This window comes from Equus caballus, chromosome 22 (genome assembly GCF_041296265.1).
Source record: "Equus caballus isolate H_3958 breed thoroughbred chromosome 22, TB-T2T, whole genome shotgun sequence".
Lineage (NCBI taxonomy): Eukaryota > Metazoa > Chordata > Mammalia > Perissodactyla > Equidae > Equus > Equus caballus.
The window spans coordinates 23,742,515-23,846,273 of record NC_091705.1 but is presented as its reverse complement, the minus strand read 5'-3'; the positions used below and the strand labels follow the sequence as shown (position 1 = coordinate 23,846,273).

The 103,759-nt window shown below is 50.8% G+C and overlaps 5 protein-coding genes across 15 annotated transcripts; 4 read left to right on the top strand and 1 right to left on the bottom strand.

Annotated features, from left to right (window-relative positions):
• The first annotated feature begins 15,239 nt into the window (after window positions 1–15,239).
• PDRG1 (p53 and DNA damage regulated 1) lies at window positions 15,240–21,519 on the top strand. Its single transcript, XM_001498347.6, has 5 exons — window positions 15,240–15,456; window positions 17,001–17,076; window positions 17,884–17,958; window positions 19,892–19,972; window positions 20,565–21,519. The coding sequence occupies exons 1-5, from the start codon at window positions 15,259–15,261 to the stop codon at window positions 20,645–20,647; spliced, it is 513 nt and encodes a 170-aa protein (XP_001498397.3). The 5' UTR covers window positions 15,240–15,258; the 3' UTR covers window positions 20,648–21,519.
• A 1,906-nt stretch (window positions 21,520–23,425) lies between these two features.
• On the bottom strand, window positions 23,426–77,849 carry TTLL9 (tubulin tyrosine ligase like 9). 8 transcript variants are annotated; one of them, XM_070247581.1, is made up of 15 exons: window positions 77,475–77,849; window positions 67,298–67,341; window positions 56,274–56,366; window positions 52,107–52,218; window positions 51,088–51,273; window positions 42,665–42,733; window positions 41,915–41,989; window positions 40,708–40,798; window positions 39,240–39,280; window positions 38,326–38,413; window positions 32,395–32,453; window positions 31,111–31,307; window positions 29,410–29,523; window positions 28,068–28,192; window positions 23,426–23,846 (listed from the first exon to the last, which is right to left on the bottom strand). In XM_070247581.1, exons 3-15 carry the CDS (start codon window positions 56,327–56,329, stop codon window positions 23,770–23,772), a joined length of 1,290 nt encoding a protein of 429 aa, XP_070103682.1. In that variant the 5' UTR covers window positions 56,330–56,366; window positions 67,298–67,341; window positions 77,475–77,849; the 3' UTR covers window positions 23,426–23,769. The 8 variants fall into 8 exon arrangements, with proteins under 8 accessions (XP_070103682.1, XP_070103681.1, XP_005604617.1 ...); XM_070247580.1 differs by having other exon boundaries at window positions 56,224–56,366; window positions 77,475–77,590; XM_005604560.4 differs by lacking the exon at window positions 77,475–77,849 and adding an exon at window positions 70,618–71,175.
• On the top strand, window positions 77,019–85,756 carry DUSP15 (dual specificity phosphatase 15). 3 transcript variants are annotated; one of them, XM_023626294.2, is made up of 7 exons: window positions 77,019–77,384; window positions 78,100–78,133; window positions 79,721–79,803; window positions 81,922–81,971; window positions 82,898–82,972; window positions 84,112–84,283; window positions 85,128–85,756. In XM_023626294.2, the coding sequence occupies exons 1-7, from the start codon at window positions 77,364–77,366 to the stop codon at window positions 85,398–85,400; spliced, it is 708 nt and encodes a 235-aa protein (XP_023482062.1). In that variant the 5' UTR covers window positions 77,019–77,363; the 3' UTR covers window positions 85,401–85,756. The 3 variants fall into 3 exon arrangements, with proteins under 3 accessions (XP_023482062.1, XP_070103686.1, XP_023482064.1); XM_070247585.1 differs by having other exon boundaries at window positions 77,210–77,335; XM_023626296.2 differs by lacking the exons at window positions 77,019–77,384; window positions 78,100–78,133; window positions 79,721–79,803; window positions 81,922–81,971 and adding an exon at window positions 83,715–83,763.
• Window positions 85,757–88,516: 2,760 nt separating this feature from the next.
• Window positions 88,517–99,735, top strand: LOC100147208 (interferon regulatory factor 4). 2 transcript variants are annotated; one of them, XM_023626293.2, is made up of 8 exons: window positions 88,517–88,879; window positions 91,929–92,118; window positions 92,422–92,519; window positions 93,384–93,495; window positions 93,615–93,680; window positions 94,321–94,692; window positions 95,292–95,390; window positions 95,631–99,735. In XM_023626293.2, the coding sequence occupies exons 1-7, from the start codon at window positions 88,649–88,651 to the stop codon at window positions 95,366–95,368; spliced, it is 1,146 nt and encodes a 381-aa protein (XP_023482061.2). In that variant the 5' UTR covers window positions 88,517–88,648; the 3' UTR covers window positions 95,369–95,390; window positions 95,631–99,735. The 2 variants fall into 2 exon arrangements, with proteins under 2 accessions (XP_023482061.2, XP_023482060.2); XM_023626292.2 differs by having other exon boundaries at window positions 95,272–95,390.
• Window positions 95,726–99,735, top strand: FOXS1 (forkhead box S1). Its single transcript, XM_005604558.4, has one exon. It carries the CDS (start codon window positions 98,483–98,485, stop codon window positions 99,473–99,475), a length of 993 nt encoding a protein of 330 aa, XP_005604615.1. The 5' UTR covers window positions 95,726–98,482; the 3' UTR covers window positions 99,476–99,735.
• Window positions 99,736–103,759: the final 4,024 nt, after the last annotated feature.

Genomic DNA, 103,759 nt, shown 5'->3' with positions numbered 1-103,759 from the left:
CTTGGGCGGGCACCCCAGTAACACGTTAGCAATCACTCAATGCTAAAACGCCACTTCCTAGTTTCCTGAGTGTTCACATATTGTTCCATCCCCTTCTTTGATCTTGAGAGGTCCCTTTTTTATTGTCTTCTTATTGTTTTGAAGCTGAGAAAACTGCAGCTCTGAGAGTTGCTGTCTCTTCCCCACTCTCCCCCTTCCCTCCCTCGGGGACTGCCTTCATCTGGCCACGGCCCTAGTAGAGTAGGGGCAGCCAAGGGGGCTACATTGGAGGCAAAGGGCTGGGAGGAAACACCAGGTGGAGGAAAGAGCAAATGCGGAGGCCTGGAGGCCTGAGGCTGGGGGGCATGTTTTTAAGGAAGTCTGGATCACAGATCCAGGGAGGTAGAAAGATGGGGCTGGAGAGTTCTGAGCCATGAGATCCTTAAGGGCCAGAAGATGTGCTTTATCCAGGAAGCAATGGGGAACCACTGCAGAATTGAGCAAAGAAGTAATGTGATCAAGTCAGGATTAGAGAGAACACCCTGCAGCTGGAGGAGAGAAGTGCTCACAGGGAAGCAACCCTGTGAGTGGAGAGCCCAAAGAGAGAATATAACAGTAATCCAGGAGAGGTGGTAGGGTCCATCAAACATCCTGGATACCCCCAGCTCATCTTTGGCTCAGATTGGTTGTACCAGGGCATTTACTATACAAATGCTCATGTAGAAGTTTCTCTTTGCCTGGGACTATTCTAAGCACTGTGCAATTACTAACTTATTTTATCCTCATGGTCTGTGAGGTAGTTTGTGTTTTTTCCCCTCCCATTTTACGGATGAAGAAACTGAGTCAGAGCAGTTAATTCAGTTGTTTGGAGTTACACAGTTAGTAAGTGCTAGAGCCAAATGCAAGCCCATCATCCGGCTCCAGAATAGGCTTTGCTACCTCGCAGCGGGACGGGGAGAGTTTGTTGAGAGGGGAAGGAAAGAGAAGGGGAATGCGGGAAGGGCAAGGACCATCCTGCCTCAGAGTGACAGGGAAGGGAAGATGAAGGGAGACAGCTGCCCTCGGTCAGGAAGGAGCAGCCATCTGCAGTCCTGCAGCCCAGCATCCTTTTTGTGTCCAGGGACTGTTTTGGTCCCAGCAATGCTCAGGAGGTTGGACTGCCAGCTGTTGCCCAAGGCTGAAAATTGTGGAGGAAGAATTTCGGATTAAGAGAGTCGTCAGGTTGGATTCAAAGCTACCAGTCCCTATCCATGGCCACGTGGGAGTTTTTGTGGGTTGGGCTGGAGTGGGAGTGCGGGGGGATCCAAATCTTAATGTGATTTAGAAAAGAACAGTATCTCTGCCTTTCCTTTTTCTCCTGCACCCCTAGGCAGGGAGACTCAGGGAGTGCACAAAGCCCTAGGCAGAGGCAAGTTCTGACCCTGGACCCCCTTATGGCCCTGACCCAGTTCCTGCATTTGTCTGGACCTCTCCCTTCTCACAGGTGCCTGGATGGGGCCTGACAGACTTACTTCTCACCTCTGGGCCCCACCCAGATAGAGGCAGTCCCTCTACCTCCCATGCCTCTGCACATCCCAGGATCAGCCTGGTCGAACAGGCAGTAGAAAACAAGTTTTTATATCTGATGCTTTGGAGCCAGGAGATCTGGGTTCATAACCTACTCATAATGACCTTGGGCAACTCACTCAATTTCTCTTAGCTGCAGAAAAAAAAGTAAAATGGAGGATAACTAGTGCCTTCCTCCTAGGACTGTGGAGAGGATAATTAATGCTAATTATTAGCTGGGGTGATGCCTCCCACAGGAAGCCGGCCCGGATCTCCCACCCAGCTGTGTCCTGCTCCCTATTCCTCAGAGAAGTCTCCCTGACACTCCCTGTTATGAGCTTCCATGACACTTTAGTTTTGCCCTTCTTAACATCAGTACACAATTTATCTTTTTATGTTTGGAATAGCCTGGGAGCTCCATGGGAGTCAGAACAATTCATCTATTTTCCTCACCATCAAATTGCCTAGTGCCCAGGGCTATGCCTGGCACTCAGTAGGTATTCTGTAAAAATCAGTGAATGAATGAATGATCAACTCTATGAAATAGGTTCTGTTATTCTCCCCATTTTATAAGCAAGGTAACTGATTTAGACAAAGGCAGTGACTTACAGAATTATCAAGTCCTTCTGTGTGCCATGCTAAGAACTTTACTGATATTACCACATGTTATCCTCAAACCAATCACTTTTGGGGTGAAGAAACTGAGACTCAGGGAGGTGCTGTCACTTGCCCAAGGTCATTAGTTAGGAAGTAACAGAGTTGGCATTCAAGAACTCTAGTTCAGGCAACTGGGAAGGTGACATAGAGGAAGGATTTGATGGGGCATCTGAAGTGTGGGTCACATCTGAAGTATGGGAGTGACCCACCTGTCAGTGGTACTGTAGTGGGGGCTCTGCCCTGAGTGAGCTTGGACTGGTTTATTCTGAGTGGCCTGAAATCAGAGATCAGGGATTCAGGCTAGGACCTATAAGGGAGTACAGGAATGGTGTTCCCAGGGGTGGGGGTGAGGGGTAGGGGGCATTGGGGTCAGAACAGCTTGGACAAAGGTTCTGCAAGGGGACTGAGCCAGGCTCATTCAAGGGCTGAGAAGAGGTTGGGTGTGGCTGGTGTGGAGGGAGAAGCTGGTCAGAACCGGACCCCTTGAGATCTCATCCAGTTCCCTGAGCCCCTCTCTCACTTTACAGTTGGGATACTGAGGTCCAGAGAGAAATCCCATATCTAGCAAGTTCCGAGGCAAATCAGGGAGCCTTTCCTTAGTCCCCGAGGGCGTGGTCTCTGGGCTTTGTTGGGAATCACTCAGGAGCAGCCCTCATCCCATTTCCTCAATTAGCTGAGAGCTCAGTCTATGCCTATTGCACCCTCTGCTTGGACCAGTTTCTAATAATATTTCTTTAGTTCCTGTGCAAACTATGCACGAGATAATTGACACAGCATTGTTTATAACAGCAAATATTGGGAACAACCCAAATGCCTATCAGCAGGGAACTGGCTAAATAAATCATGGACTTCCTGACAACGGAATGGCATGTGGCAGTAAAGGAGGTAATGAAGCTCTCCATCTCCTAACGCAGAGAGTCCTCCGTGGGGAAAAGCAACGGTCAGAGCAGGGCGTGAAGCAGGACGAAGGAGGGGATAATAATCTAATTTTCATGTGTTTGTACATGCATAAAGAAACTTTGAACATTTGCATAAGAAAATAAGAAGAGATTACTGAAGGGGCACTGGGCAGAAGGGGAGCAAGGATGGGAAGGAAACTTCATTATATGTCTATTTATAATTTTTTTTGGAATCATGTGCACGTATTTACCTATTAATAAAATGAAATGGTAATGCGGACAGCAGCTTCTCAGCAACAGCTGAATGTTGTCATATGGGAACAGGCGGTCAGCGTGGCCAGATTTTCTAATTATTCAAGAGAAGCCAGAAATATGGATTTTATTGTAAAAGCTCTTGATTTTTAAACCTTGGCTCCATTTTTTTTCTCAAACACTTTTCAGGCCAAGTAAATAGGTCAGTGGGTCAGACGTGGCCTGAGGGCCACCAGTTTTCAGTCTCAGCTCTAATAGCTTCCTGCTCCCAGGGCTGGAGTTCTCAGCGCCCCAGGTCTCCACCCCCAATGTGGGCAGCTGTTGGTGGTGGAAAGTACCTTGTCCTATCCGTCTCCCAGCACCTTCCTACTCTTGCCCCTTGGGGCTGTGACATTTGGGGCTTTTAACTCAAGATCTGGAAGGCAGAGAGGGGTTATGAACTCTCAGATAATTCCCTCCCCTGGGGCCCTGCAGGCTTCAAGGCCCAGCTGCCTCCTGCTGCCCACCCATCTGTCCCTGGGAGGTGGGGACAGGAGTGGGCTGGTAGCGATGGGGGAGAGCGAGACTCCCCGCTCTGAGCCTCAGATCACTGGGCTCTGTCTAGACCCAGAATCCAAGAGGAAAAACCTAGAGACTGTGAGAAAAGAAAAGCAGGGGCTTGGCTGCACTTAGCTGGCATGTGCTGAGGTGATCCACAGAATTACCAAAGGCCGGAGCTGGAAAGGCTCCAAGGGACCATCTCATCCACCCCCTCAGTGCAGAGATGCGGAGGCCAGCCTCTGCTCCCCAGCACACTGCCCCAGGCCATGGCCTTGTCTCTCTCCTGGACAAGTGGGCTGCACCAGCCTCCTCACTGGGCCTCCTGCAGCCCCTCTTTCCCCTTGTAATGTTCAATCTCCACCATTAGCCAGAGGGGCCTTTTTCTTCTTTTTTCTTTTTTTTATTGAGTTAATGATAGGTTACAATCTTGTGAAATTTCAGTTGTACATTAATGTTTGTCAGTCATGTTGTAGGTGCACCCCTTCACCCTTTGTGCCCACCCCCCACCCCACCTTTCCCCTGGTATCCACTAAACTGTTCTTAGTCCATAATTTTAAATTCCTCATATGAGTGGAGTCATACACAGATTATCCTCTTGCTGGCTTATTTCACTTAACATAATTCCCTCAAAGTCCATCCATGTTATTGCAAATGGAATGATTTTGTTCTGTTTTGCAGCTGAGTAGTATTCCATTGTATATATGTACCACATCTTCTTTATCCATTCGTCTGTTGCTGGGCACTTAGGTTGCTTCCATGTCTTGGCTATTGTAAATAATGCTGCAATAAACATTGGGGTGCATAGGACTTTTGGGATTGCTGACTTCAAGCTCTTTGGATAAATACCCAGTAGTGGGATGGCTGGATCGTATGGTAGTTCTATTTTTAATTTTTTGAGGAATCTCCATACTGTTTTCCATAGTGGCTGCACCAGTTTGCATTCCCACCAGCAGTGTATGAGGGTTCCTTTTTCTCCACAACCTCTCCAACATTTGTTACTATTAGTTTTAGATATTTTTGTCATTCTAATGGGTGTAAGGTGATATCTTAGTGTAGTTTTGATTTGCATTTCCCTGATGATCAACAATGATGAGCATCTTTTCATGTGCCTATTGGCCATCAGTATATCTTCTCCGGAGAAATGTCTGTTCATGTCTCCAGCCCATTTTTTGATTGGGTTGTTTGATGTTTTGTTGTTGAGTTGCAAGAGTTCTTTATATATTATGGATATTAAGCCTTTGTCAGATATATGACTTGCAAATATTTTTTCCCAGTTAGTGGGTTGTTTTTTTGTTTCAATCCTGTTTTCATTTGCCTTGAAGAAGCTCTTTAGTCTGATGAAGTCCCATTTGTTTACTCTTTCTATTGTTTCCCTTCTCTGAGAAGGCATGGTGTCCGAAAAGATCCTTTTAATACTGATGCCAAAGAGTGTACTGCCTACGTTTTCTTCCAGAAGGCTTATGGTTTCAGGTCTCACCTTTAGGTCTTTGATCCATTTTGAGTTTATTTTGGTGAATGGTGAAAAAGAATGGTCAATTTTCATTCTTTTACATGTGGCTTTCCAGTTTTCCCAGCACCATTTGTTGAAAAGACTTTCTTTTCTCCATTGTATGCCCTCAGCTCCTTTGTCAAAGATAAGCTGTCCATAGATGTGTGGTTTTATTTCTGGGCTTTCAATTCTGTTCCATTGATCTGTGCACCTGTTTTTGTACCAGTACCATGCTGTTTTGATTACTGTAGCTTTGTAGTATGTTTTGAAGTCAGGGATTGTGATGCCTCCCGTTTTGTTCTTTTTTCTCAGGATTGCTTTAGAAATTGGGGGTCTTTTGTTGCCAGAGGGGCCTTTTTCAAAGAGAAATCTGATTAGAACCCACATCGGCTCAGAACCTTCGAACCTCCTATCTCACTTCCAGCTAAAGGCCTCAGCCCTACCTACAGTCTCTCGCCTGCTCTCCTCTCTGACCTCACTCCTTCCTTCTTTTCCTCACTCATTCTATTCCAGCCACACTGGCTCTTTGCTCCTCCTTTAACACACCAATCTTCTCCCTTTCACCACCTTTTGTTCCTGCTGTTCCCAGGTATTCACAAGCCTCCACCTTTCTCTTCTCTATAATGTTGCCTCTTCAGAGGGGTTTTCCTGATCCTTTCCCCCAACACTCTATCCCCTCACCTGCCTTACTTTTTATCCACACCATTTGTCACTACATGATGTTATGATATATATTTATTTGTGTCTCGTCTAGAATATAAGATCTGTGAAGGCAGCAATCACGCCTATATTGTTACCGCTGTGTCCTCAGCACTTAGCAGATCTCAGCACATAGATGCTTAGTGATCCTGAGCCAGCTGTGACATGAAAGGGCACAGGCCTACAATTCAGCTGACAGCCAGTTCTGATTCTGCCATTAGCTGTGTAGGTGACCTTGAGCAAGTCACCTCACCACTCTGGGCCTCAGTTTCCTCATTTATAAAACAAGGGAGTCACTAAGATACCTTCAATTCAACAATCCTGGGTTGTCTTCTCTGTTCCAGCATCACTTTCTTCCTAATAGAATCTGAAAGACCTTTAAACGAACACAATAGCATTTATTTATTGAATAGTTAATACCTTCATATGGTTCAAAATTCAAGGGTACAAAGGGGACACATTCGTCTCTCCAGCCTTGTCCTCTAGCCACCCACTCCCCTTCCCAGAGGCAGCCAATGGTACAAGTTTCTTCTGTCTCTCTCTCTTTCTCCCCTCTCTTATGTACTTATCTCCCTACTCTACTCCACCATTTTGAAACAAAGGATAGCTTCATTCTATACAGCTCTGTACTTTGCCTTTTTTTCACATGACAGCATTTCGGAGATTGCTCTACATCAGGGCATAGAGAGGGCCCTTGTCCTTTTTCATGGCATCACAGCATTCCATGGCATGGATGTGCCACAATTTACCTCACCAGTCCCCTAAATGATGGGCAATTAGGCTGTCTCCGGCCTGTTACAACAATACTTTAGTGAATAACTTTGTGGACACACCATTTTGGACATCTGTAGAATAAATGGACTTGCTGATAGAATGGCATGTGTGTTTATAATTTGGTAGATGCCCTCTGTAAGGACTATACCAATTTATTCCCCACACACCAGCATTGAGTGAAAGTGCTCCTAAAAGACCTTCTAAAATGGACTGCAATAAGTCCTCAAGACGCCTTACAGATGGGCAGATCACTCCACCTTGCTAAACCTGTTTCCTCCAATAACATGAGCACCCTACTCACGGGGTGGTGGTAAGGATCCAATGAGCCGGTGCGTAGAGAGCGCTCAGTACAGTTCCCGGCACACTGTAGGGCCTCTAGGAAGGTTAGCCACTCATCCTCTGCTTAATGCGAGCCCAGTGGGAACAAAGACCTTGTCTGTCTTGCTCACAGCTGTAGCACAGCTCCTAGCTAATGGAAGGTATTCAATAATTATTTACTGAGTGAATTAGTCCACTTTCCAACTTTGCTTGGCCCACCAGGCCCTCCATTGTGACCTAGTTCCTGCCTACCCATTCAGCCCTCATCTTCTACCGCTTTCCCCTCTTCTCCTAGCCCTCCTCCAGGCTCCCTCCTACCACAGTGCCTTTGCACTTGCTGTTTCTCCTACCTGAAACAATTTCTCTATTCCACCTCCCCATAGCTTCTCTGTTTGCTTAGTTTATTTCTACTCATCCTTAGATCTCTGGTCAAGTGTCACTTTCTTAAGAAGGTTTCCTCCACATCCACTCCCTGAATTAGGTTAAGACTCCCCTTTATACAATCTCATTGGACTCTGAGCTTTTCATTTAAGCCTTATCACACTAGGAATGGTACAGGCATGAACGTCAGTCTTATCCTTGTGACTGAAACTCCATGAGGCTCAGGACTGGGCCTGTCCTGTTTACCATTGGGTCCAGGGGCTGGCGCAGTGTAGGCATCAACAACCATTGCCTTCAGTGAATAAGTGAATGCCAACATCCATTTTACAGTTGGGTTGAGCCACTTATCCCTGCTCAAGACAGAAAAAGTCTTGATTCCATGTTCTTTCCTCTTTCCAGTGGAATGAGCTACAACTGAAATTTCCTGGTTGGTAAAGAAGGAGAGAGAGAGAGAAAGAGAGAAAGAGAGGGAGAGAGAGAGACTGGACCCTTAATTCCTTCCAAGGCATGGGTAGATCATGGCCTCACTGAAGTTATTCAGCAGACCTCTCCTGAGGCATCCTCTGAGGGTCCTGGGCACCAAGGGGAAGCCCACAGAGCCCCTGGCCTCAGTGGGCTCCCAGGCCGGTGAGAAAGCCGAAACCATGGCAAAAATAAGCCCAAAACAAGAAAGTGATTGATGCCAGAAGAAAAGGAGGACCAAAGTTCCTCTGGAGGACCTGAGTGACTCTCCTGGGGGATCAGGAGGCGTCTTCTAGGAGGAGGGACCTTAAGGGGAGTGTAAGCACTCAAGAAGCGGAGAAGGAAAGCAAAGGCTATTCCAGGCAGAGCACAGCCCGAGCAAAGGCAGGGAGGTGGGAAGGCCAGGCTGTGCTGGGGAACCAGGGTTCAAGAAGAGTGAGGAAGACGAGGCAGAGAAGTTAAACTCACAGACAAGGCCAAGGAGACGCGCTCCTGAAGGAAAACAACTTAAATGTCCACTCACAAGAGAATGTTTCAGTAAATACGATACTAACAACCACCCCACTGGCCAGCTGTAGAAAGGTGGATAAGACCTAACGGTAGAGAGGATGGGCATCCTTGGTCAGAGTGCAAATGAGTACAGCCATTCTGGAGAGGAGGATGGCAGTATTTAGGAAAAGGAAGTGTGTGCGTGCCCTAGGACAGGGCAACAGCACACTAGGGTGATCAGTGTGGCACTGTGTGTGTTGATGGGGGGGAAAAGGAAACTCAGGCATCCACAACCAAGGGAGAGGACAAGTGAAATGCGGGGGAAGCAGCCCTGGGTTCTCCGGAGCTCCCAGGAACAAGAAACTAGAGGTACACAAGTCCATGGATAGATCTGAGAAACACAGAGATGAGCAAAAAGAGTAGGAAATGAACACGACTGACAGCACAATAATATTCACGTGGATTAAACATACATACCTGGTTTATCAGTATCTGCTAAAACTAAACACACCCAGCAATCCCACTCCTCGGTATACACACAACAGGAACGCATACAGACGTGAGTGTTCCCAAAGACACACACACAACTGCTCATCTCTGCGCTATTTGTAACACCGCCAAGCTGGAAGCTACCACCTGTCCACCAACGGCCGAATGGTTTAATTGCAGTGTTGTCATCCAATGGAACGCTCTATGGCGTGGAGAGTAAGTGACCTGCAACTACGCACAGCAGTAGACATAAATCTCATGAACAAAATGTGGAGCGAAAGAAGTCAGACACAAAAGAGCACACATTGTGTGGTGCTATTTGTACAAAGTTCAAAAACAAGGAAACCTATGTGCAGTGTTGGGATCCAGGGTAGCGGGTACTGCTGGGCAGTGGTCGCCAGGGCTTGGAGGGGATCTCCTGGGGGCGGGGGTGGTTGATGTTCCATTGCTTGATTGGAGGGCTAGTTACACGATGTGTTCAGTTTTCGAAAGCTCACAAGCTGCGTTCTTATGACTTGTGCACTATTCTGTGTGAGTGTTACATCTCAATGAGGATTTTAAAAATACATCAACACATAAAACAACGACTATGCATTTTGCAAGAAAGCTCGAATATTTCAGGACATACGTCAAACAAAGAAGAGAGGGGGTCAGTAGGTCAGAATTGAGGGGGCCTGAGGGAAAAGGAGAAAATAATATAAACAAGAGAGGGTCCTTCCAGATGAGCTCATGACCGTGTGCTAAGAACGGAGAGCTGGGACGAATTCAACCCTTTGTACCTCAGTGCATGAAAAAATTAATGTAAAATTTAATTTAGAAAACTAGAGAAACAAATGAACCATAGTGTTTATGCACTATAGGATATTTTTCAGCTGTCAGAAAATAAGAGGGAGATGTCGATATACCAATCAAAGATGGCCCAAAGCAAACAGGCTTCAGAGTGTGCGACACCCTGCATCTGACCTTCCCACCCTGCCATGTACACGACTGTGCCGCATACGTTCTCCAGGCTCCTAACTATGTCTCTACGTGCATATCACAGTTCTGAAAAGACACACCCTTTTTTCCTCAATTGGGATGGAACTGAGATGGGGGAGGGGTGTCAAAAGGAACTCTAGTCTTCTCCGTAATGTTTTCCTTTTTGATAAGACGAATCTATTAGTGGAACTTAAAATGAATGGATCTAGTATTAAAGGTAGTACTAAAGACCAGCTCAGGGAGGCCTGGAATGTTCTGGGCTTGTATTCTCTTTGAGGTCACTTAAGCTTTTTCAAGTCAAGCCTTGGGACCATCTGTTGCCTGATGAAATCGAGGTGTGGAGAGTTGGGAGACAGGTCCCCACCTGGTGTCTCCATCTGGCTGCATGACCTTGGGAGGGTCTCATCCCCTTTCCGGGCCTCAATGTCTTCATCTGCCCAATGGGAATCAGATTTCTGTGTGACCCGGACATGTGGGAGGATGAAGTCAGGGCAGGAGGAGAATTGCATGAATGTAAGGGATTATTCTCTGGGTCAGGGGAGGAGAGGGCGCGGAGGCCTCCCTTCCACCTGCCAAGCCCGCGAGGGCGCAGAGGAAGCAGAGGGAGGAGCTGGGGACCACCCAGGAGAGCAAACAGTCCATCTGTGGGACAGGGGCATGTTGTCAGCAGCTGGGAGGCCTGGCCTAGACAACTCAGAGGCCAGAGCCAGGGGGGCAGCCACCCAGGCTGCCTGGAGAATTGGGATATTGAGCTGGCTTCTCACTGCTCCCCGCCCCAGTGCAGCCACAGCCCTGTCACCTCTTCAAGCTGCCATCATCACTGTCCCACCTCCAAGACACACCCCTCCCCCGGAGGACTGTACCACACGTGCCCCCTTTCAGCCCATCCCATCACCACAGCCAGAGGGGGCTTTTACAAAGTAAACCTAGTCACAGCCTGTGCTTGCTCCACACCCTCCGGTAGCTTCATGCTAATCTGAGAACAAAATCCAATGCCTTACCTAGGCCCACAAGGCCTGGCGTGATCTGCCACTCCCGCCCGCATGCCCAGCACAGGGGCTAAAAGCCTGGCCTTAGAGAGGATCTGCCTTGGTTAGAATTCCGGTTCTTCTCCTCATTCATTCAAAAATGCTTATTGAGCACCTACTATGGGCCAGGCACTGTCTAGGCTTTTGGGATACATCAGGAACAAATGAGACAAGAATCCCTGCTCTCACCGGGCTTCCTTTCTAGCAAAGGGAGATTAATAAATATAAGGAAATATAAGGAAATTAATATAATAACTATAAAGGAAATTAATATAACTATAAATAAATTAATAAAGATAAGTAAATTATATAGCATGTTGGAAAGTGACAAATGTTACGAAAAAAAGGGAAAAGTAGAGCAGAGGAAGTTGATCAGGAGTGCTGGGAGGGGCGAGGGTTGCATTTTTAAATAAGGTGGTCAGGGGAGGCCTCACTGAGAAGGTGAAGTTAAAGCACAGATTTCTAGGAGGCAAGGGAGGGAGACATGTAGACATCAAGGGAAAGTGCAGGCAGAGGGAGTAGCCGGTGCAAAGGCCCTGAGGTGGGACTGTGCCTGGCTTGTTTGAGGAACAGCAAGGAGGTGGGGAGAGAGGTGGGAGATGCCTCAGAGAGGTAGGGCAGATCAGGTAGGGCCTTGTGGGCCTCCCTTAAGAGTTTGGCTTTTACTGAGTGAGATGGGAACATTGCAGGGTTTTGAACATAAATGAGCGAGGGAGGCAGGACCACGAGGGAGAGGAATTGAGCAAGGCTTGTGGATGTCGTGTGGGTGGTCGCTCAGCCTGATCCCACAGGGGAGCTCTGGGGTGTAAGTTATACCTCAGAGTTATCCCCCTACACACTAGCATCCCAGGCAGGGAAGATGGACTTTCCTGTCCCTGAAATGATGGGTCACAGCTTGGCGGGAGAGTAAGGCCCCCCAGGAGCTCCAGTAGCCTGAGGGCAGTCCTCCCCAAGGAGGGAAGCTGCTGCTGGTCACTGAACGCATACCCAAGGTGGGTGTACAGAAATGGTAACAGGAGACCCAAGGGGAACGGGTGGAGCATCATTCTTGTTGGCTCCGGTCCCCAGATACCAAAGCCCCAGCACCTACCTCCCTTTCAGCCTGGCTTGGGGTGGCTAAAGATGGGGGCATACCCCAGTGTGACCAGGTAGAGTTATTCTGGCTGGGAAAGACTTAGGGATCACCTACTCCCGGGCTGCAGAAGTATGCACCCTCCACAAAATCCCGACTGCATGGCAGTCAAGTCATGTACACCTTCTAGGACGGGAACTAGTTACCCTTGAGTTAGCTCTGTTCATTTTTGGATACGTTGGATTTTAGGAAGTTCTGCTTCATGTTGAGTCCACTCGTTCTTTCCATAAACATTGGCTGAGCACCTCCTGTGTGCCAGGTACCATTCTAGGTTCTGGAGACACTGTAGCGAACGAGGCAGATGAGGTCCTCACCCTGAGGAGCTCACGAACAGAGAGGGAGATGATTAGAGAAAAAAGATGGTGTGGTAAGTGCAGAGATGGCGGAAGCCCCGGAAACTGTGGGGGCCCCGAGAGGATTCTTGACCCTTGGAAAGAGGTGACATCAGGCAAACAAGTGGTAGTAGTTACACAGGGACAAAGGTGTGGGAGAAAATTAACCCAGGCTCTTGGAGGAGTGCGTGCAAAGGCCCTGAGAATACCACTACTGCTCACCAGCCCCACTGCTACCCCTGGTCCAGCGACCATCCTCTCTCACCTGGATGACTGCAGCAGCCTCGTCTTGGGTCTACCACAGAGGGACAAAGAAGCTGGGGTATGCAGCCTCTACCTCCTCTCTCTTCCTCGTTGAGGGCCACTCCTGTGGGTAACTCACCAGCATTCCCCACTCAACCTGCACCAGAGAGGGCGGAAAGCCACAGGCCTGTGCAGCAGCGTCTGCAGGTGCCCCCAGGGACGGCCTTGCCAATTTGGGCGGGGCACCTACAGCCCTTTCTGTAACCCCATATGTCAACGCCTCCTTCCCCTTTCTGACCTCACTTCTTACCTTCTTCCCCTTGCTCATTCTGCTCCACCTATGCATGGCCTCATTGTCTTTCCAACTTGCCAAACAAAGGCTCATCTCAGGGTCTTTGCATTTGCTGTTCCCTCTGCCTGGAATGCTCTTCCCCCACATATCCACATGGCTCACCCCCTCGCCTCCTCCACATCTCTGCTCAAATGCCAGCTCTTCAGAGAAGCCCTCCCTGACCACCTTTTCTCACATAGTCGCTTTGTCATTCCCTCTCCACCTTGGCCTGCTCTGTTGTTCTCCAAAGCACTCATCACCACCTGACATAGGATGTGTTTACTTGTTCCTGTGTTTATTGACTGTCTCTCCCACCAGACTGGAAGCTTTCTGAGGGCAAGGACCACGTCTGGTTTTGCTCATGGTGGAATCCTTATAACAGGGCCAGGGTAGTGAATAAACATTTGTGAAATATATGGTTCTGAAACAAGAGCCTTTCCAGGTCGGACTGTCTCAAAGTCTTGGGTATGACCTCCCTCCCCAACACTTCTAGTGGCCGGGGGTGCCCTCTAAGGGCCGTCACAGCCAAGAAGCTGCCAATCTGGGAGCCTACCTCGATCCTTCCCCAGCCAGGCCCATCTAGCAGAGGTCAGGGGTCAGCCTGGTCCAGCCCTCTTTGGGGCCCATGATGGAGAAGACCCAGTTCTGGGGTCCAGGCCCCAAGGATGCCTGATGAGCACCATTTCTCCTTCGGCAAATGTTCCCCCTTCCTTCATAGGGCCTGTGTCTGCATTTCTGAACCAGAAGGTGTTTACACAAAACATCCCGGGTTTGGCAACAAATTCACCCTCAGTGAGGAATCCTTAATGAATTTCCTTCTTTCCCCACGCCAGGCGGCGGCAGGGATAATTCGCCGGGCCTCTGGCAGCTGAAGGAAGCCAAAGGCCAGGCACCGAGGAGGTGCTCCTGAGACTGCTGGGGCCACAGTTTGGGGGGAGTTATTTTCAGGATCCAGAGACAACTGTGGTTGGAGAACAGAGCACTTCTAGACTCACGTTTACTCCTGATTTGCTGTGTGACAAAGCAGTGCCCTTCTCCCGGCCTCGGTCTGCAGCTGTGAAATGCGGCAGCAATAATACATCTGCACAACAGTTGTTGTGAAATTCATGTAAGGCAAGGGGTGGGAAGGGTTTTGTTCCAAGGGGAGAAGAAAAAGCTGGACTCAGGGAGGCGGCAGGTCAGAGTTCTAGTATCAGGCCTGCTGTTGACTTTTTGAGTGTTGTCCTCACCACTCTCTGAGCCTTGGCTTTTCCAGCTGTACAATGAAGGGCGCGGGTGTGACGACCTGTAGGGAACCCTCTGGTTGTGAAGGGCAGCCACTTTCCACCTGCCTGCCTCTTCTTGGAGGTCTTCCTGGATCCTATAGCCCACCCCGATTTGCTTTCCAGAACTTACAGAACTTCATTGTTCACTGACCTTTCCTTGGGTCTAGGTCAACTGCTCTGGGCATTGGGCCCAACACAGGGACTCAATGAACGCGGGTCAAACTGAATTAAAAATGATTGCTGCCTCCTTCCAATCCTGCGGAGAGACAATGAGGGGGATCTTTATTTATTTTTTTGAGGAAAATTAGCCCTGCGCTAACATCTGCCACCAATCCTCCTCTTTGTGCTGAGGAAGACTGGCCCTGAGCTAACATCGGTGCCCATCTTCCTCTATTTTATATGTGGGATGCCCGCCACAGCATGGCTTGACAAGCGGTGCCATGTCCACACCCGGTATCTGAACCGCAAACCCCAGGCGCTGAAGCGGAACGTGCGCACTTTGCTGCGCCACCGGGCCGGCCCCAGGGGAATCTTTATTGACTTCCATTTTCTAAATTGGAAAGTGAAGGTGTCAGAAGTTAAATATAAGTCACATTGCCACATGGGCCTCCTTGGCGTTCCTCAAACAGGGGAAGAATGATTTATACTTCTCAAAGCTCTCTGGCTGCCTGCCATAGTGTATAATTATTTGTTTTGTCCTTAATTGTCGGGTTTTGCCACTAGGATGAAGTTGCATGAGGACAGGGACTTTGTTTTGCTCACTGTTCCATTCTCAGCACCTTAAAAATGCCTGGCACGTGGCAGGTGCTCAAGAAACAGACGAAGGGAGTGAGACGCAAGCGGCAGCACTTCGGACCGAGCTCTCTAGGCCTGCAGGGGGCGCTCCAGCCTCGCCCCCAAGCTAGGTCCCGCCTCTTGCGTCCGGCTGACGCGCTTGCGTTGGAGCCTGCGCGCCACCGTTCTTCTTTAATTGCGCATGCGCGGCGCAAGGCCTGTCCTAGCGGCGCCTGCGCAGGCGGAGCCGAAGCGGAGAAGGAGTGGAGCTACATCTCCGTTGCCCTGGGGCGAGTCGGAGCTGGTGGGCACCATGCTGTCCCCCGAGGCGGAGCGGGTGCTGCAGTACCTGGTGGAGGTGGAGGAGCTCGCCGAGGAGGTGCTGGCGGACAAGCGGCAGGTGGGAGGCCCGTCCGCGGCGCTGCGGCCCTAGTGGGCGCTTGGGGCCTGGCGGCGAGCGCCGTAGGGACGCGCGCGGGGTCGGGTCTGGCTCCAGCCCCGCTCGCAGCGAGTTGACCCGGGTTGGTGGGCCCGCGGCCAGGACGGCAGACATAGGGCGGTTGTGAGAGACTGTGGGTCAGACGCTTGGCACAGTGCCGCGCTTCGCCCTATATTCGGCTGGGCATTCCCTCTCTCTCCATCCTTTCTCTGCCCGTTACCGTGCCTTCTGGATCCCGACCCGTTGTTCTTTTGGGCAGTTTACCCGAACACCCTTTTCAGAATGCATTTCCTGGGTCCCCTCATTGACCTGGGCTGCACCGCCCGGGGCCAGGCCCCGAGGGGAGAAGAGGAACAGAAAAGAGAGCCTGAGCGGCCTTGTGATTGCGCAGGAGTGCGGACGTTGGAGGAAGGTGGGGCCGTGATCACGGAGGGCCTTGTAGGGATTTGGGTCTGGTTCTAATTGGCGTGTTTGAAGCGAGTTCATGGTGGGGGGAAGCGGGGCGGGGGGCGATGATGTAATTGGATTTAGGTTTTAAAAGGATCCCTCTGGCTGCTCTGTGGAGCACAGAATATAGGGGGGCGCCAGGGGGCTGGTGAACGGCCGTTGTCATGGTCCAGGTGAGAGAGAGATTTGGACCAGGGTGGTGGTGATGGAGACAAGTGAATGGGTCAGAAACATATTTTGGAGATGGACTTAGACTTAGATGATGATTACATACAGGGGTGAGGGCGTAGGAGGAGTCGGGAATGATCCATGACTGCTCATTTCCAGTTAGAATGACTGGATGCTTGCTCATGGATTTACTGGGAAGGATTTACTTCCCTCCAGGGGAAGACTTGGGGGGAAGCTCATTCAATTAAACGCTGCATCGAGGTGTGCCGGGTGATAGTAGCAATAGCCGTGAGAGTTTATCGAGTACTTAGTGTGTCAGTACTTAGTACTAAGGTGAAATTACACAGCTCATAGCAGGCAGCAGGATTCAAAGCTGGGTGTCGGGGCTCCGGAGCCAGCGCTCTGAGGTGGTGGACTGTACTGCCTCCTCACTCCCTTAGCAGCTCTTGTTGTGTTACCACCACGCACTGCTTAGCAACCCTGCTGCTGCAGTCTAATATTTCTGGGTTTCTCATGATCCTGGGTCAGAATCAGCTGGAGGAGCTTGTCCAGGGCGAGGTTTCCATGCCTCTGGCGATTCTGAAATGCTCGAAACCTTGAGAACTAGTGCTCCAGTGGATAACAAAAAACCATCCATGTGTCAGCAAACAGTTTCCTGGCACCTTCTCTGGCAGGAAGACACCTGCACAAAGCGTGGTCTTTAAGGACCTGGGAGCTGAATGGGGAAAGGTACACGCTAACACAGCAGTCCATTTTAGACAGGACGTTGCAAGTAATCCAGGAATGATGCCTCATTGTCTCTGTTAGGTTTTAAGAGCCCCTGGTCTGTTAGGAGGTGACAGGTCCAGGCAAGAGGTAGCTGAGTTCCCTCCTGCCTCTGTGCTTTTCAGATTGTGGACCTGGACACCAAAAGGAATCAGAACCGAGAGGGCCTGAGAGCCCTGCAGAAGGATCTCAGCCTGTCTGGTGAGTCAAGACAACGTAAATGCGTAATGGAAAATTGTGAGAAAGTGGAAGACGGAATTGGATATGGGGTAGGTGTTGGAGGAAGGGCTGGGGGCTCTTTAGATGAGGCCAAGTGACTGTGACAGAGTAAGCGCTGGGGAGGGGCACATGATAAGGCTGGAGAGATGGGCAGAGGCCAGGCCATAATGAAGGGCCTTAGGGGCCCAGGGAAGAAGTTTGAGTTTTGTTTCAAGTGCACTGGAAAGCCTAAAACCTTCCAGTTGCTTATCCAACCAGAGTAAAATCCGGAGTCCTGCAAGACCCGGTGTAACCCAGAGCCCCTTGAGCTCTCCCCCGTCATCTCCTCCACGCTCCGCCTCACTCATTCTCCGTCCACCCTGTTTCCTTGCTGTTTCTAACACTCCAAGCAAGTTGCTGATCTTTCCTCTGCCTGGCTCCCTCGGTCCCCGCATGTCTGCAGGGCTCACACCCTCACTTTCTTCGGGTCTCTGCCCAAATGTCACCTAAGTGAGAAGCTTCTCACACTAAGTTCCTCTCAGTGAGGCCTTCTCGGACCACCTGGTGCAAGTAACGAGTCCCTCCCCCACTCCAGCATCGCCCATCCCTCTCGCCCTGCGTTGTTTTTCTCTACAGTACTTAGACTTGTCAGGCTCTCACGGATGATGTCTTTGCTTGTGTATTCCCTGTTCTCCATTACGACATGAGCTCTATTAGGGCAGGAACTTTGTCTCTTTCTCAGCATCTAAAACTGCCCGGCAAACTGCAGGTGCTCAAAAATATTGAAGGAATGACCATTTGCCATTTCAGAAGATGTGATGGTTTGCTTCGGGAACATGTTTATCAAGATGCCTCACCCTCAGACGAAGGAGATGATTGAGAAAGGTAAGGCCTCCTGGGCGTGGGTGAGGGACACGGCTGCCTCCCCCACCGGCCTCGGTCTGAACCCGGAACAGGCAGCTTGATGAGTGGCAGCTCTGTTGAAGGGCTCAGACTGATGAGGGTTTTAATCCCTGCTTTGCCGCTGAGTTATTTCCTCATCTCTGAAGGGGCGATGCATCTACGCAGCTCCGTTGTCGTGAAGTTGAGATAGAATGGTATGCATGCTCAGCACAATGCTTGTTTATCAGTGAGGAACAGGTTGGGCCACAAATAACAGAAGACCCAACAAATGGAAGCTTAAGGAAATAGAGTAAAAAGTTGTCCAGAGGTGAGCAGTCCAGGACTGGCACCGCTGCTTAGCAGTGTCACCTTAGCATATTCTCGTGGTGGTTGTGTCATCATTGCTGGCCTCATGTCCACGTGCCAGGCTGAAGGAAAGGCAAAGGGCTTTCTCCATATGTGACCTTGCCTTCTATTTTGGAAATAAGGCCGTCCTCCTCAGGGGCTTCTGACGTTTCATTGGCCAACACTAAGTCCTATAGCCACCCATAACTGCAGGGGAGCCTGGCAGGGTGAGCTGCTATTTTCACATCCCCTACAAGAGAGACTGGGTTGAAAATGGGGGTTTGAGAAGAACGACCATCTAGGGCCTGCCACAGCTCAGGCACTCAATATGTGTTACTCAAATCTTCCTAACCACGATCCTGGGGCTCTCTGGAGAAGCATTATGCAGGCAAAAAGGCAGGCAGGGAGAAGGGCAGGTTACGGGTATTTTTCTTCCCCACCCTTGGAAATGGAGAGGCCAAGAGGACCAGCAAGGTTGCCTCAGGCCCTGAAGACAGGGTATCTCCATCCCTGTTGAAATCAAAATTCCAACAAAGGAAACTAAGTCAGCTTGGAGGAGACGTTTCTTGTCCTGTTGAAAAACACACACTAATATTATGGTGATAAAATTGAGAGTGGTGTTGTGGACTGGAGGCCACTCAGGCTAAGCTTTCAGAGGGTCGTTCGCTAGGCTCAGTTTCTGGTCCTCAGCTCTCTTGGCCCACAGATGTGGTCTTGTCACCGTACCTGGAGGGGTTCCGGGACATCATCATCGCTGATTCTCAGGGATTGGCACGGGCTAAAGAAGCTCGTGAGAGCTTGGGGTTACTCATTTGCAGTGAGACCTCGGACCTTGCCTGAACCGGCAGGCTTGGCTGGTCAGGGCTTCTCCTTCAAAGGATGAAAGTCTGTGGGGAGACAGACAGCCAGAAGGTCCGTCGTGAGCAGGTGGGGTTGTGGGTGATGCTAGTCAGTTGCACCATCAAGCTTGGACAGCCTCCACTTGGTAAGATGTGGTTTCTTCGGGTACAGTCCGTTGATGGTAAGATACCCTTTTCTGTTCCCTACGGTTGAGTAGGTTTAGGTTAAGCTTAAGCACTAAGTTTAGCATTAACTGCTTAGGTTGCATGTTAGCACAATCATGTTTTTCCAAAAACTCCTCTCCTTGACGGACTTGAGTTTGTAAAATTCCTCAGCCACCCATTGTCCAACCATCTTAGGGTGGGCTGAGTCTGGGTTCTTCATTTCGCTCTTACGTTTGAGTTTTCTGTAATTTCACTGTGGGAGGGTGACCTAAAATCCTGATGTTTCCTTCCCCATCCACTGACCACCCCAGGTTCTCTGCATAATGCATACAGGCCAGTGAGCTGAGAGGCAGGGGACTGGGGTGCTCACCCTGCCCTGGGCTCACTGAGTGGTCGTGGGCAGGTCACATCCCTTCTTCAGCCTTTGGTTCCTTCCTCAGTTGGTCTCTGAAGTTCCCTGTGGCTTCCCTGGTGCTAGAGCCCTTGTTTTCAAGGGGGCTGGGAGAGGCCAGCGTCCCCGACTCCCTTTGCGTCAGTCCGTCTATGGGATAACCTCACCCTCTGTTTGCCCTTCTCGTTTTTCCTAGATCAGGATCATCTGGATAAAGAAATAGAGAAACTCCGGAAACAACTTAAAGTGAAGGTCAACCGCCTCTTTGAGGCCCAAGGTATTGGCCTGGGGCGGGAACCGCAAACCAGGAGGGGAGAGAGCCATCGGCTCAGAGTCTGAAGGGCAGGGTTGGGAAGGCCCTCCCAGGTGGGCGGTGGCCTTGTCTGCAAGTGAGTGGCACTAAAGCTCTGGTGGTGGGGAGTGGTTGTCTCTAGCAGTCCAGAGATGGAATGGACAAGGAGGTTTGTGGGGTGTCATTCCTGTCACGAGTTCTTTTCCAGGCACAAGGACACCCTGCCGTATCTTACGTTATATTCTAGGGTATGGGGTGGGGACCAGGATAGCACCCACTGAGGGGACTCAGTAAGGCCTCGGTCAGGGAGTTGAGGTCAGAGCTGAATTTCTGGGTAAACCTAACCACTGCAGGTTGGTCCCAGGTCTGCCAGAAGTCTGGAGCTTTCAGGGCAGCAGGGTCACGACTGCAGGTTCTCGATGACTCAGGAGCAGGTGTCCATGGGCGGTGTCCGGTTTGCTGCAGAATTTGAGGCCCATCTCTGTCAAGCCTCAGGCCAAGCGTTTGGCCTGACTCCAGGGCCAGTAGGTTGGCCCGCAGGAGTCCTGACTTGCTGGTGATGGTCTTCTCCCCCTAGGCAAACCGGAGCTGAAGGGTTTTAACCTGAACCCCCTCAACCAGGACGAGCTTAAAGCTCTCAAGATCATCTTGAAAGGATGAAACTCAAGGAAGAAGACGGGGGACCTAAGTCCAGCATCCCACCTCGGCTCCTGGAGGACCGAGGACTCTCCAGCCTTGAAACCTGCAGGGATAGGATCTCCCCTAAGGGGACAGGCATCAGGAATCTGGCTGTGGCTCCCGTATGAAACCTCTTTGTCTGTAGCGCTTGGCTGCTCTGTGACGGCAGGAGGGAACTCTCAGCCTGCCCGGGTCTGCACCTGACCACTGGAGCTGAATGGACACAAGACCCATTGACAGGCCCTGGCAGCCACCAGTGGGTGGGTGGGGGCAGGCCTGTGGGGCTGTGAGAATGTCTGCAGCAGGCACTTCTCATAATGGCCCGCTGTTCAAAGGGGCCCCGGGCAGGGAAGAAGGGAGGGGAGGAGTGGGCACATCATTCCAGCGTTGCTCTCAGAAAGGCAGAGAGGCGTTTTCAAGCAGCGTGTGTAATGGAATTGGAATAAACTCCAGGGGGCTCACAGGTGGTTTCTGAACGAAGGGCAGGATCTCGGGGCTTTGTGGTTCACCATAGCCATCTGTGGGCAGACACGCTGTTTCCCCCACTCCTTCCATTGTGGCCCTTTTTTCCTGCTTGCCCCTCATAGGGGCCCAGAGTGGCTGCTCTTCAGGCAGGAAGGCCTTGCAGAGTCCTGCCCCAGGGCTGGGTGAGAGGGCTGCCTCGTACAGGCATCCTTACATCCAGGATGCCCGTCCACCACCGAAGGCAGGGCTGGGGCCAGTGCTGCTCAGAGTTCCCGTCTGCCTCAGGGGTCTCAGATCCTAATGCGAATGTGCTCTGAGGACAAAACTGTCTTTTGTGTTCGTTGAGGGCTCAATAAATGTTACCTAACTGCGTGCATAGCAGCTGCTAATGTTTACCTGATTTGGTCCTTTATTGAGGGCACACCACTCCCTTTAGGGTGCCACCTACAAAGGGACTGTGGTTCCTCGAAATGGTAGCAGGGTTAGACAGGCAGCAACAACCACAAATGCCAAAATGGAGAGAGCAGAGCCAGCCCTGATGGCCTAGCAGTTAAAGTTTGGTACACTCTACTTTGGCGGCCCAGGTTTGGTTCCTGGGTGCAGAACCACATCTCTCCTCTGTCAGTAGCCATGCTGTGGTGGCAACTGACAGCAGAAGTAGGAGGACTACACCTAGAATATACAGCTGTGTACTGAGGCTTTGGGGAGGGGAGGAAAAAAGGGAGATTGGCAACAGATGTTAGCTCATGGCGAATCTTTCCCTCGCTCACTCGGCTCCGACAGATGGTTATATAGGAACACAGGTTAGCATGGCCAGATTTCAAGAGGAGTCAGACATTTGGATTTTTAAATGGAATCTTCTGCCTTTTAAATACTGCTAATTCGGAACAATTTTAGAACTTGAATTTTAGCCAAACAAGATAGCTTACATAAGCAAAATTTGGCCCAGACCTATGATTTTGCATTATGAATTTTTTAAGTAGACATTACTGTGTATTTTGCTCATGATGGCCCTACGAAGTAGGGAAGTGGAATTGGAAACTAAATGTCCACCCCAGTAGACTAGTTAAAAGGATCCATAGCTCCAGATAGTGGAGTACTATACAGCTATAATCAAGAAGAGGGAACCTCTTTGAGCATTGATTTGGAACAAGCTCCAAGATGGGTTAAGTGAGAACGGGGCAGGACAAGTGTCTAATAGGCTGATAATTTGTGTGCAGACACTACGTGGTTCCCTCAGGACAGAAATTGCATGGTTGGGGCACAAGACTGGAAGGGAAGGACGTGTTAGATTGCATGTTTTAAAATATAAATGTAAAATAGTAGGGAGTTGTGGAACTCACTTTGATAGATTCAGTCCTGTATGACTGCCTGGCTCACAATTTCTCCATCTGTCCAAAATTATCCCTGCCTGTCTGGGACAATGAAGAAGAGCCAATCAGATTCTCTTTCCTAGAAATGTGGACCCCATGTCTGGGGCTGGCTGCGCTTGCCTCGGTCACAGACATGGAGGGAAGTCCCCACACTCTGGAGGCAGGAGACCCAGAGTGGTGTGGCTTCTGGCCTTCCCAAGCCTGGCTGGTTCAGTTCTTAGATTTGCCAGTATTTTCCTTCCAAAAACCCTCCCTTTGCCTAGGCAGATTCTGCTATTTGCAGCCAGAAGAACTGTCCTAAGCAGGGAGAATGGTAGGTCCCTCATGGAGCAGTTAGCGCACCAGCCCACTCTGTTGCAACCCCTCTTAAACTGAGAGGAGACTCAGGAATGTTGGGATGTGGAAATGGTACTGTAGTCAACTCCCCAAGCCATCTTGCCTGCCAGCCCGAGGCGTTCTAGTTTAAAAAGCTCAGCTCCCCACCTCAAACAGGAAGGCCCAGAGGGCACCTACGTCACCCAGCTGACTTAGATAAGTACATGTTTGCAGAAACCCCCGTTAAGCAGCTCTGCCTTCTTGGCCGTGACCTTATCCATCTGAGAAATGGGGATGCTCTGGCCCACTGCTTTTCAGATGGTCAGAGATCCTGAGTTCTCTTGACATGCAAGGTCAGGGTTTTGCAAGGAGGGGAAGATATACTTAGGGCTCACTCAGCCCTTCCCCAGACCCCTAATAAGTACAGTCTAATCGTGCTGCTTTGCAAGCACAGCTTAAGTCCGCCCCCTACCCCCGCCCCCAGACCGTGCTCCTGAAGACCCTTTCAGCTCTGACCTCCTGAGAGACATCAAAGGTCAAAGCCAGGAAGACTTGGCTGCAGCTGACAGCAGCCCCCACGCCAGGCCTGGTGCCCAGTGACTCCGAGTAAGGCCTGTGCTCGTTTATTAGATGTGCTCTCTCTGGGGTAGCAGAACTTGATGCCTTTGGCCTCGTTGGGCCTGATTGCCAAGTCTGTGAAGGTTAGAGCCCATGCAGTCCCGGGGATTGGCTGTCTCCCGGTGCAGAGATGCCCGCCGGTGGCAGGTGGGGGGGTGTGCATCCAGGGGGCCTGGAACGATTGGCAAGCAGCCTGCCGCTGAGCCAGCAAAGCTGCTGCCAGGCCGAGGGAGGAAGGCGAATGCTCTGAGGTGCTGCCATGCTGGAAACGTGGAGCGGAGAGAGGACTGGGGTGGCACTTCCCGGGGTCGCTCTCCTCCTGGTGGCTGAGGATTAGCTGGAAGCTTTCTTCTGGCCTTGAAGGGAGCGGAACAGCTGCCTCAGCTGTTTTTTCCGATCGTTGACGCAGCCTGCAAGGCAAGTGAAGTGTTGGGACACTCTGGGATGGCCTGTCCTTGGTAGAGGGGTCAGGGGGGAGTGGAGGGGCCTGTGTCCCCACTATCTGGTGGGAAGAGGGGGGCAGCAGGAGCCACACAACCACAGACAGCCTGTGGTTTGCATCCTGGCTCCACTCCTGAATCCCGTGGCCCTCCAGCGGGTCATTTACCTGTCTGTCAGTCATCTCATCTGTGAGCCAGGACATGTGCGTTACGGGGTGAATGTAGGGGTCGTCAGAAAAGGTAATGTTCACTGGGGACTTAGCTCAAGCCAGCGACTGCTTCAGGTGCTGACGTGAATTAACTGTTGAGCCCTCACAGAGAAAACGGAGGCTCAGAGAGGTTAAATGATTTGCTCCAAATCACACACTAAGGAGCGGAACTGAGATTTGAACCCAGGCTATCTAGGTCCAGAGGCCAAGCTCCTAACCTCTACCCCACACTGCCTTTCCTCCTGGCTTTGCTCAGGGAAATGCATTCAAAGCCAGCACAGTGCCTGGTACTGCATAGGTGAGATGTTAGCTTTCTTCCCTTACCCACCCCCTGCACCAGGCGCCATCAATTAAGAGAGGACTCTTCCCCACAATTGGCCCTACTTGATGGAAGTGTGTCCCAGGCAGTCCCCGCTGAGACCTCTCCTCCCAGCACGTTCACGGTGTCACCCACTTCCTGTCAGCTCTCAGATCTGATTCTCGAGGCAACTCCATGGGCATTGCCTCTTGTGCCAGGGACATTGATGACACAATGGTCGAATGACTGAATCTCCATGGCCACAACTCCTGACCTGGAGGTGTCTGCCATCTTTCTCAGCACCCCAAAGCCCTGTCCTTGCCTCTGCTGCACGCACCGCTCATCACGGTTTCACTGAGCTGAGAGCCCACCATATTCATCCCCAGGGTTTTTCCAAGTGAGTTTCATGGGATGCTAGCTTTAACTGTAATTGGCTCCTTCATCACTCCCAAATCTTCACAGCCAATGCAAACCTCTTCTCGGAGTTCTAGACTCATCCGAGTTATCTGTTGATCTTTTTCACCAGGAGATCCCTCAGCACATTCCTAATTCATTTCATCAATACTCTTCCTGCCCCAACCAGCTCCTGTTGTATTCACCATCCACCCAGACACTTGACTGGAGACTTGGGGATCATTCTAGAAACTTATAAAGCAGTGGCTCTCAACCTAGTCTACGTTTTAGAGTCATCTGCAAGCTTTTAAAAATACTGACATCCAGACCAACTGTATCTTTTTTTTTTTTTTTTGAGGAAGATTAGCCCGGAGCTAACTACTGCCAATCCTCCTCTTTTTCTGAGGAAATCTGGCCCTGAGCTAACATCCACACCCATCTTCCTCTACTTTGCACGTGGATGCCTACCACAGCATGGCTTTTGCCAAGCGTTGCCATGTCCGCACCCGGGATCCGAACCAGCGAGCCCTGGGCCGCCGAGAAGCGGAACATGTGAACTTAACCGCTGCGCCACCGGGCCCGCCCCCGACCTGTGTCTTTCTCTTCCCCAGGCATCAGTATTTTCTAAAGCTCCCGTGTGATTCCAACATGCAGCCAAGCTGGAGACCCACGGTTCTGCCTCTTTGCTACTCAGATTGGGTCCAGAAACCAGCAGCATTGATCTCTGAGGTGGGCTGTTAGCAAAGACGGCTGCAACAATTCCTCCCATGCCTGTATGCACACCTCTCTGCAAGGTGGCTTTGCTGCTCCTGCCATCAAGAGGTGGCGTCTGTTTCCTGGCCTCGTGCATCTGGGCTGGGCTAGCTTCGACTGATGGATTGTGGCAGAATGACACTGGGGGTCTTCTGAGCCTAGGCCGCATGCGGCTTCGCTGTGTCTTCTCTTGCCTTCTTGGAACCCTGAGTCAACCATGGGAAGGAGCCAGGGCTGGACTGCTGGAGGACAAGTGGCCACCTGGGAAGAGAGGCCCAGCCGGCAGCCGGTGTCAACCACACGTGTGAGAGAGGCTGTCCTAGGCTATCATGTCACGGTAATCTGCCAGGGGCCTGCAGCCCAATGAGCAACACCTGAAGAATCATGAGCGAATGAGAGAGTTGTTTTAAGTCGCTAGGTTGGGGAGGGTTTGCCACAGAGCAGTAGTTAACCCGCAGAGCATCCCGTGGGAGCTGGTTAGCACTGCAGAGTCTCAGACCCCATCCCAGACCTGCTGAATCACAGTCTGCGTTTTAACAAGATTTCCAGGCGATTGTATGCACAGCTTGAAAGCTATATAGTCATCCTCCAACAACGCCACATGGCAGACGCTAGGGATCTGCTGTGGAAAAGCCATTCACAGACCCCCTCTCCTTTGCCTTCCTCAAGGCAAACTGCTTGACATCATAGGCTTCCTTGCGGCTGGGGTGACCACATGACCCAGTTGTGGCCAATAAGATGTGAGCAGAGGTCCCTGGGAGGGCTTCCCTTTTGGAACAAAGAGTCAAAGCTTGAAGGAAAGGCCTTGGCCCTTGGGCCTTCCTGCTTCTTCCTGCCTGGGGCGAGGACACAGTGTCTGGAGTTGGAGCAGCCATCTTGCAACCATGAGGCAATAAGCATGAGCACCAAGACAACCTGCTGAGTGTAGCAAAGCAGAAAGAGGAAAGAGGAAAGAGCTGGTCCTTCAGGGCATTGTGCAGCCATGTGTCAGTCCTGTGCAGCCCACCCCAAGACCCCCTGTGGCTCAGGACAAGTCAGTCCCTGTCTGGGTAACTATTTGTTGTCCTTTTAGTTGCTTGCCGCCAAATCCAATCCTAAATCATCCTAAACCCTAACAATGATTTAGAACTTCTTTTCATCAGGAAAAGGAAAAAAGGTGCCACAAACAAAATTTAAACAGCAAGTGACAAACTCAGGAAAATAGTTACAATGTCTGACACAGGGGTAATATCCTTAACACATTAGTATCCAAGGCCTTTATAAATTTAGAAAACTGTAAGGAACCCATTGAAAAATAGATAAAGAGTCTGGACAGCTTACAGAAGAAGAAACGCAAATTAAAAACTCTGAAACCTCACCAGTAATCAATGGAATGCACAGAAAACAAGTCAGTACTTTTTACCTGTCGAGTTGGCAATTTTTTTAAAAAAATTAATTCACAATTGGCAAATTCATATAATCTTTCTAGAAAACAATTTGGCTGTAACAAGTCTGTCCCTTTGACCCAGTAATTCGACTTCTAGGACCTGTCCTAAAGAAATAGCCAGAATTCCAGCTGAGCTTTATCTAGGAGGATGTTCGTCACGGCATTATTTATAAAAGTAGAAAAGTGGAATTGTGCCAAATGCCCGATTATAAGAAATCGGCTTAGTAAATTTTGGCACATCCACAAGCTGGAACATCTTACAGCCATATGGTAATTTTGTTGTTCACTGCGCTAAGGGGCAGGGGAGTCTAGCAGTCAAGCTTTCCGTTTGAAGTCAGATTGGAGCTGAGGTTATAAGGGGAGCGCGCCATTTATAACCGAGCCCTCCAGCAAGGTACTTCAACATGTGCAGGCCATTTCCTCGTCTGCATGCTGGTAGGAGAGCAGCCTAAAGAGGAAATGAGACCGTGTACTCAGTTTGGACCTGGCCAAAAAGTGTTTCCAAAACAGAGGCTTTTATTAATATTGTTGAATGACATGAAAAACGCGATGTGGAAAAGCGGGACTCTAAACCCCAGCCCCATGCCAATTTTCTAGAAGAAAAAGTAGGAATGTATGCATTTTTGAAAAACTGGAAGCAAATACGCCAGATTGTTAAAGATGGTTGCGTCTGGATGGTTTTTTATTTCCTGCTTTAGTTTTCAAATATTCTGTAATGAGTGTGAACAATTTTGATAATCAGGGAAATTTTTCACTTTTTAAAAACCAAGTTTAAAGTCAAGCCCTGAAGGCTTTAATTTCTCTTAACAGCATATCGCGTGTTTTTTTGTTTGTTTTCCACCTAAGCCTTTGAAATCCACCTCCTGGCAGATTAATAGTACCCCTCACTATGTGCCAGGCAGTGTTCTAGGCAAATATTGAGGATAGAAACTATTTAATCTCTGTTTTACAGATGAGGAACAGAGAGGTTAAGTCCCTTGCCCAAGGTCACACAGCTGGTAAATTTTAGATCAAATTAAAACAGTCTAACCATTGTGCCAAGCTGCCTTCTAGACTTCCTGGCACCTCCCATGACACATCCTCAGTGCCCACTCCCCACCTGGCCCACATACCAAGGTGCGTGTTGGTCACAAAGTTCCCCATCCCCGACAGGTCAGGAGGCCCCTCCTCTCTGCTGACAGGGCCGTCATTCCACATGAGGTCAAACCCTCCGACTCGCTTCTCCCTCCCTGTGAGCCTGGACGGCAGGAGAAACGAACGGTTAACGAGGGTGCACCTGGTGGGGCCCTAAGACCCGAGCCAGGTCCCTGCTCCACCCCCGCACCCAGTGGTGCCCACCCTGTCAGAATTCCTTCTTCTGTCCATCCAGTCATTCCCCTTTCCCAGGTGCCCACACAGGCCTCAGAAGGGTTGTCCCCTGTTTTGTCCCCAGGTACCCACACATGCACCTAGTTGTGCTTTCTGGTTTAAAGTCTGCTGTTGTCCTCCCCAGACCATAAACTCCATGAAGGCAGGGACTAGATGTGACATGTTCTGCACTGTGTCCCCGGTGTGTGGCACAGGCCTAGCACACAGTAGGGGATCAAATGTTTGTTGAATGAATAAATGATGGTGGATATAGTAGCCATCTGAGGTTTCTGCCTCCTGCAGCATTTCACCTTCTTTCAGCCTAAGTGTACCTTGGTTTTTCCTTCAAGAACCACTTCTCCCTCTCTCACCCACATGGCTCAGGTGGGGTTGACCTCACCCCTGGGAGGTGGGCACAAAACCTCAGCCTGGTTGATCAAGTCATAAGGATTGTTTCAGGAATGGGCCTGTGACCCAATCCCCACCAATGACCCATGAGAGTCAGCCTTCAAACTTTTGCTGGAGTAATTGGGAAAAAGCTAATGCAGAGGAGATGAGAGAGAAGGAAAGAGGAGGAGGGAGAGAGAGAGAGAAGATAGACCATCTAACACCGACCGAGCACCTAGATTCAGCCATTCCTGAAGTCAGACCCTGGATTTTTCCATTACACACACATTGCTATAATAATATATAGTCTGTTATTGAACACTTTCTGCAAGCAAGGCTCTTCACATTATCTTGGTAAATTAATCTAACAATCCTGAGAGGTAGACAGGATGTTTCCCCTTTTACAGATGAGGAAACAGCTCTAGAGAGGTGGAGTGACCGGTCCAGGGTCCTACAGTCAGGAAGTACAGAGGAAATCCTGCTGGACCAGATCTCAGAAAGCTGTAGTTGGCCCTGCTCTGCTCTGAAAGGGCTGAGTCCTCGGACCAGGATGCAACTCTGTGTGGACATCTCAGTTTCTCCATCTATAAGATGGCAGACAGGCCAGAGCTGTCTCTGAGGGCCACTCGAGTCCCAAGGTTGTTCTGAGTCCCCTGTCTTCCTTGTCGGGAGCCCCGGTCGCCATGCACAGGCGTGCATGAGCGAGGTCGCCTCCCTCACCTGGCCTCCATGTCCACAACGTGCAGGGTGTCTTCCAGGAGGCAGGTCTTGAGCTCGTAGTCCTCCTGGCTGCTGGCTGTCAGCGATGGGGACGCATTGACCTCCAGGAGCCACCTGGGGAGGGCGGGAGGGGCATGGAGAGCCTCAGGGTCACCTGGTCCCCGGAGACCCTGGAATTTCACTGAGAGGCTGGATGGGGAGCCTGGGCCCCACCCTCAATTCAACTCGGGTCGCTCTCTCCATTTTTCCATTAAAAGAAAGGTTGCAGTGGCTAAAACTTTTTGAAAACAATTGTTGCAAACTTGAAATCCCCACAGGGGTCAGGTGGTAACTTAGGAGGCAAGCTGGAGGGTTTAGAAGGATGCTGAGGCCCTCATGCTGTTACTGCTTTTCCTTCTTCCAGTAGAGCTCTGAGAGCAAGAAAAACTTCCCTTTCCTGGTGAAAGTTTGCCTATAGGTGGGACCCGACCTGCCGGGTCAGGGTGGGGAGTAGTAGGGAGGGGTGGAGACTGCGGTGAACTGGAAAGAGCCTTCCATGGCTAAAGGGGTGGCTACGGCCAGCTCCAGGAGCGTGCTGCCCTGTGGGGGTGTGAACCCAGAATTTTGAGATCTTCCAAGTTTTCCAGAAAAGCCAAAAATCCAGATTTTCATGCAAACACAAAATCTCCCAATTTTTCTTCCAATATTTGGAGATTGTCAATGAATTTAAATTGAAAGCAAACAAACAAAATGACATTCTGACAGTCAAACTCGAAGTTTCTGGAGGCCAAAAGCAGCCCACGGGCCTCCAGCTTGCAAGCTCTTGCTACGTACAACCCTGTCATTTTACAGACGGGAACCTGGAGCACAGAGAGGGGAGGGCTCACAGGTGGGAGATGGAGCCCCCTTTCCACTCTCTGCTGCCTCCTCGCAACCTTGCTCCCCCATCACTATTCACTCTAATGCCCTGGCCACATCTTGCAGGGGACAAAGGACACTCGCTGGGGCTGGAACCCTGTTTCTCTTGAAGCCCGGCCCGACTTAGGTCTTGCTCTAGGGCCCCCACGCCTGGCTCAGACAGCTGCTCCACGCCTGGCTCAGAAAGCCGCTCCACGCCAGGCAGCGGCCCTGGGGAGGGGTTGGGTCCAGGAGCCGCAGTGCTGGCGCGGAGCAGCTCAGCCCAGGAACTTGGGCCTGGCTCTGCCCTTGACTCACGGCATAACCCCGAGCTCCTGGAACAAGCTCACCGGGCTTTGTGTCCCGCTGTATCGCGCAAGGGCCATCCCCGTGGTCCCTGCCGGCTCAGGCGTGTTCTACTCTTCAACACAAGCTCCTCCACGGGCACTGTGGGAGGGCACCCAATTCTTGGCAGGATCGCCAAGTAACAATATTCCCTGATGTGGCATGCACATCCTCAAAGCACCAGGGCTCACAGAGGGGAAGTTTCTCATCTGATGGTAGGGGAGGGGCCCTGACTCAGCAGATGTTCAGGAAAGTTCTCTTAGTGCCAGGCATGGGGCTCAGTGCTTGATAGACAGCACTTCATTTATTCCTCATAACAATACTACAGGCACAACGACCATTTCACAGATGGGCAAACTGAGGCACAGAAAAAGGAAGTGTGCCCAACGAGGAAGCGGCAGAGCTGATCTGAAGCCTGGCGGTCCGGGTGCAGAGCGTGTGAACGACCCCCTGGCTGTCTGGCCCGAGCCCACCACTTACGGCTTGAGGTCCTGATCTATGAGGATGTCGTAGCCGTACAGCTCGAAGCAGTGCTTGTCGCTGATGATCACCTTCTGCACGCTCTGCAGGCTCCTGATGAAGATGTTGTCCATGTCACTGAAGAGCGTCTCCACCGCCTCAGGCCCGTGCTTTGACGCCAGGTACTGTCGGAAGCGCTGCAGCATCCACTTGCAGCCCTGGGCCCCGTGCACCCGGGTTGGGAGAGGGAGCCTCAGTTAACCAGAATGGGCCTGCCAGGACCCTCAAACAACCACAATCAGCATGAACCTTAGGCTCGGACAAGAGGGGCCCACCCTGAGTCCTGTGACTAGGGGAACCCCGAGTGTGTCCCTCCTCATGGGGCAGAGATCCTGCATGCCCAAGGGGATGGGCCCACCCAGAGCCTGTGCCTCTCTTTCTAGAGCACAGCCTGGGTACTCACGACCCCAGAAGTCCCTGCCCAAATGCCCTGCACAGGCCTCTTCCCTGGGCCTGCCTGCCTGCCTGAGGACGACTGCACTGGCCACGTGTGCACCCAAAGGGTGACCAACAGGTTGCTGTTTAGGGAGGTGGCACTTCCTACTTGGGCACACTTCCTTTTTCTGTGCCTCAGTTTGCCCGTCTATAAAATGACCCTTGTGCCTATAGGGTTGTTAGGAGGAATAAATGAGGTACTATCTATAGAGCACTGAGCCCCATGCCCGTGTGGGACGGAGCCTGCGGGAGGGGAAAGAAGGGAGCAGGTGTGAGCCGGGTGCCAGCTCTCCCTGTGCCCCTCTGTCCTGGCTCTTAACTCTGAGAAGTCTCAGAGTTCTTCCTTTGATCCTGGCCTTGCAGGTTATTAGATAGAAATGAAAGCTATATAGACAGAGATAGATGACAGACATAATGATAGATAGATAGATGATAGACAGATGATGATGATAGATAGATGATAGACAGATGATGATGATTGATAGATGATAGATGATGATGATAGATAGATAGATGATAGAAAGCGGATAGACAAGCACATCTGTCAAGGTAAGAGGAGAGAACACATTTTGTTCAAGGGTGTGTTGGTTTGATTTGTAACTTTTAAATTTTGAGACACGTGATGCCTGGGCCTCCACTCATCCTCTTGCCCTAGGCCGTGCACACGGGAATGGTGAGTCTGACTTTGCTGGTGAACTATGAGCCTAAGACGGGCCCATTCTGGGGCCCTCAGTGCTCCCCACCCCAGCCCCCCGCACCCCCCACCTGGCCCCAGAGGCGGCACGGGGGGCAGAGGCGCGGCTTCCTCACCTTCTTTGGGTGGTAGTCGGGAGACGTCTTTTGCACGGCCACATTGGTGAGGTGAACATCTGGCAGAGATGGTGGTCAAGGGCAAGTGTGGACAAGAGCGAGCCCTGCTCCAGGGAGCCCTCAGGGACTTAACTGAGGGACTTAACTTGCGTGGGAATTGATGGGGAAAGGCACAAAAGAGCCCAGAGGTCACGTGCGTGGGCTTTGGGGTCAGGTGCGCCTGGATTTGAATCTTGCCCGCATCTATCTTTACTGGCTGTGGGCCCCTGAGCAAGTCACTTAACCTCTCTGAGCCTGTTTCCTCACCTATTAAATGGAGGTGCACAGTAAAATACTGACCTCGTGGTTATTTGAAAGATCAGATCAGACACTGTGAAGAAGCACCTCTGATAGTGCCCGGCATCGCTGATATTATTATATTACGATTTTTCAACTCCAGAAGAGGGAACCCTTCCTAACAAGTAGAGAGACCAGATACAGAAGAGCCATCTCAGGACATTCGGAGCTCTCTGCCACCAGAGGGGTTCAGGCGGGGTGGCCACTTTGTAAGAATACTGGACAAGTGATCCAGCATTGGGGTGGGGACAAGATGGCCTTTGAAGTCCCAATCCTGAGAGTCTGCCTTTCCGTAATATCATCATCGTCACCAGCAGTAACATCGGCAACACTGCAGCTTACAGAGCACGTTCACACACGTCATCGCATTTGTTCCCCAAACTTTCCCGTCTCACGGATGAGAACTTGGAGGCTCAGAGAGGTTGAGCGACAGCCACTCTGACTGCCCCTTCCTCCGCATCCTCCCCCACAAGCTAGGTAGGATGGATCCCCCACATCTCGTGAAATGCCCGTAAGACGTAACTTTCCCCGGGACTTATTGGGCCAGTTCACAGATGGGGAAGTAGTTGCTCTCGGTCACTGACCCAGGTCCAATTCCCCTACAACGCATGCTTCTCCGTGTCTGTGGTCTATGGGACAGGGCAGGGGCTTCAGCCTCTCGAGAGGAGGTGGCATCCTCTTTCGCATTGTTTCCCTAGAATGTCTTCTTTAGAGCCTATCAAAGACTTTTCACTTTTGCCTGAGAGTTTTTCTGCCTTAATTTCAAAAGAATAAGCACGTGACAAAGCATTAGATAGGAAGAGGGCCCTAAGGTTTAGGGTCCATCGATTTTCAAAAGGGTGTCAAGGCAGTTCAGTGGGAGAAGAGCAGCCTTTCAACAAATGGGGCGGGGACGGCCGGGACCCACGGGCAGAAGGGGGAAGTCGGGCCCTCCCTCTTACCACAGACGAAAGTCAACTCACAGGAACCACGGATCTAAACATAAGAGCTAAAACTATAAAGCTCTTAGGATAAAATCTGGGAATAAGTGGTTGTGACGTTGGGTCAGGCAGAGCTTCTTAGATGCGACACCAAAAGCACAAGTGGCAACAGAAAAAATAAATAAACTGGACTTCATCAAAATTAAAAACTTTTGTGATTCAAAGCACATTATTGAGAAAGGGAAAACAGGGCGCAGAGGAGCTTTAGGGCAGTGGAAACACTGTGTATGGTACAATAATGACGCATACATTTGTCCAAACCCATGGAGTGTACGACCCTAATGTAAACTACGGACCCTGGGTGATAATGGTGTGTCAATGTAGGTCCATCAGTTGTAAGAAATGTCCAACTCTGGTGACTGATGTTGCTAATGGGGGAGGCGATGCATGTGCCAGGGCAGACGGCATGTGGGAAATCTCTGTACCGTCCTCTCAATTTTGCTGTGAAACTAAAACTGCTCTTCAAAGATTAAGTCCTTAAAAAAAATGGACCAGAACTGTGAGAAATAAACTTCTGGTTTTTAAGCCAAAAAAAAAAAAAAAGGACAACTCATAGAATGAGAGAAAACATTTGTAAATCATGTATCTGAGAGGGAGTAGTATTAAAAATACATAAAGAACTCTTACAGCTCAATAATAAAGAAGACAAATAACCCAATTAAACAATGGGGAAAGGCTTTGAGAAGACGTTTCTCTGAAGATTTGTGAATGGTCAAGGAGCACAAGAAAAGGTTCTTAACACCATTAGTCATCAGGGAAATGCTAATCAACTGCTCTAGCTCACACCCACTACGGTGGCTTTAATAAAAAGGACAGATAATAACAAGTGTTGACGAGCATGTGGAGCGATTGGAACCCTCAGACCATGCCGGTGGGAACGTAAAATGATGCAGTGCTTTGGAAAACAGCCGAGCAGCTCCTCAAAACATTAAACGTAGAATTAGCGTGTGACCAGCAATTCCACTCCTAGCATACACCCAAGAGAGATGAAAACATGTGTCCACACAAAAACTTGTACATGAATATTCATAGCAGCATTATGCATAATAGCCAAAAGGTGGAAACAACCATCAACCCATGAATGGATAAATAAAATGTGCTCTATCCATACAACAGAATCTTATTTGGCAATAAAAAGGAATGAGGTACTGATGCCTGCTACAACATGGATGACTCTTGAAAACATTATGCCAAGTGAAAGAAGTCAGGCACAAGAGACCATATATTGTATGAATGCACTTATATGAAATGTCTGGAACAGGCAAATATATAAAGACGGAAAGTGGTTGCACAGGGCTGGGAGGGGGGCTGGAGGGAAATGGGAACTGAAGGCTCATGAGTATGGGGTTTCTTTTGGGGGATGATGAACATGTTCTCAAACTGATTGTGGTGATGGTTGTGTGAACACAATGAAAACCACTGGGTTGTGTGCTTTAACTGGGTGAATTGTGTGGTATGTGAATATATCTCAATGAAGTTGTCATAAAATAGACAGGAAGAGAGGATGTTCAGGCAGAGCAGGTTACTGACTCAGGGGAACTCACCGCGTGTGATGGAGGAAACATTGTTCCCAGCACTTCACACTCCTCCACACCCTGCTCCTGCCTGTGAGGAGGAGAAACTGGGGCGTGCCCTAGTTTCGGGGCAGAAGCAGGGGCTAAAAGAGGAGAGTGGGGGACGGTTGGCTGACCTCCATCCTCCCTCTCCACAGACGGACTTGAAATCAGGTTCCAATGGAACAAAGCGCCGGGTGGCAAAGAGTAAACAAGCAATTCAGATCAATCCATAGAGAAGTGGAACTGATTCGTCGCGAAATATTCCAGGCAAACAGAATTTTCTTAGCTTAGAAATGACAATACAAATCACAGAGGAAATCAGTGGACAGAGTCAACTATGCAAAAGTGAAAAGAATCAGATATCAAGGCAAAAATGAAAGGCAAATATGACTAGAGAAAAGATTTGTAGCAAATATGATAGGCTAATGTTTTTGGGTTTTGTTCTTTTTTTTCTTTTTTTGCTGAGGAAGATTTGCCTGAGCTAACAGCCATTGCCAATCTTCCTCTTTTTCTTTTTAACATGTGAGCCACCGCCACAGCATGGCCACTGACAGATGAGTGGTGTAGGTCCATTCCTGGAAACTGAACCACTCAGCCACAGGGCCAGCCCTGAGGTGGATATTTTTGAATTTTCTGTGTGTGTGTGTGTGTGTATATATACATATATATATGAACATATATTTTAATAATTGTGTGTAAACTGTATATATATACACACACATATATATTTAAAGTTAGGTTAAAAATGTCTTATTTTGTGACCCAAATTTGCTTTATTATTTTAAAAGTTGGTGTGTAATATCTGAAGCAAATATGGCAAAATATTAGTATCTGTTAAATCTGGACAGTAGATGCATGGGTTTTTGTTGTAGTCTTTTCTGCAGTTTTCTATATATTTTAAATATTTCAATATTAAAAATTTTAAAACAATGAAAAGAAGGGTGGAAAATCACGTGTATTCACTCATTGTGAAAATAGCAAAGTCTCATTCAATAGAAACTAGCCCTGGGAGAGAGCTGGAGTGTTTAATAAGGCCCCACAAGGGCAGGAGATGTGCAAACAGCTTTAAATGGGGGAGAGGGGACCACTAACGTGTCCTGAGGAGTCCCACTGGGCCAGGCCCTGTTCTAAGTGCTTTCCATCTATTGTTTAATTTTAGTGAAAAACGAGGTGGCAAAACAATGAAACTAAAATAAATTTGATGACTTGTATATGATAAATGCTTGTTAGAATTACAAAATAAAACAAACATACTAGAAATGCTGTATTTGGCAAAATAGAAAAAAACAAACTGCACAAAATTTCCCGAGTAGGAGGGCCTACAGTCATGACCCATCATGAGGCAAGCGCGTTACCTCGGACGGACACTCAAAGGAACGCTGAAGTGAAGGCAGAGAGAGGTGAGGCGGCTAAAAGCATCGGCTGGGTCGCCAGGGCCAGCGGCTTGGCAGCGTCGCCCTGCATTTCCATCTCTCCCACACGCAGGTGGTCGAGTCCTGCCGATTTATCTCCTAAATATTTCTGGATTGTCTACCCCTTTTCCTCTGACACTCAGGTCTAAAAACCTTTAAAACTGTTTTTTGATGTTTATAGTTTAACCAAATAATACACCCACGTTTCAAAAGTCAAAAGGTACAGAAATGTATAAAAGGAACTACCTCCCTCCCAGCCCTGCCCCACCCACCCATTTCCGCTCCCAAAAGCAACCGCTGTTTCCAGTTTCTTGTACATCCTTCCAGAGATGTCTACGCACAGATAAAAACATATACAGTCATGCGCGGCATAACGATGTTTCGGTCACCACGGCCCACGTATAGGATGATGGTCCCGTCAGATTAGTACCACACAGCACAACCAGAAGCACACACAACTAGAATGTGCAACTATGTACTGGGGGCTTTGGGGAGAAGAAGAAAAAAAAAAGAAAAAGATTGGCAACAGATGTTAGCTCAGGTGCCAATCTTCTAAAAAAAAAAAAAAGATTAGTACCATATGGCCTATGTGTGTAGTGGGCTACACCATCTAGGTTTGTGTAAGTGCACTCCATGATGTTCGCACAATGACGAAATCGCCTAATGACACATTCCTCAGAATGTATCCCTGTCATTGAGTGATGCATGATTATATAGAGATATAATTTTTATATAAACGGGAGCATACGTTTCACAGAGTTCTACACTTTTTTTTCCCCAATTAACAGTGCATCTTGGAGATTGTTTCCTATCTGCACATAAGGCACTTCCGCCATTCCTTTTAACAGCTACATAGCACTCCATTGCGTAAATGAGCCATGCGTTTAGTTGTCTCCTAGTTTTCGGCTCTCACAAACAGGGCTGTGCAGAGAAGACTCTGTAAACCTCTCTTTCCCTGCCTTGTGCGTGTATCTGTAGGATAAGCTTCCCGAAGGAGAACTGCTGGGTCAGAGTCTGTGCGTCAGTCTTTGATAGACATTTGCCAGATTGCCTCCCAAGATGTTGTGCCAATTTACACTCCCACCAGCAACATATGCATTCGCCCCGCCTCGCCAACACAGTGAGTCATCAAATTTTTGGTCCCTGCCAATTTGACAGGTGAAAATGGCATCGTATTTGAGAGAATGAGCCAATGACTAGGCGCTGGAGCACAGGCACATAAAAGGATGCAACTGCTCTCCTAAGGGGCTCAAACCATCCGATCCTAGAATACGGATCAATGTGAGTGTTAGATCCAATACCCGTGAATCACTGTCAACGTTGGGTCCTAATATGAGTCAGTGTGAACGTTAGGCACACCACCAGTGTGATCATCAGGCAGAGCAGTCGGGATGGGCTGCTCTGAACAGACTGGGGCTGCTTCCCTCGGATCCTGGGGGATCGCCCACCCCCTCAAGACTCTAAGCTCCTGGAGAGAAGGGCCCAGGCCCATCTTGCTCACTGCTGTACCCCCTGTGCCCAGACCAGAGCATGATCCTCAGCAAGCCCCCAGCCAAATGTGTGGAATGGACGAGTTCTCTCCGGACCAGCCAGAGGACTGGAGGGGCAGGGCGCGCGGGGTACGGTCAGGCGGGGGTCCCAGGATACACTGGTCGTCAATGCTGCTGAGTGTGAAGCGCGTGTTGGAGAACCGGGCGAAGCCATCCCGGTACAACCAGGCCCGCAGCGGGATGTACTGTGGAGCAGGTGGGAACCGAGGAGAGAAGAGGGAGGGGAATAAATACAAGCACCCCCAAGCCTGCTGGCTTCTGCAGGAAGAACTTGCTCAAACATCAGCCTCCTTCGATTCTGCCCCCTCCTTCCCTGGGGGTGGGGGCGGGGAGATGCAGAAGGGAACAAAAGGAATGGGGCTCTTCTCTGCTCTACAGCGATGTGCGTCACCCCCGGGCTCAGGGTGTGTCCATATTCCCCACAAGCCAGTGAGCCTGTCTCGGACACCCTATCTCCTTGTGCCCACCGTAGAGTAGCACACCATGAAGGTTTAAACGTTTGTTGAATGAATGAGTGAATGAATGGGTGGAGGGAAAAAGCAACAACTTGTTTAAGAGAGAGGCTCTGGGGCTAGGCTGTCTGGCTTTGAATCCCAGCTCTGTTCACCAGCTGTGTGGCCTTGGGCAAGTCACTCAACTCCTCTGCATCTGTTTCCTCATCTGTAAGATGAGAATGATAGAACCTACTTCCCCAGTTAGCAGGAGGACCGAGGAGATAGGACCTGCTACATACCAGGGCCTGGTACTTAGTAGGTGGTCAATAAATGCGAGCTGTGCTTACCGTGGGTGACTGGGTGAATAAAGAACAGGTAGGGGGGACAGCTGGGCTCTGAGACAGCAAAGCTTGGGTCCATCTACCTGCCCCTGGCCCACCCTCAGATGTCCCCCCGGGGCGGGTAAAACCAGTCGAGCTCACTCAGAGGTCCCCAGAATGACTTCTGCCCCCGCCCCCCAGGCCAGCAGCCCCCCACCCACCACTAAGACAGGAGGGTCCCTGGCTTAGTCACTCACTGACATCACCAGCACGTAGACACGCAGGTCAAACTTGCGGCCTGTCAGGCAAGGAAAGAATTAATTTCTGTAACAAATATCAATTGATCACTGGGCACCGTGCTAGGTTTGGGCGTACAGCAGTGGACAGACAGACAGGAATCCCAGTAAAACCATACGAGGTACAAGGGGAGGATAACTGGGGGGAGGGTCGATGTTGGGAAAGGCTGGAGACATGGTGGTCAAGGAAGGCCTCACGGAGCAGTGGGGACCCGAAGGAGGAGAAGGTGCCCACCTAGCCCGGGGGGGCGGGACCCTCAGGCGGGAGGAACCGAATGAGCGGAGGCCCGGAGGAGGTGAAGAGCTTCGTCCAGGGGCAGAGCGGAAGGCGGTCAGCGAGGTCAGCAGGGGCCAGGGCATGTGCAATTTTGAGAGTTGGTGTTAGCAGCCATGGGAAGCCACTGAGGGTCATGGATCCCTTGGGCTGCTGTGTTGGAGTGGAGCGAAGGGGACCAGAGCAGCAGCCAGGCACCAGTGAGGAGGCCAGCCCAGGCGTCCAGGTGGGAGAGGACAGTGGCCAGGACTGGGATGGAGGTGAGAGCGCTGGCCAGACAGATCGGAGAGCTGTGTGGGAGCTTGATGAAGAGCCAGATGTGGGAGGGGAAGAGAGAGATGCACCCAGGACCCTCTCTGACTTCTGGCTTAGCAACCAGGCAGTGGAGAGCTACATCCCTGGATGCGGAGGGCTGGGGAATGCGCCACATGGTGGGGGGAGGACGAGGGATGGATTTTAGTCATGTTGGGTTTGAGTTGCTGGGAGACGCCCAAAAGGGGAGGTCACAGGCTGTGGGACATCAGGGTCTGGGATGTGGGGGTAAGGTCTCGGCTGGAGACAGAAAGCTGGGGGTCACTGGCATCCGGGTGGTGTTTAAAGCCACGAGACAGGATGGGGTCAGGGGGGAGGGAGGGAGGGGAGGAGAAGAGACCCAAGGACTGCCCCCTGGGGAAGGACATTGCCCGAGGGTGGAAAGAGCCAAGTGGCATCAACACTATTCAATGATGCCCTTGATCGATTTACTTCATGACGCCCACCACCGTGTGGACCTATCTTATTCATTTGTTTCTGATTTATTGCTGTCTGCCCATCTGGGGCATAAGCTCCATGAGAGCAGGGCAGGCAGCACCCCGGACAGTGGCTGGTACTGAGTGGCTCCTATAAATATTTGTTGAATAAACTCACGAACGAGTTGCTTCTTGAAGAATGAGGAGAATTTTAGTGAACCAGAAGGGAGTGGGAAAGGCATGCCAGGCGGAGGGAACTGCATAGACAATGGCTAGGAGGTGGGAGAGTGCAGGGTGGACCTCCCTCTGCATCCCTTCATGCCTGCTGTCAGGCTGAGCCCACGCGAGGCCGCTAGTCAAGGCTTGTTGACTGACTGTTTGACTAACGGGTCAGTGGAAGGGCAGGGAGCAGAGACGGCCATCTCACCTCCTATCAGGTAGGGATTCTCGATATATCGCTGAGCTACATAGTTCTCCACGGGAATGTCCTCTTTCTGGTCGTCAGAACTTCTTGCGTCCTAGTTGTAACAATAAGCAATACTAACATTTATGGAGCATTTCCTGTGTACTAGGCACTGTGTTAGGCACTCTACTTGGGTATGTCACTTGATCCTTAAGTCAACCGCATCAGGGAAGTACTAGTGTTATCCCCATTTTACAGATGAGAAACTGAAGCACAGATAGGGGGAGTGACTTGCCCAAGGCCACACAGCTGGTCAGTGATGCAGCTGGGAAGTGGACCTACACAGGCTAGGCCCAGAGCCTGGGCATTTAACCTCCAGACCCGCACTGCCCAGTAGGGCAGCCGCTGGCCACATGTGGCTCCATATAGTCACAGTGAAATTGATTAACTAAGTGAAATTACGTGCTACAATGTGAATGAACCTTGTAGACATAATGCTAATTGAAATTAGCCAGACGCAAAAGGACGCATATTGTATGATCCCACTTATGTGAGGTACCTGGAGTACCACATCCACAGAGACAGAAAGTAGAATGGTGGTTGCCAGGCGCTGGGGAAGCTGAAAAAGTCCTGGAGATGGATGGTGGTGATGGTTGCACAACGCCACTGAACTGTGCACTCAAAAATGGTTCAAATGGCAAAGTTTATATGTATATTACAATAAAAAAGGAAATAAATAAAAAATCCAGTCTTTGGGTCGCACTAGCTGCATTTCAAGTGCTCAGTATCAACCCGTGGCTGGCGGTCACCAGGGTGGAGAGCACGGTATGCACTGTTTCCATCCCTGTGGAAGCTTCCGTGGGTCAGAGCTGCCAAGAGCACACACAGGCCCCAGAGGACATTCCGCTCCCTTCTCTCCTGCTAGTTCCTTCCCGGCCAGCGCAGCTCAGGAGGAAGCAGAGCTCTCTCCCACCTGCAGGGCACCTCACAGCCTGCACACCCTTCCCCACCCACTGTCCCCTTCACAGGGACCTTGCGAGGAAACCGAGGCCCAAAGTCAGGTGTCACACATTTGAGGTCACATGACAGCCCAGTGGCAGGGACACTGGAACTTGGGGCTTCTGGCCCCAAGGGCAGGATTTTCTACACCTCTCATCACTCCCGCCCCCCATGCTGCTTCAGGACAGAGGCAGCCAGGCCTCCCCTTCAGGGACCCCCGACTTAGACTCACATGGCTGCCAGAGGGGTTGGCAGTGCTCCGGGCTGGCTGGGCCTCCAGGCTGGTGAGCTTCTTCCCGGCGTTGCCCTGATGGTTTCATGGGAGAATCCGAGACACACAGCAGAGGGGGGAAACGCATTTATTGAGCGCCTGCTGTAGCCTGCTGCTGCAGGAGGTGCTGGTCGTGAGGGAGTTTGGTCATCCCACAAGTCTCACCCTCCCTGCACCATTATCATCTCTAAGGTTCTGAGAGGTTAAGCAATTTTCCCAAGACCACACAGCTGCTGAATGGTAGAGGCAGGACTGGAACCAGGATTTCTACTGCACCGCATCCTGCGACCTGCGACGAGGATGGGGTGGAGGGGAGGAAGGGAGCCAACTCAGGCTCAGTCTAGGACCTTGAGGAAGAGTTAGTTAGCTAAACTCTTCCCAGCCAGGTGAGCAGGAGGCCCAGGCAAAGAACACACTGTTCTCAGCTTTTGGGCATATTAATTCCTTGCATCCTCAGCAGGTATTATTACTATCCCCCAGTTACGTGGGCACAGAGAGGTAAAGTAACTTGCCCAAGGTCCCACAGCTATTAAGTGGCAAGGTCAGGATTTGAACCCAGGCAATCTGCTCCAGAGAGCCCATTCCCATGGGCAGGCCTGTGGACAGAGCTCTTCTACCAGCCCTCTGAGCTTTGAGGGCAGGAAGAAAGGGCCCCTCGTCCCAGAAAGAGCAAAGGAGGGTTTGGGGAGGAAGGGGGAGAGGCAAGCTCACCTTCCTCCAGTCCATGATGTCCTTCAGCCTCCGGAAGAGGAAGATGCCCTTCCCCTGTGACCGGGCCACCTGGGGGGGTGAGGTTGGTGAAGAAAGGTGGGCTCTCAGCTCTGTGTGCTTCCTTGTTGGCCCCTGCGCCCAGGCCCCTCCCCAGCACCTCTGTCTCCATCTTCCCCACGGCCCCCAGCCTTCCCCAGAGGAATGGCCCCTTCCGCCCCCTGCAGGGGCTGGGACAGAGAAGGTGCTAAGGCTGGGGAAGGCAGGGAAGCGGGAAGGAAAGTGCAAGACCGACCTAGCTCTCAAAGGCACGCAGTTGCATGCATAATACAAAAGAGCAGACAATTAAAAAACCATTTCCAAGAGTCCTGGGAACATATCATCCAATTCTTTTTTTGGAAATCAATTTGCCTTCCTAATTAGGTTTTGCTTCGGCTAACACTGAACTCGCTCTGCCTTCGCTGAATCCCAGCATGGATAATTCATAGCTTCCCAGAGTCTAGGGGCTGGGGAATTTTTAATATCATGCAGAGCAGTCGGCACCAAAGGCATTACTCCCTCCTGTGACATTCCTCTACGATGTCACCTGCCTGGCCTTGCACACCCATAGCGCCAGGGAGCTCACCACCCTCCCCCATCTCCCGACAGCCCATTTTGTTGCAGGATAGCTCTAGTAAGCAGTCATCCAACAGGTATATATTAGGTGTCTACTGTGTGCTGGGCATTATGCTATAGCAGTAACCCAGATCTCATGGAGCTTTCACAGCCTAAACCGTATTGAGCTAAAATTTGCCAGCCTGGTTCTGGCCTCTAGGGCTTCCTAGAACAAATCTGATTATTGGGGCAGATCAGCCCTTTGATTATCTGCAGCCTCTGAGCAGGTCTCCCTGAGTCATCTTTTCTCCAGCATAAAGGCCCCCAGCGAGTGCGAAGTCTCATTTCCCTCTGTTCTCCTCTGAGCACGGCTCAGCTCGTCAACGTGGGGCTCTCTGTACAGTGTAGGGGCGGGCAGAGCTGTCAGGCCCCGCTCTACAGGTTGCCCACTGCATGAAGGGCTCCCAGGTGTGGGGGCAGTGGAAGCTGACACCCAGCCCTGCTCTGCCTGCAGTACTGTGCACCCTGGTTCATGGCTATGTGTTCCCAGAAAATGGCTCGGGGACAGTCACATGGGCACAGTATTTTGGAAAGCAACTAATCAGTGTGCTCCAAGGGCTTCCAGCCATTCACAGCCATGCAAAGTCTTCATGAAAGATCACCGAACGTCAACAACGAAAAGACACTCAGCTTCATTAGTCTTCAGGGAAATGCAAATGAAAACCCCAAAAGGATACCACCACACACTCCCTGAGAATGGCTAAAATTAAAGACAGACAATGTCAAGTGTTGATGAAGACGTGGAGAAACTGGAACTCTCACGACTGCTGGTGGGAGTGCCCACTGTTTGGAAACTGGCAGCATCCACTAAAGCTGCACCTAGGCATCCCCTATGACGCCGCAGTTCCTCTCCTAGGTACCTACACGACAGAAACACGTGCATATGGGCACCCATGGACATGCACAGGAACGTCCATGGCAGCCCAAATCATCATAGCTCCAACCTCGAAACTCCCAAAGGGATAAACACCCACTCAAGGAATAGTATACAACAAGGATCATTAACAATTTACAATTACCCACATCAGTACAGATGAAGTGCATGAAAATAACATTGAGGGACAGAAACCAGATACAACGTAGCCATACTATATGATTCCAATTATTGAAAGCACAAAAGCAGGCAAATGAACCTATGCTGTTAGTGACTTGGGGAAAGTGGAAAAGGGTCTGAGGGGAGCTGTTGAAGGGCTGGTAATGTTCAGTTTATGGCCTAGGTGCTGGTTACTTGAGCGTGTTCACTTGTAAAATTTTATCAAGCTGTACTCCTATAATCTAGGCACATTCTGTTTTATTAAACTTCAATTAAAAAGTTTTTTTGAGGTTCACACGTTATGATGTAGGAACCCCGGCCCCCACTCCCACTCCTGTTGGCTGCCTCCCCTACAGCCGTCCCCCTTGAGGCTTGACAGACCATATTCTTGTTTTCCCAGCCTCCCTTGCAGCTAGTGGAAACCATGTGACCAGTTTTGGCCAATGAGACCTAAGGCGAGATTGGCTTGGAGCTTCAAGGCTTCTGAGAAAGATTTCCTCTCTGTTAAAAATATTGGGATGGGAGTGAGAGAGAGAGAAAGAAAGAAATGCCTGGCCCCTTTCCTTCCTTCTTTGAATGCCACAGACTGAGGAGGTGATGCCTGCAAATACAGCAGCCATGTCACATGGATGAGGTGACAAGCCTGATGACAGAAAGCCAACACACTGAGGATGCAGAGTGGACAAAGAGAAGGAGCAGGGCTTTTAAGGGCATCATTGAGCACATTCCCAAACCTGGAACTTCCTGCCCCCAGCTTTCTTGTTATATGAGATAATGAAATGCCTTTGCTGCTTAAAGCATTGTTGGTAACTGACATGCCTGTTCCAGGAGATGCCCTCCTAAGGGAATAATCCTAGAGTGGAAAATAAACTTCCTGCATCATCATCTATCAGGGTTGTTAAGACTGGAAATCACCTAATAGCTAGCTCCAGCAGATTGTAGTTTCCAAAAGCAGTCACAACAATATTTCCAGTCCCATATGTTTTCCAGAACCTTTCTACCCCTGACCTCCATCAAGCGGTAAAGTCAATGTGCCCTCCCCTTGAATCTGGGCGAGCCTTTAGGACTGTCTCGAACAATCGTGCATGGCAGAAGTGACGTTGTGTGCATTCCAATGCTGGGTCATAAAAGTCAATACAGCTTCCACACAGCTTTCTCTTTGGGGATGGGCACCCTTGGGACCCAGCCCCCGCGCTGCGAGGAAGCTCAGGTCACATGGAGAAGCCACAGGGAGGGCCACTGAGCCTTCCAGCCCTCAACTCTGGCTGAGCTCCCAGCCGGCAGCCGGCACCAACTTGCCAGCTGAGTGAGTGAGCCAGCGTGGAAGCTGACCTTCCTGCCCTCAGGGAAGCTGCCTCAGTGGAAGCTGGAGCAGCGACGAGCCATCCCTGTCAAGTGTTCCCCAAACTGGAGGCCCACGAGCTAAATAGGACACGGCTGTCGTTTCAAGCCATGGAGTTTTGGGGTGCAGCAATGGAACCAGAACACCAACTTTAGGAAAATGCTTCATAACAATGGCACCACCAGCAGCTAAGTCTTCTCAGATGTTCTGTATGTGCCAGGCACAAGGATTTACACACACTACCTCATTAAAGTTTTCTTTAAAACTCCTATATATAGGCATTAATATTATCCCCATTTTGCCGCCAAGGAAACCAAGGAACAGAGAGGCGAGCACTCTGCTTAGGGTTACCCAACCAGTAGGTGACAAATTCAGGACAGTTAAATCTGTGCTTCACAAGCCTGGCGCTCGCGCACCTCCTGCAAAGTGCCGGGGAGAACACAAAATCACGTGATCAACATGGTGTGACTTCCGGGAGTATGACCTTTACTTGATAATTTGGGAGGAAAATATTTTTATATTATTTTTATAAAAAGATACGTTATTGATTAGAAAACAATAGGAATGGATATTAGAATGAACCACGCTTTGATTTTGCAGCACGTGCGGCCACTCGCAGCCTTGCAGATGTGGGGGGTGGTCTCCCCAGCAGCCCTTCCCTTTTTTCCCTGCCAGGAGAATCCCACTCAGATCTCCTCTTCCCCGTGGCCCTTCTCTCCGGGGAGGTCGGAGCCCCCGCGGTGGTCCCATGCCTCTCCCTGCCAGGTGATCGGTCCAGGGATGGACCAGCAGGCTGCCAGCGGAAGTCTGCTACAGGCACTTCTGGGAAGCTGTGTCTTCTTCAAATGGGACACAAGGCCAGGGGGCAGGTGGAGGGGTGAGGAGGTGAAGCTACACCTGCGGCAGCCGTTTTGTGACCGAGAGGAGCAGCCAGCCCACTGGGTTGGGAATTGATGATGACGTTCAGCGGCCCAATAAACCATCCCTGGAGTCGACCTTGCACCATTAAAGGAAATTCTCTGGGGTCTGTAAACTTGAATGAGAAAAAATTTCTCATCTTTATTTTCATTAACCACCCCCCAACCAGATTTTCACACTGCCTCCTGTTACGAACGCAGCAACAAATCCTAGACTACCAGCCACACCAAAGACGTAGCTCTCAAAAGAAATCAGTTCTTTTTCTATCGCATTACGATTGTTACAGATACCTCAAAATACTGTTTATGCTCATGATGACTTTGAAATTACGGTAACCGTTGGGCCTGCTGTAGCCTCTCTTTAATTGTTAATGAAAAACGCTTACATTTCTACAGCATGAAGACTGTTTTAATAGTTTGTGTGGCAGCCAGGAGAAGGCCCTCGAAGGCCTCCGACGGCGGGAGAGCCATGGCTGGGAGCGCCAGGCGCGGCCGCTGAGATGCAGGCTGTGCTCGCCCGGCGGGCCTCGCTGGCTCGCTGGGGCGGCTCCAGGCCAATGACCGAGGACTGCAGGGTCGTGAAGGCTGGCCCACTCCTGGGAGACAGGGGACGCCTCTGACAGTGACTTCAGCTTGAGGCCTCCCCGCAGCCTTGCTGAACTTCCTGTAGGCTGCACAGCAGTCTAGCGGCTTCCGCCCAACCTTCCCTCCCTGTCTCCCTCACCGGGGTCTACAGCTCCCCCAGCCTCCCCGGCGCCCTCTCCCTATTCTCTCACAGGCAAAACTCTGGTGTGTTGAATCTCTTCTTGGCGTCTGTTTCTCCAAGGACCCAGACTAACACGGCTTGATAACTGTTTTTCAATATAGCTGCTTTCTTTCACAATCAAGCCTGTGTTATGTGATGCTTTGGAAAACATTACTCTGTGACAGGGTCCACACATCTCACCAGATGTCAACGAGGCCCACGGCATGAGAACGGTCCAGAAGCCCTGCCCTCTCGTCGAGTTACTTTAATTGCGTTCTCTGTTATTTGCTACCCAAAGCATCCCAACCCTTAGGAGATTTCAGTGAAAAAGCGTGAGAAGCTCCGATTGCGGTAAACCCGAGTCATGGAATGTTCAAATGCGGCTCTCCCTCTGCTGCAATTTGGACGGAGGCCTACAGAGCGGAGGTTGGGTCCTGGGACGCCCACAGCCAGCCCCGAGTGAAGTGCTGGACCAGCCCCGTGGACACACAGATAGACTGACAGACAGGCCCCGGTCCTGACAGCCTGGTGCCTGCCTCCCAGCCACATGAGGGAGGCTGGGGGAGCCGGTGTGGTCCCATTGGTCTGGGTCCCACCCACCTCCCCACCAACCCAAAGGGCCTGAGCTGGTGGGAGGGGAGAATGTTTAGACAAAAAAAAGTTTGGATCGAGGAAATTTTTACCCTAGACTGGACTTTTAAATGCCAAATCCAAGGGCTTGTTCTTATGGTCCCGAGAGTGATAGCAAAGCTCCGTGGGCCGGGCCTGGTGGGAAGAGGGGCCCCGCGGGGTAGCATGGAGGGGACGATGCGGCCTGCTCCCTTCTGAGTCCAACTCAACTCCCCTGTCCAGGACTATTCTGCTGCCAAAGAGGAAGATGAAAGCTCACAGGCCCCCGGGAACCGAGCAGAGGAGACCCCGGAGGAGAAAGGCAGGCCATCGGCTGCCCCAACGGGCCCGGCCACTGCAACCATGTGAAAATTCTTGTGTGTGGGTGGAGGAGAACCAACTGCACCACAAAGATAGGCCCTGTGGGAAGAGTGGAGGGATCCAGGGGACTTTTTCCCTCTATCTTCCAAATTTGGGGTTAGGTTCTATTTTTTATCATTTCCCCACCCCAAAGGAATCCAAGCAACAGGATCCCAGAACGAATGCTCTAGCCCCGTGCTTCTCAGAGTGCAGTGCCCAGACCAGCAGCACCCCCATAACCTGCGGTGATGATCAATTTTATCTGTCACCTTGGCTGGGCAAGGGTGCCCTGTTGTTTGGCCAAGTGCTAGTCTAGATGTGACTGTGCAGGGATCCTGTAGATGGGATCACGTCTACAATCAGCAGACTTTAAGTAGAGGATGTCACCCTGGATGACGTGGGTGAGTGTTATCCAACCAATTGAGGACTGAAGAGCAAAAACTGAGGTTTCCAGAAAAAGAAGCAATTCTGCCTCAAGACTTTCACATAGAAATCCTGCCCGAGTTTTCAGCCTGCTGGCCTGCCCCTGCGGGTTCCAGACTTGCCAGCCCCCACAATATCATGTGAGCCAGTTCCTTAGACACACACCCAAATGGCTCTGTTTCTAACTAGAGCTAGAACTAGAAATGCACCTTCTCAGGCCCCGTGACAGGCCTGCACCACGCCAGGCACTTTAACAAGCTCTTCAGAAAATTCTGACGCACTCTCACGTCTGAGAATTACACCCCCACAGTGTCGGGACTCAGCGTTGTTCGAAATGCAGACTCTTGGGCCCTGCCCAGACCCGCTGAGTCAGGCTCTGCATCTTCACCAGGTGCCCCATGATTTGTGGGCACATTCAAGTCTGGAAAGCGCTGACCTTGGGCTTCCCAGGGGCAGGGGGAACAGACGGTGTGGACTGGACTCTTGGACATGAGAATAAAAATGGTCAATTACTGGGCGCCCGAGTCCCAAGCCCTTTATTTAACTTGTATGATTCACATACACGACATGTACAGCTTCACGGAATTCTCTCACAACCCTGTGGGCAGGCACACCTGTTAATTCCATTTTACAGATGAGGAAATGGACTGAGAGGGGTTGAGTAACCTGCTCAGGGTCACACAGCTGATAAGTAGCAGACACAGAAGTAGAACCCAGGCTAGTCTGACTAGAAGCACCCACTCTCCACACCCCACACCCCAGACGCGGTGCCTCAGCTATTCCGGAGAGAGGACACACACACACACACACACACACACACACACACACGGAGCCAAGATTCCTCCTCTTAATTACAGCTGTCGTTGTGTCTGCCGCTACAAAGGCCGTGGGCTGGGAAAGGAATCAACTTAATATGCGATTGTTCGTTCCCAATTACACAAATTACCATTTGTCTGAGAGGATAATGCTGGGAGCTGGAATGCGCGCAGTGGGTGACAGTGTTCATCGGCCTAACCCCTTCTGCTCCGGCTCCAGAGCCCTCCTCACTGCCCCTTCGCATCGCTGTCCTTGTCTGCTCCGCCTCCAAGATCCCATGCATCGGCCCACACAGGCCCCACAAGGAAGGGCTGCTCCCTCCTACGCGACCCCCAACTCCCTTCCTGAGGCCTGGCACAAGCCCAGAAAACATCAGGGGGCTTTGAGGAGGCCCTTAAAGGCTAGGGTGGCTTTGCGGTGAGGGAGGAAGAGGAAGGTTGAAGGCCTGGTAGGTGCTCTGCCACCCTCGGCCTCCACTCAGTTTCTGGGTCCCTAAACGGCTACCCCCAGATGCAGGGTCTTTGGGCATGCAGTTCCCTCATTCCGGAATGCTCTTCCCTACCTCTGCCCTTCTCCAGGCTGACTCCTCTGCATCCTTCAGGTTGCAGCTTAATGCTAATTCTTATAACAATAATAATAATAACAACTATCATTTATTGAGTACTTAATATGTGCTTTACCTGTGCTAACTCACTTATCACACAACAACACTATGCTATAGGTACTACAGTTATTCTCACTTTGCAGATGGGGAAACTGGGGCCCAGGGAAGTTAAGGAATCCGCCTGAAGTCACACAGCCAGTACGTGGTACAGCTAGTATTTGAACCAAGGGGTTTGGCTTCAAAGTCCAGTCTCCCACTTCTTCAGAGAAGCCTGCCTGGCTGGGGGACATCATCCTACTGTTTTCCCTCCCAGCACCATTCTCCTTAATAATTCTTAGCACAACTGTAATCAAGCATACGTTCCCTGCGAATTGTCCACGCTCAGGAGAGCAGAGACCCATGTCTCACTCGCCAAGGGCTGTGCCTGCAAAGCGCCTGGTTCTGTGCCTGGCACGGGGCAAGTGCTCAGTGTTTGTGGAGGCTTAGACACGGGTCTCAGGCTCCTCCTCTTTAAAACGAGGTTGGTACTACCTCCTCCCAAGGGCCATTATGCGAACTGGGGCATTGCTAGTGAAACACTTGTCACAGCCCGGCCACCATTTCCTTTCATGTCAAGAAGACAGGTCGGGGTCTAAGCTCCGGTGAGGCTCAGGATCCCTGCCCTGGTGTCCTGAGGATCACTTGCCCACCTAGTGAACACTTATTGAGCACCTGCATATACCAGCAGTCACAGCTGCTGGCTCCACACACCTCAGGGAGGAGGAGATGAAGTTGGCCCTTCAGGGGAGCAGGCAGTGCAGCCAAGGCTGGATTCCCAGGCAGAGTCCTGTCCTGAGAATGTGCCCTGAAGGATCCCTGCTCTAGTGTCTAGGAAACCCTTCCTCCTGCCACCCTCTCCCCAGTTCCCAGCAATGGACACTCACCGGCTTCATGATCCAGGTGATTCCTGGGTTTTTGCGAAACTCCTCCACAAACAGGTGGTACTCGCATGGCATCTCAAAGGTTTTGGGGAAGAAGTCGCACTTGGCTGCCTCCAGCTTTCCTGCCTCACGCTCCAGCTGTTTCCGGAACCGCTTCAGGTTCTTCACCATGTAGTTCTTGCGGGTCAGCTGAGCAGCAGGATTGGGGGGCAGGGGGGATAGGCCCTTAGTACTTGTGCCCACTGCCCTGCTCCGCTTCTCAACCCACCAACTGCCCCCCAACCCCTGCAGCCTCCACCCTCTGGCCCACAGAACAACAAGAACAGTGAGAGTACCTCTGACTGAGGGCCTGCTGCTCTAGAATGATCCCCACGTTCCAGGCCCCGAAGGCTGTCAGCTGCCCAGAGCTATCCAGCTAACGGGCAGCACAGCCACGGTTTGACCCCAGGCCTGTCTGACTCCCAAGTTCATGTTTCTAACCGCAAAGCTGCACTAAACTCTTTTTTTTTTTTTCTGCTTTATCTCCCCAAAACCCCCTGTACACAGTTGTATATCTTAGTTGCAGGTCCTTCTAGTTGTGGGATGTACACTAAACTTTTAAAATCTCCTACCACTGGCTCCTCCAGCCCCGTCTGTGTGGTCTGGTTTCTCCAGACCTCTCTCCTATCTCTAGACTCCAAACTGCTCAACTTGCCTCACCCTGAAATCCCCATCATCCCTCAAGCATCCCGCCCCCTTTGCACCCCCAAGCCAGCCTGCCCCTCACATCTCTGGTGCTAAAAAGCCAACCAGCCCGTGACTTCAATCCTCACCCCAGGACAGCTGTTCCTCAGGTCTTAGATCCCGCCCCCTCACACCATTTTGCTCCTCATATGCCTAGTGCACGCAACTATTCCCCACCTGGCACGAATCCCGAACTCCCTCTTACTTTTCCATTCTGGTCCTTGCCCCCTAAAGCCAGCTCCTGCTCAGTGCCACACCCAGGGACGTGGGTTGCAGTCCCCTGGGCCCACGCAGCTCACCTCGTAGTGGTTTCGGAAGTGGCTGATCCGCACGTGCTCGTCCATGTAGGTGTGGTCGAAGTTCTCCCGGAGCCAGCTGACATCACACCAGTAGAAATCCCACTCCCCTTCGCTGAGGGTGGGGTAGGACAAAGGTCATGACCTGAGGACCTCAGCACTGCTGGGGGTCAGGGACCCAGAGAGGTGCAGCTGAGGGGTAAGCAGCAGTGTGTCCATCAGGAATCAGGGTGGCCGCCGTGGGCCACTGCTGCCCACGATGTGCTGTTAGGCCAGAGGGAAAACTAGAGAAAGGTTCCTACAGAAATCCAGGCTGCTGGCTTCCTTTGAATAATCAGCAGATCTGGCCACACTGAGCCCAGATGCCTCCTGGCACCTATTGGCTGGACTGAGGAGCGGCCACCAGGTTAGACAGGGCACGCTCTCTCCAGATCACATCCCCACCGCTCTGCATGGCCCATGACAACCAACCAACCTCACCTGATCATGTTACCCACCTGGGCTCTGGAGGCGTCTCCATTGCCACCCCCCAGCCCACACAAGCAAGCAGCGGAATTAGGTAACATCTGCAACCCCTTCCCAGCTCCAAAGGCCCTCCTCTCACTGAGCCCTCAGCACAGCCCCAAACAGTGAGAGCTGACTTCGAGCACGCCTGCAGCTCTAAGTCGGGGGCGGCCTCACTCGCTGAGCACACGGCAGCGTCAGGATTCACCCCAGGCCTGCCTCACTCCAAACTCCAACCCCCGTCTTCACCACCACGCCAGGAGAAGAACAGGAAACCAGACTAAACCATCAAATCTGACATCAAGCTGGGGTGCGGAGAGCAGGGGCCCGAAAAAGACGTGATGGGAAATCAAATAACACCACCACGACTGCTTCCAATTTTTTAAGTAAAAAGTTACAGATATAAGTGAAGCACCATGTATATTCCTGCCTGATTCTATCTCCTTCTCTCCTGCCCCAAAGGGAGCTATGAGCCTGAAGTTGGTATCATTTCTGAGTGTCTTTATAGTGCTACTATCTGTATGTGTGTGTGTGTGTGTGTGTGTGTGTCCAGATTTAGCACAAGGCATTGTTTGGCACATTTGAAAACTTTCTAGTGGCTAGTACTTACACAGTGCTTACCACGTGACACACACTGTTCTAAGTACTTTGAGAATATTAAGTCCTTGATCCCCATAGCAACCCTAAGTGCTAGGTTCTGTTATGCCTATTTTACAGATGAGGAAACTGAGGCACAGAGAGATTAAGGAACTTACCCAAGTTCCTACGGCTAGTAGGTGGCAGAGCAGGATTGGAACTCCAGCCATCGGGCTCTAGAGTTCAAGCTCTGTGGTTAGAACCACTCCCGTCTGTTTCCTTCTAAAACTTGCTTTTTCACCAACCCTTTGTCTTAGATGAACGAATAACGCATTATTCATTCATCCAACCCATATATGTTGAGGTTGTCCTGGTGTCAGAGACAGTGCTGGGCGATTGCCAGGGGCAAGGATACAGGAGGAAATGAAACACCTGGCCAAGTGGTGCATAGAGTCCACTGAGGAGGGTTAACAACAGACAAGGAAACAAATAAATAACTCCATGATGAGGAAACGTGAAACACGCCACAAGTACTCCAGGAGGAGGCCATGACACAGGGTAGCTGAGGGACCTATGTTGGGTGGAGGCCACCCTGTGGAGGTGACATTTCAGCCGAGATCTGAAGGGCAAGGAAGAGCAGCCAGGCCAAGAGCACTGGGGAGAGGGTTCCAGGAGAGGGAAGGGCAGGAACTAAGGCCCTGAGGTTGGGAAGGGCATGTTCAAGGACGTGAAAAAAGCCAGAGTGGAGGGAGAAAGGTCAAGGATGTAGCTAAAGAGTGGGGTGGGGCCCAGTCAAGCAAGGCCTTGCAGACCATGGTGTGGAGTTTGCATTCTTTTCTAATTCTGAAAGTTCGTCCATTTGTACCCCCTCTTCACAACTATCACATTCAAGTTGCTCTTAAATCACCCAGGAAGACATTAACTGCTCAACAAGGCCAGCAGGGATCCAGGTTCCTCTGCCCTCCCAGTCTGCCATCCTTAACATGTTGTCCTCATGCTCATCACCTCAGGCTGATGACGGTTGCCACAGTTCCAGGCATCACATCAGCATGCTCAGTGGGAAGCAAGAGAAGGGACAGCTCTGGCCGCATCTGTTCCAAACTCTGACCTCACAGACTGACAGTCTGAACTGAGACGTGATTCTGCCTGGAAATAGCAGACCCTAGGTTAGATCCTAAAGGATGAGGCCTCACATTCACAGAGCCAGGTCTTGTGTAAAGACCCTGGCCTCTGGTCCTTCCTGGTTTGAGGATGCCTGAGGCAATTTAGGATCAGCCATGGAGCAACTTGCTTCGTGGATTCCCACATCGTCAGCATCAGACAGGTGGGCCCTCTTCCACCTGATGATGGAGTGAGGCTGAAGAGGGGCAGGAGGCGGCTTGAGGTCACACAGCAGGTCAGGACAGTGCCCTTCCCCATACACCACCCCCACCTGCCAGTCACCTGCTGTCATCTCCCAACTCCCCCCGCCCCCCATCCTGCACTACATTCAGTTCTTTTGGATCCAGGGAAAGAAACCCCATCCCGATATTAGTGTGATGCATGAGAGAACCAAGAAGCAAAATCCACAGTGGCTGCCACCATTGCCATCATCAACATCATTATCATGGTCATAATATTCCCCAAAGTCCCAAAGAGAGGACTCCGCCATCTTGGATTACCTGTACCACAGCCTGCTATAGACAACTCCTAATTTTCTGTGGGATGATTTAGTCAAAGCCTGTCTCTTCCGCTAGATCCCAGCACCAGGCAGCAGGAATCATGGATTCAGCCATCTGCTCCTTTGCTCATTCATTCACTGTATGGCCACTGGAACAGGGCGGAGATGAACCTGGGACTCTGCAGACAGACAGACCAGGTGCAAATCGTAGCCCAAGCCCTTACAGGCTGAGTGACCTCCAACTTGGCATTTTTTACTCTTTTGTGTCCAGTTTCATCATCAGTAAAATGGGGATGATAACAGCACCTACCCTGAAAGTTTGCTGTGATTATTTATAGAGGTCATGCATGAAAAGTGCTGAAGAGCGCCTAGCAGGCATAACTGTTGTTTTGCAACAAATATTTACTGAGCACCACACGGGGCGGCTGGCTGCCTCACCCCTCATATCCATTCTCCTCTTTTTCTATAGTAATAGAATTCCCAACATTTACCTGGGAAAATGTAGTCTACACTTTCCAGAATAAAGACTACATTTTCCAGATTCCCTTGCAGCTAGGTGTGTCCAAATGGCTAAGTTCCAGCCAGTGAAATGTGAAGGACTGTTAGGTTGGGTCCTTCAAGGGCAGGGCATGCCTTTTCTGGCCTCCTTCCTACCTATTACTGATTGGAATATGGCTGTGAGGCTGGAGCTCCACCTGGGACCATGAGGACGAGGGCCTCACTCAAGGGATAGCAGAGTAGGAAGACGGAAAAAGATGGGGCCCACATTTTCATACCATCTCTGAACTTCCCACATCCGGGCTTCAATGGGAGAGATAAATAAACTTCTAGTCCATCAAAGTCTCTTTTACTTTGGGTCTCTGTTACATACATCCAAGCCTTACCCTAACTAATATTAGCACCTACTGTGTGCCAGCTATTGTAGGCTTATTCATCTCAGTATCTCCTGGGGCCAGTACAGAAGAAGAAACATAGGCTTAGAGTCAAGTAACTTATTCAAGGTCACAGAACTAGTAAGTGGCCAGAGAAAAGCAGCCCTTGACCTGGACTGTCACTGGAGGACTCAGCCCAGCAGATCTGTGACGGATGTATTCCTTGTTTCTACTGAGAGCCACAGCATACTGGCTGTGGATTAGTAAACTGAACTGGGTTTGAATCCTACTTACGTGCTGTGTGATCTTGAGCAATTGGGTAGATACCTCTGAACATAATCATATCCTGCTGGATGGTTGTAAGGCCCAAGTAAGACAGAGATGGCATCAGTAATGCACCTGATACACTGTGAGTGCCAAATAAATGTCAGCCCATGTCACAGCCAAATTGGGACAAGTCCCCATAGCCACCCAGCAGAACTGGGAGAAAAACAAAGGGAGACAGGACCTGTGAGGCAAAGGGAAGGAGGGATGAGGTTGGAGGGGGTGGTGTCTTACTCCTTCACTTCCACCCATCCCGGCCTGTTGCGAAGGACGTCCATGAGAGTATTCATAAGGGTAGTCTTGAACCGGATCGATGCTCTCTGCTCTCTGCAAGACAAACCAACAGAATTCTTTCTCAGGATCAATTACTTCCCTAGGATGGTCCAAGGATAGGAAAAAATGGGGAAGAAAGAAAGGTCAAGTTCCGTACTTGGAAATGCCAAAACACAGAATTACCGAATTTCAGAATTTAGCACCATAACATGCAACACTCAATCAAGTTTAGAATTACAGAATTTTTGAATTGTTGAAAAATAATAGCAATCATTTTATTTGGTACCCACTATGTGCCAGGCATGGTCTGATTCCTTTACATGTGTCATCACAAACCCTTATATGAAATGATAAGTATTTGCAAATCCCCTTTTCTGGCACTCATCTGGGAAGATGGAGCAAATGTCCTTTTCCCTATTCCTCTTCCTCCTACAGCTAAAACCCTAGAACATTACATATAAAACAAACAAAAGAAGACTCTGAAAGGTAGACAGAAGAAGGCAGACTGGCTAGGGACCTCGACCCAAGGAACAACATGGTGGTGAATTCCCCGGGTTTTCTTTTTGCCTCATAGATCCCCAGTGTGAAGATGAAGAAGTGGGAAGCCTGAAATGCCAATGGACACAGACAAAAAAGCTCTCTCAAAAGCCTCCTTTCTCTAGCCAAAGGAGCAAGACAGAAGACTTAGACAATAACTCCTCTACTCCAGCCAACTGCCGCAGAAACAAATCTGTGGCCCACCCCCACTCACGCTAGCAAAGGCTGAGTGGGGAAACTAGACTTCTCACAAGGTTGTAATAAAGCACCCCTATTCCCCCTAAGACCCCTGCTAGGTGGTGTTGGAGACGGTCAAAGATGGAGCTGGGCTTTTATCCCTAACAGGTGGTAGTAAGGCTCCCACCCGCACTGTGTCAGTACAGACCATCTGCCTAGGCTTCCACCCCCACCTGGCAGTAAGGAGGTGCCCTTTCCCCTGGAGGTTGATGTCAAAGGAGGCCTAGAGGACAGTCAGGACTTTCACTACCACCCAGCAGTAACAAGGCTACACACCCAGTGGTGTCCATACAGGCGAGGTGGGGAGCAGTAACAAGGGACTCCTAACCCTCCCAGTCAGAGTGGCATCAGTGGAGGCCTAGTGGAGCCAGAACTCTCACTCCACCCAGCAGTAAGGAGGAGCCCCCTCTCCCCTCAGGTGTCAATGGACGCCAAGAAGGGAATCTGGACTTCTACCCTACGAGGCAGCAATAAGGTGGTACTATGTCCCCTTCTCTAGCCAGAGTGGTGTCAGAGAAAGTCAGCTAAAACAGGTTTAAATAAGGTCCAGAGTTCTATAACATAATACCCTAAATGTTCAGGTTTCAATCGAAAAATTGCTTGTCATACCAAGGATCAGGAAAATCACAATGTGACTGAAAGACAAAAAACAATCAATAGACGCCAACACCAAAATGGCCAAAAATAACCAGACGTGTTAGAATTTTCTGACAAATATTTTAAAGGGGTCATCATAAAAATGTTTCAGTGAGTAATTAAGAACACATTTGAAGAACATGTGCCAAACACGGGAAGAAAGCAAGGACGCCCACTCTCACCACTCTCATTCAACAAAGCACTGGAAGTTCTAGCCAACGCAACAAGGCAAGAAAAGAAAATCAAAGGGATAGAGATCAGAAAAGAAGATAAAAACACCTGTCCTTTCCTGCACATTACTATGTTAAAAATTCCAAGGAATCTAAAAAAAACAACAACTCATGGACTAATAGGTGAGTTCAGTGAGATCACAGGATATAAAACAAACAGACAAAAATCAAATTGTATTTCTGTATACTACCAATGAACACTGAAATAAAAAATACAACTTACAATTACTTAAAAAAAGAAATATTTAGGTGTAAATCTAACAAAATATGCACAGGACTTATGTACTGAAAACTACAAAATGCTAATGCAAAAAGTCAGAAAAGATCTAGATAAGTTGAGAACCCCACTGAGTTCATGGATTGGAAGACTCAGTGGGGTGGGGATGCCAAGTCTCCCCAGATTGGTGTGCGGATTTAATACCATTCCTGGGATCCAAATGCTAGTAAGATATTTTGTAGATATAGATAAGATAATTCTAAAATGTATATGGAAAGGCAGAGGAACTAGAATATCTAAAACGATTTTGAAAAGAAGAATAAAATGGGATAAATCAGTCGAACTAATTTCAAAAAGTATTATGTAGCTATCGTAATTAAGACTGTGTGGTACTGAGAAAGGGAGACACACGTAGACCAATGGAATGGAACAAAGAACCAAGAGATAGACCCACACAAATATGCCAATTGAGTTTTGACAAATGAACAAAAGTAATTCAATGGAGGAAAAATAGCCTTTTCAACAAATGGCGCTGGAGTGATTGGATATGCATATGCCAAAAAGGAACCTAGGCCTAAACCTCATACTTTACACAAAAATTAACTCAAAATGGATCACAAACAAGTACAAATTGTAAAACTATAAAACATAGGAGAAAATCTTTGGGATCTAAAGGCTAAGCGAAGAATTCTTAGACTTGACACTGTAATCATGGTCCTTAACAGGAAAAATTGATAAATTGGACTTCTTCAAGATTAAAACTGTTTATGCCGGGGTGGCCCTGTGGCTGAGTAGTTGAATTCGCCCACTCTGCTTTGGAGGCCCAGGGTTTCGTCAGTTGGGATCCTGGCTGCAGATGTGGCACCGCTCATCAGGCCATGCTGAGGGGACATCCCACATGCCACAACTAGAAGGACCTACAGCTAGAATATACAACTATGTACTAGGGGGCTTTGGGGAGAAGAATAAGAAGAAGAAAAAAAAGAAGATTGGCAATAGATGTTAGCTCAGGTGCCAATCCTTAAAAAGAAAAAGGAGGGGGGGAGTTTGCTCCTTGAAAGACTCTGTTAAGTCAATACAAAGACAAGCTACAGACTTGGAGGGAATATTTGCAACCACATATTTGACAAAGGACTACTATCTAGAATACACAAAACTTATCAAAACTCAACATTTAAAAAAAATTCATGGCCAATAGGCACATGAAAAGATGTTCAACATCACTAATCATCAGGAAAATGCAAATCAAAACTACACTAAGACATCAGCTTACATCTGTTAGAATGGCTAGAATCACCAAGAGAAAAAATAAATGTTGGAGAGGGTGAGGAGAAAAGGGAACCCTCATACACTACTGGTGGGAATGCAAACTGGTGAAGCCACTATGGAAAACAGTACGGAGATTCCCCAAAAAATTAAAAATAGAAATACCACATGATTCAGCTATCCCTCTACTGGGTGTTTATCCAAAGAACTTGAAATCAACAATTCAAAGAGATTTATGCACCCCTATGTTCACTGCAGCATTATTCACAATAGACAAGATGTGGAAGCAACCCAAGTGCCCATCGACTGATGAGTGGATAGAGAATATGTGGGATGTATACACAATGGAATACTACTCAGCCATGAAAAAAAATAAAATTGTCCCATTTGCAACCACATGGATGGACCTTGAGGGTATTACATTATGCGAAATAAGCCAGAGAAAGACAAACACTGTATGATTTCACTTATATGTGGAAGATAAACTAACACACGGACAAAGAGAATAGTTCAGTGGTTACCAGGGGAAGGGGGTTGGGGGGTGAGCACAAAGGGTGAAGGAGTGCACGTATATGGTGACAGACAAACAATAATGTACAACTGAAATTTCACAACGTTATAAACTATTATAACCTCGATAAAAAAAATCCAATTAGAGGGGCTGGCCCCGTGGCCGAGTGGTTAAGTTCGCGCGCTCCACTGCAGGTGGCCCAGTGTTTCGTTGGTTCGAATCCTGGGCGCGGACATGGCACTGCTCATCAAACCAGGCTGAGGCAGCGTCCCACATGCCACAACTAGAAGGACCCACAACGAAGAATATACAACTATGTACCGGGGCTTAGGGGAGAAAGAGGAAAAAATAAAATCTTAAAAAAAAAAAAAAATCCAATTAGAAAATGGGGAAAAGACATAAACAGATATTTCACCAAAGAGGATATACAGATGACAAATAAGCACATGGAAAGATGTTCAACACCATTTTTCATTAGGGAAAAGAAAACTAAAATGACAAGGATATGTCACTACACAAGTATCAGAATGGCTAAAATTTAAAAATGGTGACAACACCAACTGCTGGCAAGGATGCAGAGAAATGGAATCACTCACGCATTGCTGGTGGGAATATAAAAGGTTACAGCCATTCTGGAAAATAATTTGGCAGTTTCTTTAAAAACTAAGCATGCAACTACCATACAATCCAGCAGTTGCACTCCTGGGCATTTATCCCAGTGAAACGAAAACTTATACTCACACAAAAACCTGCGCGTGAATATTCATAACAGCTTTATTCATGATAGCCCCAAACTGTCAACAACCCAGATGTCCTGCAATAGGTGAATGGTTAAACAAATGCTGACACATCTACACCATAGAATACTAGTCAATAAGAAAAAGGAATAAACTATTTATACACTCAACAACCTGGATGAATTTCTAGGGAATTATGCTGAGCGAAAAAGGCCAATCCCAAAAGGTTATTATATATTGAATGGTTCCATTTATGTAACTTTTCAAAGTGACAAAATTATTGAAATGGAGACCAAATTAGCAGTCTCCAGGGGTTAAGGACTGAATGGGGAAGGGATTGTCTGGGGGAGGGGTGGGGGGGAGGGAGGGGGGAGGGGAAGTGGGTGTGGCTATAAAAGGGTAGTATGAGGGATCCTTGTGGTGACGGAAATATTTTCTGTGTCTTGACTGTATCAAAATCAATATCCTGGTTGTGAGATTGTTTGATGGTTTTACTCTATGTCACCATTGGGAGGAACTGAGTAAAGGGCACATGGGATCTCGCTATATTATTTCTTACAATGGCATATGAATCCATGGTTATCTCAAAGTCAATATCTGATTTAAAAAATTTAACACATCTTTAGAAGTCTGGATAATGGCTACCTTTCTCGGGGGATGACTAGAAGAGGGCAGGAGGGGCATTTCTGGGGTGCTGGGGATGTTTTGTTTCCTGATGTGGGTGTATTAAGCTTAACAAAAATTCATTGAGCTGTAAACTTATGATACATGCACCTTTCTGTATAAATAACAGAACTCTATAACAAAATACAGCACAAAGAAAGCTAAAGGACGGCTATAGGTTAAGAAAAATATTTGCAATGCTTATAATCTATAAGTGTATAAAGAACTCCTACAAATCATCTTTAAAAAGACAAAAACTCAATAGAAAAATGCCTAAAGGATATGAACAGGCAATTCATAGCAGAGGAAACTTGAATGACCAATAAGCATGTTAAAAAATACTCAGCCTTACTAATAATCAAGTAAAGGCAAATTAAAATACCAAGGAGAGGATTTCTACTTCGGTTACCATACAAAAGGATGCGAAAGACTTTCACTCCACAGGAACAAGAAGAAAAAACTGTACCAAACAAATGTCATACTTGTCCATGGGGCTAGTGGAGAGCAATGGACAGAAGAAACCTTGACAAACTGATTCCAGAGAGAAACAAGCCCTTCGTGGGTGAGCAGAGAGAGGTGACAGTTTCCCAATCTAGGTGGGGGGCTGCTGCCTGGTCTGGTGTGAGCAAGTGGAGGAATGAGCCCGCCCGGGACAGAGACTTTGCAGGCACCAGGAGAAATCAGCTGAGCTTAGACAAGATGCAGAGTGTCGAAACAAATCAAAATGTGGAAGAAGTCCACTCCAAAACCAAACCTAAGCAAAACCAAATTGTGGCGATTTTGCTTTTTTTTTTTTTTTTTTTGAAAACAGAGTAAAATGGAGAGAGAACCCATACTTCTGCACATTTATGAGGCGTCTGCCTTCTGGCAGCCCAGGCAGAGCTGAATCCAAAAAATAACAAATGAACGAATGAAAAAAACTGAACTGCTCCCTCCCAGGTCAAATACTATCGAGCTAAAAATGGCAGCCCAGGAGGCTGGGCTGGGGGAGAACTCGTTGTAATCAAAGCTTCAGCCCTGCCCGTGCTCAACTCAGCTTCAGGAGGAATCTCGATGATCAGCTTACAGGAAAGGCTTGCAGGCTCTGGGAAATCAATCAATCAATCTCTCTCTCTCTCTCTATATATAGATGTATGGGTGTGGGTGTGGGTGTAATTTTTTGGTTCCACTGTTTTGTTATACATGATGTCAGAATGCAATATAAAAAATATAAGACACAGTAATAAAGCAGAAAAATGTTACGAAAATCAAGAGGAAAAGAGCCAATTAAAATAAACCTATAAATGATACAGTTATTGGAATTATTAGATAAGGACTTGAAACAGATATTATAAATGTGTTAAAGGATTTACATGAGAAGGTGGATATAAAGAGTAAATATATGAGTTACTGCCTAAAAGAAATTGAAAGTCTGAAAAAGAACCAAATGGAAATTCTAGTGCTGAAAACCACGATATATGAAATTAAAAATTCATAGGATGGGCTTGAAAGGAGATTGAATATTGCAGAAGAAAGGATGCTAATGTTAGCCAAAGGGGACAAATTTCCAGTTATAAGTGGAATAACTTCTGGGGATCTAATGTACAGCACGGGGACTAAAGTTAACAATACTGTATTATACACTTGAAGCTGCTGAGAGTAGATCTTAAGTGTTCTCGCCATAACAGCAAGAACAACGAAATGGTAATTATGTGAGGTGAAGGATGTGTTAATTAACCTTATTGTGATAAACATTTTGTGATATATACAGGTATCAAATCATCACATTGTACACCTTAGACTTACACAATGTCGTATGTCAATTATATCTCAATAAAATTGGAAATTTAAAAAAAAAGATAATAAATTTGAAGGCAGGCCAATAGAAATGATTCAAATGGAATTAGAGAGAGAAAAAATTTAAATGAACAGAATCTCAGAGCCTTGTGGATAATATGAGGCAATCTAACATAGATGTCATTGGAGTCCTGCAAGGAGACAGGAGAGAGCATAGGACAGAAAACATTTTCTGAAAAAACTGATGGTTGAAAACGTTCCCAAATTTGATTAAATCATCAACCCACAGATCCAAGAAGCTCAATTAACACCAAGTGAATAAATACAACAAAAAACACACCAGGGCAAACCATAATCAAATTGCTGAAAACCAGAATAAAGCCTTAAAAACAGCCAAGGAAAAAAGACACATTTCATACAGGTGCGTGTGTATTACTGCCAGGGGCTGGCCGAGGAGAGACAATGCAAGTGACAGCCGACATCTCATCAGAAACAATGCAAGCCTGAAGACAAAGGAACAGCCTCTTTCAAGCGCCTAAATTTAAAAAGATCAACCTACAATTCCATATCCAGTAAAATTTTACAAAAAGTGAAATAAAGATATTTTCAAATAAACAAAAGCTGAGAGAATTTATGACCAACAGACCCACACTATAAGAAACACTAAAGAACTTTCTTTGGGCAGAAGGAAACTTATACCAGATGGATACTCAGATCTATAAGAAGAGATAAAGAGTGGAGTGAATTTGAAATACTTTCTTCCATGTCTTAATTTTTTTAAAAAACCAATTAACTATGTAAAATAAATATAATAAGAATATATTGTAGGGTTTACAACATATTTACAAGTAAAATATATGACAAAAATAACAGCACAAAGGATAGAGGCGGGTGTCAAAGCATGCTGATCTCGGGTTCTTACACTGCACACGAAGTGCTATGACACTGATTCAAGGTAGGCAGCAACAAGTTAAGGAAGCATGTTGTAATTCCCAAGAGTAGAGGTTCTTGAAGTGTGGTCAGAGTATTCTTCAGGGTCCCCAACTCTCTTCCAGGAGTACACAAAGTCCTCCCTTTTCCAACCACATATCTTTGTAAGCCTGGATTCCCTTCCTATTCTTCCACCAAAACAACAGATCGAATACAGATGATTTGAGAAGCTGAATGTTTTTTATGAAGCCAGACATTAAAGAGATTCACAAAAATGTACAACAATTACTACGCGTCTCAGTAAATTTAGGGGAGGGAGAATATAGTTACAGTTCATGAAAATAGGTTATTTATGCTGCCATGTAATGAGCATATTACTGCTTTTAAAATGAACTAATAGATATTTTTTAAATTTATCATTTTAAATTTCTAATGGGAGTAAATATTAATAAGTATAAGCCACATCAACAAAAGTTAGAGTCCACAAAAATTTTTAAGTTGAAAAAGGATCCTGAGCTCAAATTTTGAGAACCACTGCTCTAAAGGAGTAAAGTATTTAAAATTAATCCAAAACAACCAATCAAAATCCATCAGATTGAAGAAAATGTTTAAAAGCAGACAAATACCAAGTGTTCACAAGAATGGGGAGCAAGTATAATTATTCTACAACGCTGAAGGGAGTCTAAATTGGATAAACCTTTGGAGAGTGATTTGGCATATTAAAACCATATATACTGTTTCACACACATCAGACTGGCAAAAATATAAAAGTCCAAGTTTTGGCAACGTGTTAAAATGGAAACTCTTCCACTGCTGGTAGAAGGCACTTTGGAGAACCACAGGGCAGTATTTATTTGGTAAAGTTGAATGTGTACATACTCTACACCCAGCAACCCTATCTTAGCTCTATTCCCTAGATAGATACCCTACACCTGTATTAGGCAATGTATGTACAGGGATGCTCATTTGTAATTGTTAATATTTTTTAAGGAAACAACCAGAAGCACACACTGTTGGTGATCCACCCTTATCCCTTGGGCATTCGCCATTCCTGAGCATGCCAATCAGAGGGCTTTCCCTGCCAGCACCCACAGCTCTTTACCTGAGAGCTTTTTCTGGCCCCCAGAGTCTGCTCAGCCAGTGCTTGGAGCAGATCTGAAGTACCAGGGAGTTAGCTGCTACCCTCCTGAAAACATACAACCAGTGACGACTGGAGTTGATGGCTAAATCCTCCAGTTCTCTCATCACTCATTTGGGGTGAGTGTGAGGTGTGGTCCATACTGTCTCCTGGGAATCACCAGCGGGATTGAGCCTCACTTGCCCCAGCAATAACCTGTCAATAATACACTTTTATTGGTTTCTTTCCCTTAGCTGTCTCATTTTCCCACTTTCCTGTCAATGCTTACTGAATAACCTTGCAAATAAACTACTTGCTCTCACATCCTTGCTTCAGGAGGAAACCAATATTAAGACACAACCTGGGGCCAGCCTGGTGGCACAGCAGTTAAGTGCACACTTTCCACTTCGGTGGCCCGGGGTTCACCGATTCGGATCCCGGGTGCAGACATGGCACCTCTTGGCAAGCCATGCTGTGGTAGACATCCCACATATAAAGTAGAGGAGGATGGGCACGGATGTTAGCTCAGGGCCAGTCTTCCTCAGCAAAAAGAGGAGGATTGGCAGTAGTTAGCTCAGGTCTAATCTTCCTCAGAAAAAAACGAAAAGAAAGAAAGTATATATATATAAAAAAAGATACAACCTACATGCCTTTCAACAGGAAGATAAATAATTTGTGGTATACAATGGAACACATAGTTACAATGCATCTAGAGCTACATGCACCAGTATGAATAAACACTGAAAACATAATTTTGTGTGACAAAAGCAGGTGTGGAATACTAATAACAGTCTAATGCCATTTATGTCACTTGTATTCCTAGCTACTCATGCAGCTGGGGTGTCCATGTGACACAATTCTGGCCAATAAGATAAAAGCACAAGACTGCTAGGGAGGGTGGGAAGCTTTTGTTCTTTTGATTAAAAAAAAGAGAGAGAGAGAGATGTGAGTTGAGACTTCCCTCCCCTCTTCTTCCCATCTTGATCATGAGATGAGGGCTGGAGCTGTAGCAGCCACTTAGTATCCATAAGGAAAAGGTCAAGACAATCACAGACACTTCCGCTGACATTGTTGAACCACTGCACCAGCCCTCCAGACTCTTTGTTATGTGAGGAAAATAAATATAATTTTTTAAAGATACTATTAGTTGGATTTCCTATTACTTGTCGCTAACCACATTTCTAATTGATATCTGCCCTAATAAAATGGAAAGGATAAGTCCTATTAACTGAAGTGCCCTTTGTCTTGTTGGGATGGGAGTGGGAGTGTAAGTAATGGACATGATCTGCAATAGGGTTGAATTTCTCTCCATAAGAGAGTGAGAGGTTTAGAATCGGTGGGATAGAGTTAGTGTAGAGAGAAAGAAGGCAAAGAAGATGGGTGCTGCATGAGAGAAGGGTCAGAGACCACACATGTCCTCCCCAGTGGTGGGTTAGCCAGGAAGGACTTTAGAAAGAGTAGAAATATTGAATGAAATAGAGAATAGCAAAATCTAAAATATTTGCCACAGTGCGTGCGATGTAAACTGCCTCCTCTAACTCCTCACAAAAATCTTCAGTAAAGTCTACACTGCTCACTCCTGCTTTGTGCAAGTGGATTCTGTTTAGGAAATTCAAAGAGACGCTGAGTTCTGCACCCAGGTTATTGATGCAGGGTGAAGCAGAGGATCAGGGGAGTTGACATGTGAGTTATCAAGTCAACTTCACGTGGCTGTTGAAGGAGGCAGGAGAGCATAGTTAGATACAATTCAGGCCCTGGAGTCCAACAAGCTGTGCTGCTAACTGATCCTATGGTTTTAGCAAGTTACTTAGCCTCTCTGGGCTTCAGTTTCCCCATCTGTAGAATGGACACAATAGCAGTATCTACTTTTAAAAATGACGGTAAGGATTCAATGAGATAATACAAATAAAATGACTAGCCCAGGACCTGGCACATGGGAAGTACTCAATAATTGCTTATTATTATAATATCATTACCATTATTGAATTAGAGAAGGGAGAAGGGAGGGATGGAAGAAGAGAAGGAAGGAAGGAAGGAAGGAAGAAGGGAAGAAATGAAGGGAGGGAGGGAGGAAGGAAAGAAGTTAGCTCGTTAGTTCTGTGTTTATTGGATGGGTGGGACCACTCACCGCTCTTTTCCCTTTGACAGCCCATGGCCCTTGTAATTTTGATTCTGCAATGAGAAAAGGAAAGTGATGTAACTGGTTTTGCACAACCATTCTGCCTTCCCAGCTCAACTTCCTGCAGATATTAAAATGCTCAAACCATCAGACTCAACACTGCACAGAGCCTGAGGCATGAAGGTCCAGCCTGGCCAAGTTCTCATTGGTCAATACGTGCCCAGCAACTTGGTCCTTGGAATGAACCCCTAAGTATCCAAGGGCCCACCTCGCTGTAGGCTTGTTCCTCAGGCATGACCAGTATAGTGAGTGTCTGGTTTTCAATGCTCCAAAGGTCCGACCATGAACCCCAGTTTAAGGGCTGATCTCAGCAGGCTCTGTGAGAAGGATCTGAACCTTCTGTTCTAACCTTGAATGTTTGATTAGACCCATCATCCAGAGGGGCTGGGTCAAAGACTCAGAGTAATGTTAAGTCCTTCCACCCAAAATGGACCTTTCAAATCCTCAAAGGATGGTGGGTGTTATTCTGATCCAACCACGTCCAAAACAGTTTGGCTCTCAGTCCTGGTAAGGCAGGTATGAAAAAAGAAATCAAAATTGGTCCTGCGCAGGATGACCTTTGCAGCTTGGACAGACTTGCCATCTGTATTAGTTTTCTATTGCTACATAACAAATTACCACAAACTTAGTGCCTTCAAACAGTGCAAATCTATACCTCCCAGTTTCCACAGGCAAGAGTCTGGGCACAGCTTAGCTGGATCCTCTGCTCAGGTCTTTCAAGGCTACAATCAAAGTGACGGTTGGGGTTATGGTTCTCATCGGGGCTTGAGGTCCTCTTCCAAGATCATCCAGACTGTTGGTGGAATTCAGTTACTTGGGGTTGCAGGACTGAGGTCCTTCTTTACTTGCTAGTTGTTGGCTGGGGACTGCTTTCAGCTCCTAGAGGCCACTTGCAGTTCCTTTCAATGTGACCCCCCTAGGCAGTTCATAACACGGGTGTCACTTTCTTCTAGGCGAGCAGGAGCACGGCCCTCTGACTTCCAACCTGCCTCCTCCAAATCAGCCATGATGGAGTCTTATATAATGTATTATAATCATGGTAATAACTATCCCATCAAATTCACAGGCTCCACCCACACTCAAGGAGAGAATTATATGAGGTGTGCACACCAGGGGTAGGAATCTTAGAATTCTGCCTCCTACACTGTTTTACCTCTCAAAGAGCCAGTGGAAGGGGAAAGAGGATACTGCTTTACAAAACTGGCAGAAGTAAGCCCCCTACACAAGCAAGTGAAATTTTATCCCATTCTTCCATTCAAGCCCCTCCAATTCCCCCAGCACTAGTCAGCATCCTAATCTCTTCAGATTATATCTTTCATACTCTCTCACGTTTTCAGTTCCATTTTCTATATGTTTATTCAGTTGCTCCAGAGCCTTTGGTTGAAAAACTTTTTGCTTCCTAACTAAATTGCATTAGCTTTTCCGTCAAAATTCAATTGACTATGTATATGTGGGTCTATCTTTAGACTCCGTTTTGTTCTATTTACTTGTCCACTTTGATGTCACTACCACACTGTCTTAATTACTGTAGCTTTCTAGTTAACCTTGAAATCAGGTAGCATAAGTCCTCCAACTTTGTTTGTTTCAAGATTGTCTTTGCAATTTGAAGTCCTTTGCCCTTCGATACAAATTTTAGAATCAGCTTGCTAATTTCTGCAAAAAAAAGGCATGTTGGGATGTTTATTGGGATTTTATTGAATCTATAGATCATTTTGGGAAGAAGTGACATCACAAAGTACTGTCTTCCAATCCATGCATATGGTCTATCTCTTCATTAATTTAAGTCTTCTTTCCCTTTCCGCAGTGTTTTCTAGTTTTCAGAATGGAAGTCGTGAATGTTTTTTATTTATTCATAGGTATGTGATTTTGTGATTCTATTGCAAATAGTAGTCTTTAAGTTTCATTTTCCAATTATTTGATGATAGTGTATTGTGGTAGGCACAATAATCCTCCCCCAAAAGATGTCCATGTCCTGATACCCAGGACCTGTAAATATGTATCTGTAGGTGAGGAAGACAATTCCTCTACCCTCTAGGTCCTTCTGGCTGGCCTAAGAATTAAATTGATAGAGACAGAATAACAGGAGAAAATCAAACAAAGCTTTCTAACATGTACACACGGGGAAAAATCCAGGAAAAGTGGGTAACTCACCAGGATGGCTGAGGTCGCCACCTTAAATACCATCTTCAGCTAAAGGCAAAGGAAGATTTTGGGGGTGGGGGGAGTCAGTTATGGGAGTTTACCAGAAAAGCACAGTAAACAAGAGTAAGGTTACTATGCCGATCTAAGTCCTTGCCTTCGGCATTGATAACAGTTTCTAGAGATAAGGTCATCCCCCTCTTCCAGGTACAGAAAGAGAGAGAGATCTTTACAAATGGAGATTTCCCTTACAAATGTAAATGTCTCTTACAAAGGGTAACTTCTACTTGGTTTTCAGAGCTTTTCCCAAGTCTGCAGCTTTTTAAAAAAATAACCAGCCAAAAATAATCCTCATGCCAAAGAGACCTATGTTGAGGTGGCCAATTCTGCTTCCCTACACTACATTACATGGTAAAGGGAAATTAAGGTTGAAGATGGACTTAAGGTTGCTAATCAACTGACTTTAAAACAGAGAGGTTATCCTGGTGGATTATCTGGTGGGCCCACTCGCTTTTTGTTGTGGGAAGGAATTAAAGAAATGGAGGTGACATCCATGAGAGATGGAGCACGGGATAAGAAGCAGGTTGGGGTTGGGGGATCTGGGGTCTAAAGTAATTCATTTCCCTTCTTTGAGTCTCATTTTTCACTCTTAAAATGGGGGAGTTGGCCTGTGCACTCCTAGAAGGCAGGGGCTTCTCTGACTCACCTCTGTGTCCGAATTGGCTAGCACTGTGCTCAGCTAGGAAAAGGCACTAATTAGCGTTTTTTGGATGGATGGATTATGAATGAATGGATGGGTAGGGAACCGGAAGTAAGGAATGAATAGATCTCTAAGAGCTTTTCCAAGTCAGGAAGCCCGAAATTCTGAGCTTTCCCCGGGATCACAGAAATCGCTGAGTACAGCTTAGAATCCTAGAGTTTCGTAAATTTCCCGCCAGCGAGCCAGAGTCCGCCGACTAGCGCAGACTCCGGCGGCGCGCGGCATGCTGGGACTTGTAGTCTTTTCTATGAATTCATCATTTTCTTCCTGAAATTCCTCCGCAAGTACCCCCAAACTTCTGAATCCCTCCGCGGCTCCCCTCCCTCTCTCTAAGGACGATAAAAACATCTGGATCCGGTGGCATGCCTACCTTCGGTCGCGACATGACACGATTCCCCAGGGCCAGATCCAAACCGCCACGGCACCCCGCGCGAGACTGTGCGTCCCGTTGCCAGGGCGACGGAGGGGCGCCCGGATCCGCAGTTCTGATTGGATGAGCCAGGAGCACCTCTCGGCGCAGGACGCAGGCTCAGGAGAGACCCCAGCCGCGGTAAACTTTTGCGAGGGGTGCTGGCGCAGACTCTTCTACTGCCTCAGCCTCTGTTCCCAGCCCCACACCTTCGCAGCCCTGGGGCACACCCGGCGAGAGACTGGCTGCCGCCTCGGGCGTCTACTGCCCAGGGCCTCTTCGAGCTGCATTTCGCTTAACGTAAGAGCGCTGAGTCTGAAAAGTTGTCAGCTTTCGGTAAATACTATGGTGCTAAGTTTTCCTAATCAGTCCCTCACTAAGTCAGCCGGTCAGTTGGTCAGTTCTGCTCTCTCCCAGCCATGCTGTCTAATTCTTAGGCACCAACTCCATGCCAGGACTCACCTCAACGCCTGCAGCAGCCTCCTGACCAGTGTACTCGTGCCCACTCTCTCCCTATCCATTCCAATTCATTCTCCGCACTGCAGTCAAAGAGCTTTAAAACGCAAACCCGATCGTGTCTCTCCTCTGCGCATAACCTGAAGCGGCAAATTCTTCGCCTTTGCACCCTGTGTTGGCTCTCTGTCCTTCCCTGCCTCACTTTCCTCTGGTATATAGATATATATATCTATATACCAACCAGAGCTGATTAGAAACTGATCTAAAAAATTAGAAGCTAACTTAAACAAATTTTGTTTTATAGCAACAAAAATATGTTATGTAGGAATAGATCTAACAAAATATATGCAAGACATTTCATTAAACAACAAATTCTTATTAAGCATCTACTTTATGTCATGCCCCATTCTTGACTCTGAGGCTGCAGCAGTAAACCAAACAAACAAGTATCTGCCCTTGTGGAGTTTATATCCTCACAGAGAAAATTACAAGCCATATTGAAGGACATTAAAGGGCCTGAATAGATGGAGGGATATACCATGTACGTGAACAGGAAGACTCAATATCGTAAAGATGTGTATTTCCCAAGTCCAGTCAGGATTTTTGAGAGCCCTTGTCAAACCAAAGCAACAAAGCATGTATGTTGGGTCAAGGAGACATTTCTCTGCCTGTCGATTCCCATTATGATGCAGGGAGAGGCAAATATCAATGAATACAATGGGGATCCTAGAAACAGACACAGATGTGTGTGTGCACATGTATGTTAACTTGATGTACAATAGGGGGACATCATAAATCAGTGGGGCAAGGATGGAGGACTCAGTAAATGACACTGAGAAACTGGCTTTCCACAGGAGTGAAAAACAGATGCCTAATTCAAGTGGTTTGAAGAATAAATACGGCAAACAACTATTTCAGACTATTAGAAATATATATGTATATATATATAATATTTTTATGATCTCATGATGGGGAAAGGTTTCTTAATAAAGCACAACTCATACAGGAAAATATTGATCTGTGACTCTCTTAAAATTTAAACTGTCATGTAACAAAAGGCATTGCATATTCAATTAAAAGACAAGCTGCAGACTAGGAGGAAATATCTGCAACATATTTAACAAAGGACTAGTACACAAAGAACTCCTACAAACCATTAAGAAAAAGACTGCCCCTCCACCTGCAAAAGAAAAAGAAGTGGACTAAAGATATGAATAGAGAACTTCCGGCAGAAGAAACTGAAATAGCCAATCAACAATTGAGATATGTAAATCAAAACAATTACAAGATAGGATTTTAAATCCATCAGTTAGATAAAAATAAAAATATATATCAATGCCAAGTGTTTGTAAGCATGTTGGGAACCTTTATACGCTGCTGGTACCCTCACACTTTGAAAAGCAATTTGGCAACCTCTCGTAAAGTAGAAAAAGCACACACTTTACAAGCCATTGATAGCACTTCTGGACATGTATTCTATAGGCTCTCTGATCACAACTGCACAACCTATGGGCTGCCTTTCACTTTGCAGCTAATGTGCAAGGTGACAACTTTCCCTGAAGAAATTCTCACACTTGTGCATAGGTCATGTGTGTAAGGATGTTCTTTGCAACATTCTTTACAATAGTGGAAAATATTAGAAATGATCTAAATGTCCACTAGTAGAGTGATGGATGAAGAAAATGGGATATATTCTAATAAGAAAATCCTATACAATGATGAAAATGAATGATCCAGATCTTTATCAACATGTAAATATCCCCAAAACCTGTTGAGTCAATAAAAGAAAGTTGTGGAATGATAAATATTTTTTAAAGGTTACAATTTATGTTAGTTATAAACATACATATAAAATGATATTCTATATACTTAAGGGTATATAGATATTAAAAGTTTAAAAACATGGGGAAAGATACACGCCAAACTCATGATAGTAGTTGCCTCCGGGAACAGAGTAAAGGAAGAGGAGAGAGGAGAGGGAATTTTGACAACTTCAAGTTTATTTGGAATATTTTGTTTTATTTAAAGAACACAGTTGAAGTAAAATAAGTCAAAGTATTGTTATCTGGATTTGTTTTTTTGGTTTTGTTTTGTTTTTTCTAAATGAAAAACACACAAGCCATAGCAATAAAAAAAAAAAATCAGTGCTATGACAGGAAGTTTAGGATGCTTTGGGGATGTGTAACAGTGGAGTCTAACCAACTCGAACTGGGGTCAGCAAAGACTTCCTGAGGAAATGGAAGTTAGTCTGGTAAAGGGGATGGGAAGGGCATTCCAGGCAGAAGGAATGGCATGTGCAAAATTGGATGTCAGAGAGTGAAGCATGTTTGAGGAGGTGAACGCAGATCAGTGACCAGGAAAGAGTGGAGAAGAGTTTCTGTTTGTTTCCTTTTTTACAGATATGCAAACAGAGCCCTAGTGAGGGGAATAGAACCCAGGCCTCCTCACTCCCTGTCAGTTGCTTCATGATAATAATAATGCCCGTGATAATAATGATGATGTCCTGTGTGCCAGTCTCTCTACTAGGAACTTTAAATATGTCCTCTCATATCATCTTACTACAGACCTATTGGGGGTTTTTCTTCCCCATTTTACAGACGATGAAACTGAGGCCCATAGAAGTTAAGAAATTTGCTCAAGTTCACAGTGGCAGAAGCTGGATCCCACAAGGCCTTGTGTGCTATTCTGAGCAGGCTGGACTTTTTCCTAAGGGCATTGGTGAACGTATTAGGTTCCTATTGCTGCTGTAATTACCACAAACGGGGTGACTTAAAACGACGCAAATGTATTCGCTTGCCGTTCTTGAGGTCAGAAGTCTGCAATGGGTCTCACGAGGCTGAAATTAAGGTGTCAGCAGGGCTGGGTTCCTTCTGGAGGCTCCAGGAGAGAATGTTTCTTTGCTTTTCCACCTGCGTTCCTGGCTCATGGCCCCCTTCCACCTTCAAAGTTAGCAATCGTACGTCTCCGACGCCTGCTTCTGTCATCACAGCCCCTCTGACTGACTCTCCAACCTCCCTCTTTCACTTACAAGGACCCTTGTGATTACAGTGGGCCCACCTGAATAATCCTGGATACTCCCCCCAACTCACAGCCAGCTGATTACCAACTTCAGTTCCACGTGTAACCTAATTCCCCCTTCCATGTGATGTAACATCTTCAGGATCTCCAGGAACTAGAGCACGGACCATTTTTGGTGGGGGGACCATAATTCTGCCTACCACGATGAACCACTGAAGGGTTTTAAGTAAGGGAACGACAAGGTGAGACCTGCATCTTAGCATCTTCATATTGCTGGTTTTGTAAAGAAAGTCACTTCATGATTTATTTAAGGCTGATTGGGCTTTGCAACAACTAACACTTTACAGGTTGAACAGTACATAGATATTAAACGTGTTAAATCTAATAACTACATGTTTGGGGTTTTTTTTCAGGATTTTTAACCTGATGGAGCTCTTCTGCACGATTGGACTATTCCCCCAACAACCAAGTATGGGCATAAGGACTATAATAATTGCCCCGTTATGGATGTGGAAACAGACCCTGGTCACTGCCCAGGTTCACAGAGCTGCCAACGCAGAACCCTGAAGAGGAACTAGTGTTCAGGCTCATTTATCTGGATTTCTTTATGCCATCCATGGGGTGGGGCATTCTGGGAAACTCAAGTGGGCCGTCAGCACACCTTGGGTGCAGTTGTTCGTGTATGACTTGGTGCCCCATAAACATTTGTTGAATGGGTGCATAACCCTGCTTTCACTTCTGTGGCACAGACAGTGATTTTCAAGGCAGGAAAACTGGGAATCATCCTAGAATTTCTTCCTTTCCCCCAGCTCCAATCTATTTGCAAATTCTGTCAGCTGCACCGCCAAAACATTAACAGACGCTGAGTCCATCCCCTTCTTCCCAGCTTCTCGGCTCCCCCTCTGTCCCAGGGCCTGTCATCTCTCACCCGGGCCACCACAGTGACCTCTTCACTCGCCTCGCTGCTTTGCCTCTCTAATCCACACTCCAGGTAGGGGCCAAAGTGATCGACTTCAAATGTAAATCAGATGCCATGGCCTCCCTGGTTGAATTTCTCATTGGCTTTCCATCATACGGAGAAGGAAACCCTAAACCTCCAATCGTGGCCATATGAGGTCCTGCATGCTTGTCTTCTCTTTGGCTTCATTCTCACCACCTCCCCTGGGCTCCCTCCCTCCAGTCCCACTGGCACCTCCCAAATGCCAAGCTTTTCTCACCACAGGGCCCTTGCCCATGCTGTTCCTTCTACTGGAAAACTCTCCACTCTTTAAATAGCTGGGTCTTTCTTATAGGTCAGATATCAGCTGGAATATCACCTATTTGGAGAGGTTCTTCCTGCCTCCCCTTTTGTTCCCTTCACAGAAAATCATGACCATTTGTAAATACTTTGTCTGTTTTCTTATTGCATTTGCCTTCCCTCCTAGACTTGAGATGTCCAATATGAAGCTACCAGCCACACATGGCTGTTAAGCATTTGACACGTGGCTAGTCTGAACTGAGATGTGCTCAAAGTGTAAAATGCGCACTGGATTTTAAAGTCTTCATACAATAAAAAGCATGTAAGATATGTCGATAATTTTTAAATAATGGCTACATGTTGAAGTGATAATATTTTGGATATATTGGGTTAAATAAAAACATTTTTAACCACCTGTTTCTACTTTTTTAATGTGGCGACTAGAAAATTTAAAATTACACGTGTGGCTCACACTACATGTCTCTTGGGCTGTGCTGGTCTAGAGTGTTAGCCGATGAAGGGAGGCAGCGTCTCCGCCTTATCCACCTGTGTTCTAGTACCTGCTGTATAGTGGGTGCTTAGCAAGTGTTTATTGAATAATTTGTTTTTTATGAGAACCCTGGGTGCAGAGAGAGCTGAGTCAGGTAGCCCCGTGCATGCTGTGAATTTGAGGAAGAAACACGGGACAGTTTTATTTTTCTCCAGTCACTGCATCTCAAACAGATTCTGCCGACTTTCTCTCCTGCTCTGTGCCACCATCGTCTCACAGCCGGGGATGAAGAGGGGCAGGTGATAGCTGGTTCAGCTGCTTCGATCTCAGTCCCCGTGGAGGTGTCTGGTCTCAATTATTTTACACTCTTCACCTTTGGTCCTAGTAGCCAGGAAGGGCTTCACCTCAACACACAGAGACACACAGGATAGCTGGGACCCCAAGGGGACTTGCCCAGGCTCACCAGCAGGTCAGAGGTGAATGAGGCCTGGAACCTTGGTCTCCAGACTCACCTTCCAGGACTGTTGCCTCTAACTACATCCTGTTGTAGCCTCCTTTACTCAAGGGACCCAGGTGACAGTAACTCTCCCTCAGCTCCCTCTCCTCATATTTACCTCTGCTTTCTTGGGGCCTCTCGGGGCAGTTATGCCTGGTCCCAGCAGAGCTGACCCAGATGGCACCATCCTCATAGAGGCCAAAGTGGATGGGAGGATGGATGGATGGATGGATGGGTGGGTGGATGGATGGACCAGTGAAGGATGGGAGGACAGATGGCTGCATGAGCGGCAAAGGAGAATGGTTGGCTGGTAGGATACCTGCTTGGGGGGCGGGGCAGGAGAGGAAATGTACAGAAGGAAGGAATTACCCACTTTTCTCGTCTCAAACAGAACATGAAAATCAGAGGACCCATAGCGGTCAAAGGCCAACCCCCACCACGTTTCTGCTAGAAAACTGAGGCCAGAGGAGCTGGGTGCTTTGCCCCAGGGCCCGCGGGAAGGTCCAGGCAGAGCCGGAACTGAGACCGGAGTCTCCGAGCCCAAGCTGGGGGCTCTTTCCATCCCCCACCCCCGCCCCGCCCGCGCCTGACAGTGCCAGGGTGGGGGGAGCGCCCCCGCCCCCACCTCCGGAGGTGGCGGCCCCACGCGGCCCCAACAAGCTGCCGTTGTCCCGCGGGCCCTGGGCCCGGCACACTGGGGCTTTGTCCAGCCCCCCGCCGCGACCCACGAAGGGGGGGGGCCCACATGACCGAGGGGGTAGGAGGAGCCTGCGGCGGCGGTGGCGGCGGCAGCGGCAGCGGCGGCTTCACCATCGTTTCCCTCGCAGGCCGGGGGTCGGCGGGCGGTGGCGGCGGCGGCGGCCGGGCAGGGCTGGGCGGGGCCGCGGACGCCGGGCCCCCTGCTCCCCGCCAGGCTGCAGGCGCCGGGCCTGGGCCATCAGGGCAGCTGTGACCCGAGCGCGCTCCGGGCGGCGAGCTGGGGGTGCGCTCGGACCCCCGCCCCCGGGATCATGGGGAATGGCATGACCAAGGTAGGGGGGCGGGGACCGCGCAGCCCGCCCTGGCCGCCCCCGCCCCGGCGCGGCGCCCGCTCCGACCCGGTCGCTCTGCCCGGCTCTGACCTTCTGGCTCCGGCTGAGTCTCTGTATCTCTCTCTGTGTCTCTCTGGGGCTGTCTCGTCTCTCTCTGGCTCCGTATCTCTGTGTCTCTGTCTCCCTGTGCCTCTCTCTCTCTGCTTGTTTCTGTCACTCTGTATTTCTTGCTGTGTCTTCCTGTGGCTCTCTGTCACTCCCACTCTCTCGCTGAGTCCCTATCTCTGTCTACATGTGTCTCTGTCTCGCTTGTCTCTGACTCCTTGGAGTCTCTCTGCTGCCGTTTCTCTATCCTTTCCCCTCTTCCGGCCTTCCCACTCCTTCCTCCTCTGCATTCCCGGCCACCCCTCCTGGCCAGTCCGCCTCTCCCCTTGCCCCCTCCTCTGTGCTCCTCCTACCTTCCCCCCATAGGTCTCTCTGCCCTCCCGCCTCTCTCCTCTCACCCCTACCCAAGCTGACTTCCCTTGGTGCCCCCCTTCTACCCTCCCCAGACCCCTCTCACAGAGAGTCTGGGCCCGCGGGAGAGAGGAGATTGCTCCCTGACTCCTGAGGTCCAGACACCCTTCATGGGACGGAGAGGGGCTGCGGGACCCCAGCCACTGGGTGGGAGGGTGTGCAGCCCCCGCCCCGCTGAGCCTGGCTGTCTCTCCCGCAGGTTCTTCCTGGACTCTACCTCGGAAACTTCATCGGTGAGCACTGCCCACTCCATCCCCAGGCCATGGCACTCTGCCTGTCCCAGGCCTGTGTCCACTATCCACACTCTGGCCCACGCACCTTGGACACGCTCAGGAATGGGGCTGGGGCCAGGGGAGCAATGCCAAGCTGGGAGGGGGAGAGAGCTCATGAGGACTAAGGGGCACGTGGGCCCTGCAGTGTCCCCAGTGTAAAGGGCTAAGAGCCCTAGTCACTGGGCAAGTCTGCACCTGCTCCGAGCCTCAGCACAAGGCCCACCCACCTCGAAGGGTTCTTCCGGCACTGAGGCTCGGGGTGGGGAGTCTGTTTGGAGGTGTTGCTTCTGGCTGGGAAGCTGGGAACCCTCCCCCGCCCCTCCCCCCGCCCCGCCACCTCCTCCTCAGAGGTAGAAGTTTCTACCTCGGAAACTTCATTGGTGAGCACTGCCCACTCTGTCCCGAGGCTATGGCCCCGTCCTGTCCCAGGCCTGTGCTAAGAGATGGACTGCTCTGGGGCTTGGCGGACCCGAGGTAGGAAAAGTCACTTCCATCTGCGGAGTCAAAGAAAGCTTCAGAGAGGGAGGGGCGTCTGAACCGGGGCAGGGCCTTCCCCATCCCCCACTTCCCCACTGGGCTTAGGTGCTCCTCTCCCGTAAACCCTGATCCCTTCATCCCTGGGAGCTACCTCAGCAGTCGAAGCCGCTTGATTTCTCAGTATTTGGCTCAGTAAAGTTGGAATCCTCTTTAAGTGTGTAGCCCCATGAGGACAGGGGCCAGGACCCTATACCTCCGTGCCAGTCAAGGCCGCACATGGTAACACTCAGTGAATGTGCTGAATGAGGAAGTGGACGTATGGAGATAGAGGGGATGTGTGTCATCTACTCTGACAGTGAAGGGTCTGCAGATGGAGATCCAGCCCCTAGAGATGACCACTGATGGCAACGTGCAGTATATCCCTGGGTCAGCTTCACAGATCTTTGCGGATACAGATAGAATATTTAAAACAAAAATGGAAACCTCTTCTGCATGCTGTTCTGTAACCTGTTTCCTATTTAATAATATATTGTGACATCCTTGCACCTCAGCACATAAGAGAACATTTTAGTGGCTGCGCAGTGTTCAAGTATGAATCTATCATTATTTGTCCAATCCTTTTTTGATGGACATTTAGGGTGTTTCCATTTTTAACTGTTTCTGAGGTGTTTACTGTTACAAGCAGTGCTGCAGAGAACATCGTCCACTACACACAGCTTTCTCTGTGAGTGAACCCTTCTGTAGACCAGATTCCTAGAAGTAGAATTGCCAGGTCAAGGATATGCCAGGGAAGCGTGTTTGCGATGGAAAGAACAGAATGGGCAAGGCCAGGGAGATGTTGAGCTGTTACTTGTGGGCACCCCGGTGGCAAGACTGAAGCCTAGGGGTGTGGTGGGACCTGTCATGCCAGAGCAGGAGGTGATGAAAGAGTGGGGAGCTGGCGGAGGATGGGCCAAGGTGGAGAGAGAAAGGTGAGGAGGAGAGCTGGGCAGCGAGCTCCCGCCTCACTTGGCCGTCAGGAACATGTCAGTCACACCTGCCGGATTGGCTTAAGCATCCTGTTTCTTTCAGATGCCAAAGACCCGGATCAGCTGGGCCGGAATAAGATCACACACATCATCTCCATCCATGAGTCACCCCAGCCTCTGCTGCAGGTAGTCCTTCCCCCCATGCCAGGGCTGCGCATAGGTGGGGAGGGGGCTTCAGACCCCCACAGCACTCCTTTATCAAGTACCTGTCATGTGCCAGGTCCTATACTGCCTTCCTGACCCATACAAACTCCTTCAATTAAAAACTGGCCTGTTTTACGTTAGCATCCCTATTTGATCCCTATTTGGCAACTGAGGCCCAGAGAGGTAACGTTTAACTTGCCTAAGGTCAGGAAGTTAAGGAGCTGGAATTTTAACACAGGCCATCTGGCCCTAGCGGGCTCACACTGAACCATAAAAAGGCCCCCACAAGGGCTTCCCATTGCCCAACTGAATAAATGACTCCAAATGGATGATTCTGGGCTCTGTGTCTTGCTGTGTGACCTAGGGCTTGTGACTTCACCTCTCTGGGCCTCCGATCCCTCTGCCTCCAGAGGGGCAGCCCCCAGGGGGCTATTGTGAGGATGCAAAGGGGCTGCAGGTAGGGAAGATGCTTTTCACACTGTAAAGCCTGGCCCCTGCTGGAAGAGTTGGTGCTGGTATTGTTGAGTCCTGGAAAAGAGGGAGTGAGGGGGTTATGACTCAGAGGAGGAACGTAGGAAATCCAGACCTCATGTGCTGGAGTCAGGAGGCCCACGTTCACAGCTTCACTACTTATTCTCTCTGTAACCTTGGGCACAGGACTTCACCTTTCTGAGCCTCAGTTGCCTGATCTGTAAAGGGGAATTTTATAACAGTACCAACCTCACTGAGTTGTTGGGAGTCACATATTAGGTACTCAATAAATTACAGCTCCTATAATAACAAAGTTAATCATATTCTTATCCCTTAAACAGAGTGCCTTCCTCCTTATCTGTTAGAGTTTGTGTCACTTGATGAAAGGAAAGAACTGTGGGACAGGCTCTGGAGATCTGAGATCCAGAACAGGTTCTGTCACAGATTTGCTGTGTGACCTTGGACAGGGTCCTTCCCCTCTCTGGGCCTTAGTTTCCCCGTGAGTCAGATTTGAGTGTCTCTATGAACCACCTCCAATAATCTGTGATTCTCAGTGTGTTTCAAAGAAGAAATTTCCAGATCAATGGAGTCTGATTTTGCTGCCCAGGGCAGGCTCGTTCTGGAGTATTTGGAGTACGCAGTCATGCCTACTCCAGATTGCATGGGGAAGGTTGTCAAGTTATGAGTGTATTTACTAATGAAATGACTGCTTGCAAAACGAGTCCCTGCTCTAACAGGCCCGCCCTCTGCTCACAAGCACTCGCCCTCCTCATCCCCATCCATCAGTGAATTTACCAGTCAGTTTGATAATGCCCTGCAAACCCAAGGCCAAATGTGTTGCAAAGTGAAATTGCAAACCTTGCAAAAGATGCAGGATTGCGTGCCCTTGGGGAGTGAGTGAGAGAAGGGCTGGAGTCACACAAAGCCATTAACCAATGAGGACCTGGCCGGGGGTCCCTTAGCCACTGGATGGGGGGGGTGGGGGTGGGGTGGGGGGCCGGGACAGACACTGGAAAAGAGCCCTTTGAATATCAAAGGATTAAGAGAGGTCCTTGAGAAAAGTGATTCTTGGGGCAGTGGGCAGAAATCCTCTTGATTCTCTTGTGTGACAGTTAAGCATAAAGTGAAGGATGTTGTAGAAAGTTTGTTGGAGAAATTACTGACAATTCATTCCTTGATTATTTTAATAATTAGCGTATAGTTTTATAACCACACTTCATGAACTCTAAACTTATGTTCATAGTTTTTGTTTCTTTTCAAGATGATAAAAGCTGCTTTTCCCTTCTTACAGTATGATTTTTGTAATCCTCATTTGGAGGGGAGCCACTTTAAGTGGCCCTTTCCCGGCTATTAAATAAAAGGTCCCTGGATCCTTTTTATCAAGTCCTCGTGCCCAAGTCACCTATGGGTTTAGGATTCCATCCCCTCAGAAGATTCTGGAACCACAGATGGTCAGAGCTGGGAGACACTAGGAGATGGTGTCTACTGTCTTGGGATAGAGAGGATGACAGTGGTCCAGAGAGGGGCAGGAACTGGCCTTGGGTCATGAGGTGCTTGGGCAGCCCAGGCTTGGGTAAGGGGGTACAGGCAAGGGTCCCCCCACTGCCCGTGCGTGTTTTTTATTTTCAGGACATAACATACCTTCGCATCCCGGTGGCCGACACCCCTGAGGTACCCATGTAAGTTCTCCTAGACGGACTGACAGATGGACAGACAGCTACTTCCTGTGGTGGCGGTAGGGAGAGTGGGAGGTGGAGGGAGGACAAAGAGGACTCTGTCCTAAGATCCCAGCACAGGTGGTCACCCAGACCCAGGTCTGCCACGGTCTCAGTCATGCCCTTGCCTATGCCCCTGGCCAAGAGTCTTAACCTCCCAGAATTAATGGAGAACAGATCTGATGCCCCAAAGGATTTGAAAGGGTTAGGCTCAGCCTGTTCCTGGCCTTGGAGTTGAGACATCTGGGTTCTTGCCAGGCTTTGCCATTTACTTGCTGTGTGACCTTGGAAAAATCGCTTCCCCTCCCCGAGAGGGAAATAGGGGTGCGATCAGCATCAAGGAGGCTTTCAAAGATCAGATAGCACAGACGGAGAGTCGCAGACAGGGCCTGGAGTGTAATGGGGGCTCAGAAAGCAGGACTTTTGTTCATGTTATTAGCAGCAGTCCCTCCCAGCCTGGGAAGGACCCAGACAAGACACTCCTGCCCCTTGGGAGTCTTGCTCCTGGCCTCGTGCTGACCACCATTGTCCCCAGGTGCTCTGATTGCAGAGTCCAGAGGAGTGGGACTCCTGTGTCTCCTCCCTCCCATTTCCTTCAAAGGTCAAGATAAACCACCCATGAAAATAGAATCCACAGGGCCCACTGGAGAGGTGCTCCTGCCTGTGGTAGGATTTGCCATTATTGGCCCTCCTACTGCCTGAAACGCCCCCTTATTGCTTTACACACACCCCCTCCTCGTGGGATAGTACTGGCCCCTGCTCACTGTACGTGCTAGCTGACCGGAGGACCCCGGGGCGCTTTGTCTCTTGCCATCCCATAAATGGGGAAGGGGACAACTCCTAGGAGACCTGCCCCCCAGCGCTGCCCACCCTCTTGCTTTCTTCTCCAGCAAGAAGCACTTCAAAGAATGTATCAACTTCATCCACTGTTGCCGCCTCAGTGGGGGGAACTGCCTTGTGCACTGGTGAGTTAAGAGGGGCCTGGGGGGAGAGGAAGGAAGTCCCGAACACACACTCATCCTCTGGGGAAGGAGGAGCCTGTGACAGATCTTCTGCAGCCCATCACAATGCCTGACAGTCCACCATTCGTCTGACAGAGGCCGGTCAAGGGCTCAGATCAGGGCCCTATCCCTTCCCCGCCGTGTGGCCATGGCCATGGCTGTTTCTCCCTGAGATTCCATTTCCTCATCTGTAGAATGGGGAGAAGAATGCTGACCTGACAGGCTATTGGCAGGACTAGGTGAGGTCACGCAGGTAGACCAGCACCCTCCAATAGTCCTCTCCTCCCCTCCAGGCCTTTGAGGCGATAGTGCAGGGTGGTGGGGAACCCCAGGCTGGGAGGCAGGACCCCTGACTCTTCCCAGGGGCCCCTGGCCCAGTTGATGTCATTCATTCCATAACTTCTCACTGAGAACCCAGCCTATGCCCGGCTCAGGGCGGCTCTGGGGGAGCCCCAGCCATACACTCAGCTCCCTCCTGCCTCGTCTCTCCCCCTCTCTCCCTCTTTCCCCTGCTCCAGCTGCACTGGCCGTCTCCCTGTTCTTCACATCCACCAGGCTCCCACCTTATATCTTCCTACCTGCTGTGCAGAATCCCCATCTTTCAGGACTCAGCTTGATGTCACTTCCTTGGGAACCCCTTCCCTCATCCTCCCCATCCCTGCCCTCCTACCGCTAGATTAATACCTCTTCCTGTACCATCTCCTAGGCCCGGCTCATCTTCAAAGCAGTTAGCACCACCTGAAATTGTTTCCCTGGTTAGTGTCTGTCCCCCCTACCACCCTGGAAGCCCCAGAATGGCAGAGACCATGTCTGTTTTATTCCCCCATCTATCCCCAGTATCTGAAAAATAACAGATGATCAAGAAATGTTTGTTGAGTGAATGCATGAAATGATGTTTCACTCAGGCCTTTAATGTGGGAGAATGCTTGGGGGATTCTCCAGGCAGAGGGAACAGCATGGGTAAAGGCCTGGAGGTGGGAAGACAGGTCCTGGCAGGTTCCTTGTGGTTGGAGCTCAAGAGGCAAGAGGTGGGGACGGGGTGCTTGGCGGGCACAGAGGAGATTGGGCCTTACCTGAAGCCCGGGGGTGGGGGGGCCTCCCAGCTTTGCAGGCATCTCCCGCAGCACCACCATCGTGACGGCATATGTGATGACGGTGACGGGGCTCGGCTGGCGGGACGTGCTTGAAGCCATCAAGGCCACTCGGCCCATCGCCAACCCCAACCCAGGCTTTAGGCAGCAGCTTGAAGAGTTTGGCTGGGGCAATTCCGGGAAGGTAGGGGCTGGGGCAGGGCTGGGGTGGGGTGGGAAACTCTTTGCCCACTTGAGCCGAGCACCGACTGGACAGAATTCGGCCAGTGCTTCAGACTTCGCAGCAGATTTTTCTGAGGTCTCGAACTCGTGGCCCTTGAGCTAATCTAGGTGTATTTGTTTGGCCAGCCAGGTGTTTTCTTTTTTAATTTAGAATTTGAATGCCTTTGAGCTAGACCAGGTCCCAGCACTGCCTGTTCTACAAGCCTGGACCCTGAAGGCATTTGAGTTTGGCTCCTCTGGGGAGACCGTCCATCCCCGAGTCTCCGGAGGCCAAAGCAGTTCCGTCTCTTATGCCCGCTGGGCAAATGGCACAGGGAAATGTCAGGAACTGAGGCCTCCCTGGGAAAAAGGGATGAGAGGGAGAGACAGACACAGAGAGAGAGAGAGAGGGAGAAGCAACAAGTTCAGGAAGGCTCTCCTCAGGGGGCGGGCTGGTACCCAGACGCCTATCTGCAAGGCTGCCTTAGGAAGGAGGCAGGTGAGGAGGAGGCCCTGCCTGAGTGGAGTTGCTGCGGAGGGAGGGTATAAGGTGGTCCTCACTGTGCAGGTGGGGGTCACTTTAGCAGGTCTGGAAGATGGAGTGTTAAAGGGGAAGGGGATTCAGGGAGAGAGAGGGGACTCATAGGGGAGGCGGGCTCAATGAAGGGGATGGAAACTCAGGAGGGAGGCTAAGAGGATGCTTAGGAATGGGAGGGGCTTAGCGAGGTGTGGTAAGCTCGCAGAAGAGCGGAGGCTGTGAGGATTGGGGACCGGACCGGCCGGCAGCCTGGCACCGACCCCCGCCCCGCCTTACGTCCCCACGCCAGCTTCGCCGACAGCTGGAGGAGCGCTTCGGAGAGAGCCCTTTCCGCGACGAGGAGGAGGTGCGCGCGCTGCTGCCGCTGTGCAAACGCTGCCGGCAGGGCTCTGCCAGCTCGGCCGCCTCCCCCGCGCCGCACTCTGCGGCCTCCGAGGGGACCCTGCAGCGCCTGGTGCCGCGGTCGCCCCGGGAAGCCCACCGGCCGCTGCCGCTGCTGGCGCGCGTCAAGCAGACTTTCTCTTGCCTCCCGCGGTGTCTGTCCCGCAAAGGCGGCAAGTGAGGAGCCCGCCCCGTCGTGGCGCCCCTCTTCCTCCCTACTGGTCCCCATCGGGGGCTGTCTGGGCCTCCCAAGGCCTCCAGGACGGGCCCAGAGCCTGTGGGAGTCCCGCGGCGGCCTGATCCCTGCCCCTGCCCCCATGCCCGCCTTGCTTGTCTGCGTCTGCAGTCAGTGTGTCCTCCATCTGTGCGTCTCTGCGTCTGGGCCGGCCTGCTGCAGCCACCTGGTGCCTTAGTCCTTGGGCTGGGGGAGGGGGCACCCAGGCCTCCACCCTTCAAGGCGGCAGAAGTGGGAGTGGGTAGGTGGGTGGGGGTTGGATGGGCCTAGAGGATATTAAAGAGACACAGAAGCTGCCTGTCTGAGCGCCTCCCAGTCATTCAGCAGAGGCGGGGCAGCAGGACTGCCAGGGGCCGGGAGCCTGCAGGAAACCAGGACGGGAGGGGGTCTGCCTGCCTCCCTGAACTGCAGTCTGCAGGGCTGAATTCTGAGACTTTACCCTCTTCCCTGACCCCACCTCCATCTCTCCCCAGCCCTGGTCTCCTGAAGAGACCCCTCAGTCCCCCCTTCTCTCTGAACCCCCACCCCCCATCTCTGAGCCCCTCTCGTCCTCCCTGATGCCACGTTCTCCCCTCCAGCTCCTTCCCCTTTCCTATTGACAAATACTAGCTAGTGAGGTAACTAGTGCCTCCCTGACACCTGACCTTTTACACACATGAGTGCACCTAATCCTCGAGAGGAAACTGAGGTTCAGAGAGGTCAGGGACCTTGCCTGAAGACACACAGATGAAGTAGGGGAGACTAGATTTGAACCTAGGCAGTCTGAGTCCCATGATGGTTGTTAAGAAGCAGCTCCTTCTGGTCTTGGAGGTTACTGGCAAGGAGGATCCCCTGCCAGCTAGTGGGAATGACCCTTCCCATCCAGAGTTTAAAGGCCAGGGCAGCCACTGAGGAGGGAGGGCCTCAAGGCAGCCCTAGAAAGCAGCAGACTACTCCAAGAATGAAGGGAGGTCATTGGAGCAGACTTTTCCTAAACTGAAATGAACCTGAAGTTGACAGGGGCCTGAACTAGCTATAATCTAATAGCTAGCAGCACGTGTTCAGGGCTCGGGGGGGGGGGGGGTGGCATGGGGGGGGAGGATGGATGAAAGAACCTTCACCTGCTGCCCAGCCCCCTACTCTGAATTCACTCAACAGATGTTCGTTGAGCACCTACTGTGTGCCAGGCATTGTGCTGGGCCCTGGGGATACAGTTGCCTACATTCTGGTAGGAAAGACACCAGACAAAGAGATAAACAAAAAAATGTCAGGTAATGAGGGAGTGAACCATTTTGCTCTCTCAGGGGAGCATTCCAGGCAGAGGGGACAGTAAGTGAAAAGTCCCTGAGGTAAGATTGTGCATAAAGAGCAAGGTGGCCAGACTCACCAGTGGTCCTCCTGGCTGGTCAGCAGTGCCACCACCATCCACTGGATTTAAAACACCTTTCTATTTCTGCTGGTGTCCCCCCTATTTAAAAGCCTCCACGGCCCCATTGTCGATAGGACAAAACAGAGCACCTTGCTCTGATGTTCCAGGTCCTTCTCACTTCTCCCCTCCTTCTCTCATTACTTTTACCACATTCTGACTCAGCAACGACAACGATAATAGCACACATTTACTGAGCGCTCACTAGGGGCCAGGCAATGTGCTAAACACTGTCCTTGCATCTCATTTAATCCTCAAGCAACCCGATGAGGGGGGCGTTGCTGACAGACCAGGAAACGGAGGTGGTGCCGAAGGTCATCAGCTGAGGGTGGGGGGGGGAGGGCTGGGATTTGATTCTTGGCCATCTGGCTGTGGACCCCATCCTCTTAATTGCCACACTCTGTCACCTAGAAAAAGGAAGAGATTGTCTGACACACTCAGGACTCCTGCTCAGATACAATTAGGACTCGTATGTAATCATATGAAATGCTTTGTGCCCCATCGGAGGCCTGCAGGCCTGAGTCTGCATCCCGACTGTCACTGTAGACGTGTCAGAACTGAGTGGCTGCTGGCACGTGAGGACAGAGGGTGGGAGCATGAAGAAGGACCGTCTGACACACGCACAGGAGGGACAGTGCTACCGGCCACTGGTCAACGCTGGCTTGGTGTCCAGCCCTATGTCCACTAACTGAAGGGTGGTTTCTCTCTCTCAGAGCCTCAGTTTCCCCACGTACACAGCACAGGGTGGAGCAGCCTGAGCTACTTGACCTCTTTCGTATCACACACCCCCTTTGACAATTTAATGAAAGATACAAAGCCTAGACAAATACATAGACATGAAGATGTCTACATTGAGGGTGGGGGTGGGGCGTGTCACAGACCCGGACAGGAATCCATAAACTCCAGGTATAGCTGTCGGGAGGCAGTGTGGGGCACTGTTTGGGCTCCTGGCCCTGGGGCAGAGAGACACAGGTTGAGATCCTAGCTCCCGCATGTACCAGCTCTGTGACCTGGTTATTGGGCCTTGCCCTCTCTGAGCCTCAGTCTTCCTCCCTATAAAATAGGTCACGATAGCATCTCACATGAGAAACAATTGCCACACTGCAGGAAAGGCTTTAGCCAGGCCTGGCTCTGTGGTGAGCTGTCAGTAACCCGGATCTCCCAATGTTTAAGGAAACGTTTCTCCAAGTGTGGCCTATGGACCACGGGAATCAGAATCCCATGGAGGGACTCGTTAAAATGTGGCTCCCGGGCTTCCTGCCCAGGAAATCTGCTTCTGCAGGTCTGGGATGGAGGCCAGGAGTGTGCGTTTTAGACTGGTCTCTGCCTCCCAGTTCTGAAGGGCCTTCATTTCAGAGGTACTGCTCCTTTCCAACCTCTGCAGTCCGGGTCCTGAGAAGAGACTGACAGGTTTCCAGTAGGCTGGGAAGAGCAGAGAACAGGTGCAGGGTGGGGCAAGGGACGCCTTTGGGTGCCCGTCTGGGTCCCCTCCCTGGAGAGACAGAGCCCAGGCTACCCCACGCCATACCTTCCACTGGGTCTTAGCCAACCACGCAGCCCTCAGCTGCCCCCACGCGAGGCCCGACGCCCTCCTGGCCAGGCTACACGGGGAGGGGCGAAAGGGAAGGGCGTCCCGGGAGAGGGGGCAGAAAGGAAAGCGAAACCGGCTGCCCAGACTTTCGCTTTCGCCCGCCTCCGCGCGCCAGCCAGGTGTCTTCGCGATCCCCTATCGCTCTGGGGTCCAGTCGCCGCGCCCCAGACCCGACCCCCGTCACAGTGCGTTCCCCAAATGGCCGGCGACCCCTGGCGGAGAGAGGAGGAGAAGGTCCCCGACGGCAGGCGACCCATGGTGGGAGCCAGGGGGCCCCTGCGCCTCCGCGACTGGCTGGTGGCGCAGATCGAGAGCGGGCGCTACGCAGGGTTGCGCTGGGAGGACGAGGGCAAGACCCTCTTCCGCATCCCCTGGAAGCACGCAGCCAAGCAGGGCTACCGGGCGCAGCAGGACGCGGCGCTCTTCAGGGTAAGGGGGTGGGAGGCGGTCCCCGGCCGCACCCCGGGCGGGCTCTGCACGCGCACCGTCCCAGCGCCAGGACCGACCGACGCGCTGTGTGACCTGGGGCCACGCGCTCGGCCCTTGGCCTCAGTTGTCTGGGGGTTGAGGGTAGTGCTCTGCACAGGCGGGAGACCCTCAGACACCCCCTTAAAAGGGAATCACCACGGCTGCGTGACCCGCACCGCCCCACCTCTCAGGGGGCCTCTGCTCCCTCTCCACGGGGAAATCAGACATCACACATGGGAATTCCCTCAACCTCTCACGCTAAACCACCCACCCGGCAACTTGGGGACATTTTCTGTGCTTCTCAGCCCCAGCCTTTCTCAGGGACCTCCTCTGGGATGCCTTCCCTTTGGTCAGGCATCGTTACTGTCCTCCAAACTCGCTCGCTCTTTCCCATCAACGTTTAAACTCTGGAATCTCTCCCGTGAGCTATAAGGAACCAACCACTTATCAGCCACTGCCACACCCCAAACACTGGCAGTGCCTTTGACTCCTGCTCCTCTGGCCTGCCTTCTCCTTTCCCAGGGTGAGGCGCCTGGAAACGGTCTCCTGGTCATCAGCTCCCTCACTCGTAGCCCCCCAATTCCTTCTCGCTACCACCACCCTCGTCCGGCTTCTGCCTTTCCTGCTAATGTCTCCAGTTGTCACATCCAAGGATGCCATCACGGTCTTCATCTTCTTTCACCTCTGAGTGGGTCTGGGCCTGGTGGACCTGCCTTCTTCCTTGAAACATCTCACTCGGTTTCCAGAATCTCTGCTTCCCACCCGCCCCCAGTGTCCCCCATTTTCCTCCTACCTCCCTGGCCCCTGCTTCCCAGCCTCCATTTCCTCCCCTCCTCTTTCGCAGCTCCCAGCACTCACCCCTGCGTCTCCCTCCTCATGTCCCACTCTCCCCTTCCACAGCCTCCGCGTGGAACCCCAAGCCTGCTGGTCTGGCGGCCCCCAGACCTCTCAAACTCAGCATGCCCTCAATGCCACACTCGTTAGCTCACCTCTGCGGCTGCTGTGTTTCCCAAAATGGGAAATGGCACCGATTGCCACCCAGGCCCCAGAGCCAGGCACTTGAACCCCAGCTGCTCCCCTCTCTTCCAGTCTCACTCTCCTCTGTCACCAAGGCCTGCTGATGTCCCCTGCAGATCTCTTCAATCCATCTGCTTGGACCCATTTCCACCATCTCTCACCAGGTCAACTGCAGTGACCTCACGGAGCTCCCTGCTTCCCCAGTCCCTTAGCTCTCCCCTCAGGCCTCCAGAGGGATCTTTCTAAATGTAAATCTTGCCTTGAAACTCCTCTACTCAGAATCCTTCCATGGCTCCCCATTGCCCTTGTGATTAAAGTCCCACCAACTCTTTATGATGGCCTCAAAGCCGTGCCATCGACTGCCCCTCTCTGGCCTCCTTGTCTCCACTCCCTCTGCTCCCCAACTCTAGAGCCAGCCTGACAGTTCTTTCAGTTTCTAAGCGCTTTGTGTCTCCCTCACCGTTAGACCTTTGCATGTGCTGTTCTCCTCCCTGGAACACCCACTCCTCTTCGCCTTCACCTAGCCAACTTCCATTGTGCTCAGCTTCAACGTCTCGTGCTCAAGAGAGCCTCCCCTGAAGCACTCATTTGTTCAGTGCATTTATTAAACTCCAGCTCAGTGCTTCTCCCAAGTCATCCCTGATTCCTTCTGCTTCCTCCATTGGAACGCCTTTCCCTGCGAATTATAAGTGCCTCGTATGAGACTGTCTCCTCCAGCAGACTCCCTCCTGCTGTTCGAGGGTAGTGACCATGAGCACGGTGCCTAGCCACCAGAAGGTGCTCCATAAGTGTTATACAGATGGTTACATGGCCTGTCCCTGAAGACTGGGCGCTGTTCGGAGGAGGGAGATTCTGGGACTGGCCCTCCCCATCCCTCTGGCTGCTTTCACCCATCCCTCAACCCACTGCTGACAGACTCATGTGACTTCCTGGTTTCTCACCCTCCTAGTGCCCCCAAAGCCAACGGGATAAAGCTTGGCCTCCAAGGACATTCATGATCCAGCTTCAGTCTGTCTCTTCTTCCTCAATTCCTCTTCTCCTTTCCCCTGCCACATACAGTTGATCCTCATTATTCATGAATTCCATATTTGCAAATTCACTTACTTGCTAAAATTTGTAATCCCCAAATCAATACTCAGGGTGCTTTTGCAGCCGCTCACAGACGTGTTCAGAACGGCAAAAACTGAGTCACTGGACGTGCACATTCCCAGCTGAGGTTGGACAAGGGCACGCTCTGCCTTTTAGTTTTAGCTCTCCTACTGTCAACAAGCGTCATTTTCAGTCTATTTAGTGCCGTGTTTTAATATTTTTGTTCCTTTTGTTGGTGATTTCAAATGGTGGTTTGAAATGGTCCCCAGCATAGTGCTGAAGCGCTGTCTAGTGTCCTAAGCACAGGAGACTGTGACGTGCCTTATGCAGAAACGCTTTTTGCCTTATAGTTCATGCCTTTCAAGTTTTGTTTCAGAAGCACTCTCTGCCCCTGGAAGATTTCCTCCTACATTATCTTCTATTAATTTTACAGTTTGACCTCTTAGTTCTGGTTTCTTAATCGTCTGGGGTCTACTTTGTATGTGGCAATAGATGGGGATTTAGTTTTATCAGTTTTACCAGTTAGCAAATCACTGCCATTAGTTTATACCCCATGATCCTATTTATTTTTTATCTATCACAATCCATAATTTGGAATATAGTTATTTGCATTCAGCTGTTTGCAGCCGTATTCTCCCATTAGACTTGAATTCCTTGAGAGCAAGGACATGTCTGTCTTGTTCCCAATTCAGTCCCTAACTCAGGCCTAGCACATCGCAGGGACTCAAGGGACCTGTGTTGGATGGAGGAAGGGAGGAAGAGATGGAAGCATGGAGGGGTGGAGGGACAGAGGGTCAGAGGGAGAGAGAGGTGGGTGGGGGGCAAGGCAGGCCCTCACCCCTCTGCATGGCACCGGCCCCCTCTCCCAGGCCACTCCTCCCCAAGTCCCCCTGCTCATCCCCAGGCCTGGGCCATATACAAGGGCAAGCACGTAGAGGGCATTGACAAGGACGACCCCTCCACCTGGAAGACGCGGCTCCGCTGTGCCCTCAACAAGAGCGCCGACTTCTGTGAGGTGCATGCGCGCAGCCAGCTGGACATCTCCAACCCCTACAAGGTCTACCGGATTGTGTCCGACGGTACCGATGGCCCAGGTACCATCCTGCCCCTGGAGGTAGTGGCTGAGGATGGCTCTCTGGGCAATAAAGACCTCACTTTGCCCATCTGTAAAATGGGAAATGGTGGACTTATTGAGCTTAAACTCTAGGGCTGGTAAACATAGGACACTTAGACCACCCAGTTTATCTCCCCATTTGATAAGGAGGAAACTGAGGCCCAGAGAGAGGTGGGCCTTGCCTAAGATCATGCAGTGGGCCGGGGTACTCTTGTCTGTGACCATCTCAGTTGAGGGGGTCCCCCTTGGGGCCCACGGAACAACAGGCTCTCCCTCCATCCAGTTACCAGGGCTTGTGCTCCCCCTCAAGAGAAGGGCATTCTCCAGAGCCAGGCGGAGCCCCCTGGAGAAGCGACGGAGCTGGCCTGCAGGACAGACCAGGTCAGTGTGTCCTTCCAGCCTCTGCAGCCTTGCCAGCTTGGTCACTTCTCACCCAAACCACCCTCCCAGTGATCTCTGGCACATTTTTCTCATCCCTGCCATCAGCTCCTGCTCTATCACTATCCTCATACCTCAACTCCATCTCTGCCGTCATTTTCAGCTCCATCATTCTATTCCCTTCACCTCCATCATCTCTGGTTCCCTCACTGTTCCCATCACCTCCATCATCTTCAGCTCCATCACTCTGTCCAGCATCAACCCTATTTTCTCCAAATTCACCCCCTCTCCCCTATCATCATTGAGTCCATCACTTTGTCCCCACTCACCCCTTCAGATCCAGTTCCATCACGTATTTCTTTTACCTTCATCACCTCTAGCTCCCTCACTATAGAGAGTTGCCATCACCCCATCATCTCTATCTCCATCACCCTGTCTGTATCGCCCTCATTATCTCCACCCCATCACCTCTCCCCCATCACCGATGGTACATTGCTCTGTGCCCATCTCCCCATCAGCCTGGTCCATTTCACTGTGCCCACTGCCCCCATCAGCATCCATTCCATTGCTCTGTCCCCCCATCTCTATCACCTTTGTTCCCCATCTCCTCATTCACTCCTAGAACTTCTCTCCTTATCACAGTGAACTTCATCTCTGACCCTATCATCTCCAACAACGCCATCAACTCTCTCTTTACCTCTGTGGAGGGTGGGGGGAGTCTTGGGCTCTGAAATTCAAATCCCTATCAACCCCCAGCTGGCCTTCGGTCTGTCCAGACCTCCTCTGCCCCAATGCAGACAGTGTGGGAACGCCTGTGGCCCACAGGTCTCCTCTCCCACCTTCATAACCCTCTCTCCCACTGCTCAGGATGGCTCCGAACTAGCCACAGAGGATAAGGACAAGCAGCAGCCTAGGGGGCTGGCCCAGCAGGGCTCCCTGCCACCAACCACCCTGCTCCTGGGCCCTTTGGCTGACCACAGTAAGGAATGGGTCTCTTCACCCACCCCTGCCCCCTCCCCCGCCTCCTCCGAGCCCTTGATCTAGGGGTCGAGGGACCCAGGGTGAGGTGGCACCTGACTGCTCCCCCTCCTTCCCCAGGGTACCAGGCACAGGACCCTGCACACCCTTGGAGCCCCTCGCCCCCTGAGGACTTCAGCAACCCTGGTAAGAAATCTGAATAAGCTCTCCCCACAGCCCTGTGAGACAGATACTGCCATTACCCCCACTTTACAGGCGCAGGAACCAGACAGAGAGGTTAAGAACCTTGCCCAAGCTCACACAGCTAGGAACCCTGGGAAAGTTACCAACAGGTCACAGGTCCTAAGTGGCAGCGAGAGATTAGACTGCAAGGGCCCGGCTGCAGAGCCCACCACGCTGACCATCGAGCATCCTACTGGCTCTTCTTCTGGGAGGCTGCTGTTGTTGTTTTTGTTGTTATTGTTATTATTATTTCTACCAGCATTAAAATATTTGCTGGGAAGAAGCTCCTAAAATCCCAGAAACCAGGGCTGGGAGGGCCTCAGTGTCAGGCCCCCATTGACGGCTCCAGACTATATGCTTTTGAAACTCAGCTACCAGATCGTTTATAGTGGAAGCTGCTATTATTTACTACCCCCTCTCCCCAACCCCCGCCACACACACACACTACTACCAGAACTATTATTATCAACTGTAGTGAGTGAGCGCCAGAAATTCCCGAGGTGGGGCCTGGAGGACCTCGAGGTCTCCTGCCCGGTTGGCTGGGGGAGAGGCGAGCGGGTGCCACCAACGCGTGGCGCACGCTCCGCGTCTTCCCTTGCTGCAGATTGCTGGCTGCACGTGCGGCTGTTCTATGGCGCCGAGCTGGTGCGCGAAGCCACCGCGCGCACCGCAGAGGGCTGCAGTCTGAGCCCGCGGGCGGCCGCCGCCGCCGCCGAGCGCCTGCTGGGGCCGCCGCGGCGCATGGCGCAGGTCCGCTTCCCGGAGCCGCCGCCCGGCGCCCGCGTGCTGCAGCGCCTGCTGCCGCACCTGGAACGCGGAGTGCTGCTGTGGGTGGCGCCCGAGGGCGTATTCGCCAAGCGCCTGTGCCAGGGCCGCGTGTACTGGCGCGGCCCGCTCGCCCCGCACCGCGCGCAGCCCAACAAACTGGAGCGCGAGCGCACCTGCCAGCTGCTCGACACGCGCCGCTTCCTCGCTGGTAAGAGCAAGACGGTGGGGCCGCTGGTGGCCCGGGGCAGAGTGACTGGGCACAAGGGTGGGCAAAAGGACGTGGACAGAGGAGAGTGGGCACACGAGATGTGGACGCAGGGGAATAGAATTAAGGATGCTGGGCATGGGGTGGGCATCGAAATAAAGGACATGACACAGAACATGGGGAGTGGGAACGAACATGGGCATGAGGGCTGGGCACAGATATGGACATAGGCATATGAGAGGTGTAGGCACGAGGCAGGCTTGGGGCATTCGGTGTAGGGCATAAGCATAGGATTTGGGCACATGTGTTGTCATAGGGTGCTAAGCATAGGGTTCACATCAGGGGCACTGGGCACAAGATAGGCATAGGTGAGTGATGGGGCACAAGGCGAGGGGCCTGAGCACTGGAAGTGGGCACAGATGGGGGACATGAGACAGGCATCGGGACGTGGAAGTGGGCACAGGGCATGGGCACACAATGGATGGTGGGCTTACAGGACGTGGGCATGGGGCAGGAGCACAAAGTGGGCACCAGGTGGGATGCCCAGTCTTGGCCCAGCCCCCACAGTCTTGGTGCCCGTAGAACTGCGCGCCCACCTGCAGGATGGTCACCCAGAGCCCGAGTACCAGATCCGTCTGTGCTTTGGCGAGGAGTACCCAGGGCCCCCAGACCAGCCTGAGGAGCGGCTCATCATGGCCCATGTGAGTCACCTCTCACTCCAGCGGAGAGCCACACCCTCCAGTCCCCTCTGAACGGCCCCTCACTGCTCCCTGCAGTCCCAGCTCCGCCCCTGACCTGCGGCATGACCGCTGGTCTGTATGACCCTGTATGTAAACATGCGTATGGAGAAGGGGCGGTCACTAGGGCTGGGACTTCCAACTGGAACGTAGGGTGCCAGTAACCGAGGTGGTTGGCTCATTGTCCCCCAACCCCCGCTGCAGGTGGAGCCGGTCTTCGCCCGGGAGCTCCTCCTGCATATGAAGCGCCACAGCCATGGTGCCCGGGCCGCAGGTCCCCAGCCCTGCATCCAAGGCATCACTCACCATTGACGCAGCTGAGTCAGCCCTAAGCAGCTGCTTCTTCCTCATGCCCTCTAAAGTCAGCCCCCCACAAGGTGCAGACCACACCCCAGCCCTGCCCAAACTGAGCCAGAGGTCTTGGGGTCTCCCCCCACCCATCACCCAGGTAGGTTGGGACAGTGGAAGCCGATGGCGGCTCCACCCTCTCAGCCATGGAGATGAAGCCCTGGAACGTGGCACGTAGCCCCAGCAGCTGGGCCTAGGGCATCAGGCGGAAACCAAACTCAAGCTTGAGGTTCTGGAAACAGCAATTACATCAGAAACAAGACTTCATCTCTTTGCTGAGAGCCCAACATGCATATAGTGGTTTACTAAAAGCACACCTTAACTGTGGTTGATCCACTGTAAGTTTTGCTTAAAGCTGGGTTTACCAATAATTAGATCCTCAGGGTTCTTTAGAGTGGGGCCAACCAGTAACAATTGCCCACCTCTGAGGGGCTCTGAATTTCCAGACCCTTCCTCCCGCCTGCCACTCATCTCTCTTCTTCTTCTTTTTTTTTTTTGGTGAGGAAGATTGACCCTAAGCTAACATCTGTGCCAATCTTCCCCTATTTTGTATGTGGGATGCCTCCACAGTGTGACTTGAGGAGTGGTGTGTAGGTTCTGCACCCAGGATCCGAACCTGCTAACCCCGGACTGCTGAAGCTGAGTGTGCAAACTTAACCACGATACCACTGGGCCGGCCCCCTCTCTCTTCCTTTTGGGTGTGTGTGGATGGAGGGGGGAGGAGGTCCCAAACAGAGGACTTGGCCTGAACCTGGGGCTGTGGATGCTGACCACTGAACCACCAGCAGCACCTGTAGACGCTGTCTTTGGAGAAGTTGAGGCAGGCCCCCAAACACGACCCTGAGGCAGAAGCCAAAGTGGGAGCCAAGAGTCGGGCCCTCCCCCAGGCCGGCCAGTCTTTGCAAACTGTAAGTTGTAGGGCGTCCTTGAGCCTTGGGAGGCAGCCCACCAGGAGGGCGGTTGCCCCGGCCTCGGCAGGAAGGTCACTGATTTCCACTCCAGATATCTAGAACTTCTTTCCTTTTCTAGTTTCTGACTTTATCTATAGGAATCCTCTCACAGATGGAAACATCATAGGTCTCTTTTAGTGATACATGAAAAAGCCGCTTTTACGGGGAAGGGGGACTGTGTGATTCAACCAAGGCCAGAAGTCCATCAGATCACTGTTCTTCTAATTCATCCAACAAATGTTTATTGAGCACCTGCTCTGTTCCAGGCCAATGCTGGACACTGAGCATAGAGCAAAACACCATGGTCCCTACTCTCTTGGGGTTCACAGCCTGCTTTCCAGTGGGGGCCCAGTGACTGTCCTCTACTCCTGGCCCTCACAGAAAGGGTGGTGGTAAGGAGTTACAGACTCCTGGGTTGAAATCTCAGCTTTGTCACTTACTAGCTGCGCGTGACCTCAGGCAAGTCACTTAACTTCTCTGAGCCTCAAATTCCTCATCCATTCAAAAGAAGCTATGAAGCCCTTTGGAGCAGGATTGGTCCAAGAAGTAAATGTAAGGAGGGGATGTGAGTGGCCTGGCACGAAGAGTGGCGCACAGTAAGCGCCCACTCAGTTACTTGTGGGTAGGAGAGTGTGGAGGAGGCTGCCCCACCCTTCAGAAAGCCTGACTGTCTGTCCTGGGCTTCGCTGCACCCCCGGCCCAAGGCTGCAGCTGGTGGGGAGCCTCAGTTCAGAGTGACGGTCTAAACCCCTGCTCTGCGCTGGGGAAACAAACTCAGCCAGGGTCAGGGACTGGCTGGAGAGGCTTCTTGGGAGGGTGGACGTCTCTGCCCAGATGTCTGTCCTCCCCACACCAGTCACTAGAGGGCGCTGGGGGCTCAGCAGACCCAGTTCCGTGGCCCTCCACATCATCCCAGGCTCCCCTCCCCGCTTACACCCCAGGGCTAGGAGGGCAGGGAATGGTGTGACCTCGAGGGCTCTGCACTGCGGGGAGGAGAAAGTAGACCAGAGGCCTGGTGGGAGGAGGAGAGGAGGAAAGGGGAACTAGAGGAGAGGACTGGAGAGGCCCCTGGGGCTTTTCTCACGGAGACTCCCCATTCCCCAGCTCAGCCACTTAGATCCCCCGTCTCTCGTCAGCGTGTCTCTCTGCCCGCCCTCTCTTGTGTCTGTACCTGTGTCTCTCTCCATCTCCCTCTTTCTCTGTAGATTTCTGTGTTTCTCTCTTTCAGTGATTCTAACTTCTGTGTGTGTCTGGGCACTGTGTGTCTTTATCTTTTCTGTCTCTCTCTGCCTCCATCTCTCGCTGTGTGTTCCTGCCTCTCTCTTGTTATGTCTCTACCTCTCTTTGTCTCTGTCTCTCTGTCTTTTTTTTGCTATCTCTGTCTCTTTACGTCTCTGCCTCCATCTCTTTTTGTTTCGGTCTCTGTCTCGCTCGGTTTCACATCCTGTCCCTCCCCAGCCACCACCACCCGGCACATGTGGGCTGAGGGTCTCAGTCCCTTCCCTCCCATCTCCTCACCCCTGGCAGCTGCTCACAGCTTCCCAATCCTGGCCTCTCCTGCCCGCCCCTCTTGGGCCTTGGGGGAGGGGGGTGAGGGAGGAAGGGAGGGCAGCCTGGCGGGCCCACCCCTTTTTGCCTTTCCAGGCTGGGAGGCTGGGCCAGTGGGCCTTTTAACCAGCCCTGGCAGGCTGTGCCGGACACCAGCCCTGGACGCCGTGCCTGGCCCCTGTGGTCCCGGCAGCCGCCAGCCCGGCCAGCATGCAGCAGCAGCCCCCACCCGGGCCCCTGGCCCCTGCGGCTGAGCCGACCAAGCCTCCCTACAGCTACATAGCCCTGATTGCCATGGCCATCCAGAGCTCCCCGGGGCAGCGGGCCACGCTCAGCGGCATCTACCGCTACATCATGGGCCGCTTCGCCTTCTACCGCCACAACCGGCCTGGCTGGCAGAACAGCATCCGCCACAACCTGTCGCTCAACGAGTGCTTTGTCAAGGTGCCCCGCGATGACCGAAAGCCAGGCAAGGGCAGCTACTGGACGCTGGACCCCGACTGCCACGACATGTTCGAGCACGGCAGCTTCCTGCGCCGCCGCCGCCGCTTCACTCGGCGGGCAGGTGCCGAGGGCGCCAAGGGCCCCGCCAAGGCGCGCCGCGGACCCCTCAGAGCCAGCAGCCAGGACCCAGGAGTCTCCGACGCCGCGACTGGCAGGCAGTGCCCATTCCCTCCAGAGCTGCCAGAGCCCAAAGGCCTAAGCTTTGGGGGTCTGGTGGGGGCCTTGCCAGCCAGCATGTGCCCGCCAACGACCGATGCCAGGCCTCGGCCACCCGCGGAGCCCAAAGAGATGCCCACGCCTAAGCCTGCAGGCCCAGGGGAGTTCCCTGTGGCCACCTCGTCTTCCCCATGCCCAGCGTTTGGCTTTCCTGCTGGCTTCTCTGAGGCTGAGGGTTTTAGCAAGGCCCCTACACCCATCTTGCCCCCTGAGGCGGGCATTGGGAGCAGCTACCAGTGCCGGCTGCAGGCACTGAATTTCTGCGTGGGGCCCGACTCAGGCCTGGAGCACCTCTTGGCCTCGGCAGCCCCCTCCCCTGCACCACCCACCCCTCCAGCCTCACTCAGGGCCCCACTGCCCCTGCCAGCTGACCCCAAGGAACCCTGGGTTGCAGGCAGCTTCCCTGTCCAGGGAGGCTCTGGCTACCCGCTTGGGCTGACCCCCTGCCTATACCGGACACCAGGAATGTTCTTCTTTGAGTGAAGCCCATCTGACCTCGGGCAGTCCCTGCAAGGCCCCTGCCAACTACACCCTCCAGGCTGAGCCTGCTCTAGGATCTGGGGGGCTCTCAAAGGACCCAGGCCTGCAAGCCAACGACAATCGGGACAGGAAGCCAAGATTGGAGTACTGAACACTGGGCCAGCCCCCACGGCCTCTGGACAGACTTGGGGGTGAGGGGACCTGGGGCCCCCTTGAGATTTACTCTGTGGCTCTCGGGGCCAATAAAGCCAGTGTGATGATGAGGATCAGCTTGCTGGATGGTTGGGGGCTGAGGATGCCTGGCTCTGCGTGGGGTGGCTATAGTTGTGGGTTGTGTGGCAGGGGTGGGGGACTGCAGATGGAAATGTCCCCATGAGGCCTTCTCCTGCTGGGGACTTTCTTAGGGAGTTTCCCAGGAAGGCAGAGGACGGGGGAGCAGGGAAGCGGGGAGAGAGGAGGGATGCAAGCAAGAGAGACACCAGGCAGAGGGTGAGGCTGGGCTGGCTGGAGGGGCTGACTCCAGCCCCCAACTCTGTGACCCAGCAGCCCCCATTAGGAGCAGTCCTAATATCGGGAATCGTTTGTGGCATTTATTCTGTGCCGGGCTTGTAGATATCCTCTCACTGAATCCTGTGTGGTACAGAATGTTATCCCCATTTCACAGTGGTGGAAACAGGCTCGGAGAGTTTGGGGCTCTCTATCTCCGACTCCAGATGGCGGGTGAGTGACAGAGGAAATCAAAACCAGGTCTGTGTGGCTCTACCTCCGGCCCCCGCCCTGCAGCTTGGGTGAGGGGGCACAGGAGGCACACAGGGAAGGACCAGAGCTGATGGTGACCCCCAGAGCGGGGAGGGCTTTTCTGGAATCCTGGAACCCCTTACCCCGACTCAGACAACCCAAGGCTCGAAAGGCAGGCACCAATTCCCTTGTCTGGATTTCCTACCTGAAACAGGGACCTCTCTGAGCCCCCAGGTTTCTGAGGTCTCCTGGTGACTCTTGAGAGCATCTCTCTCATGGGGAGATGGGGTGCTGTCCTGGGTACAGATTAGAAGCGACTGAGCCCTCACCTCTGGGCTTCTCCAGCTGCCCCCTTGGATGGAAGCAGGAGGAGTGGGTGTATTCGTGGCCTCCATCAGAGGAACAGGTTTAGGGACCTGAAACCTCACTGTCCTTGTACCGTCCAAATACCAGAATTGCTGAGGCAAATGGCTGCCCTCTGGAGCCTTGGTCCCACCATCTGGATCATGGGTATAGGGAGAGAAGAGAGGGGCCAGTGACACTAGGGGTCTTTGGTGTGAGGGCCTGGAGGGTCTTATGTCCCACAAGGTGACACCCAGGGGGCTGGAGACCCCTTTGTCTGGCAGGCAGCCTAGTCCCCTCCAGAGGCCCTCCTTCGGGCAGGCGGCCACACTGACTTCAGTCTCTGACGCTCCCTCCTCCCTCGGCATGTCCCCTGGGGCCTGGGAGGAAGCGAGCCCGGCTGGACAGCCCCAACCAACTGTCTGGTTCCCACAGACTCCAGAGCCGGGGTGGAGGGGGGACCTGCGGGGTGGGGGCTCACTGTGGTTGGAAGGGGTTGAGAAAATGCCTGGCCGACTGTGAGGTCACTCCCCACCCTGCCCTCTGGACCCCAGCCTGGAGCCCGTTGAGCAAGGGGAGAAGGAGAGAGGGTCTGTCCTGTGGCATTGAGGCAGCGTCCCTGGTGAAGGTGGCGGAGAAAGGCGTGTGTGTGCGGGGCTTGGGCCAGGAGAGAGAAGGAGGCGCCCGTGTAGGTCAGCATGTCTCAGGGAGGGTGTGTGTGTGTGTGTGATGCACAGACAGACAGACAGTTACAGAGACAGGGGCAACCAGATTCAAGGGGTGAGGGTTCTCTCTCAGTTGGGTCAGGGAAAGACGCCTCTGCTGGGCACTGTTCCCTGTGGTGCATTCCTGTGGCGACCTGGTGACCTCGGTCCTTTCCCAGCCTGTGTCCTGAGCTAGTAGGAGGATGGGGAGGCTGCCCTGCCTTGGGGAGCCCAGGCCTCTGCATCCTGCCAGCCCACCCTCTGAGGAGGTTTAGCATCTGCACTGGGGTGGGGGCTTGGGGAGAAAAAATCTGCGCCCCCTGCCCACCCTCTGCTCTGGGGGAACATGCAACAGGGTCAACCACACCCAGGTGCGCAGACTCAGCTCTGGGCATGAGCCCCCTCTCCACATCCCTCTCTGGCCTCCTAACATAGCTGAGAAGTGAAGACAGGCCCCCTCAGCCCCAACCCCCAAGCAGGACCCTGGGCCCAGTGCCTGCCTTGGACTCGCTCTATGAGCCTGGACCAGTGCCCATGATCTCTCTGGGCCCTGATTTCACTCCCTTTGCCCAGTTGGGGGTGGGCAGCCTGACTCTTTGAGTCTGGGTCCCACAAGAGGGTCTGACCTGGGGGGACGGCCTGGAGGAGATCCCATCCCCAGAGGTGCTGGATCAAGAAGACCAGACACCATGATCTCACATTGCCTTGTGCTTGCTGCCCAGCCCAGGGACCCCACCCTCTGGGCCTCCTGCCCTTGCATTCTTTCCATGGCCAACCGACACCCTCTGGCTCCTGCCTGGCCACCCCAACCTGGGGGGTGGGGGGGCGGGAGTGGACAGTGCTTAGCAAAGATTCAGAATGCTTAAACGGGGCCAACCCAGAGAGAGCACCTTGGCACAGATGGAGAGACCAAGGCCAGAGAAGGTCACACAGCAAGGCAGGAGCCGGTACCCACTCTGCTGCCTTAACTGTTTAGGTCTTAGGGGACAGGGACCATCCCCTCTGACTCTGCCTCAAGGACCTCCCCCCTCACTGGATGCTTGTCTGTCTCCAGTAGGAAAGCCCAGCCCCTACTCCTCCTCCTCAGTAAGTTAGAGTGAAAAAGGGTACTGAGTCATCTTGTAAAGTTAGGCTATGTCAAAATCTAAAATGATAGAATTGGTGGTATTTCAGAATATTCCAGAATTGTTAATCACAGCAGCTCAGATTCTTGGAATATCGCAGTTGAAAGGGCGTCTCCTGCCTGATTTCTGAATCCCCTCTACATCGAGGCGTGCATGTCACGTGGGCCTCCAGGAACCAGGAGGAGCCCGCTGCCTTCCCAGCCGAGTCTGGCAGCTCTGAGCCACCGGCAGGAAGTTCCTTACCTGCTGGTCCTTTGGTCTCTGCTCTCCCTGCCCCCAAGGAGGCTACCCCCACCCGCAGGGCCGGGCCTTCCTCCCCCGGCTCCTCCACCCTCCACGTCTTATCTCCCGCCCGCCTGTCCTCCCACCCGCTTCCTTCCCTGGTTTATAGCATTCCACTGCCCACACCCCAGACAGCGCCTGGGCCAGGGGCGGGGAGACCCTCTCCTGTGGAGGGTGGGGCGCTCCAAGGCCACCCCAGGGATGAGGAAGAAGGGGGAGGCGGTGTCGGCCAGCCTGGCACGTCTGCCTGTGGGGAGAGTAAGAACCCAGGAAACCGGGGCTCAGCCAGAAAATCCCCTCCCCACACAGGCTCTCATCACCCCTGAAGGCCAGGCTGCCAGAAGCAGTAGGTACAGCAGCTCTGAGCAGGAGCTCTGGAGCCCAACTACCTGGCTTCACAACCTAGCTCTGTCACTTCCTAGCTGTGTGACTTTGGGCAAGTTGCTTCCCTCTCTGTGTTTTCCTCATCTATAAAATAGGGACACTAACAGTACCTCCCCCCGTGGGGTTGTGAGCATTACATGAGTTAATATTTGCAAAGTGCTTAGGACGGGGTCTGGCACATGCAAACTGCCATAGAAGTGTTTGTTAGGTAAAATACAAAAATATTTGGGTCCCAGAGGCATATCCCCTTGGCCTGATTTACCCCCAGGGGAAGGTCCAGCAGCTGTGGAGGTAGGGAGTATAGGGAGTGGGAAGACTGCTGTGTAGACAGGCTTTGGATTCACTTCCCAGCATCTCCACTTCCTTGCTGTGTAACCTTGAGCAAGTGGATTCACCTCTCTGAGTATTGGTTTCTTCATCTGTTAAATGGCGCCAATGATTTCAACCCCCAGGACTGGTAGGTGGGAAACCTTGTCTTGTGCACTTCGTGTAAGATTCAGTCAACGAGGAATGAAGTTAGAGCATAAAACAGCTGCCCTGGAGGGCCTCGTGCCCTCAGCCCTTTCCTCTCTGCGCCTTCCTTTGCAGGTGGCAAAACCTCCATCCTGCAGGTCGGGAGGTACCTAGCCACTCGCCCCCCACTCTGTTCCCACCCTGCTGGTAAGCGGGCCATGACTCAGCCGGTGGGGCCGAAGAAAGTGGTTCCAGGCTAA

Excerpts from the sequence above, each read along its gene's own strand:
- PDRG1 (XM_001498347.6), top strand. The coding sequence starts at position 15,259 with ATGCGCGGCGCAAGGCCTGTCCTAGCGGCGCCTGCGCAGGCGGAGCCG. Across the intron at positions 17,077-17,883 it reads GAAGGATCTCAGCCTGTCTG|AAGATGTGATGGTTTGCTTC; the intron begins GTGAGTCAAGAC and ends TTGCCATTTCAG. Across the intron at positions 17,959-19,891 it reads GAAGGAGATGATTGAGAAAG|ATCAGGATCATCTGGATAAA; the intron begins GTAAGGCCTCCT and ends CGTTTTTCCTAG.
- TTLL9 (XM_005604560.4), bottom strand. Across the intron at positions 39,281-40,707 it reads GAATCCCTACCTGATAGGAG|GCCGCAAGTTTGACCTGCGT; the intron begins GTGAGATGGCCG and ends CTTGCCTGACAG. Across the intron at positions 38,414-39,239 it reads TCTACGTGCTGGTGATGTCA|TACATCCCGCTGCGGGCCTG; the intron begins GTGAGTGACTAA and ends CCTGCTCCACAG.
- DUSP15 (XM_023626294.2), top strand. The coding sequence starts at position 77,364 with ATGGGGAATGGCATGACCAAG. Across the intron at positions 79,804-81,921 it reads CACCCCAGCCTCTGCTGCAG|GACATAACATACCTTCGCAT; the intron begins GTAGTCCTTCCC and ends TTTTATTTTCAG. Across the intron at positions 82,973-84,111 it reads GGGAACTGCCTTGTGCACTG|CTTTGCAGGCATCTCCCGCA; the intron begins GTGAGTTAAGAG and ends GGGGCCTCCCAG.
- LOC100147208 (XM_023626292.2), top strand. The coding sequence starts at position 88,649 with ATGGCCGGCGACCCCTGGCGGAGAGAGGAGGAGAAGGTCCCCGACGGC. Across the intron at positions 94,693-95,271 it reads CACGCGCCGCTTCCTCGCTG|AACTGCGCGCCCACCTGCAG; the intron begins GTAAGAGCAAGA and ends TGGTGCCCGTAG. Across the intron at positions 95,391-95,630 it reads AGCGGCTCATCATGGCCCAT|GTGGAGCCGGTCTTCGCCCG; the intron begins GTGAGTCACCTC and ends CCCCCGCTGCAG.
- FOXS1 (XM_005604558.4), top strand. The coding sequence starts at position 98,483 with ATGCAGCAGCAGCCCCCACCCGGGCCCCTGGCCCCTGCGGCTGAGCCG.